The 144,179-nt window shown below is 39.1% G+C and overlaps 2 protein-coding genes across 7 annotated transcripts; one reads left to right on the plus strand and one right to left on the minus strand.

Annotated features, from left to right (window-relative positions):
* The first annotated feature begins 13,285 nt into the window (after nucleotides 1-13,285).
* Nucleotides 13,286-28,988, plus strand: SERBP1 (SERPINE1 mRNA binding protein 1). Of its 4 annotated transcripts, none has more exons than XM_047082194.1 (8): nucleotides 13,286-13,699; nucleotides 17,257-17,407; nucleotides 18,053-18,193; nucleotides 18,306-18,395; nucleotides 18,976-19,095; nucleotides 22,085-22,262; nucleotides 25,232-25,405; nucleotides 26,766-28,988. In XM_047082194.1, exons 1-8 carry the CDS (start codon nucleotides 13,387-13,389, stop codon nucleotides 26,820-26,822), a joined length of 1,224 nt encoding a protein of 407 aa, XP_046938150.1. In that variant the 5' UTR covers nucleotides 13,286-13,386; the 3' UTR covers nucleotides 26,823-28,988. The 4 variants fall into 4 exon arrangements, with proteins under 4 accessions (XP_046938150.1, XP_046938152.1, XP_046938153.1 ...); XM_047082196.1 differs by having other exon boundaries at nucleotides 18,324-18,395; XM_047082197.1 differs by having other exon boundaries at nucleotides 13,287-13,699; nucleotides 19,021-19,095.
* Nucleotides 28,989-38,064: 9,076 nt separating this feature from the next.
* On the minus strand, nucleotides 38,065-116,426 carry IL12RB2 (interleukin 12 receptor subunit beta 2). Of its 3 annotated transcripts, XM_047082191.1 has the most exons (16): nucleotides 116,342-116,426; nucleotides 104,846-104,957; nucleotides 102,575-102,862; nucleotides 94,741-94,855; nucleotides 93,511-93,695; nucleotides 91,945-92,087; nucleotides 90,392-90,542; nucleotides 80,831-80,910; nucleotides 69,736-69,955; nucleotides 59,320-59,520; nucleotides 55,222-55,320; nucleotides 54,973-55,131; nucleotides 50,195-50,332; nucleotides 47,341-47,431; nucleotides 44,777-44,876; nucleotides 38,065-39,592 (listed from the first exon to the last, which is right to left on the minus strand). In XM_047082191.1, exons 2-16 carry the CDS (start codon nucleotides 104,919-104,921, stop codon nucleotides 39,053-39,055), a joined length of 2,586 nt encoding a protein of 861 aa, XP_046938147.1. In that variant the 5' UTR covers nucleotides 104,922-104,957; nucleotides 116,342-116,426; the 3' UTR covers nucleotides 38,065-39,052. The 3 variants fall into 3 exon arrangements, with proteins under 3 accessions (XP_046938147.1, XP_046938148.1, XP_046938149.1); XM_047082192.1 differs by lacking the exon at nucleotides 59,320-59,520; XM_047082193.1 differs by lacking the exon at nucleotides 47,341-47,431 and having other exon boundaries at nucleotides 39,463-39,592.
* Between the last annotated feature and the right edge of the window lie 27,753 nt (nucleotides 116,427-144,179).

The following is a 144,179-nucleotide window of genomic DNA, read 5'->3' on the forward strand; positions in this document are numbered from 1 at the left end:
TATTTCTTCTGACTTTTATAAAGCATTTGTAATTGATTGTTGAGTCAGTTGTAATCTCCTAATGCCACTATCCTTTGGCCCACATTTCTCTTTTTTTCCATCAATGAATTCATGAAATGCGTTGCTACGTGTCTTGAATTCTTTACAAAATGTGTGATAACTTCATCAAAAAAGAAAGAAAATTAGTTCGTAGAACAAGTATTTCTTGACTACCTACTGTGTGTCAAGCCCTGTGTCTACCATGATTTGTTCCTAATGAATTGGTATGGGATTTTAGTGATCAATTCTTCGTCTTTTAGTAATTCACAAAGTATTCCTTTAACATGTTATTCCAGAATCTAGCCCAGAATGAGGGAACTAAGCTATAGTTTGCAGAATCCAGCTTTTTAACTTTTTTAGACAATAAAGTTATTTATGCATCCCCAGGAAAACTTCTCATTCTCCCTGATACCTTAGAGATAACCAAAGTGTTTTGGCTTCCTCGCTTTTAATTTTCTTCCATTTTTCCAATAAATCTAATAGCAGAGTATAATTTCATTCATATTTTGTGTGACTTTTATTTTTAATGGTAATGCCTCTTCTTTTAAGCTATTTGCTGCCTTCTCCCAGGATCTGCCCAATGAGAATAGTCTCTCTGACCCCAGAGAAGCCTTACTCCTGGATCTGAGATTTTTTTGTGTTTTAGTATGTAAAATCATCCTCCTATATGTATTTGAGCAGAGGGTGCTTTGGTAGCCTTGGTGCCTTTAGCATTTTTTCTGGTAGGGCTACCTACAGGTGTTTTGTGGGAATGTTCTAATTTTCTTTTGCAGCATAACAAACCACCCAAGACATAGTGAATTAGAATAACAATGTCCCATTGTGTTTCAAAGCTATACGGGTTGACTAAGCTCAATTGGGAAGTTCTCACTTGGGGCCTCTTAACTGGATGCAATCAGTGTCGACTACATGGCCAGGGCAGGCTTCATACAGCATGTGACCTGTGCAGTCACACAGGGCCCCATGTTTAGAAGGGCCTCACACTTGGTTCAATGCTGTTGCTGTCTTGAATCTCTTAATATTTTTTGAACAGGAAACTCAGGATTGTCATTTTGCACTGAGTCCTACAAATTACGGAGCTGGTTCTGGCTGAGGCTGCAGTAATCTGTAGAGTTGACTAGGCGGGATATTCAAGACGCCTGACTCACAAGGCTGACAGCTGATGCTGGCTGTTAACTGGGAGCTCTGCTGGGGCTGTCACCTGGAGTCCCCACACAGGACTTACCTATATGGCCTGGGCTTCTGAGAGTATTTCAAGGGTGAGTCGTTCAAGAGACCCAAGCCAAAGCTGAGATGCTTCTAATGACACAACCTTGGAAGACCCAATATGTCTTGTCACTTGCAACACATTTGATCGGTCAAGCAAATCATTAAGACCAGCCCAGACTCAAGGGTAAGTGTGTTGAACTCCACCTCATATTGGGGTGTTGCAAGATAACATTGCAGAAGAGCACGTGGGATAAGACATTGTTGTGTTCATCTTAAAAAAAATACATTCTGCCACAGGGCTATTCTATTTGAGGCACACCATTTCTACACTTGGGTGCTCTGTCTCTCAGCCTTTCCTGCAAGCTCTGTCCTGTTGGTAGGCATTCATTACCAAATGTAGATAGACAAACAGCTTCAGGGTATTGGTCCTGTCTTTTGGTATCTTTCTAAAATGATTAAAATGGGTCTTGCTCAGAATTTCTTCTAATCAAGCATGTGTCTATAAGAAGCATACCATTAAGGAAGATTCTGATCTTGAGGTGGGTAAGGGACTGCCGAGAGGAACTACTTTTTGATTTTTTGTCACACTTCAGTTGAGTAAAAATATTGAGCTTTTCTAGAATACATTGCTAAGTCTTGAAGCTTTCAGCTCCAAGACTTTATAGCAGAGATGAAAGAGAAGGTTTGGTATTTGATAATTCTGGGATAAATCCCAATTCTTCCACTGACTAGGTAGGTAAACCTCTGAGAGTTTCTGTGTCTTTATTTATGAATTCTAGTGATTCTCCCATAGAGGCTATTGTGATGATTAGGTAAAATAATGTATTAGGTGTTCAAAAAGGTCCTGTTATTAAGAAGTCTATCACTTGTTTTTGATTCAAGTTACTCCCTTTTAGGTTTCCTTTGCCCTAGAAACTCAAGGTTGAGTTATTAGAACCCCTCAAACCCTCTGGGATTACTTACTGGTGCAGACATAATGAAAACAACCTAAGAGTGGCATGGTCCTAGAAGCTATAGTATGAGGTATTGGTTTCCACCTGTCAATGTTGAGGGCTAGCAAAACTAGTCTAAGTCGTGGTAATTAACATTTGCTGAGCAGGGTACTTAAAAGTGTTAGGAATTTTAATTTAATCCTCACTACAACCCTCTGAGGTGGATCTTGTATTATTCTTAATATTAAAAATTAAGACATACTAGTTGGGTGAGAATAAGCCATTTGTGCAAAATCACCAAGGTGACAAGTGGTGGGCCAGAATCCAAACCAAGGTCTTTCTGACACCAGGGCCTGTGCTTCCCCAATATGTTATACGGCTTCCCAGACAGATTAAAATATTCATATATCTAAACCCTTTGCATGTAACCTGAGATCCCAGGCTCTTGTTTAATGATTTGAGAGCTTAAGCTTAATATTTTACTATCAGGTCCAGTTGTAGGACCTTATTAGGAGAAAGTTCCCAAGGCCGTCCAATTTTTAGGCTGTGGTATAAATTCCCCTGGAGGATAATCTTGTGGTGGGCCAATCCCTCGTGCTTGTGGCTGGGTCGCTTTCATCAAGGCCTCTGACATTTGGCATTTTTCCTGGCAGGCAGCCAAGGGGACTGAGTATTCCTCTGTTTTCTTCTACTTTCATTTTTAACCATTTCCTCTCAAAATAAACAAAAAAGAACTCAGGGAGCTCACTAGTAGAAATGTATCTGAAAAAGCAGTTTGTGAGGGAAATTTGTAGCTGCAGAGGAAAGGAAGTAAAAAGGTGATTGAGGAAAAGGAGGAAACATAGCCACAAAAGGATTAACAGAATTCAGTATCCCCTTGAGCTAGAAAATTTGTCTAATTTTAATTTTTTTCATTAAAAAATTTTTTTAACGTTGATTTTTTGAGAGACAGAGCACTAGCCGGGAAGGGGCGGGGGGGGGGGGTGGGGGGGAGGGGGAGGGAGAGAGAGAGAGAGAGAGAGAGAGAGAGAGAGAGAGAGAGAGACACGGGCGGGGGGGGGGGGAGTCACAGATTCCAAAGCAGGCTCCAGGTTCCAAGCTATCAGCATAGAGCCGAACATGGGGATCAAACTCATGAACTGCAAGATCATGACCTGAGCTGAAGTCAGACGCTTAACCAATTGAGCCACTCAAGAGCCCCCAAGCTCTGTCTAATTTTAAAAGCCACTTAAATTCCTCAAAAGAGAGGTATCTCTAAGTATAAAAAAAACGATCAGGCATTTCTTGATGAGCTATGGAGAATTCCTAAGGTGATTATTTACTTGTGTTTTGTCCCCAACCTTTCCCTTTAAGCAAAAGTTTACAGTGGCCTTCTCTTTCCTAACATTTAATTCCCAAACTTGATGTAAAGTAGCAAAGAATTGGCTTAAGTCTGGATCCTTTCTCTCCCTCTTTCACTCATTTAGAAAAGGTGCTGGCAGCTATTCACAAACCACTGACGTGACCACTTGGCGTTACTGACCCTCCATAAGCGGAAACACTTTTTCCTCCTCCTTTTTCTTTCTTCAAGTACTTAATTGCATGCTCTGCTCTAAGTGATTTACATATCTTAACTCACTGAGTCCCCACAATCCTAAAAGATCCTAACCATGATATCTCTGTTTAATAGATAAACCGAGGATAAAGAGCTTAAGAACTGAGCCACACACACAAGGCTATGAAGTGGGGTGATGGTTTGATAGGAGGGCCTTTAATCTCACAGCAGTCCACCATGGGAGTCAACTTTACAAAGCCTTAGGCACAAGGCTCTGCCAACAACTGGCATGATGGCTCTAACTCACTGTTGCTTATACTGCCTCTAACGTACCTGAAGTTCTCACAGTTATTTCAACCATTCGCAATGAAATCTATGAGAAATTAAGAACCTCTTTGTATAGGTTCCTTTATCCCTCCTTAAGTAGGCTCAGGACTCTTGGGCTTTTGTTCCTGTAGAAACTGGAAAGGATTCTATTTATTCATCCCTCACTGGACAGACACATATAGGCAACATGGCATAGCGTCAGAGTGCAGATATTGGAACCAGACTACAGTTGATCCTTGAACTCAGGGGTCAGAGGGACCAACCCCCACGTAGTCAAAAATCTGCATATAATTTTTGACTCCCCCCAAACTTAACTATTGGTAGCCTGCTGTTGGCAGGAAGTCTTACCAATAATATAACAGTCCTTTAACACATATTTTGCATACGTCTTTTATACTTCATTCTTACAATAATGTAAGCTAGAGAAAAGAAAAATGTTATTAAAATAATAAAGAAGAGAAAATATTTATAATACTATACTGCACTTAATGAAGGGGCACCTGGGTGGCTCAGTCAGTTGAGTGTCAGACTTCGGCTCAGGTCACGATCTCACAGTTTGTGGGTTCGAGCCCCGCGTCAGACTCTGTGCTGACAGCTCAGAAGCCTGGAGCCTGCTTCAGATTCTGTGTCTCCCTCTCTCCCTCTCCCCTGCTCTCTCTCTGTCTGTCTTTCAAAAATAAAATAAATGTTAAAAAATTTTTTTAAAAAAGAAATCTTATACTGCATTTAATGAAAAAAAAAAAAAAAGCCCACAAGCAAGTAGACCTGCACAGTTCAAATCTGTGTTGTTCAAGGATCAACTGTACTCTGTTTGAATGGTGGTTTTGCCATTTACTTGCTCAAGGTCACATTGCTTGTTATTGAAACTTTCTGTGTCTCAGGTTCCTTATGTAAAATGGGTTAATGATAACATTGACTTCACACAGTTATTATGAGTTTTAAATGAGTTAATCCACATTAAATATTATTTAGATTATGCCAGGCACATAGTAAATGCTCAATAAGCATGAAGTATCATTGAACAGATATTTAGGAACTAGAAGTATGCTAGGCACTAGAAATAAAAGTTTATAATCTAGTGGGGGGAAAAAGGGGCACATTCTTTCAATAGAGAGATTTATGTGCTAAGCACAGCACTGGGGGCAAACAGCTAAACAAAACAACCCCACTACAAATATTTACAAACTACTGGAAGAGGTAAATTGGACAATGATAATGCAGCATGGTGAGTAGTGCAAATGGGGGTAGAAATGGGTAATATTAGAGCACATGGTAGGACAAGGGAACATGATGTTTAAGGGTCAGGAGGCTTCTCACAGGAAGTGAACTCAAGGGGAGACCTGGTAGATAAGAGGGAATTTGCCACAAGAATTCTTGGAACAGGATGTGAAAGGATATGGAGTATGTGCATGTGCATGGGGTAGAGTGAGTTAGTCTTATAGGGTTTGAGGGTTAGGGTGCATGGGATGGGAGGCTGGAAAGAAGGTAGTACCAGATTATTAAGGGCCTTCAGTGCTTTGCTGAGGGTTTTGGACTTTATCTTGTATGTAATAGGGGAAGAACTGTCAAGTCTCGGAATGATATGATCTGTAATCCAGACCAGGATGAAATATGAAGTCAGGGTCATCCATTACAGTGATACTCGTAGATAGGCTGCACTGGAGTGCTGGCCATGGAGATGGAGAAGAGGAGATGTTTGCGGGATATAGGAAGAACTGTTGGAATGTAATGACTGATAAGAGGAGAATGGAAGAATGAGGACAATTCTACATTGCCCTCAAAAATGGTATCCTTCTAGGTATTATGGGTACTTAGTTGGAAAAATTTGAGAAGTACTGGTAGCATAATGGAAAGAACATGAGTTTTTGGAGCTGAGTGGAATTGAATTCAAATCCAGTTTTATCATTTGTTGGTCTCATATTTAGTATAGGTAATAATCCTACCTCAAAGTTGATTATATGATAATAAAGTACATTTAAAGCACCTAGTACAGTGCTCTGTAGAGTTTTTACAAAGTTGGCACTAGAGGAAGGAAGAAACTCCCAGTGGTGGTGGTAGGCAGTAAGGGCGCATAGCCCTCACACCTGTATCTCTGCCTAACCTGTGATCTCTGCATATACAAAATTTGCTCCAAAGTTTCTACACATAATCTCCACCTGTGAACATTAACTGTGGAGGACGGAGGCTTCATCTCCCCATACCCTTATCATTTGTTTGCTTTGGGAGCAACAGAAACCTAAGAGACTCCGGCCAGCAATCAAGAGTAGTATCACTGAAGATCAGCCAAAGCTATTGAGATAATAGCTACCATTTATTAAGTGCTTATTATGGTTGAGCATTGTGCTTATAATTAATTATCTCTTCTGATTTTTCAGTTTTAGGGATAACACCTGGACATGTTCTGTCTCAGCTCTTCGGTAACTCCTGATAAATAATCTGGTATCACTATTGAAGAAAGCTTCTGCCAACAATCTTTGGTGTCGTTTCCTCTAATCCACTTCACAGAAGCCAACAATAGTTGGAGTATGGGGAGGGGGGCTGGCTTTCTCTTAGTAAAAAAATAAAATGATGTTTGAGTTCCCACTGGATCAAGTAGGAATGCCTCCCAATGCCTCAGGTAGTGGGTCAGAATTTCAAGAATGTGTTGATCTGGCCTCTTTAGAATAAGAAATGCTAATTTTGATTACAGAATATTTTCCTCATCTAAATTTAAAATTTTATTACCATGTTAGCTGAGGATTCTTCTTTAAAAAGGAAACTGGGGGGGGGGCGGTTGGTGCAGCTGGGTGGCTCAATCAGTTGAGCATCTGACTTCAGCTCAGGTCATGATCTCACGGTTTGTGAGTTCAAGCCCCACATCAGGCTCATTACTGTCATCCTGTCAGTGCAGAGCCTGCTTCAGATCCTCTGTCCCCCTCTCTCTGCCCCTTGCCTGCCTGCACTCTCTCAAAAATAAAGAAATATTAAAATTAAAAAAAAAAAGGAAACTGGAAGCATACACAGTCTTAATTATCCTTGTATTCACTTCAAGATCTGACTTACAGGGGCGCCTGGGTGGCGCAGTCGGTTAAGCGTCCGACTTCAGCCAGGTCACGATCTCGCGGTCCGTGAGTTCGAGCCCCGCGTCGGGCTCTGGGCTGATGGCTCAGAGCCTGGAGCCTGTTTCCGATTCTGTGTCTCCCTCTCTCTCTGCCCCTCCCCCGTTCATGCTCTGTCTCTGTCCCAAAAATAAATAAAAACATTGAAAAAAAAATTAAAAAAAAAAAAAAAAGATCTGACTTACAGTCTGCCATCCCAATCTTGTGCTCTTTTGCCTACAGACATTCAGAGATATTTGGTTTTGCTCTTGTTTTTTTGTCTTGAAACCTACAAGCTCTTTCCTAACTCTTGGTCTCTTGCTTTCAGTCCCCTCTTCCTCCCTCCTCCTCCTCCTCCTCCTCCTTCTTTTTTTTTACTAAATCATTGCAATGCTGGTGTCTTCTCATGATTCAGACCTCAGCACAGAAGGCTTTCTGACCATGCAATCCAAAAAAGTTGTCCCTCCCTCACATTACACTCTCACAGTACTTATCACTTTGCAAATAACCTTAGTGATGTATCTGTTTACTTGTTTTCTCTTTGCTTCTTTCCTCCAGTGTGTAAACTCCATGAAAATGAAAGCCTTGCCTATTTTGTTCACGACATAATCCTCGGGGCTCAGAACAGTGCTTGACACACTAGTGGGTGTTTAATAAATAATTGTTGAATTAAATGTTTACTATCAGAATGAATAGGTAGTATTAAGTGTGAACTATATTTTCAATTTCCAAAGGGGTTTTTACAGATGCATTTGGAGCTTCATTGGATGTATTAAACCTAAAAACATGCTATTTATTATAATGCCCAAAATAAAATGTTTTTTAAAAAAATAAGATGGGGTACCTGGGTGACTCAGTTGGTTAAGCATCTGACTTCGGCTCAAGTCATGATCTTGTGGTTGGTGGGTCTGACCCCTGTGTCTGGCTCTGTGCTGACAGCTCAGAGCCTACAGCCTGCTTTGGATTCTGTGTAGCCCTCTCTCCCTGCTCCTCCCCCACTCATTCTCTCTTTCTCTCTCTGTCTCTCTCAAAAATAAATAAACATTAAAATTTTTTTTAAAAAATAAGATGAATAATAACAGTATCTTTTTTTCTCCTAAAGTTCTTCTTTTTGGTTTGACATATTCAAAATTAACTTAAATTAAAAGGAAAGGGTATATGTGAAACAAAAAATCATTTTAAAATGGATTATAGGCCTAAATGTAAAGCTAAAACTGTAAAAAATATCTAAAACTTTTAGAAGAAGGCATAGATGAAATCTTTGTGATCTTGAGTTAGACAAACCCATGTTAGATATGACAACAAAAGTATAAGTGACAAAAGAAAAACAGATGAATTGAACTTCACAAAAGACCACATCAAATAAAAAGCTTTTATGCTGTAGAGGTTACCACCAGGAAAGTGAAAAGTCAGCCTACAAAATGGGGTAAAATATTTACAAATCATATAACTGATAAGGCACTCGAAATCTAGACTATATGAAGAATTCTTTCAATTCAATAATAAAAAGATAAATACACCAGTTAAAATATAGATAGACATTCTCCAAAGAAGATACAAAGATGGCCAATCAGCATGTGAAAAGCACATCATTAGCCATTAGGGAAATATAAATCAAAGCTACAATGAGATATAGCTTCACACTCACTCACTAGGATGGCCATTATCAAAAAGACGAAACAAGCATTAGTGAGGATGTGGAGAAATTAGAACCTTCATAAGTGTTGGTGTGATTGTAACATGGTGTAGCCTCTTTGGAAAACAGCTTAACTCTTCAAAATATATATATATATTTATTATTATTTATTTATTTATTTATTATTATATTATTTATTATTATATATATTATATTTATATAAATAATAAATAAATAATAAATAATAAATAAATAAATAATATATATATAATTATATATAATATATATATATATAAATATATATATATAAAAACATGTCCATACAAGCCCTGTAAACAAATATTCACAAAAGTAAAACAGAGGAAAAAAACAGAAGTAGCTCAAATGTCCATCAGCTGGTAAATGGATAATTAAAATGTCATCTATCTATATAATAGAATATTATTCAGCCATAAAAAGAAATAAAATACTGACACATACTACAATATGAATAAACCTAGAAAACATTATGCTAAGTGAAAGATGCCAGTCGCAAAAGACCATCTCATTTATATGAGATATCCAGAATAGGTAAATCAATGAGACAGAAAGTAGATAAGTGGTTGCCTAGGACTGGGGGGTGGAGGGAATGGGAAGTGAATGTTAATTGGTATTGGTTTCTTTTTGGAACGATAAAAATGTTCTAAAATTAGGTAGCAGCAATGGTTGCACAATTCTGTGGGGATACCAAAAAACTTTGAATAGTACCCTTTAGACAGGTGAATTATGTATGACCTGTGAATTATACCTCAATAAATCTTTTTGTTTTTAAGAGTATAATGCAGGGAAATAAGGAAGGGATGTTTAAAATTAAGAGGATCAAACTTCAAAGTGAGTTTGAGGTGGCAAAATAGAGAGTATAATATTTCTATTTTTAGCTTAGATATTCTAACTTTAGCAAGAGCGTAGACTTGCAATTTTATGCTTAGCATTGCATCCTCACACACAGATTTGCCCTTTTCTTCACAAGTACCACCTTTACTGCTTTTGTTTTAAAAATGCATAATGTATTTAGAGTACACTAAAAATTAGTCTTTTATTTACATTTATGTGGTGCCTGTATCTAGTGTCCCCAAAGTGTTAGAATAATAGTTTTACTATTAGATGATAGCACTATAAAGAGGAAACACTTTGTTCCCTCTGCCATGGCCCTCACAAGTATAATAGTTGGGTGCCCAGGCTGTGCGATCAGACTGCCTGGACTGTTTCAGGCAATGTGAACTTGGGAGAGACACTTAACTTCAGTGTCCCTATCTGTAAAAGGGAGGCAGAGGTAGTGAAACTAATTACTACATAATGTTGTTCTGAGAATTAAAGGAAATAATGCATGTAGGGAATTTAGCACAAGATGTCAAGAGCATAGTAAATGCTCAAATTGTAGTAGTTGTTAGCAATTATTATTTTAATTTAGCAACAGTTAGCGATAGAGGATTGAGATTATTAAGAAATGAGTAAAAACAAGTTGCAGTGTGGTTGAGAATTGAGTATCAGAATCCTAAAAGTGAGGACTGGAAGGATGTATAATATTCTTTTTTTTTTTTTTTTTTTTAAATTTTTTTTTTCAACGTTTATTTATTTTTGGGACAGAGAGAGACAGAGCATGAACGGGGGAGGGGCAGAGAGAGAGGGAGACACAGAATCGGAAACAGGCTCCAGGCTCTGAGCCGGCAGCACAGAGCCCGACGCGGGGCTCGAACTCACGGACCGCGAGATCGTGACCTGGCTGAAGTCGGACGCTTAACCGACTGCGCCACCCAGGCGCCCCAGGATGTATAATATTCTTATTCTCAGTTTCATTAACATTAGGTAACTATATTCGACATTTAATCAAGATATTTGGATAGTTTTCAGAATTTACTGCTAGAAAACTCTTTACAGAACTTGCTAAAGATAAAGCTGTGAAGTTGTATGAATATTTTTCAGAGAACAATATGTGACTCAAGCATTGCTACAGAGACCTGATATTTTAGGCTACATTTCTAATCAGTGGTATCTTACCACTTTTCACTTTACAACTTATGCCTGTAATTTGAGTAACAAATCTGCCAAGAAGTCTCCTTTCCTCCTCCTTTGCGGTTTATTCAGCCAATATTTTTTCTATGGAAAGTAGCAAGAACTTCTGACTATTTTTTAGGACTATTTTAACTTTTTAGGAGAAGGGAAACATTAGTGAAAATAACCACTTATAAAATAGTAACTGATTGTAGTAAAAGAATAGCCATTTTGAGCTTTATTTGTGTGCTTTAAAAATGGGCCTTAAAATTTTCCCATATTAACCAAAATTCCAGAAAGAAGAAAGGGAGAGAAGGAACTTAAAAGTACTTACAAGTTTCTCCCTTTTCCCCCCAAAGGTTTTTATTTTTGTTATATTAATGGGTAAAATTCTCTGAGGAGCATTAAGTGAACTTTAGAAACTCATAGCTACACAGTTCCCCTATGTGTAGCTTATCTATAATATTCCTATAATATTCCTAATGTAATAATACTTGGTGGTCATACGGATCTGTTTGAGGAAACCGGGGATCTGTACATAGGAAAAAATTACTAAGGATAGGCCTGCCACACTTCCCAGACTGTGGTAAGAGTAGGTAAGTTAGTCTCTTTGTACTTCATTTTCCTCACCTTAAAGAGGGAATACATGAACTTACTCATAGAGTTGATGTGAGGATTAAATGAAATACAACATGTAAAGTGCACCAAGCACACAGTAAAATGCCAAGTTTTCGCTCTTATTGTTGTTGTAGTGGCCAGAAAGAGGTAAAAAGGAGCTGTAGCAGATGCCTCAAAGATGCAAATACTAACAGTCCTTGGTAGAGAAAGGGTGTGTTAAAAGCATGGAGATCTTCCAAACTGCACTTGAGCTATTTTCAAAGGGGCACAAAGCATACAGTCAAAAGCTCCTTGCCTTTTGTCTTGGTAGGAACCACAAGAATCAGAGCTTGTGGAAGCGGGTGGGGTGCAAGTGGCAGGGGCTGAGATGACAGAAAAATAAGTGACTTTGAGGAGTGGGGCTGGATTTAGAAACATGAAAATCACCAGGCTTGCTGCCACATGCCTGAAATACGACTCTTGTTTTCCCTGTTAAGGATTTGATTTAAAATTTGCTCAGAAATTGATAAGATTACATTCAGCCACGTTTACATACCCTGCCTGACATGCAACAGTATTTAAATCTTATTAAAGATTGGAAATTAACTAATAATGGACTGACCTCTATCAGAAGGCAGAGTTTGGATTTAAAAGTTGATGTCAACAGTCTCAGAGTGGAGTTAGAAGACTAGGTTACCTCCTGGCATTAGCACTTAAAGAGGTGTGAATTTGGTAACTCATTTCACCTCTGAAATGGTTTCATCAGCTGTGAAAAGGGGAAACTACCTAACAAGCTGTTGTTGAGATTAAGGTTATTTGTAACACCTTGAACATAAGAGACACATTTTCTATTTTGTGTAAATGGGAAAAGGTTGAAAAGTTATGGTGATATATTTAAATACTCTTTAAGTGTTACCAAATATGCTTGAATATGCACTGACATCTATTGCCTTAATGGACCTTACTATTCTCAACTAATATCAACGCTTTTAATAACAGCAATTAATTTGCTGACACATTTCCCTCTCCTCGCTGCATTTCTCAGCACCCCACACACTCAGATGCTTTACAATATTATTTCTTGAACACATTTTACCAACCTTACCTTGCTGGACACTGATGGACAATTGGATCGAGTTCAGAAAGTGTTCCTACAAACAGTGCCTTTTTGAGGTTTGCCCCGTATCTAGCTAGTGCTGCACTGTTAAGAGTTAACAGCAAGTAAAGCACCCATCGCAACATTCAGGAAAGGCGCGCAATGCTCCTGTGTGATAGTTCAAGTGGTCTTTTTCATTCTGCTAACCGAGTTCACGTCCCCGCGAGAGAAAGCGTATTCCTCCTTCATTTAAACACAAGAGTCTCGATTCATTATTGGCGGTGCAACAGGGCGACTCCAACACCTGGGCAGCTAAGAACTTGGAACAGATCGGGACATGCCTGCGCGAGGCAGCAACCTCCCAGCCCTGGAAGTTTGTGAGTCTCTAATTGTAAAATCTGGAGTCACCTTGACCCTCCCCGGGGAGGTGGGGAAAGTTAGCCCTGGGCCGGAGGCGGGTAAGTAAAACCAAAGACAGAGAACTTTCGCGAGAAAAATACGCCGTCTCGTTTTCCTGTTTTCAGCGTTGCCCGAGACCCAGAGAGTTTAAGGGTGGCAAGAGCAGGTGGCAGGACTCCGCCCACCACAGCGCTTCCCCGCCCTCAGCTCGCACGCTCCACTCCCTCCGTGAGGTCCCTCCTCTTAGGCGCGCGCGAAGAGTTGCAGCGCCGTGCATTCTGGGATTTGTAGTCTTGGAGCCGAGAGCCGCCTCAGGAAAAGCGACTCTGGCCTACATACCCCGTGGTGCCGTGCGGCGCTGGCCGCTCCCGGATGTGTGCCTGGCGCCGGAAGAGAAGACGGCCCCCCTCTCTCGGCCCGGCCATCTTGTGGGAAGAGCTGAAGCAGGCGCTCTTGGCTCGGCGCGGCCCGCTGCAATCCGTGGAGGAACGCGCCGCCGAGCCACCATCATGCCTGGGCACTTACAGGAAGGCTTCGGCTGCGTGGTCACCAACCGATTCGACCAGTTATTTGACGACGAATCGGACCCCTTTGAGGTGTTGAAGGCAGCAGAGAACAAGAAAAAAGAAGCCGGCGGGGGCGGCGTTGGGGGCCCCGGGGCCAAGAGCGCAGCTCAGGCCGCAGCCCAGACCAACTCCAACGCGGCAGGCAAACAGCTGCGTAAAGAGTCCCAGAAAGACCGCAAGAACCCACTGCCCCCCAACGTCGGCGTGGTTGACAAGAAAGAGGAGACGCAGCCGCCCGTGGCGCTTAAGAAAGAAGGTAAAGCTGTGGTAGAAGGTGGGGGAGACCCGGGATGGAGGGAAGGAGCGAGGGGACTTTACGGCTACCACCTGCTTCTGGAGTCCTGAGGGTCCGCGGGAGACTTTGCCGCCGATTTCCTCACGTTTCCTCCACACGACAAAAGCCAGGTCCCGCTAAGGTGCTGGGAGCGTGGTAGCCCCAAGTTCAAACCACCTGCAAGGATCCTGGAGCCATCCCCTTCCCGCTTCAGTTTCTGAGCGGAGGAGCGTGCTCTGGAGATAAGCTGCTCCTCGAGCGTGTTCGCGATCCTGGGAGGCTGTTGCCTTCCCGCCGGATTCCTTGGCGGGCGAGCGCGTGGACCGAGGTTCGGGGAAGCTAGCCACTTGCTGAAGCTTTTGTAGTTACGGGGAAGTGTGGGGTCCACAGCTTCTTGCTGCACGGAGCTCTCCCGAGGCTGCTTTGAGGTGCGGTTGGCTTCTCTCCTGCCATCTTGTCCCACGATGGCGCGGAGTACCCCACTGAAAAGCTGGGGGGGTCGGAGTTTGCACCTGAGCTAGTTCTGTGTCCTACGCTATCATACTGTGGAGCAAGCTGCTGTTCCAGGTGCCACATGTACTTTATTGCCTCCCCCATCCCCTTAACTGTTAAAAACTATAAACTTGGAGTGAAGGAAGCTTTTGGGAAGAGACATTTTGTTACACTGTAGCAAGCAGAAGCGGGAATTCTGAACGAAGATCTGTTATTGCAGGAAATCCTGAGGCTCGTCCTCTGTCCCGTCACCCCTCCTCTCAGTATTTCATATTGGTGGCCCCGCCTGGGCCTCGTGGTGAAATGAGTGCAGAGGCTGTCACAATGTTAGCCATGGCAGAGCTCCTTTGAGTCTGTAGCTTTTTCTCCACATGTGCATGAAGCATGGTCAGGATTCATTGGCCGGTCACAGTTGTCTTGGGGTTGATTTTTGCGTTCTCTTATTGCTGGTTTGTCTTCTGTGATGGATGAAAAAGCAAAAACAGTTGAGGATCCGAAAAAAGCGTACTCGATCGGTAGCAGGTAGGTGTAGAACTTAAGCTCTGAATCTTTGGAGTTGCCTTTTTACGTTGAAAGTTGAAATTATTCTTCACTGCCACGTGCTCGTGAAAGTAGTAGTTTCTCATTTTAGTTGAATTGATTCAACTAATTTTAAAAATCACAACAATTATGATTTATTATGATATTAGGCTTTGCTTTGGGATTTTTTTTTTTAATACAGAACTTCTGTGATGCTTGGAATGAAGAACCTATGTGATGACTAAAACAAAACAATTCTTGTATTAAAATTACAGGGTGGGGAGAAGCACAATTTGGAGTGTTGGAAAGCATGTGTGCACATTGATTAGACCAAGTATCTATTTAATCTAAGTTTTAAAGCAACCTGTAGCACAGTGGAATAATTATTTAATTTCTGTGTTGAGTAACAGAGGCCTGTGTAATTATTTACTATTTTTTGCTCAAGGTCACCCCCTTGATTACTAATCCAAAAAAAGTGTGAAAAAATTGAGTCAAATGTATAAATCAAAGTGTACCAGGTAAATGTGTTCACCCATTTTGAATGTTCAAAGCATGAAGATTGGTTTAAACTCCTCAGTTGTTTTGATCATAAAGCCCACATTTGAGGTAAGCTCTTAACCTCAAACCTAGTATTTTAGGTTACAAAGTTATGGAATTACTTCATAAATTTATAACCAGGACTGAGTTCACACTCTGTACCCTTTCCTTAGGAAAACTTCCATATTAGCTGTCAACATTTTCTTCAGATCAGCAATACATTGCACTCACTTGTTAACCTTAAATTGCATAAAACACAAGCATATAAATATAGGAAAAGTGTTGAATGAAAAAGATTTCAGATCCCTACTACCTGTCAGTTGATGTTGTGGGCATTGGAGAAGGATAGACCTGTAAACTGTCTCCCTGCCTCTTGCAGTGGGAAGAATTGCTACCTAATCATGTGTTCTTTGCCTTTGGATGATAAGTCCTGGCAAATGCTAGAAGTATCTTAGATATGTATTTCGTGTTTTATGAGTTTCATAGCTTGTCCATTTGAAGAATTTGAGAGCTGACACGGAACATCGCTAAGAGTGTAGACTAAGGTGTTTTTTAGTTTTTTTTTTTTTTTTTTTTTAATTGAAAGCCTGGAATCTACTGCAAATCAAATGAGTTTGCAAGTGCAGATAAGAGGGTAAGAAAAGTTTGAATTTTTAAAAATATCTGTCATTGGGTGAATTTATTTAGTAAATTTTTTAGGTTCTGTAAGCATAATAATGAATATTGGGTGGGGAAGGAAGCCATTGTTCATTTGGGTGTGTTTGGCTTGTTGAATATCATTATTAAAGGACTGGTTCCATAGCTCCACCCCAATACACTATACCTGTGACAGCATTTGTTTAAGATGCCTTACGATCTAACATTTGTGGTCTACCCTGAGAGTTTATGTGGATTGGACCTTAAAATTTTATTTAAGAGTTTGATATTTACCATTTGAATTTAGTTACAAGCAACTGAATGATTGGGTGCATTCTTGTGGTGGTCACTTTCTTAGAGAGAATCAGTGAATCAACTTAAGATCCTGTTACAAAACCAATTCCTCAGCTGCTTTTTGACTCGGGCAGAAATTATTGGTTGTCTTTGTGGGCCACTGACACAGGAAAAAACTAATGAGGAAATCAGTAAATGTTTTAGCCATCACCTAGTGATGGTTTTTATTACTTAAATACTGTTTTTAAAGGGATCTATGTGTGTGTGGTTTTTAAAGATTCTTCGGAAACAAAGATACTTGTAAGGGCAAACAAAGAAAGCTCTCCATTTATAATAATGAAATGATTGGACTATTTCCTAGTGGTTGCATAGCAGTATTTTTTTTTTCTCAGTGTGTGTCCCTGTGAATGGATATGGATGGATACATATGTGAATACATACAAAAATTAATAGAGGAAAATGGTACTTTTTTCTGGTTAATTAGAAGATGTAGTCCTCTGTGCCATTTGTTTTCCTATCAGTTTTGTAATTTCATAGAAATTAGTTTCATTTCCTCCAGATTATGTAAAATAAAGTAGGTGGCCTTCACTGTTTTTCTGAGGGTCCTTATCTGGTGAGTGTGTTGATTTGCTTCAGTATTAACTAATGAATGGCTACTGGTGTTAATCTTTGGTGTGTTGAAAGCCACTATGTATCATATGCCTAAAATTTCTAAAAGTGGGAATTTTAAATTAAGGGATTGTGGCATCTTGAAAAGTGAGAGGAATAATGGCTACCCTGATGACTTACAAGTCAGTTACAGGAATGCTTGGGGAGGGAGTGGGATATGATTTGGCAAACTAAATAGAAGTTTGAAACAAATTTATTGTCTTTAAATAGGAATTTCTCTGAAGTACTTTTATACTTTATAGAGATGCCCACTTGCCATTTTCAGCAGCAAGTGCTGGATAGTGGATTGAAAGAATAGCAACTTTTTTTTTCTTTTTTTGTCTTTTCGGTAGTCTGCCTAATTTTTTGTGTTGCAAAAACACTGTGCTTATGCAGGTTATTTATCATTTTAGGAATAAGACGTGTTGGAAGAAGACCTGATCAACAGCTGCAGGGTGAAGGGAAAATAATTGATAGGAGACCAGAAAGGCGACCACCTCGTGAACGGCGATTTGAAAAGCCACTTGAAGAAAAGGGTGAAGGAGGAGAATTTTCAGTTGATAGGCAAGATTTTTTAATTTCTTCATATTTGTCAGTTTATAGAGTCATATATTAACACAAAGCTATAAATTGGGCATAATTTGCCAGGTGGCAGTGTGGCTGGTTACATTGATCAGTTTTTTAGAGAAATGTCTGAGTGTATGCATTGTTTTACTATGAACATTTTGGTGACAGTTTTTAGTGTTCAGTCTTGGACTTCTTGTAATGAAATACTTCTATCGAATCAGTGGATAATTCTTTTCCTTACTGTCCCCAGATGTTGTTAGCAGGAAAGTCCTGTTGGGTAATTGTTTATAGGAAAACAGATGACTTGTGCACATTAGATGCATTTATTTTTATTTTGAAGTGTATTGGTGAGGTGTAGTGGTTTTACTGGATTATAATGCGAAATGAATAAACATGAAAAAGTATAGGCACTGGCAGTAAAGTTTTAGAGAAAGCAAAAATTTCTCGTCTGTGGGGAGCTTCCTAGTTCTGATTTCTGTGTTTAGAAGTAGATTGTTTTGAATTTTCTGAAACGTGTTTAACCACTGCATTATTAGCCAGTAAATATGTTTTTGCATTTGAGCCTTTGGATGAATTTTCCTTATTTTTTTTTTTTTCTGGAAACCTTGGAGGAGGTATATAATATTTTTTTGTTTGTTGTAGACCGATTATTGATCGGCCTATCCGAGGCCGTGGTGGTCTTGGAAGAGGTCGAGGAGGCCGTGGACGTGGAATGGGCCGAGGAGATGGATTTGATTCTCGTGGCAAACGTGAATTTGATAGGCATAGTGGAAGTGATAGATCGTAAGTCTTATATAGGTTTTTATTATATTTTTACATGTGAATTTGCTTCCTTAATTAGACAAAATTTGAATTTCTAGAATTAAAGAGTACTATGTTAACTCAGTTTTGTTAGTTCTTTTTCACATTACAGTGGCCTGAAGCATGAAGACAAACGTGGAGGTAGCGGCTCTCACAACTGGGGAACTGTCAAAGATGAATTAACGTTGGTATTCTGAATTTTTAAAATAATGCTTAAATAAGATTCTATACTTTATTAGAGTTTTATCTATACCTATTAAGTTTTACTTGTCCTAGGACAAGAACAGATGCTCTCATCTGAGCTACTTCCTTATACTATCTCGTTGGATGTATTTGAATACAATATGTCAAATGACCAATTTTTCTATATTTTAATATATGTGATGTTCATTTTTCTTTTCATATGGCAGTGTAGCTTTTCAAACCCTACGTTTAAGTTATTTGGGTATGCTGATTTCCTGTATGTTTTTAATAGTTCCTTTTCTAGCTGTTGACCTGTGTGGTCATTAGAAAAGTTTGATAGGCTGTTGAAACTTTGTTTTTGAGCAAGCTACTCTGTCCTGCTACTTTTTGAATAAAGTACTTGAACTATAACTTGGAATTAGTATGCAGTTTTAAGTTATTTTCTGTTAGGTCTACCGGGAAGTTTATTTAGTAAGAAAAGATTGTTAGGGAATGTGAAGACTTTAAAACATTTTTGTATAAAGAATTCTTCAGCTACATGTAAATGGACCTAGATGCTTTTCTTTTTCTTTTTTCCTTAGAGAGTCCCCAAAATACATTCAGAAACCAATATCTTATAATTGCAGTGACTTGGATCAATCAAATGTGACTGAGGAAACACCTGAAGGTGAAGAACATCCAGTTGCAGACACTGAAAATAAGTAAGTGGTTTTATGTGTACTGGTAATGCCCCAGCATTGCAATCAGTTTGGGTTTTTACCAAGAAAAGAGCATGCAGGTTTAATGTTACTATTTGGTGGTTTTTAACCGGAGACTTTTGTGGTGCCCCAATCCCTCAAATAGTATCTATTTAGAGGACTGCTTTACACGTTTTTATATTGGACTATAATGGCTTGAAAAATAGAAATGGATATTTCTATTTGAAATTACCATTGTTGTCTTTTAAAAGATAAGGAAAATGCGTATTTTACAGTATGAACAGTAATACTTGTTCACCTTAAGAACAAAAATTAACTGTTTAACCTGAGAATGGAGAATAGGAAAAAGATGCCCTGCATTTTATTTAGCTATACTTTATGTGGTAGACAAGTTGTAATGAATAATCCTAGTGATGATAGCTGTCCAGAGACATTGAATAGGTGGAAGCTAAAACTGGGGGTTTCTAAAAATTAGACCAAATGGTTGACATAAGAGAATTGTAGTATTTAGAATGCATAGGTGGTAGTACTTTGGAGTCTATATAAATTTTATTCCAAAATAGTTTAAAACTAGAAAATGTGACCATTTTAAAATTGGTTTCTCTGTCTCTGAAGGCTTCCCCCCCTCCCCCCCCATAGAATTTGGAACATAGCATTATTGTCTTGTTTTTATTTTTTATTTTTTTATTTTTAAAAAAAATTTTTTTTTCAACGTTTTTTATTTATTTTTGGGACAGAGAGAGACAGAGCATGAACGGGGGAGGGGCAGAGAGAGAGGGAGACACAGAATCGGAAACAGGCTCCAGGCTCTGAGCCATCAGCCCAGAACCTGACGCGGGGCTCGAACTCACGGACTGCGAGATCGTGACCTGGCTAAAGTCGGACGCTTAACCGACTGCGCCACCCAGGCGCCCCTGTCTTGTTTTTAAATGTATGAGGAGAGCAAGAGCCAGAATATGTTACTAATTTACTGGCTTTCTTAATCCTTTTCATTTTCTGAGTTTTTTAGATATAAGACTTGGTTTTGAAGTTTTCATTCAAGGGTGGAAGAATTGTAAAAGTTCAAGTTATGCTGGTGGAAATAATTTACTGCCTTCCTCTAGTTTCCATCAACCCAAGCAGAAGTTACATGCCAGTCATTTATTATATATAGTAATATGGATTAAAGTCTGGAATTGCCAGTTATTTAGGGTTTGTGTAATTGCTAGTTATTTAGGGTTTTTGTTTATGTAGAGAGGGCTAGCCCACGAGTGGGGGAGGGGCAGAGGGTGAGGGAGAGCGAGAATCCCAAGCAGGCTCCACAGTCGGCAGAGCCTGACATGCGACCGTGAGATCATGACCTGAGCCAAAATCAAGAGTTGGATGCTTAACCCACTGAGCCACCCAGGCACCCCGGGTTTGTGTAATCTTAATCAGAGTATATTTAAATCAGTCAGGGGATGCTTTTCTTCTTTTTCTCCAAAAGTTGCGCCTACAGTGAACCATTATTGGTAATAGTATCATATTCCATGGGTTTGTTTGAAGAAAGAATAATAATTTACTATTAGAGTAGATAAACATACATGGTATTAAGTGATCTGTTACACTTGGGGTAATATAAATTTCACTTATATGAAACTACGAAATCATAATTTTGAGTGGTAAAACTGTTTATCGGAAGAAATTAATGTATTGATAGTGTACTGCAAACAAATCTTTCGCTCAGGACCCAGGAATACAATTGAGGGTATTTGGGCTAAAGAAGATCAAGATTATGACATTAGAGCAGGGGAGAATCTGAATATAGTATTCCATCTTATATGTGGAAGTATAAATTTAGGAAGCATAGCTTTGATTAAGAGTCACAGGCTGACTTTGATTAACTCCCTTATATTTAGTTCCCAGAGCCTTTATTTTATTTCATTTGATCGTTACAACAACCCTTGAAGATAGAGGTCATGATCTCATGACGTGGTAAAGGTATGCTGAGTTCTATTCTTGGCTGTGTCATGACTTGGGAGTAACAAGGATCTTTTTTTGATCCTTAGTTTTCTCATTTGCAAAGTGACAGTTGGATTTGATATTGCTAGCCAAGGTATCATTTATTAAGTGTAAACTTGGTGCAGGAAGTTTTAAGATAGGATATGTCGAACAGTGAAAAGTAGCATGGAAGGGAGATAGATATTTGAGCTCTCAGGCTAACTGAGTCACCTGCTATCTTTGGAAGGATTGGAAGGAAGCAAGGCTCCCAAAATAGCAAACAACTTGTTTGGTGACAATTACAAGTTGAGATTAGACTGAAATAATGGATTCCTAGGCCCATGCTTTGTTTTTGAAAAAAAGGGAAAGGATAGTATATAATAGTTCTAACTAATTTAGTATTAAGTTTTGAAATTGGTGTGTTTTGTGGAAGGTTCCAGTATTGGTGAAGCTGCAGTTTCCTGTCCATGTCAGGTTGATTTGAAAGTTTGGAGTATACAGGATTTTGGATTTATAGGTGTACTTGGCTTTTAAAATTGTTTTGCTATGAGCGTTAGTTGATAAAAGAAAGGATAGAGGAATAGTTCTTTTATATTCTAGAATATGAGTCCTGGTTGTTCAGTCATCCTAGATGATTGCCTATATTTTTGTTATAAGTTCTATATTGTGGGAAATTAGGAAAATTAAAAAGTGTTTTAGGAGAAGCTAAGCCTAATATTTTAATCACATAAGGGTATGTATGGTTTTAAAGAAATAGGTTTTTAAGAAATGTGTATTTTAGGTAAAGATAATTCAAAATTGTATATTCCTCAGTTTATCTATGCTTTCACTAATTCAACAAGTACTGAATTCTAGCCTCCACCAAGTTACATGTTAACCTTTGGGTTACAAAGAGGACTGGGGTCTTCTTGTCCTTGAGTAGTCTCTTAAAGAATACCAACTAGTCAAGATTAGCTGCTTCCTTATAATTGTAAATTAGGATTTTATCAGCTTTAAAAGAACTACCAGCTATAAAACAAATATGTTTTCACAGGGAGAATGAAGTTGAAGAAGTAAAGGAAGAGGGTCCAAAAGAAATGACTTTGGATGAGTGGAAAGCTATTCAAAATAAGGACCGGGCAAAAGTAGAATTTAATATCCGAAAACCAAATGAAGGTGCTGATGGGCAGTGGAAGAAGGGATTTGTTCTTCATAAGTCAAAGAGTGAAGAGGTAAAATTAAGTTTTGTGGTGTTTGGAAATGTTCAGATGTGTATTGAATTGTATTTATACTTTTTAAAATATGACATGGGTAATCTGTTTTTAGAAAACCTTTACCTAGGATCATTTGGGGTAGATAAACTTTCAAAAAGGAAATAAATTGCATTACTATATGTGTCAAGAAAAGTAGTCCTTTTAATCAGTCCACAATGTATCTAATGTGGTTTTGTTTTTTTCCTAAAAAGCAGTTAGTTGTGTATCATAAAATTAGTGTCTTAGAAATAAGGTAGGTCTTTTCAGAGTTGTGCTAATATTTAAAAAGTCTTGCCTAACTGGGAATCAGTTGAAAGATTTGCATATTCATGTGGTTTAATCTAAAATAAATTAGTGGCTTCATTAGTATTAAATTTTTCAAATTCTGCCTGTGCCATTTATAATAATCAAGACTCTTCAAAAAATGTTTTCCTTTACTGAGGATTGATGTCTTACAGGAACCAGCAAATTGGTTTACTAACAAAAATATTTGAGAAAGGCATGTTGGTGGTTTTTGATTTGGTAACAGTCATAGGGGCGGGTTCTTAGAGGAATGGCCCATTGCCCATGATTTAGGGCTTGTACAAGTGTGAGATTTTGATTATAAAGTGAAGTTGAAATGTTTTTGTTACTAAGGCAACCTGCAATAAAAAGATTCGGTAAGATATTGCATCTTAATTTTCTAAACAAATAGCTGTGAAACAAACTTGGAAACATTTTGAAATAAAGGTTGAAGAGACTTAAATATTCTGGGTTTAGAGATGATTTTTTAAGCATTGACTCCATAAAAATGGGGACTTTGTCTTAAGTGCCAAGTCCTGTAGGAAAAAAAAAATGTTTTTGCTTCATTTGAATGCCTTTGGTTATTTTTTTTTGGAATTTTTGCAGATAAAGTTGTGTATTAGGGTTAAGCAAATAGGATTCCTGATTAAAAAAATCATGAAAGTTCATCTTGGAGAGGTTGTTAATTTGTAGTAATTAAACTGCTTAGGTTAAAATGGGAAAGATTTACTTAGGCAACTTGACAAAATGATTTGTAACTTTTTTGGGGTCCCGATAGAACTTTTCTCTAGAACAAGACACACATACACAAAATACTGATCTATTTTACATGATTCATGAATACCCTGAAGTCTCTTCATGCATTTTATAGACCTTGGGTTAGGTATGGTAGTTTTAAGTACTATTTTACATTGAACTTTTCAAAAATAATTATACAAACTGATTTATATGATTAGAAATTTTTGAAAATTAAGTTGTGAAATTTGTTATGAATAACTTTAAAACAAGGACATGTTTGTTATCAAACCACTTTTATGTATTTGGATCCTTTTTGTTCATGTTGCTTTTGTGATGTGGGTACCTGTTTAGATCTGGCCTTATTGACATATATGGTCTTGCAGTTTATGTATAGGTGTTCAAGATTGTTGTAGTATGTTTTAAGTGCTCTTTCTCTTTTACATATCCTAATCCTCACAACAAACTAGTAGTTAGGAAAAACAAGAAACTTTAGAAATGGAAAACTGAATTAGGTTGTTAATTGACAGCTGAAGTCAGAGCTCTTAGTTCCTGATTATCCTTCATGGTTCTAGAAAAAAAACTGCAGATTTGTTCTAGCTGCTTTAAAGGGATGTGCCCTGAACATCCAGACTTTGTCCTTATTAGTGTAGTACAACCTTTGAGGTGCTTCAGTAGTGTATCAATTAGGCTTTTTTGCTTCTGTGCTCTAGAAACTTATAAAACACTTCTAATTAATGAATTGATACTGTTGCTTTGCAGTAGCAAATGTTTAAAAAATTAAGCAATTCGTATATATAATTGACTTTAATTTGCCAGTTGTTTTGTGGATTTACATTTAAACATTAACTTAAATGGATATTCTAAAAAGAACCTTCTACTGCCTTTTAGATTAGGTTGGCCTAGCACTGAGGAATGACAATTTGGATATTAGACAATTACAGGGGTGAAAACATAGATATAACTACAAAATTTACTTGTACTTTAAAGGATAGTTATTAACAGTTGTAGTGTTACAACATTTAGGAAGAACAAAATGTTCATTGTTCCTTCAGAAAAGGATTGTACCTGTATTTAGGAAAACTAAAACATACTTTTCAAGTAGTATAAGAAAAGTTTCCAACTAGAAGATTAAAACCCATTCATCCCGGGGTGCCTGTGTGGCTCAGTCAGTTAAGCATCCAACTTCGGCTCTGGTCATGATCCCACGGCTTGTGAGTTCAAGCCCTGCATCCGGCTCTGTGCTGACAGCTCAGAGCCTGGAACCTGCTTCGGATTCTGTGTCTCCCTCTCTGTCTCCCCCTCCCCTGCTTGCGCGCACTGTCTCTCTCTCGCTCTCTCTCAAAAGTAAACATTAAAAAAAATTAAAACACATTCATCCCAAACATATAAGAAGAAATTAAGAATTAAACAGTGTAAAATTCTCTGGCTTTTGTTTTGTTTTGCAGAGTGGGTGGTATACCTTATACATAAATACAGAGGAGGATCTGGATTCCACAAACATGTTGACTTTAAGGTTACCTGGCTATATTTAAGGCTTGGATTTATTTGTGCTTAGCTTTCAAGGTTCCCTGATGTAAAGTTGTGTTTCATTTGAATCTGTAGTTCTCCAGTTTATGGGGAAGAACATATAGTTGTACATGAACAGAAACGCATTCTGAGAAGTTTATACGTGACTTCTTTTCCCAAGTCATACTTGGAAGAGTACAGAGCCAGAGTTCTCTTCATAACTTAAAAAGAGATTCAGTTAATCACCAGTAGAAACCTTACATCTATCCAGAAGTCTTCATCTGAAGGACACATATCATTTTTGATATATTCACACAAAGTGCAGATTGGATTTTGGTCTTTTTAAAAGAAAGTTAATTATTTAGAAATTAGTGGTGTTGCTTTCCTATTAATCATCCCATGGCCCACTCTTAAATTTTTAGGCTCATGCTGAAGATTCGGTTATGGACCATCATTTCCGGAAGCCAGCAAATGATATAACGTCTCAGCTGGAGATCAATTTTGGAGACCTTGGCCGCCCAGGACGTGGTGGCAGGGGAGGGCGAGGTGGCCGTGGGCGTGGTGGACGTCCAAACCGTGGCAGCAGAACTGACAAGGTAATTTTAAGACTTCTTTAAGTAATTTGAAGACCTCTCTTTGGTAAAGCAGTGCCCTATGTCCATTTTGGGGATATGAATAGAAGAAAAAAGAAGTAGACATACCTTCAAGAAACTACATTTTAGGCTGTATTTTTGTTTAAAGTATTTAAAGTGATTGAATTGTGCTGCTAGTAAAATTATCACTTTGTTCAGTACTTATTAGGTGCTGGTCATGGTGCTGTGCTAGGCATTTTAGGTACTTAATTCTTGTTAGCACACTGACATCCCTGTTTTACAGAAGGAGAAATTTAGATACAGGGAACCAAGTTAACTCTTGGCCTTTGCTAAGGTCTACTTGAAATGCCAGCCTCTTCCTTTGCCTTGACTCTTTGCTGCTTTTTTTAGGTCTCAGCTAAATGTTAACATTAATAACATTTGTGTCCATAATTGTGTGACACAAGATGATATTGTCACTTTTTTTTTTACTATAGTGTGAAAGCTGGAATTCATTCATGTCCTAGTTTTATAATCTAATGCCTTGCACAGTGTGTGTGACATGAAACAAGTTCTTAAGAAATATTTTGATAGAAGCCCTACTAATTGATGAATTTGAACTCTGATTTGTTTGATGCCAAAGTATCATGACTAGATATTATTAAAGTATTAGAGGTAATACTTGGGTTAAGTTAGTTCTTTGTCTCTAATGGTATGGCTAGGAAACAACAATGATGCCTTCCTGAATTCTCAACACCTGATGTGCAAATTGGGGACCCATTTACTTGATTTAGTCTGTCAGTGTTTGATTATAGTGGTAGATTAGTATAACAGATTTTATGCTTGTCCATAATGGGTGATAATTTCTTGTTTCTTCCTCTGACATCAGGTTTTTTTAAAAAGATCACTGTTGTGTATATGGGCTCTTTCAACACATTTCTGTTATTTGTACTTTATAAATAGCACTTGGGTCCCTTTCTAACACTGATGAATGTGCTGCTTAAATCATTTTATGTAACAAGTTTCTTAGCCTGCTTTCAAATTGATGCCATTCATATTGAGCAAGGGAGGAAAAAATTACTAAACAACAAAGTAAGAATTCCACACACATATTCCATGTGAGTCTACTTGTGTGATTTATTAGAAAACTAAACCCATGATATTAAGCAAGTTTTATAGGTTTTGATAAAAACTTAGGACAAGGCTCATTGTAAATATTTATAGTTTTATTCTGATCCATAACTTTGACTTTTAAGTAAAGCTTTTGCCACATTTTACTTAGTATTTTATTTAACCTCATGATTTTTTAGAGTTGCGTGTCTGAATGTAGACACTGGCAATCCAAGATTCTAGAATTGTTCATTTTGGTTTCTTTCTTTTTCAGTCAAGTGCTTCTGCTCCTGATGTAGATGACCCTGAGGCATTCCCAGCTCTGGCTTAACTGGATGCCATAAGACAACCCTGGTTCCTTTGTGGACCCTCCCATCTGAGGTTTTGCATGCTTAAGGATCCCAAACGACTTAAGAATTTAAAAAAAAAAAAAAAAAAGACTGTCATTCATACCATTCACACCTAAAGACTGAATTTTATCTGTTTTGAAAATGAACTTCTCTCGCTACACAGAAGTAACAATATGGTAGTCAGTTTTGTATTTAGAAATGTATTGGTAGCAGGGATGTTTTCATAATTTTCAGAGATTATGCATTCTTCATGAATACTTTTGTATTGCTGCTTGCAAATATGCATTTCCAAACTTGAAATATAGGTGTGAACAGTGTGTACCAGTTTAAAGCTTTCACTTCATTTGTGTTTTTTAATTAAGGATTTAGATGTTCTCTCAATTACAAACTGGTTTTAAATATTGGACATAATATCAGTTTTAATACCTGCTTTGCATTTTCACACATGGTCAACTGGGTCATGTAAACTTTGATTTGTCAAATTTTATGCTGTGTGGAATACTAATACTACTTTATGTATTTTAACTTAGTTTTAATATTTTCATTTCTGGGGAAAATCTTTTTTCACTTCTCATGATAGCTGTTATATATGCTAAATCTTTATATACAGAACTATCAGTACTTGAACAAATTCAAAGCACATTGGTTTATTAACCCTTGCTCCTGCATGGTTCATTAGGTTCAAATTTATAATTGATTGACAATTTCACCTATATTTACTTTTAAAATGTGTGACTGTCCCCCATTTTAAAAACCAAACTAGACACCTTGTTGGTGAAGGTTTAAGCTACTTGTTGGTACACATCCTATCAAGTGAAGTAGTTTTATGGGTGTTGGGTTTTTTCCTCTCCAAAGGGTGGGTGGAACAAGTTGATTTGGCTACTGCATACTATTTAAACTGTTCTGTAAAGTAAGTGTCTGGCCACTCAGTATGATTTGTGTGTGGAAGGTCCCAAATCAAAATTGTTCTTCCATAATCAACAGCCTTTTAACCCTTGCTTTTTTCTTAAGAAACCAAAGGGCACTGGTTTGTATGGTAAGATGGGGGGGGCGGGGGTATGTTAATTTTTGGAATTTGGAGAGCAGACAGCTTTACTTTATAAGGTTGGAACAGCAGCACCGTCCTTGAAATATAAACCAAAAATCTTACTGTTTCTGAATTTCCTATATTGCTATTAATTTTGGTCTTAAGTTGATAGATCACTGTTCCACAGAAAGTGACAAGTAAGTATCTTTTACCTCTTCCTCAGAAAATTAGGTTAATGGGTTCCTTGAATGGGAGCATCACCACATACATGGAGAGAATTCTCAACAAACAGATCAGATATTCTAGGATTTTTTTTTTTTTTTGGTCACATTTATTGGTAAACAGGAAAGGAACTTAATGTACAGTTTTAAAGATCTTTTGTCACTCAGTATTTTCTACCTGTGTATGGTAATGTCCAATTTTAAAAATACTGAAGATCTTAAATCAGAATGTCTGCTATTTAGCTGATTAATTCTCCCATATACTTCTAAAAGAGAAATTGTACAGTACAAGAGTTATTCATTTGGATTAGATTTGTAATCTAGTTACCTGTTAGTTTGACATCTTAGGAAGGAGGTAATTGGTTTTTAATGATGCATAAACTTTTGTGCTGGTGTTTTGGATCTTATGATGCTGAGCGTGTTCTGCACTGGTGCTAATGTCTAATATAATTTTATATTTACAAACATACCTGCTACCCAGAGGCAAGTATTAATTTAGTCCATATGGACTATTGACCCCTCTTGAGATTGCAACATACACCCTCCTAAATCATTGTGGTTAGACTTCCAAGTTCCTTAAACTTGTTTCTGGACGTGTAATGTTTGTAAACCTTGATTTTTTTTAGCAACCTATAGAAAGCACCTCCTATTAAAAACACTTCACAAGTTCTACTTCGTGTCAGCCATTGCTGGCATTCTGTCACTGTAGAATACAGCAATATCTGGTATGTTGCAAACTTTCAAGATAGCCTGAACTTTAAAAAGTTGGTCCATTAGTTGTATCTGATGGATGTAAATTTGCCTCCTAGTTCACTTTGTGTCAAGAGCTAAAACTGTGAACCTAACTTTCTCTTATTGGTGGGTAATAACTGAAAATAAAGATTTTATTTTCATGCTCACTTCTTAAAAGTCATGAAAACCAATAGGAGCCCATTTATCGTTACGTGTTTTCTGACCTGTGTGTGCACCCCCAAAATAATCATTCCCCCCCCCCTTATATTTAGATTTTGTTTATGTGGGGTTTTTGTTAAACCAGGCTGTTGGATCACATTTGGAAGGGATACCTATTTCAGTTAGAAAGCTGAATTCTTAACTTGTAAAATGAATTTCAAGGATTAACAGGACAATTGGCATTTCTTTTAGCAAATCACATTTTGAGTGTGAAAGTTAATCATACTGAATACCACTTTTTTTTTTTTAAACAAATGATACAATACTAAAAATCCCTTAATACAGGTCTCTAAATAATAGTGGTCCCTGACTGAATGTTGTAGTAAACTTTTATCTTGGTGCTTTTACATGGGAATAATGCCAGAGTTGATATTTATTACTAAGACATTTTCAGTTTGATTTCACATAATTGGGATTTAGTTTATTTTTTAGTTTAATAGTCTTTTGAGACCTGTGTGGAATTAGGAAAGATTTTAAAATGTAGTAGGTACTACACATTCAGTTACTTAGTTTTATTTTAAACATGGAAGCAGGACACATCTCTAGCCTAGGGTTGTAAATATATTTGGGGCTTATTTCTTGGTATAGGTTTGAAGGGAGACTATGAAGTACTCATTCTAATTGTATTATTTTTCCAATTGCTAGAGATCATTGCACTGAAATAGGAAAATTTTATTGTGCCATTAGGAAGTTTCATACAAAATCTAAATATTGTGTATTGGATATTTAAAACACATCTTTAAGAGCACTAGCATTACGTGGAAGGAACCAAAAATATTAAAAGGTTAAAACAAGTGTGAAGCTCCTGGAACCTGAATGATTGTGATTTTAAGGTAAGATTATATCAGATATATTAATGGATAGCTGTCCCAACTTTGAAGGAACTGGTATAGCAAATTCTAGGGCTTTCCAATACACGTAAATTCTACTTTCTAGAGAAAGTAAATTAATACTTAAAAAGTAGATTATAACCCATATTTTTCTAATTCTGAAATTAACCTGTGTTTAGCAAGTCTAAACATAAGTCCCATTTCCAAATTAGCCGGAGAAGGCCCAAAATGTGATTACTAGTATGCTTTACAGAGTAATAACAACTTGTAAAATGATCTCTTACCAAAGTTTCAGACCTAGAAATTATTGAAATAATTCATTAACATGATTTACAAAACTGTCAAAGTTTATCATTAAGATGTTTATTAAGTGGCAGATTTTAGAAATCTGGGTTCAGTTCCTTTTTGCTCAGCCTAGGTTTACCTTGGACATGTCCTCAACTTAAATCCTATGTGATTTTTAAGTTAGGTAAATATGAAGGTCGTAGGAGGAGTGATTGAAGTAAGCCTGTTTCAGGCTGAGAGGAATTCACTAGATCAAAGAATATAGAGAAAAATTGTAACTAAAGGATGAGAAGTTTAATTTCATAAAATGGTTATGATATAAAGATACATTATTACTATCAAGATTTTGGCTTCAGGGAGATAGTTAACATTGGAAATGAGTGTTTAAGTTCTGTATCTAAGCTAGGAGTCCACAGACTTCAGCCTGTGGCCTGCTTTTGTACAGTTGAGCAAAGAATGACTTCTACATTTTTTAAGGGTTAAAAACTAATCCTATATGAAGATGTAGCCCACAAAGCTTGAAACATATGTCCCTTCATGGAAAATCTTTGCTGACCCCTGATCTAAGCTATCACTCCCAGGTCAACATGTGAGAGTTCTAGGTACAAATTAAATCCTACCCCACTGGAAGTTGTGAAGTTAGAAGTATTTTAAAGCAAGTTACCTCTTAACTTCTACAATCAGAATAAGGGCAAGGTATCTGGTAGCCTGTTTAAGTAAAGATGGTCTTGTTCAAAAAGATTATGTAGCTTGTAACTCAAATATATTCTCCTGAAAGTTGTTTAGGAAAGTAAATTCGCTATAAGATTATGCTTAATGCCATGATTATAGTTTAATGTTTCATGTTTCGGCAGTTTTTGTCAATGCTAAGCTCTTTCTGATGTGTAGTGATTTTTCAGTGAGCTGAGAATTGTGAACATTTTATATAGGTAACAAAAGTCTGTTTTAATTAACTTCATAGGTTGAGCTGGGGTATCAATTACTGGATTCTTGAGGACTGCATTTCTCAGAGCTTAGAATATTCATTTGGGCAGAATTTCGATTTTGTGCCATTGATTACCTTATAAATAACTAGGAGTCAATTGTTTACTTCTGAATGGAAGGAAAGAAAAGATGAAAAATGACTCATGCAAGTTAGGAAATAATTTACCTAATTATGTTTTTGTTTGATATGTTAATTATGTAGGTACTTAAAGTGTTTTAAATCAGTAACTTTGTCCCTTTTGCTCTCTGGCTGGGTGTGGCAGTTCCTAGTGTGCTTATGTATGCTAAGCTTTGTGCTTGGAAGACCTATGAAAGATACCTGGTTATACCTGACAATTCTAATTAATAACAGGTGTTTTAAAACCTGTTTGGATAACATACCAGGTGTTGAGAGAGAAGCTCTGAACTGATCTTGATACGGTTTTATTTCTTCAACAGCTGTATTCAGTGTTACTGGTATGGAAATGTGGAGAGCAAAGGGCTAGTTAATATTCAGGATTTTGATATTTGGTGAACTGAGTAGGGAAAATGGATGGTACTGATTACACTATATTACCTTCAGTTACAGTTGTAGCTGATCATTTCTCTTAAAGATTTTAGGACGTAAAGAGCTCTCTTAGTTTGAAGAAATGGCACTGGTTTCCATCTACCTAGCATGAAGAGTTGTATGAAGTGGTCCAGCTGAATGTGGTTCTTGTTTGCCTGGTTTTGTTACATTGGACTAGAATTTTTTATTAGCTGATGAATAATGTCAGAAACTTTGTTTTGGGAACTTAATGAATTCCTTGTCTCACACCTAGGGTGTAGTAATCCATAGCAAAATGTTGCTTTGTTTGGCAGCCACACTCTCAAAGTGCTCAGACTGCCAGAGGTAGTTGTGGAAATTGATGACTAAACACATTAAAGAAGATGCTGATTGTCACTACCACCTCATCAACTCTGAGTTTCATGGCTGAAAATGTATAAGCTTTCATAATTGGTGAATTGAACTAAACACAGTTACCATTCTGTTTATAGATAGATAGATGGTTTGTCTTTTCCCTGGAAATTCTGAATTTCCAGTGAAGCTTCCACACTTTTTTTTTTCCAGTAGAGGAAGAACTTTTCCAAAAACTACAGATAATTTTGTTTCAACTTGATTCATGTACATAGTTACCAAGGTTTCATTTAAGTGTTAAAGTCTAAAGAGCTTCTGAAGGATGCATGAGAAGACTGGATTGGATAAAGCTACTTTTAAGATGTAAGTTTTACTGGTCACCGGGAAGGAAGTCAGCATCCATAGCAGGTATATTTTGTTAATGTATCCCTTGAAGATTGAGTGGCATTTAGTCACTGTGTTAACAAAATCTGGTAAATCGATGTTTTTAATAATTAGACTGACGCCCCCAAACCCCAACACACTTCTTGAGTCTTGGTAGAGCTCTGGAAGTCTTGTTGACAGAAGAAGAAAAGGGCTTTGGATGCTGAATAATGCTAAGTGAAATCATCTGAGAAGATTTCCTCTTCAGGAGAAAAGGAACAAAATTTATTAAGAGAAAATTGCCAATATATTGTTGATTAAAGAATTGAAATTTAACAAGCATCCTCCAGTTACAGGAGGGTATGGATGTTCCTCTTATTTTCAGGATCATCAGTCTTGCTCCTTAGAGTTATTAGATTTTTAAAATAGCTACAGATTTTTTGAGGAAAAATTTGAATTGATTTAAGATTGCATCTATAGCTGGAGAAATGGCTTACTGACTTAATTATCCTTGCAAGTTATTTTAGTCTATTGCAAGCAGGTCAAAGTGGGTGTTTTCTAAAAATTGTCTTTGCAGCTGCTCTGAAAATCTACCCTGCCATAGACCAGGAGGGGTAAACTAAAGGGAATGTATAGGAATGCAAAGGAATCTAGTCAAAGTTGTAATACAAGTATGAGGAGAACAAACTTAGGAAAAATATTTTCTACAGAGGGACAAATGATCTTTTACTCTCTATGTGGTGGAATAAAGTAAGATTTCTGTTTCTAAATGAAATCTTATGACCCTCTATTTTCACCTTGAGAGAGGTTTTTTGGTTGGGGAGAGGTAGGGATGTGTGTCTCCAGGCTCCTTGGTTTTAGATGGCACAAGAAATGTGCCCTCAGCTTGACATAGGCATATCGTCTGCTAATGTTGGAAGATGTATATAATTGCCATTTTAGCAGCTGAATTGAGATTTTCTTTCATAAAGAACAAATGTCTTATGTTACTGGTTTTCACCCGGTTTATAAGGAATATTTTCAGTTTTTTGAACTAGTAAAAGTATCCTGCTGTGAGGTGTTAGGGCCTTTTCAGTGACAATTCAGGGCTTTGAGAACAGTTTCTTCTCTGAGAAACTCCCTAATAGTTACTGTAGTATTCCCTTGGGGTCCTAGTAACCTCTAGGTAGGTAGTAAGATATCTAAAATTGACAAGATACATAACATTCTTTTACCTACATAAGGCCAGGATCTCGTAAGGAAGAATTCTTTAAACTTGTGGAAATTAAAAAAGGCATGAATTGACTTAAAGGTAAACTATGACAGCACATAAATATGTTTGTGTGTCTCAGATGTGATTGAAATCTCAGCAGAACCAACTTAAGAATGGTTTTGCTGCTGAAATAAATGACCCCTCGCAAAATGAGTCAGTTACTACAGAATGGAGGAAGGACATTAATGTTTCAACAATTCACATAAGCAAAAATATTAAGTCAAATGCAGCCCTAAGAGAGCCTTTTACTTGGAAAAAATCAATAGGTAAGTTAAGTAGAGTAATTGCTATTTTAATTAAAGACAATATTGCTCTGGTTATTTTTCTATTGAAAAGGCATAATGTTTTTATATGTAGCTTTAAATACTCCATTTATCAATTTCCTTTAAATAATGGAGTTGACTGGGAGTGTTAGTTACTTCCTTTCTGTGGCCTGCCTGTGTCTTATAGGACTTAGATTAGCTGGAGAGATAAATTAGCAAGTTCAGGAGTGCCAGATATTTTCTGGTCATTTAAGATTTACCAAGGTTTTATGTAGATTTCTCAAGAAAAATAACGATGTAGAACTTTAAAAGTATGGAAATGCCAGTTTCTTGTTACCTAGTAAAAATAGCATCAAAGATTTTTATGGAATTATAGTATAGTCAACTATAGTCAAAACCCCAGTTGACATAAATTTGTAGAGCAGTCTTTTGCATAGGAAAGAATTATAAAGGTTATTCTCTGAAACAAGACTCTCCAGTATCAGGTACTAGTTATATGACTTAGAAGTTACTTAATTTGTATGTTTCCCCACCTGAGTAGTGGGTATTATACCTTAACCAGTCAGGGTGAGCACTGCATTAATTACACCCTTCAAAACTGCATGTACGAAGGACTGTTTGATGATACCTGTCATTATTCCTGTTAGAATGGGGATTTGGGAAAAATTGGCCTATGATAAAAACTTTGTATTTCCAAGATCCACTGCTTTAAGTTATTACCCTAAAATTTCTAACCCCCACCCTTACCAAGCATGTCATCTACTTTGCCTTTTTTACTTTTCTGCTGTGCCCTCTGACAGGAGTACTAATGGTCAGTGAAAGTGCCAAACACGGTGGAGGATGAAAGCAGCATGGGCTTAAAGTGCTCAATAGGGTCTGTCTCTAGATCCACTGTTTCAAGTCTTCGGAAGGAAATTGGTAATAACTTCATATTTTATTGACTTTATCCTATTACAAGAGTAATGAGTTTTTGGTGAAAAGAATGTAATTTAAAAACCTATGGCTAGAGATAGCCACTACGGCATCTTGGTGTATATTCTTCCAGGGTTTGTTTGTTTGTTTTGCATTGATTTATAAAAGTGAGATGATTCAATTCAGCCTTTTGAAACTGACCATTTCCATGTCCAATATTATACTTGTAAAATGCATGTATAGTATGCTTTTCATCAGTTCAAAGATCCATTCCAATTTCAGACATATTAAAATGGTGGGGGCAGGGGGAACATCCATCATGGAAATTGATGGCATATTAGAGTTTAGCACTTTTTCCTACTCAGAGCATAAAGTAATGGTGTGTCCTAAAACTAGTGGAATCTTAGATTCCATAAAACTGTTGTATAGATTATGGTTTAACCAGGTACCTACTGAAGGGCATTGGGCCCCCCTCTCCATTTTAATGTATGGTGTGATCAGTCCTTTATCCTATCTGATGTTTATACTATTCTTTAGTCTGCATTGCTAGGTGTGGAGTTGGTTTACTCAAATTTGTTGAATATTATTGTCCAACTGCTTCCAGAAAGCCAACTAACATTCCTGGTTGTGCGCACCAGTTTATTCTAATTTGATACGTGAAAAATGGCATTATCTTTCATTCCTTTGATTATAGGTGATTGTTTTATGCTTACCAGGCAGTTACATGTGTTGTGAGTTGGCTCTACTCAGTCCATTTTAAAGTGTTGGCTTTTTTCATATTGATCTGTAAGAGCACCTAATTTAGTTAGTTATTTGGGGGCATATATTGCAACTATTTTTATCTAACTTGGTGTGGTGTTTTGCAAAGTTTTAGTTTATTGGAGCTTTAGTATAGGCTGCGATGTAAAGATCTGACTTCTTTCCACTGACAGGCAATTGATTGAATTGCTTATCTTTTATTAGTGGAAAGGAAGAAACCTTTCTGATCTCTTAATTCTAGAGAAGTGATTTACTTGAGAGTTCACCTATCAGCCTTTCATAGGGTGGATACTATGAATGTCCAGGAGTCCTGCAGGTTAGGAAGGAAAAACTGGGCTCCTTTGGAGGACTTGAGCTGAGATATTGGAACAGATCACAACTGTATCATGAAGGAAAAAGACAGCCTAATGGAGAAAAACCAAGAATCGAACATAGGGGATTGACAAGAATAGAATGTGCCTAGCTGGCATGTTTTTCACTGGCCTCAGGGCATTGGTGAGTTGCAGCTGTGGGCTATTAATGGAAGCTGAGAAATTAGGACAGAAGGGAAAAGTCAGTAAAGGGAAAGAACTAGATAACACTAGTTTGACTTTCTTATTGCCTAAAGGGAAGACAGAGACCCAGGAAGTAGAATCTCTAGCTTCTGGGAAAGAGGGCCCTTTCAAGGGGCAATGTAAGATAAGAATCTCTGCACAAGAATTAGTGGTGGAGATTCCCATGAATCCATTAAGAGTAAACTTGGACTCTATTTGTAGTATTTAGGTCTCAGAATTAAGGAGTTTGATGTGTTTCAGTAGAGCAGAGATTTCCGTGTTGGCTTTGGGATGTATGGAAGGCGTGAGGATTAAAATCATAGCTAATTTTCCTGTGTAATGAAAGTTGGGTGTATGAATATGTATGAATATTCATGAGTTCCACCTAGTCCTGGTTAAAGGAGGCAGCCCAATTTGGTATTTTGACTGCATCTGCAGGATGAGGGGATTGTAATCAAAAACTACTTGGCAAGGGCAGAACAGGGTTACCCATCCTCTGTCATTCATGGAAAGAGGATATTTTATCTGGCAGAGTGAGCAGCCAAAGGCATGCTCAAATAGGTCTTTAAAATAAGAACCATTGCTACATGTATTATATAGCAATGCTGTCAGTGAACAGTAGGGTAGAATGTTGGGAATGAAGAACAAATACAAATTTAAGTGTCCCAACAAAAGGAAGCAGGCACAGCTAGATTGGCTTCTGGAACAGAAGGAACAAGGTGAAAACAGTGGTAGGTGATGGCTCCTTAATTTTACTGATAGCCTACTGTGAACCAGGTATGGTGTGAGGGAAGCAGATCGTTCCTGCTTTCAAGTTATTTACAGTCCAGTAAATTCTTTATTTTTACTTTCTAGGAACACAAATAACTGCAGTATCACTTGGGAAAGGGAAAGGGTCTAGAGGGGTAATAGGGAGACTGGGAGTTGGGTGTTGGGTCTGAGTGGGGAGGGGAAGAATGACTAAGATGGGTATCAGGCCAGCAAAAGAAAAATCAGAGCTAGGTAAAGCAGGTATTGCAACAAGAGAAGTTGGCTCCCATTGTCAAGAGGTGACAAGTTAGCCTGCTTCTGAGGAGGTGGCCTTGTCTGTTACGACCCACTGTAAACAGTCAAACAAGGGGCACCGCATCCTGGATATAGACAAACGCTGAAGCTGCTGAGATTCAAGAAACCATGTGTGGCGGTGCTGAGCAGCACCTAAATAGAGTAGAATAGGGATGTAAGGAAGGAACTTACTAAGCTATTCAAAGAAAGCCTGAAAGAACTGTATTAAATCTGGAATGGCAGGAAGCATAAAGAATTAAACATGAACAAGCAGAGCAAATGTTCATCACTTGAGTTCTTAGAGCTCTGAGGGACATTTGGTAAACCAAAGCTGTCTCAGTGCCAGTGTTTGGTTTGGGATCAGGCTGGGGTGTAGGCCCTGGGCTTGACAGGGATTTGAGAAGGTTTCTTGGACTTTTCATCCTGTTACTTTGGAAAGGGTACTATTAGCATTTTGAAAAGACTTCCCTTACCAGCTTAGCAGAAGGGCTTACAGTGAAGGGATAGAAGCAGGGATGGGGTGGGGAAGGTGACAAGCCAGTGGCCACAGCTTTAAGTGAATACAACATGTATCATGTTTCAAGTTCATGCTGGGAAAAAGAATTACCTCCTAGGCTCAGTTCAGCATCAGTTCTGTCTTCCTGAGGAAGGAAAAGCAGGATGCCTTGGGGAGAAAGGGTTGACATAAGTGCAACCATTAGACCCTGAGATAGCCCTGATCCTGAAGGCAACAGCTGCTACAGCAGAAAGAAGAGGAAACAAGGTGACAGAAAGCCTTTGGCCCACTCCTTTCCAAAACATTGGATTTCAGAGAGGGGAAGCTGTTTGCCCAAGGTCATATTGCGGGTTTACAGGAACTTTCCACCAGTAAGTTGTTCTTGATTCACTGAAAGAGAGTGAAGACAAAATAAAACAATAGGAAAACTAGCAAAAAGGTGTATTTGTACAGGCTTTCACAAATAAGAACAGTCATGACCATTTGGGAGCCCTTGTAATACTGATGTTCACCACGATCTTTTACATCCTCCTCTGTAAAACTGGGTTGATCTGTTTTGAAGACTCATTGTAATTCTTACTGGTGGATCCGTAATTTAGACCTGTGCCCTCCTATATGTGACTAATTACAATCAAAATTCACTTCTCAGTCATACTAGACATTCCAAAGTGGTCAATAGCCAATGTGGTTCATATAAACTGCAGCGAACAGTAAAGAAATGTAGAGAACATTTCTGCCTTAGGCCTACTGGATGCTTCTGATCTAGGTGTATGACTTGGTATGGAGTAGCAGCTTTATAAAGCTTGGATTCTTAGCCCTTGCTAGTAAGAGCCTTGGTTTCCATTCTATCATTTCCCTTTACTGGCCAACCTGGCAAAGAAAGTTGTGGGAACCCAGATTGGAGTCTCTAGGTACACACGGTGTACCATTGAATCTAAGATAACACAAGTTTGAACTGTGTGGGTCTACTTAGGTGGATTTCTTCAATAAATACGGTACTATAAATCTTTTTCCTTACGATTTTCTTAACATTTTTTTTCTCTAGCTTCAAGAATACAGTATATAAAATACATCTACAAAATAAGTGTTTATGTTACCAGTAAGAGTGGTCAAAAACAAACAATGGTTAACTTTCTGAGGAGTCACAAGTTATGCAGATTTAAGCCTGTGCCCCTCACCCTCACATTGTTCAAGGGTTAACTGTAGTCCTAAGGCTCTGGAGAAGGCAAGACAGGCATCTGGGTTACAGCCAATTCTCAGTTCCCAAGACAAACCCTGGGCTTTTTGTTTGCCCTCTATTTGGAAACAGACCTGATAGCAGCACCCCAGAGGTGATGACCACTGGAGCACTGTGGGCTGGGGATGAGAGACACATTGGGGGCTGGGAGCACATGGACTTTCCAAGCTTCACCACTCACAGCATGAGGGAGCTGCACCCCATCTTTAACCGATCCAGAGTCAGCTGCTTATCACAGGAAAAGGTGAGTGGGTGAAGAGAACTTGAGGGGAAAATGGAAAGAGAGATGTGCTGAGGCTTTAGTTCTTCCAGAGGATCAGTTATAGGAGCTTCATGTGAAGGAAGATACTCTATGTTGGAGGGTAAGTATCCCTCATGGGTGGGAAGGTAGTCCACTGGGAGTACTGTCACAGGGCCAGCTAGGTGTCCTGGCTTTGAGTCAGGGCTCCTGCTCCCCAACATCTTGTACAGATCCACTAGTCCTGTCTCTGCTATGAGAGCTCTGGGAGGTGGTAGGCTTGAGGCACTATATCCTGTGTCTTCCTCAGAGGTATAGTGACCTTGGATTTCTTGTTCCTTGTCTGGCCAGTTGGGGTGATGAGGATGTCTGAAGACTGGCGTCACTTGATGCAGGACTTCACTGATGACCAGAGGCTCAGGTTCTTCAGGAGTGGGCCAGTCTGTCAGGAGCCTGTCCAAGGGTAGCTGCATCTTCTCCTGAGAAAGGGGAGGAACAGGCTAATAATACAGCTCTGTTACAGAAGTATCCTTTGACAACTGACTTCAGGGTTTTGAAAGGCCTTGCAGCCTGCATCGCCTGATTGGTTCTAGGTGGGACATCATGGGACCTTGACTTTGTGGCAGGAGTGAAACAGTTAACATCGTCAGGGAGCAGACAGGAGCCATGGACTTCTCAACCCCCTGCCAATGAGTGGTTACCTACCAAACTTAACTTTCAACCAGACTATTTCTGAGGAGTCCAACTGCACTAGCTATTTCTTAGGATAGGGAGCATGGTGGGTGCAAAGGGAAGGCTGAGCTTGCCTCCGTCTGGGGGAGGAGGCAGGGAGGACTTTAAAAGTCACACTAGAGCTGAATCTTGAGAGACTTTCCAGGTAGGAAAGTGATGGGCAAGGAGGACTGGTCTATTCTGGAACATGCTAGTTCTCTCTTTTGACAGGTAAACGGAAGCTTTGGAAATACAAGGTCACATGATGAAGAGAATTTTAAGGGATGCTAATGAGTTTGAGCTTTGATACAACTAAACAGTTCAGGGTAATAATCTCAGTTCTGCTCTTAAGAAAGACCCTCTGGAGTAACTTTTGGAAAAAATTTTCATCTTTTTTTCCCCTATAGCTAATTTTTTCTACTCTTCTCTTGGTCAGCATCACTTCAGTTACCAGTTCTTCAATGTCCAGTCTCTTCTCCTTTCCAAACTTACTATAGATTCCTGAGTCCTCCAGGTCCAACCACTCTGTTAACATTTCTCTTTCTGGGCTTCATTGGGCTCTACCTACCCCCTCAAAACTATCTTTCACACTGCTTGATCTTTTTAAAGCAGAGTTCCAAAGCCTTTAACAGCTCAGACTTACATAGTGAAGCTTCCCAGCCTGTAGTTTGGCAGTCAGGTTCCTGCACCTTCCTCTACCTCCCCATATTTCCATTCAAAAACTTTCAGGCACACCGTCCTGGTCTTACTAAGCACATTACTAAGCCACCAACACACTTGGGCTTCCACTGCTAGCCTCCCACCCTCCTGTTTTCTGCACCTTTTTCTGCTTGATGCCTTCCTCTTTCATGAAGGCCTTTGTACATGATGTTTTATACGGTCAATTTTTTTTGTTTTGTTTTGTTTTTTACATGTCCGTAAGCCATCTGCGAATAGAGATCTTTCATGCCTGAAGGGAAGAGTAGGATGACAGGGAAAACCCTGAGGACTACTCCCAACTCTGATACTCAATAGCCTGGGAAATCTCCATCAACCTCTCTGGCTTTTTGTTCCCTCATCTGTCAAATGCCAAGTTGTGCAAGAGTGGTTTTTGGTCTGGACTTGCTTCTGATGTCCCCTTCCTTTCCTTGAGCATGACAAGCATCCAAAAGTGAATGATGGTGAGGTCTCAGGACAGACTTCCACAAAGGACACTGACAAGCTAGAGGGTAAGTGCATGTGTGGGGTTTTTTGGGGGGTGGGCGTGGGGGGAAGTGTTCTTTTCTGATGGTTACTCAAACTGGCCCTGGCACAACAGTCTGGCTTGGAAGATGGCCTTCAGCTCTGGGAAGCACAGCTGCCATTTTCTCTGCTTTGGCTGCCAAAACACGGTTACCCCAGATGTGGGAGGGACTATACGGGGTACAGAAATGGCTTATTTTTTTCCATAAGTGGGGCATTTGCTCTGCCTTCTTGAAGGCTTTGGCCTTATTGGTAGAGCCTGCTCCTCAGAGTGTGTACAAAGCAGGCTCTCTGGGTAACATGTCCTAGGGCAAGTCCTCAGGTATCTCAAGGGCATTGTTTAGCTTCTACAGGCTCAAAATGGAGAACATCCTAGTGGTCGCCTTTATGATTTGGCCTTTCCCTCCAGAGCTTAAAGACCTGTTTTTTAGCCACATCTTAAGAAGTAGTACAGGGATCTAAGGCCTGAGAATTTTGTTGGAGGTGAAAGACTGTTGTGCTTCTGATGTCTGCCTCAGCCTCTAATGGGAGAGAAGGGTCTTTAGAAGCAGTCTGCCCACTTCAAGGGTCAAGTGACATGGGGTTCTGAGGCTGCCTCAAGGCCATCACCACAGATGCCATGTTTAAGCTAAATTTTATTTTCTAATTTACTAGGGTTTTTTTGTTTGTTTTGCAAAAGACATATATATGCACATCTTTTTGTAATGAAAGAGAGACTCTGTAATGCAAATTAAGTGGCCCTCTTAATTTCCAAGTCACTACCCAAAGCCAACCAACATTATCAGTTTCCTATGTAGGCTTCCCAGAAATATCCTATACATTGCTGGAGTTGAGTGTATATAAAATTTCTCTCTTTATACAAATGAAACCCACTTTAGACAGCTGTTACAATTTTTTTTTTTTTACCTTTAGGTGTCTTAGGGACTTTTAGACACATTATAGATCTCATTTTTTTTTTTTCAGTAGTTGCATAATATCCTGTTTTATGGATGTACCCACATGTTTAACCTGCTCCCCTCGTGGCAGGTTCCATTATGCCCAATTTTTTGGCTTCTATTTATAATGCTACAATGAACTTCAGGCCTATGTATGGCAATTTCTTTTATCTTTTTCCTTGTTACTGTCTCTAACCCTTTGTATGTCTTTCTCAGCATTTCTTCTAGGTTTTAATGGGCCCTTCATAGGCCTTGTCTGCCTCTGTATCCCCTCATGCTCAAACAGGCAAACAGAGACCATGACGCCAAAGCTACAAGTTTGGGAGCCAGGTGTCCGGGACTGACCCAGAGCTGCTTCCCACTGTGCTATTTCAGGCTCTTAGGACTTGGGACTGTGGAATGTCAGCATTGGAAGACAGGGATCTTAAAGCTCAGCTGACTCAGCACCTGGTACTTGAATCCCCTCTGACACTAGCATTGGTGTTCTTATTGAGTGCATGACCGTAGATCATTGCAAGATTGCCACCACGTGAGGGCCCAGTGTGTGAATACCTCTTCAGTTAGTCTGTTCAGCTCAGAGGTGTTGACTACTAGAAATACTCTGCTCACCCTATGCTTAAAGATCTTTTAGAGCCTATAATACAAAGGCAGATGGCACATTCTACTTGCATGTGAATCCAGGATCCACCATTTTAGCTGACTAGCGTTAGGCAAGTTACTTAGTCCTCAGTGCCTCAGTTTTCTCATCTGAAAAATGGGCATAACAATAGTATAGCCTCATAAAGCTGTTGTATGGATTAGATTTTAATGCTTGAGAAAGGTTTTTTTAAGTGCCTGGCATATAAAAGTTATATATATATATATATATATATATATATATATATATAATAGATATAACTCATTGTGCTTGGCTTTATTGCACTTTGCAGATACTGTGTTGTGTTTTGTTTTGTTTTTTTACAAAATGAAGGTTTGTGGCAATCCTGCTTCAAAAAAGTCTACTGGCATAATATTTCCAACAGCATTTGCTCACTTTGTGTTTCTGTCATATTTTGGTAATTCTTGCAACATTTCAAACTTCTTCATTATTTGTTTTGGTGATTTGTGTTGAGTGATTATGACTTGCTGAAAGCTCAGATGAGGATTAGCATTTTTTAGTAATAAAGTGTTTTTAAATTAAGGTATATACGTTATGTTTTTAGACAGTGCATTGCACACTTAACAGACTATAGTAAAAACATAACTTTACTAGGAAACCCAAAAAGTCATTTACCTTTATTGCAGTATTTGCTTTATTATGGTTTGAAACCAAATCTGCAATAAATCTGGCATGTGCCTGTATATATAAACATGAATATATTATTTTTTTGAGAGACAGAGTGCATTTGTGTAAGCGGGAGAGAGGGAATCTCAGGGAGGCTCCATGCCCGGTGTGAGCCTGATACGGGGCTCGATCTCATGAATTCGAGTCATGACCTGAGCTGAAATCAAGAGTCAGTTACTTAACTGACTGAGCCACCCAGGCGCCCCTGAATATATTATTTAATAATATAGTTATATACTATATTATATATAATTATGTATCATGTATATAATATATATAAAATAAATATATAATCATATATGCACATATATAAAAGCTACTATTATTATTATTGTTCTTGTTAATGTAACTTAACAGAGACAAAATCCCTCAATAGTGAAAGGAGATGGCAAGTGTGAGTCTTTCCGGAAATAAAGTGAAGGATCTTTGCCTTGTATGATGCATGTGCTTTACATGGCATCTTACTCAATCCTCACAAACGGTATACATGGGAGATATTATCAATTCCTGTTTTACAGAGGATGAAACTTGGGCTCAGATCATCAGGCAGGTTGCCCAAGGGCCATCCACATGGTGAGTGGCGAGGTGGGTCTGCACCCAAACTTTATTTCAAAGTCACTAATTGCAGTGACCTCAATTCCCACAGAGACAGACACGGCTGAAACCTGCTCTTTCCCTGAGCAGTGGCTGGTACACTACCTTCTGGCCTGAGGAAGGGTGTGGATGAGAGAATGCACTGCATAACTGAGGAGAAGAATCCTGGAGGAGAATGTCTAGCAGTGTGAGAAATAGAGTGTGGGGCTGCAAGGTCCTGGGCAACGGGAAGAATATTGGCATCTTGCCTTTGTCCCATTGGCTCCCCCTAAATGCACAGTGTTGCTCCATGTCCAGATGCCTCCAACTCCCAGACCCCTCACCCAAGATGACCAGCTTGCCCCCCATGAGCTGTTCTCACCACCTCGGGCTGTGCGGCAATGCCCTTCCCATCCTTTACTCTCCATTCTCCCATCTGCCAGCAGAGCAACCTTTCCTTTAAAACCTTCTCCTTGCACAATGGAATGACTGGCTTCCTGCCAACGCCAAAATAGTCTGAGCTCTATTTATCTGTTCAATGCTCAGGACAGGAAATGTCACAGTAAAGCTTCAGTTCTCTTAAATTTGGATGAGTCAGGCTAGTGCTCAGCAAATGGCAAAAATACTTGCTTTTTTATGTCTTTTGAAGAATTGAGGTGAGGAGGTGAGGAGGGAACCTATGGCATAGAGAGGAATGAAAAGCTATGGGTATTTTAGTCTTTTGGGCATAAGCTTCAGAAAATTCCTGTGTATGGGAGTGTTGACTCAGTTGGTAACCTAGCACTAGGGGCTTCAGCTTATCCATAGGGACTAATAAGCACCTAGGTCTCCTGATAACTAATGGGAAACTTAGATCACTGGAATTCTATCAATTCACCACTAAGGCATTATAACCTTACCTCCACAGTGGGGTATTTCTTGGCCCAAGTACTATTGGCTGGGTCTGGAATTTCTTTACTACACCACTGAGGTCTGAGGGCTGAAAGGAGAACAAATACCCTATAGATAAAGAAAACAATGACATCTGGTTAAGCATGCACACACACAGTGGCATGGAAGCATCGGTTCTTAGTGCGGTGATTTCATGGTAGGAGTGTGCAAATGAATAAAATAAAAAAACACTGAAGGAGAAAGATGATGCATCATCCAAGGCTAGACTAGTTTTCTCTGAAGTTCAGATAGATGATAGAGTCATGATGCAACCATTTGGAGTTTGCTAAATAAATTATGGAACTTTTACTCAACAAATGTTTAGCTGTCACTGTCCAGCCATGCATTCATTCAACAAGCACCGACTGAACCCCTAATTATGTTGAGCACATGCCATATCCTGGGGATGAAAAAACAAACAAGAAGACATGGTTCCCACCTGTGGAGAACTTACTATTTAGTTTAAAATGTTTATAAAGAGTTTGTTATATGCTAACTAACTTGGATGTAAATCTAAAAAAAAATTTTTAAGGTTTGTAATAACGGGTAAAGTATTATGCTAAAAGGAAAAAAGGAAAACAAAAACAAAAACCACCACAACAAAGAACAAAACAGGAACAATAACAATGTTAAAAAAAAAATGCCTAGGAAGAAAATACCATATGGAAATATCCAAACTGTTAACAGTAGTTGTACTTGATGATCAGAAGAACTATGGGTCTTCTTTTTTCCTTTATCCTCTCTGGTTTTTTAAAAATACCTTAAAATGTGTTTATATTACTTTTATGACATGAAAGGAAAAAAGTCCTAAAAATGTTTCTAATAAATGCATGTGAGTTAAATGTTTTGATTATTTTTTAAAAATTCAAAGCGAATATGAAACATTTTTGAAGAATTGGCTTTAATAAGCTTTGATGTTTAATAAGAATGGAAAGCTTTCAGGATGTTTAGCCCTTTGAAGCAAGTGATGTGTCTGTGTGACTGGTTTCTCTCCGAACAACTGTGAGCAGAGGTACCTGTGACCCAGTACAGATCATGCAGATGAGGACAATGTCCAAGGAATGCCGAGCCACTAAAGCAGAAGACAACGGGGTCCCTAATGACTGTGTGGAGCATGGCTGCCAACCAACCTGGATGACTTACTTCAGGACTATTATGTGGGAGAGAAATAAACTATTTTTAAAGCCATATATCTGGGGGTGTTTGTTTTCTTTTAACAAAAAAAGCTTTCACCCTAACTGGTAATATTTCCCTGAAGAGGATGAATGTGATCCTACTTGATTCTATTTGAATTCAACTTTTTCAAAGTCTACCTAAAGAGAGCTCTGCTTTGAAGTATCTATCACATATGAGAGCTTCAATAAATGTAAAGCCTTTCAGATAAGTTCAATGGCTAGTAGAATGACTTTGAGCTAGTTTCATTTTGACCTCTTCTCTTACTTTACACAACATTTGAAGAAAACTCTTTATCGAATAACTCTAAAAAATTCTCTTTACAAAATAATGCCTAAAGAAATTGTAGAAAATAAATAGAACTAAAATCCCGTTATTCTATATCCTGGTAAACTACCATTCATTAATATTTTGGTGCATATCCTTGGGGTAGAGAGCGTTAATCACTACCCAATACTCCCTCATCCTCTTCCTTAGGGAAAGGACCCTGATTTACTGGGATGACAACAAGCCCAGCTGTAGGACCGCAATTTTAAATCTCCCTTGCTCCAGTTCTGGCCAATGTGTAATCAGAAGTATCATGTCTGACTTCTTCATGTAAAAGCTCCTGAAAAGGGAAATATGGGTACCTTGCTTCTTTCTCCCTATAGTTGTAGAATGCAGGCATGATGGCTATAGTTCCTGCAGTCATTGGACCATGAAGTGAGCTTGTGGAAGCCAAGTCCGGATAATGGCACAAAAAGATCAAAGGAGCCTAGATGCCTGGTGACTATAGAGCTACCACACCAGCCCTTAACCTGAATTTACTTCCTTAGCCTGGGCGAGAAAGTCCAGGGCTAGCTAGTTTAAGTCCTATTATTTGGCATATAGAACCAAATTTAATGCTAAATGGTCTCTTACATATAGGTATGCATGTGTACATGTACTTTTTAAAGTACATACTGCTTTGCAACCTTTTTAAAATGTAATATTGCAAATATATCATTTTATTTTCTGTCTTTAATGGATATAATATGCTATACAGCATGAGATATATTGTGATGTAGTAAAACAACCCCATATCACTGGACATTTAGGTTATTTCATATTTTCCTTCAATGAACAATACTTCAGTGAACGTATTTGCCATTAAATATCTGCATATACTTAGACTAAATTTCCAGTTAGGAATTGATAGGTCATAGGTCTATTTTAAAACTTTAAAAAAAAATTTAACAATACTGTTGTCCAAGAAAGTTGAATAAATTTAGTCTGCTACCAGCAATGTATGAGAACGTCCGTTTCTTTGACGCATAGTGGCAACAGCTATTGTCATTTTAAAAAATCACATTGCTGAAATTGGAAAATGTAACCAACTCACTTTTGCCGGAAGTAACGCGTTGAGAAAATGCCCACTATGACGACAGCAATGCAAATGCTTGGTGCCACAAACACACTCCAATTGGCTTTACCTGAAAAGTTAGCAAACCCTGTGACTAAGTTATCTTCAATGAACATCTTAAAATACTCACTTGCATGAACCCTCTGGCACCTACCCACAGCTACTGGCTAGCTAGATGGGCTCAGGAAAAAGGCCAACTTGTTTTTGTTCTTTCAGCTAGGGAGAAGGGCCCTAAGGGATCCAGTTCTATGGTTCTAAGGAAGGGGCTCCTTCCTCTAACAGGGGCAGAAAGAAAGGGAGTGGGGTGTTCCAAGCACTGGCTGTGAACTGGGAGCGCTGAATTCTAATCCTGACTTTCCACTGACTGATATGTGATCAATGGACTTCAGATTCCTGATCTACAAAAGGTGAATGATGACATCTGCCCTGCAGGTTGTTGTGAAGATTAGAGATGGTGTATATAAAGCACATGGCAATGCATCTGAACATAGGAAGCCCTTGAGAAATGGTATTACTGATTTTAACAAACCACTGGATAAGCCTTTTAACTAGGGTCTTTGAAATTGTTTGGATTCCTTGCTATGAAGATGTATTTTGCTATGTGTTGGGATTCTTCATTAATTCATCCATTTATTATTAGTAGTATATTCTTTATTATTATAATTCTAATTATTCGTTCATTATTATTAACCATGTATCAGACCCTTTTAGGTGCTGGGATACAAAGATGAGGAGGACATGGGCTCTGTTGTCTTAAATCATTAATCTAGTCCAGGAGATAGATGCGTAAACATGTAAATAAATCATGATGCCATGGGATATGCATTTTTACAAAAGGCATGTACAAGGCAGTGTAGCAGGGAACAGCATGGGAAATAATCCCAAGGGCATCCCAGGATGTTGTCCCAAAAGGCATGATGTCAAAAGTTCAGGTTTGGAGGGTGGAGCCAGCAAAGCAGTCAAGTTAGGGAAGCAGACTAGACAGAACTATACAAAGGCATGGAACCTTCAGGCAACTCCAGGTAGTCTGGTCATGCTTTCAAGTATGAAAGATGAGCGTGTGGTAGAGGACGAAGCTAGACGGGTGAACAGGAGCAGATCATGCGGGGCTTGGTGACGAAGCAGTTTGAATTCTAGCTTGAAGGTCCCTGGGGAACCACTGATGGGCTGCGATGGAGGTGGGATGTCAACATGGAGCAAGGTATCTTGCAGAAAGATTCTTCTGGTAGAGTGCAGGACAGGTTCAGGAGGAGTGTGAGCAGGGAGGGACTAGCAGGCGTGTCACCAGGGCTGAATGGGGTGTTGATGCAGGCAGTTTTGTTACCACCCCACGCAATCAGCACAATCTGACATTTCTTTAGCATCTGTTTTCCTTCCTGGGCAGATGGGGCAAGTATGGAGTACCACAGGTAGAAAGATGCTGAGTTGTTAATTGATTAATTGCTCACAAGTTAACTTTCATGCTAGCGTGCTAGAAGATGAGAAGAGGGTTTGTCAACTTTCCCAGTGGAGAAGTACCGGGCATAGAACAACAAAGTCCTAAATGATCAACCTGATACTCCATGTTGCAAAGCAAGAACAGCTTGTTTCATGCTTGGAGCAAGATGCAGGCACGTGCTGCCAGAGAGAACAGCACAATTTAGCCAGTGGAGAGAAGCCCATGTTCGCTAGGTCACTCAAATTTAACTCAAGTAACTAAATCTGGGTTTGATTTGTAGTTCTGCCACTTGACACTTCCATGACTTTGGGTAATCTTTCTGTACATTCTGGACCTTGTAAAAGGCATCCTAATCCCTTGTTCCTTTATTCATTTTGAATTGAGTGCCTGATACTATGTGACCAGGTACAACAGTGTAAAGCAGGCACCTTGCGTGGTTGAGGTCAGGATTCAATGAGTAAAAGTACGTGTTATGAAGGGTGAAATGTGTCCTTTTACCCCAAAAATCCATACACTGAAGTCCTAACCTCCAGGACCTCAGAAAGTGACCATATTATGAAACAGGATCATTGCAGATATAATTAGTTAAGATGAGGTCAAACTGGTGTAAATAGCCCTAATCCACCATGATCAGTGTCCTTAAAAATGAGGAAATTTGAACAAAGAGACACACACAAGGAAAACTCCATGTGAAGATGAAAGCAGAGATCTATAAGCCAAAGAACACCAAAGATTGCCACCAGATGAGAAGAGAAGCAGGGAACTGATTCTCTCATAGTCCTCAGAAGAAAACAAGCCCGCTGATACCTTGAACTCAAGACTTCCAGCTTCCAGAACTGTGAGAAAATAAACTTCTGTTGTTAAAGCCACACAGTTTGTGGCACTTTGTTACAAGAGCCCCAGCAAACCAATACAGTGTACAAAGCACTGAACACAACGACTGGTGCATAGTAACTACCTGATAGGCAATAGCTGCCATTGTTATTGTTGAGATTATTCTCATTGGTCACTGAACAGATATTTAGTGAACAAGTACTATGTCCTCGGCACCGAACCAGACCTTGAAGATAAACAGATACCAGTTCCTGCCTATTGGATTCAGTGTTTTGAAGAGGGGTCAAATGTAGTGCATTATGGAGGAATTACGGAGGTGCACTTGGGAAGGCTTCCTGGAGGAGGAAACACTTTGGGTGAGTTTTGAAAAATAAGTACATACTTTCTCTAAGCAGTGGTAGGGCAGTCCGGCTAAAGGAAACAGCAAGTGCAAAGATGGAACAGCAAGAAAGTAATTAATGAATTAAAGAAAATCTGATAATCTCCACGCCAAACACAGTGGGAGTATACACCTAGGTAGGAATCCAGGGTGGCTGTGCCATCTTTAAAGTTGTTTCCTACCTTGCAGATGAAATTCCCTCTTGTTTCCTGGGGGGCTTTCACCAGCAGCTGTCAGAGCTGTTATCCACAGGACATATGTTACTCCGGGCTGCAGGCTGTCTATTGAATGTGAATTTGGGGATACCCTATAGGGAATTTCTGAAGGGAGGATAAAGATAAAAGAAGAAAGGCACATGTTACAGGAACTATTTGAATGTGGGCTTTTACTTTTGTTGTTAATGTTTTAATTTGAAAGAGAAAAGCACATTGCTGTTTTAAAACTAATTTTTTAAAACTACTAATTCATTAGTACTTAATATTTTACTAGGCCCTAGACACTGTCATTTACGGAGGTCTCACTCTACAACATACCAAAATAATTTTCTGTGGCAAAATCTTTTGAAAGAACTTTCATCATTCTGCTTTGAAATTACTCAGCTGTAGTAACTCCTTTTATTTCCTATGACTATACTGTTTCCAACATTTATTAGATATATTTGAGAACTCTTGGGGAGGAAATTAAATACACCAATTGTTTTCAGTGGAATTTTTAAGAAAGCTAAGTTAGGCAATTAATGAAATAGACATTTAACATTAAGTTTGATTTTCTGCTTTTTTGGGATAGGTTCTAGATACTGGTCTTAATGAGTTTAACATGATGATCTGCTTCAATCTGACATAAAATCTAAAATTGAGATCAGTGGCACGTACATTGGATTTATTTGGCAGTTTAACTAGGTTATCAGTCCCTTACACTCTCAACACCCCTGCAGAGTCTCAGCAGGGAAGATTTTGGGTTTTTTGAGCAACACGCTGATGTTTTTTCCCTCCTATAGTACATAGGCAATCTTCTTTTCCAGTGATCTGCTGGGTGTAAGGTTTGGACTGACTTCTCAAAAGCCAGGGCTTCGAGGCAGGAGGACTAGAAGATCAAGGGCAGAACTTTGGCAGGAGTAACCTGCTGGCTCCCTCAGCTGACATGCACCTGTGTGGGTGATCAAAGTGGAAACTTGAACCCAGCACTTTTGAGCCTCAACTTCAGTTACCAGCTCAAAAACCCCAGGGCAGGTCAGACAATGCTCTTGTTTGCTAAATTTATTTCCACAGTCACAAATATTTATTGAGCTCGTGCTCTGGATAAGTCACCAAGTATACAAAGGCACAGAATCTGCCTCAAAGAGTTCACCAGCTAGTGGAGAAAACAGAGAGAGCCCTTATACTCCCCCCACCCCTGATTACTATGGGTGACCAGCAAGGAGTCCTGTAATATCTATCCAAAGGGGCCTAAGCACATCACTTAACAGCTGTGACTATCAGAGCAATTTCTATATTCAACATCCTTTTTTTAAATTTAATTTTTTAAATGTTTATTTATTGAGAGACAGCATGCGGGGGGGGGGGGGGGGGAAGAGAGGAGACACAGAATCCGAAGCAGGTTCCAGGCTCTGAGCTATCAGCAGAGAGCCCGATGTGGGGCTCAAACCCACAAACTGTGAGATCATGACCTGAGTGGAAGTCAGACACTTCACTGACTGAACCACCTAGGTACCCCTATATTCAACATCCTGTTGAGAAAAAGTACCGTGTGGAAAATTTCCAAGCCTACTCTAACCTGATGAATTCGCACAGACTTAAACTATGTGATTAAACTAAAAAAACTCTGTCTTTATTCCTACGGCAGAGGATTAAAAAATTAATTTTGGAGAGACCTTCTCTCATCTTGCTGCAGCAAAGCATCAGTGAGCATCAGAGTCAACCATCCGACTGTGTGAAGGCACCCTTAACTCAGAATGAAATGAGACCTCAGAACAGAAGGGAAGGGTCTTGAACGGTTTGCTGGGCCAAAAAAGTTTATACACAAACACACACACATATGTATACTTGGAGAATAAAAACAGAAACTCTATGGAGGGAGCAGTGAGGAGGGTGATGGCTCCCTCAGTTTGGCTAGCAAAACAGACCTGGTTGAGAAATGGGAGAAAGAAGTCATGCAGGAAATTCCGGTTCTGCTGCCTGGTCTGGGCTGTGATCACCAGCAGAGATAAAGGTGGGCATTCAATCCTTGGGGGGCTGAAACTTGAGGCTCAGGGTGGTTAAATGAGGCGGCACCAGTTTAGGAAGATGGGATAGTTGCCAATCATTTGAAAGGCTGCAGGTAAGAAAGTCAAGTGGTACCAGACAAAACAGCCACATTGTTACTGGAAACTAGTTATTACCTAACAATCTACATTGGTGTAACAAAGAGTAGGGCAGTATTCACTCCTGTATGCCTGGTACTCGGAGACAATGGTGAGCAAATTGCCCTGGCCTCTGCCTTCATGATGCTCAGAGTCTGTTGACAAAAACAGCCACGTAGTAACAAAACCCAACATGTGTGCCAGTAGAGAAATGTGCTATTGGTGCACATGGCAGCATCAACACATTTCCAGAGGAGTGGCTGTGAACCGGAACCACCTGAGAGAGGCACTAAAATGCGGATGCTCCGCCCCAGGTGTAGCCCTCTCCTCTGCTCAGGCAGGGCGTGCTCCAACTGCATTCTACGTGTGGCCACAGTGCTGCTGCCCAGTGGACAGCTCCCAGACACATAGGACAGGGCCCCCTTCCTCGTTGGCTCGCCATCCTTCTCTTCGGTTTGTAATGCCTCTCTCTCTGGTGTCTTTCTCCCTCCTCCTCAACCTACTGCCCTCTACCACTCTCTGGAGACTGCACCTGTGGCTTTGCCAATGATTTCTAGTTGCCAAATACAATAGGTAGTTGTGAGTCCTTGATTACAATGGTTACATCACTCTGTGTGCTTTTCCACCTCCCTTGGTAGATTGAGCTCTCTGAAGACAGACAGGTCTAATTCATCAATGAATGCTTACTGAATAAAAGGAAAACTGGTGTGAAATAGACTTTGAATCTGCACCTCCTCTCCTTAAAAAAATTTTTTTTTAATTTTTATTTATTTTGAGAGAGAGAGAGAGAGAGCACGAGTGCAAGTGGGGGTAGGGCAGAGAGAGAGAATCCAAATCAGGCTCCAGGCTGTCAATGCACCTCCTCTCCTTTTAATTTATTTTAAAATGCCCTTATATAAACTTCAGATTCATCAGATTTGTGGTAAAATAAGATACGTAGTTTCTTCAACATGTACAAGAGTAGCTCTAAGAACCAACTGACCATGTTGATTGTAAACAGACATCTTGGTTTCAATTCTGCTAAAATGCAAAGTGGGGGGTGTCCAAATGGCCCAGGAAGCGGTCAATCAATTCGTCATGTTCTGGGGTGCATTTCAGAAATAACTGACCCTGACGGGCCCAAAGTGGTTCTGTTCAAAGATATGTGCTGTTCATTAGTGGTGGATTAATTGACAGATTGTGAGGCCTTATAATGGAATTCTATAGAGCTGTTCAAAAAGAATGAGGCAAATCCATATGGACTGATGCAGAAAGAGGTCCAGCCTGTATTATTGAGAGGTAAAAGCAAAGTGTAGATCAGAATGCAGATGATTACCCTAAATATATGCATTAATTTTTCTGTTTTGTTTTTTTTTTTTTTTTTTTTTTCTGGAAGAGCATGTAAAGAACTGCTAACAACCTAAGTATGGAGGAAGGGATAATTTACATTTTTATATCTTTCTGAACTATTTAGGTGCTTTTACTATGTTCAAGTTGTATTTACATAATAAAAATTAACTGGCATTAAAAGTCATAACTTTCAGAAAAGCAATACTGAAGATTTTCTAAGGTCAAGAGAAAGGACCAACTTCTAAAGTTTTCCAGGTAAAAATCAATCTTGCAGGCAGCTCTCTGGCACCCACATCTCAGGTTACATTCTTCCTGGACCTAACAGCTCTCATGAAGGAATAAAAATATTGCTTCCTTATTTCTCTTTATTCTCAAGTTAGTTAAAAAATGTTGCTTCTTTATGATAAATGCTCCTGAAAGAAAGCCAGTTGCTTATGAAATAAAAAGAAGGTCAAGCCAGGAAAAAAACCCGTAACAACTCTGAATAAATCAAAGATTAGAACATCATATCTGGCAAGTGACTTGGAGCTGCTACATAAATGAGAGATGAAATCATTTGAGATAATGTTCTAGCCAGAATTTAATTGCTTTAGATTTTTATAGTTATAGAATAATTATGGGTCATAAGAAACTACCTAACTGTATTGTATTTTACCCATTTTAAGGAGAAAATAATATGCTATGATAGTGTTTGCAAATGTGGGGGATTCAGAAGTTCTAACTCATCCCTTACACACCTCAAGGGTCTATATAATAGTACTGATGTGCTGTTACTGCTTTTTCTTTTTAAATTTTTTTAACATTGATTCATTTTTGAGAGAGACAGAGCACGAGTGGGGGAGGAGTAGAGAGAGAGGGAGACACAGAATCTGAAGCTGGGTCCGGGCTCTGAGCTGTCAGCATAGAGCCCGACATGGGGCTTGAACCCACAAACCATGAGATCATGACCTGAGCTGAAGTCAGACACTTAACAAACTGAGCCACCCAGGTACCCCAGCTGTTACTGCTTTTTGAAATATCTCCCCATGTGAGTAGCTCCTTGAGAGCCTAGTCCATTACCTTCATTTCTTCAATTTGCTTGGCACATAACATATAGTCAGTAACTCTGTGTACGTGTGTGTTTAGATATGTTCCATTTTTTTTCACTCAATTAATTTCACAAATATTTACTGAGCACCTACTATGTGCCAGTCACAGTGTTAGCACCTGTGTGTATGTATGCACATGTGCATACTTGTGTTTTCCCAACATCTAAATAAGAAAGGCCCCACTGCATTTGTGCCTCACACATACCACAAAGTTGAGGCTGGGAATTAGAGTCCTGTTCCTTCCAGTATATCCTGTAATGGAGGATGCAACCCATTTGCTCCTGGGCTGGAATTTCGTTCCATGAAATCACAATGTTCCCCTTTTCCTCTGAGATGGCATTAATGTGGGGGCCACTCAGTGGTGCTGCAAAGTAGAACACAGAAAGCTTTTGTCACCCTTTAAATCCAAACTATTGAACTAAAGTAAAATTCGGCAAAAGGTTCCAAGGCTCACCTTTGTGCTTAGAGTTACTCCGGATGGAGCTGCATCCTCTCTGGTCCCCCGACAGTGCACACACGCAGATTTCATAACAGCTGTAGGGTTTTATGTTCCCTGCAAGGAAAAGGTAGTTCTTACAACAGGTTTGGCATCACATGTTGAGTCACTAAAGGGAGACATTTAAAAATTTCTGGACTGAGGGTGAAGGGATGACCTAAGTCACAAAATCTCAGCATCCTGTTTGCCAAGTTGCTGGCTTCTGGAAGCAACTGCTCCTACCTCTCAAGTTCACCTCAAGGTGAGCCAACAGGCAGACCTGAAGCTTCTTTCCGGGGTCAACATGATTAAGGAGACAAAAGCTATTCCATTTCCAACAAAGATTTAAATATAACCACAGAGACTGCTTTTGAAACAAAACTCACAAGGAAAAAAACCAAAAAACAACAACAAAAAAAAACCCCGCAAAACCCACTGACTTCTACAAGCAAATCATTTGCTATTTGCAGAGAAGTGCGACTGTTGTTTTGAACCTGAACCCTCTTCTAACTCCACAGACGCTTTTGGGGATCTGACAGGGCAGCGGGATGGCACATTCTAACCAGGACATGGTCAGTGTAATCCAACCCCTTGTTCCTTCCCCTCCTCCCCCCGCCTCCCCCTCTATGCTCCAGTCACATTTCACTTGCTTGACAGCCTGGAGATGAAGAGGATACCTAGGAACGTTACTACCCCTTCCTAGCTTTTAAAATGCCACACTTTGCAATTTTCTGTGAGTCATGAAGTTTGCTGGAGAGTTGCTCTTTCCTGTTAAAATTCCTTATTTCCATGAATCTTAGATTCTACTTCCTGTAAAGAAAAGGCCCTTCTCATAGACACTGCCCAGGACATATCTTTAAATTCCCAATGGAAATTTAAAGGGAAAAGAGAGCGAATCCCTACTAGGCAATGATAGGATTATGTGGTCAGAGTAAGGGCTGTCTCCCATATTGTTTAATGCAGATCTGATCCCCTACACTGACAATTTTAACATTTTATTTTGGGGGAAGAGGAATTTTGTATTGCAGAATAATTTACTAAATAAGGTGTGTTTTATATGAAAATCCATTGTTCCTTAAACATTCCAGCAAGTGCCCTACAGAAACCTCAGATGTGTAACCAATACTGTTGGAAGACACCACAAGGAGATCTGAACTCATGCCATGGTGAGTTCCCATTCATATTCATGAACCAGGTGATACAGAGAAAAGGCCACAGTGAGCTTAGTCCAGTCATCCAAATCTTCTTCACAGTGGCATGCAGACCCAGGAGCCAAAAGGGCAATAAGGAATCATATTTCATCTGGGAGGGGCTAGGGCCTGGCTGCTGTCGCTGGTCCTGGAAGCATCTGGCCAACCACTGTGCCTGTGTATAGCTGTGGGAATTCCAGACGAGCTCATTAGGCAAATAGTATCACCACATTTTGCCGTGCAAAATGTGAGTTCAGGGCAGAGGCTTTGGGACTGCTGCATCAGAAGCTGTGGCTTCTTTTTGTGAATAGCTCACCCTTAGTGGAGGAGGGAAGAAAATGTGGATCCATAACTTAGTTGACTTTTCCCTTTGCATGCAGAGGAGAGCCCTAATAAGCTTGTTCCCTGGTTCTGACCTTAAGGACTCCTGTTTTATTGGCTAAGTCTTACACAAACACACCCTAATCATTAGCTCCAAATTCCTTAGTTTTGCCGTCCAGTGCACAAAGTCCACATTCCTAAGTTTTTTTATTTCTTTCTATAGTCTGGCCCCAACTTCTAGGCCTATTTCCCACTACTCCTGTGCATAATATATACCTGGCACCCTTGGACAAAGGCTCCGTTCCATGTTTTTAAACTATAGCTATGGTGGATTTTTTGCAGAAAGCTAATTTCACCTATTAAATTTGGGAGAAGACAAACATTAAATGATCAGTAATGAAGAATGATCATAGAGGAAGTCCAGTGGGAGCATGCAGAAGAGGGACCCAAATAGCCTAGGCATCAGGGAAGGTTATTTCTAGACATCTACAGATAGATATCTACATATTTATATAAGGAGTGGATCTATATGGTCAGAACCATTTTTACCCACACAAGACAGGGCTGATGGTCTCTAGCCTGGGCCCATAAACCTATAATCTAGGAGCCAGATGGTATTCTGACCTTCAGGATATATTCCAAAACACCCAACTCTGCCCTAGCCAGATGATGAGAAAAGGCTGGTGAGGATCCGAAGGCAATGAGTCACCTTACTGACTGGAGAGTGCCATATTGAATTCATAAGTATGAATTACTTAGTTTGTTAAGTGTTTATTTCCAGAATGTAACATCAACACTAATAGCTAACCAAAGATTTTCAAGCAGGGGAACAACTTTAATTAGTAAAATTATTTCACCCAATATCATACTGATTTCATTCAAATGAGTATTTATAAAGTGCTTAAAATAATTTAATATCTTAAATATGAAAAACATTCTCTCCTGTCATCTCTTTTATGGTATTTGGGTAATATTATAGAATTTCTAAAAGGAAGAAACTGTAGGGACCACAGGGCTCAAAGTATCCCACAGAGGTAAATCCTAATATAGTTTATAATAAGCATTTACAATTTCGTAGCAGTTTAGAGTTACACTGTTACATTTGATTTGATGGGCATAACAGCCCTAAAGGGAAGTTGGTCCTATTTCAACAATTCTAGTGACAGGTAATGCACCACTCTGAGGGCCAATCAATTGTCTTATTAGAGACCATCATGTGTAAGGAAATTTCTTTCTCAAAATTGAGCTGACATCTGCCTTATAATTTCCACATAGAGGATTTAGTTGTGTTCTCCAGAGCAACAAAGGACACATACTCTTTCTCATGTATACATCAAAGCCAGCAACAGCCATCAAACCTCCCACCCCCATCTAGAATTCTCTTCTACAGGCTAAATGGTTCCCACATTAAAAGTTCCAGACCTCCAATGACTTGTTCTCATCTTCCTTTGATGTTCACTGGGTTATCTAGATAACATTGACTTTAAGTGTAGTGATTAAAACTGAATGCAACCCACTAGAAATCTGAGCAGCTACAGTATAAAAGAGGCACACAGTTAATGACTAGCTCACGTGTTGTCACATGTTCTGCTCTGCTTATTTCATCTGTCTTGTCTCCGTAAGCAGGGCATGTATATCCTCCTGGACAGGTGTAATGATTGCCATGGTGTAACAAAAATATTATAGAATTTAGAGCTTGCAAGCCTGTAAGAATGTTAGCCCTGTCACATATAATAACAACAATGACAGCTAAATTATCAGGTACTTAAAATGTGTTAGGCACTATTCAAAATGTTTTCTCTACATCAATTCAGTTAGTCCTCACAATAGCCCAATGGGGTAGGTAATATTATTTTGCCCATTTTTCAGATAAGGAAACTGAGATAAAGAGAAGTTAAATAATTTGCCCTAGGTCACACAGCCTAGTGACAGAGCCAGGACTTAAACCCACAGAACCTGTACTTTCAGCTACTCTGCTGAACTTATTCCTAAAAGTGACATTGACTAAGCTCTGTCCAATCATTTTAATATATTTTTCAGATGCCTTCTATCACTTGATTGTAACTACTGACGGATTTGGATTTGGGGTCTAGAGATGCTAATTATCACATAGATAATTCTGGATTTATTATCACACAAATACTATGCAGCAGAATTGGTAATGAAAGATCTCCTGGTTTCCTCGTCTGTACAATGACTACAGTAGTTGCTACATAAGATTGTTCTGAGAATTACCTAAACTCCTAAGTGAAAGGTGCCCATCACACTGACCGATTACTACTTAGCTCTCAGCCATGTTTGTTTGGTTCAATGATGCATTTGGCATATACGGCTCTGTGCCAGGCACATGAATTTTCCATAAACACTAGAGATTTTAGTCAATCAGTTGGTATTCTATGCCTGCAGTGGTATACTCTGAGGTGCTGTCCTGAAGGACCCTAGGTCATTACTATTCCTCTTATGCAGCCGCCTGTAAACTGAAGAAGGTTCTGGGTTCCCACCTGTGACTTCCTCCAAAAAATGTGAGCTTAGTAACTCTCCAAAAGGAAGGTGAACAATTAAATACCTGAAATCAAAGCGGACACATTGTAGGGGGGGCTCCGCAGCCAGTTTAGAGGGGGCTGCGTGTCACTCCTGGAATGGGGCTCCCTCCATTCCACCACATACTCCTGGACAGCAGGGGCGGCTCTCCCAGGGGGCTCCCAGGTCACCATCATGTTGTCCACGCCCTCTGAGTTTGCAGAGACCTGACGAGGAGCCAACAACTCTTAATGGGGAAAAGGGGGAAGGACAAAAACAAATTCAAAGGTGGATAAAGATATAAAAAACAACTCATCCCAGCAAAGTTTTCCAAAAAAACAATTTCTTTTTAAGAACTTCAGATTTGGCGGGGGGGGGGGGGGTGCCTGGGTGGCTCAGTTGGTTAAGCGTCCAACTCTTGATTTTAGTTCAGGTCATAATTACACAGTTCGTGGGTTCGAGCCCTGTGTCGGGCTCTGCACTGACAGTGAGGAGTCTGGTTGGGATTCTCTCCCCCTCTCTCTGCCTTCCCCCATTTCCCTCGCCTCAGAATAAATAAATAAAATGAACTTTATTTAAAAAAAAAGGACTTCATATTTGTTTTCAACAAATCTGAATTGGCATCAGTGCAAGGACCCTGTGTAGTTATTATTTTCCTCTTCATCTTCCATTCCCCAAAGGTACCTGCTGTAATGAATATAATATGCATCCTTCTAATCTACCTCCCATGTTTATTTAGATATCTACGTATACTTGAAAATTAGTGTTGCTTTGTGTTTATGCTTTGTATTTTCATGAAATGTGCTGGGAGTAAATATAATGCTTTTTCTTACTTTTTCTTTCCCATTTAATATTGTATTTCTGGGATATGTCCATCCTGCTGCTATATGTAAATCCAGCTTATTCCTTCTGACTGCTACCTCAAATCTTTTTCTGTCCAAACGACAATCAGGCTGTTCCTTCCAGCTGTTTGCTAACACAAACAAGGATGCAATGAACATTCTCTTCCATATCCTCATGTGTCCCTGTCCCAAGAGTGTCTCTGGATATATCTGCACAGAGCTGTTCAAGTATAAATACATGTATTATTTCATTAAACACAGCCAGAGTGATCTCTAAAATAGCCAATCAGTTGACACTCCAACAAGAAAAGCATAAGGAGGGGTGCCTGGGTGGCTCAGTCAGTTGAGCTTTGACTTGGGCTCAGGTCATGATCTTGCAGATTGTGGGTTCGAGCCCTGCGTTGGGCTCTGTGCTGACAGCTCAGAGCCTGGAGCCTGATTCAGATTCTGTGTCTCCCTTTCTCTCTCTGGACGCGCCCCCGCCAATCATACTCTGTCTCTCTCTCCTTCAAAAATAAACATTAAAAAAAATTTTTTTTAAAGAAAAGCAAAGCGTAAGGATTCTTATTTCCCCACCAATACTTGGTATCTCTGACTTTCTAATTTTTGCCAATCTGGTAGATGCAAAGCAGTTTTTAACTACGGTTTTGTTTTTGCTTTCTTATTTCTTATGATGCTGAGCTTTTCTTCATATGTTACTAGCATTCTGACTTCCCCCTCTGTGAACTCCCTGCTCATATACTTAACTCATCTTTTCCGTTGAGTTTCCTGTCTTTTCTCTGATTTACAGAAATAGGTTTTATATTCTAGATATCAATCATTTGTCAGTTTTCAACACTAGAAATATTATATTTCAGCTTTTTAAGTCTCTGACAACTTTATGATATGTTTGCACATAAATATTTACTTTGATTTAGGTAAATTTATCTATGGCTTGTGCAGTTTTTTAAAAAAGTGTTTATTTCTGAGAGAGAAAGAAAGAGGGAGAGAGTGTGCTCACGAATGGGGAAGGGGCAGAGAGAGAGGGAGGGAGAATCCTGACATGGGGAGATCATGACCTGAGCCAAAATCAAGAGTCAGATGCTTAATCTATTGAGCAACCCAGGTGCCCCTGGCTTGTGCATTTTGAGTCTTGTTTATGAAATCCTTCCATCTTGGGATCATGAAGATGCTCAATTACATTTTCTCCTCTTGGCTTCTGGTTTTTACCCGCCACATTTAAGTTTTTAATCCAAATCTAGCTAAGGGAATACAATTATTAAGAGGAATAGATTTTATTACATTTTACACACTTTGAGTCAATTTTTCCAAATGTGATACTATCCCTAAGTTCCATATATTTAATGGATACTATCCCTAAGTTCCATACACCAAGTTCCATATATTTAATGGGTCTATGTCTGGGGTCAGCTTCTTTGCGAGAACACACTGCTCATACTACTAGGCTTTGTGATGTCTATTTGGTTGGTAAATTCCCCTCCTCATTTTGCCCTTCATTTTCCAAAGTGGTCCAGGATATTTATGACACTTTATTCTTCCATATAGCTTTTGAATCAGTTTATCAGAGTCCCCAGAAATTCCAGCTGTTATTTTTTATTGGAATTAAGTTAAATTTATAGTTTAATTCAAGGTGAAATGATGGTGTTCCAATGTTAATTTGTTCCATTCATAAATATGCTGTTTAATTGAAATTTTTCAGATCCTCTTTTATATCTTTGTAAAAAAAATTTTTTTTAAGTTTATTTCTGATAGAGAGAGAGAGAGAGAAAGAGAGAGAGAATGAGCGGGGGAGGAGCAAAGAGAGGGAGACACAGAATCCAAAGCAGGTTCCAGGCTCTGAGCTGTCAGCACAGAGCCTGACATGGAGCTTGAACTCGCAAACTGCAAGATCATGACCTGAGCCGAAGTCGGACGCTTAACTGACTGAGCCACCCAGGCGCCCCAGATCCTCTTTTATATCTTTCAATGGAGTTTTAAAAATAGCTTCTTAAGGTTTTTATGCATTCCTTGTTACAGGCTAATTCCTAGACACTTTATACATGTATTCTGCTATTTAAATAACATCTTATTTTCTAATGCTTTTTCTACCATTTGTGTGTGTCATTCTTATTTCTGGTAAACTGCTAAAGTTTCTAATTAGTTCTAATAATTTGTCTGTTGCCTTTGTTGAACTTTCCACTTAGTAATCTTATTAGCTGCACACTTAGGCATCCCCTCCTTCCAGGGCACCTGGATGGCTCATTTGGTTGAGCATCCGACTTTGGCTCAGGTCATGACCTCACGGTTCATGAGTTTGAGTCCTACACTGGGCTCTGCTCTGACAGCTCAGAGCCCGGAGCCTGCTTCAGATTCTGTCTCTCTCTCTCTTTCTCTCTCTCTACCCCTCACCCACTTGCACTCTATCAGAAATAAGCATAAAATTTTTTTTCCAAAAAAAAATCACCTCCTTTCAATCTTTAAATCTCTTATTTCCTTTTATGTTTTCATTGTTGCAAATTTTAAGGAGACTGTGCTTATATATCTTTATTAAGATGATATTTGCTGAAGGTTTTTGGTAGCAAGTCTTTAAAAACCTAAAACATTTTAGTTTCTTCATAGTTTCCAATTAGGTTTATTTTTTAAAAATATTATTTATTAAAAAATATTTTTCACCAAATACTTTTCTGTATCTGTTAAAAACATACCCCTTTCTCTCTCTTTTTTTATTATTGTGATGAATTACATTAATACATTTTTCTGATATTTATCCATCTTTACATTCTTGGGATCAATCTGTTGATCATTCTGCACTATTTTCTTTTTTTTTTTTTTTTTTTTTACCTCTCTATCCTCCACCTTCTACTAATTTTTTTTTTCACAGATTTGATTTTTTAGAGAAGCTTTAAGTTCACAGCAGCATGAGTGGAAGGTGCAGAGCTTTTCTGTGTACCCCGACCCCACATATGCATAGCCTGCCCCACTACTGACGTCCTGTACTAGAGCAGTACACACAGTAAGATTTTTTAATAAATATTTTCAAGTATTTTTTTCCCTTCATTTAGTTTTTTCTCTGCCTGGGACTCCTTTTAAGTAGTTGTCATAATTTCTCTTTCTCTTCTTTCAGTCTTTTTTCTCATTTTTCAACTTCTTTCCTGGCTTTTGATGCCTTTTGGAAGTCTCTCACCCAAACTTCCACTCGCTCGGTCTTGAGTCCTTTCTGCGATTCAACACATTGGCTGTGTTATTTCAACAATTAAACTTTCCATACCGACTCTCTTCACTTGGGGCTTCTTCATAACCACCTGACTTGACTGATTCATGTTTCTACCAGCCTCTCTAATCTTTCTAAGGATATTTGTTATGCTTATTCTCAACTCTTGTTCTTTCTGTGGCATTAGTGAGATTTTCTATGGTACATGTTGTTCCCTTTGTTGCCTTTCTTTCCCGGACCTTGTGCCCCTCAGATTTCTCCTAATTTTCTCCTTTGGGATGTCTTATTTTCTTGGGTTGCTGTTGCAGCCTTGGCCTTTATCTTTCTGTGGGGAGACAGTGAAAGCTTCACTGTAGTTTGTGCTTCTCCAAGTAAGTTCAGGTGGGGAGGAGGAGCTTTTCAGGGTGGAAAGTTCCAGGCCAGAGAGTCTACAGTGATTTAGCTTGTGTTCTACCTGTCCTCTGGTTCCCCTGAGGTATACTTAGTACCTCCAGAACCCAGTACTCATGTCTTAATGGCTGGCACTGCTCTGCATGGGGGATTGGGACTGTTACTCTCTTTTGTAATTGCCAGGCCCATGGGGTAGATGGCAGGAGAAATCTCAAGGACCAGCCAGCTCAGAGGCAGTCTTTGCTCTAAGCTCCCCTCCACAGCCAGGTGCTGGGGCTTCTCTGAAGTTACCCTGTTCTGCTCTCTGGACTTCCCTGCTCCATAGTAGAAATGTCTAAGCAATGATCATATCAGGGCAACATGAGTGATAAGAAGGAGTGAAACCAGAAAGTGCTACTTCAGCACTCCCTTTCAACACTATTCCCCACTGCACTCCGCCATCTATCCTGTCCTTCCAATGGCATCCTCAGTACTGTGCTTGGTCATGAGGGCCTATAACCTGAGTATTGGCTATCTTGTCAGGGACTGTAACTCCCCACTAGGGGTTCCCTTATATTCATTTGCCTTGTTATCAATGTCCTGGCTATGCCACATGATTTTTTTTTTTTTTTTTGAGAATGAAATGCATTCATTTGGTAAATATTTATTGAGCACCTATAGGTTCCAGTACCTTTGCCAGGTGATGGACTAAAATAGCCAGAGACCCCTTCTGACCACTGCTTTCTCTGGAATTTGCTAGGCAAATCAACTTGGCATTGCTCTGCCTGACTCATCATATTTACCAGGAACCAGCCTGAATTTCCTTCCCATGATGTTTGTCAGGGCATGTTCTCTCCTTCAGAACTCTGACAACAACTCACCTTCTTTCTATCACCTTTCAGAATTATTCCTTTAGCCTCAATCATTCAACTTCCCATCTCCTTTTTCCCTGAGAGCTTCTGAACAGAGTTATAAGGTTCATAAGGCATTTGCAATAAGTACCCATCTAAGAGACAGGTGGCCTTGTTTTCCAGTCCAGTTCTGCCACTAATTGGATCTGTTGATCTTGGCTAGGTTATTTCACCTCCTGGGGCCTCAGTCTCTGACATCTGTATGGGTCTCTGTTTATGACTGTACTGGCTTCTGTTAAAAACTTTTTATTTATTTGTCTATTTATTTATTTAGAGAGCATGTAAGAGCAGGGGAGGGGCAGAGGGAGTGGGAGAGAAAGAATTTTAGGCAGGCTCCACTTTCAGAACAGAATTCAATGCGGGACTCAAACTCACGAACTGTGAGATCATGACCTGAGCTGAAATCAAGAGTCAGACACTCAACTGACTGAGCCACTCAGGCACCCCTGTACTGGCTTCTGACTTTTCCCATAGTTTTGAGAATTCTTGAGTACAGGGACTGGTCTGAAATATTAAATATGTTTTTACTTGCTGACTGATGGGTTTAGCACACATTCAATTTTCATCGTAAACCAACAAAATCACTCTTGTGCTTCTTTATAGGCAATGCTGTGGCAGGTGTTTTTTTTTTTTACAACCAAGTTTTCCCTACTTTCTCAAAATCAACATAATTCTGCCTGTGGGGGGTATTATTTTTCTTTTCCTAAAAGGAAAGCTCTGTATGTGAGGAGTATACATTAACATACACTGAAAGAAAGGGAGACAAAATCATAGTACGTTATCCCTACAGATCATTCAGAGTATGTGTGAGACAAGAGCGCTCAAGGGTGGGACCATGTAATTTGCCAGTGTGTCCTCTATGTCACCTGGGACGTGCAGGGTATTGGGTGGTTCAGGTGTCATCTTAGGAGAAGCATAGATCCTTGATACTCCAAGATTTCCAGGACCAGAACTCTCTTCGCTATTGCTCAGTTCAAGTACTGTCCTATCTTACCTCCCCTGCATGTTCATCTGTATGGAGCCTCATCCTTTTTTTAACACCTATCCAGTCTGAGAGGAGAGAAACAGGTGTTTTGTTTGTCACTGCTTTCCACCATCTTTCACCTCCCCAGGGACTTCATTCCATTAATTAGTCCCTCTCTCCCCTTAATCCTCACACTCTTCCCTACCCAAGTCTTTTTCTCAGCTTACAAGCTTGCTGAGATCTCACTTTAAAATAAACCCACACACCCACACACCTCCACTCCCACACCTGGCTCACAGAGCTCTCCATGCTCGGGTCACATGTTACCTCCTTCCCTGGCATTCTCTTCAAGCCCATGCTTCAGCTTTTCTCTGTTCCTAGAGCTCCCTGTGCATCCATCTAATCTTGCATTTGTTCACTGTACCAGAGTTTATTTGTTTTTGTTTGCCCCCCCCATGACTGAATATAACTGGAGGACCTCAACAGTATATTTTACCTATTGCTGGATTCTAGATGCCTTATGTAGTATATGCTCAATAAATGACTGCTGAATGAATAGAGGCCAACTCTAACATAATGAATGTGTCATTTAGAGAAGTTGTTACCAAATCTAAATAAAGCATCTGTAGGAGTGCCTGGGTGACCCAGTCAGTTAAGCGTCAGACTCTTGATTTTTTTGGCTCAGGTCATGATCTCAGCTTTGTGGTATCAAGCCCCACGTTGGGCTCTGCACTGACAGCACGGACAGCATGGAGCCTGTTTGGTATTCTCTCTCTTCCTCTCTCTCTCTGTCCCTCCTCTGAGTGTGTGCCCTCTCCCCCTCTCTCCCTCTCTCTAAATAAACATTAAAAAAATAAATAAAACACTTGGAACAGGCCCAGAAAATTCACCAAGATTATATCCTCAAGACCCAACTGCAGTGGCATTTGAAGAAGGTATTCTGACATGTTACATTTTAACAACAGCAGGATACTAAATAGTGGTATGAGTTCAATTACCCCCACAGGGTATATTAAAAATTATATATGCAGTACTTACTGAAGAAAAAATTTTTAAAAAATACAGAAAGCAAAAGTGGGGAGTCCCTGGGTGGCTCAGATGGTTAAGCATTCAACTTTTGGTTTCAGCTTAGTTCATGAGATCGAGCCCCAGGTTAAGCTCTCTGTGCTGATAGCTCAGAGCCTGCTTGGGATTCTCCTCTCTCTCTCTGTCCTTCCCTGCTCACTCTCTCTCTCTCTTTCTTTCAAAATAAATAAATACACTTATATAAAAAAGCAAAAGAGAAGGAAAATCACCTGTAATCCTATGATGCAGTCATGACCTCTATTAACATTTTCATATACATTCTACTAGATTTTTTTTTAAGATGCAAAAAATGTGTAGTCATATAAATACATTTTTTTCTTTTTTTTTTTTTTGAGAAAGGGTGGGGAAAGTGGGGGAGATGGAAAGAGAGAGTTTGAAGCAGGCTCCATGCCCAGCAAGGAACCCAACTTGGGGCTCCATCTCACAATTGTGAGATCATGACCTGAGCCGAAACCAAGAGTTGGATGCTTAACCAACTGAGTCACCTAGGCACCCCGTTAATACATATTTTATTATTTTATTTTATTTCATTTATTTATTTACAGAGACAGAGTGTAAGTGGGGCCTGGGCAGAGAGACAGGGAGAGACAATCTTAAGCAGGCTCCACATTGTTAGTAAAGGGCCTGATGTGGGAATTGAACTCATGAACCATGAGATCATGACCTGAGCTGAAATCAAGAGTCAGATGCTTAACTGACTGAGCCACCCGGGCACCCCAATACATATTTTAAATAGCATCATCCCATACATACTACAAAAAGTCTACCTTTTTACTTATTATGTGCATTTTTGCTTGTCAATAAAAGCACAATTAGAATATCACTTTAATGCTAGTGTGGGATTAGGCAGGTGAGAGTCATGATACATTAAGCCAGTCCATTCTCTATTATTTAACAGTTAGGTTGTTTGTGGTGTTTCACTATTTCAAAATTTTTTCCACAAACATCTTTGTGCCTACACTTCTAAGCACTTACCATTTGCTGAGGATTCATTTCTAATGGTAAAATTTTTTGGTCAAAGATATATTAGTATTTGAAGTTTGTTACATATGGCCAAATGTCTTCAGAAAGTTGTACAAATTTACATACCCACCAGCAGGCTACAAGGGTATCTCTTCCCCACACACTCCCCACATGGGTTATACTAACTCTACTTATTCTTTCTCAGTCTGATTTGGTTTCTCATGTTTTTTCAAAAGTTGCATGTCATTGATTGCTAGTTAGGTTGAACATATTTTCACATCTTTATTGCTACTTTTCTATTTATTTTTTGAGTTGCCAGTTCATATCCCCTGGTCACTTATTTATTTGAAAAAATAGATAGATAATCTCCTTTTGCTGAAAATGTGATATAAACACTTCTTAAATTGCTATTTACATTTTTAAAACATTTCATTTATTTAAAAAAAATTTTAATGTTGATTTATTTATGAGAGAGAGGGAGCATGAGAAGGGGAGGGGCAGAGAAAGAGGGAGACACAGAATCTGAAGCAGGCTCCAGGCTCTGAGCTGTCAGCACAGAGCCCGACTCAGGGCTCAAACTCAGGAGCAGTGAGATCATGACCTGAGCCTAAATCAGACGCCTAACTGACTGAGCCACCCAGGTACCCCAAATTGCTATCTACATTTTTAAAGCTTTGTTTGTGGTGTTTAAAAATTTTTTATTTTACTATGCATACAGTTTGAGCTTTTTTTCCATACAGTTAATTCATCTTTTCCTTCGGGTTTCTGCCTTAGATACCTAGCCACATTTGTCAGAGGTTATCAGTTACCAGTTATCATTCTCCCAAACACTCTCTCCTCATCATCTTTAGCAAGGGAACACTGCTGCCTGGAGTATATTTCTAAGTCTCCTTTGCACCTGTGACCAGGTGACCAGGCAGAGTCAATGACTCCAAGTGTGTTGTGTGATCTGGAACAAAGCTCCTCAGGGTGAGGGCCCTCCTCTCTTCCTTCTTTTCCTAGAAGAAAGTAGCTAGAGCTCTGGCAGCCATCTTGGACCACTTCCATCTTGAGGATGGAAGCCAACTTGGCAGAGGGAACAGAAAGAAGGAGCCTGGAATCACCAAGCTGTCACATCAGCCCTGAGCTGTCTACCTCTGAACTTCTTATATGTGAGAGAATTAATAAAAGACACTCTAGTCAGACCTCTGGTAAGAGCAACCCCTTACTGCTAAGAGCAATTCCCAACTCATATACCAACCCAAAGTTACATCAATATTTATTTGTATTTTCTTCTAGTTATTTTTAGCTACTCTATTATCTCTATGTTTATGGCTGTATGACTGAAAAGATATATAACTAAGATTTAACAGTGTATATAAAATAATGTTTGAGTAGAAACTTCTTTCAAATGATGATTGCTAGACTCACATGTAGATAAGATTGTTCCACTGGATTTTAAGAAAGGATTTAATTATAGTTTTATTAGGCATTTTTGGAAAAGTTAGGCCAGTGATCTTGACATGGAATCTATTTATAATACAGATTTGAGAAACAGCATTTATATCCATTTTATTGACTAATCATAGGCTTTTATCTTGAGAAATTAGTTTTCAGAGCATGCAACTGTAAAATGTGTATAGCTAGCTGGGAGATTTTCAATATAGATAATTGGTACATATCTAAATTTGTGTAATAAAGAGCTATATAGTACAGAAAAATTTTACTATGATTTCATTACAGCCAGAATTTCAACACTATTGGTTTTAAAATATGCTTAAGTGTAGAATATTTTTTTCTAGAACTTGACAACACATGCTATTCTTGCTCTTAGAAAAATTAGCCAAATATTAGTGTTCAATTTAATGTAACTAATATTTCCTAACATTTGTTAAGCACCTACTATATATTAGTCTTTATTTAATCTGACAATGAGCTGCAAGACAGATAATATAATCCCTACTTTGGAGAGGGGGAAACTGAAGTTCAGACATGTTAATTCACTTGTCCAAGGCCGGGTGCAAAAGAGCCTCTGAAGGCTGTTAGCTCCAAACTCCTGTGTTACTCATGCCAGGCCCTGGGCTGAGCCGGTGGGAGATATGAGGTAAGTAAGATACAGTTTCCCACAGGCAATAATTGAAGGAAACTTGGTACTTACCTGCCTCACACAGGTCCGTTATGTTAATACGAGTAGGCGGGGAACTGCCTTTTGAGTTGGCTGCAGACACAGTTGCAGCCCAGTTTCCAGTTCTGGGAATGATCCAGGTCCAGGAGGTGTGTTCTGTGATGTTCTGCATTGTGACTTTCCCCCCTGCCACCTCCTGCAAGGTCACTAGATAGTGGAGGATTTTCCCTCTTGCCTCAGATACACTCATATTCTGTAAAGAAACACATCCATTTACTGTGTAGTCTCAAACAAGGTCGCTGGATCTTTGTGCCTGGACCTTATGGCTCCTGTAGCAGCAGGTTACATCCGAATGACTTATTTATATCTTCTCATCTGCTGCACTGCATATTTTTGTGCCTCCACCAAAACCCACCATTTAGGGGAAAAAATCAGTTAATATTTTTTAAAGCTAATTCTTAAAGACACATTGATTTTCCTTTCTTGTTTCAAAATGAAACTTCCAGCAGTAGAAAACTCAATTACATCCAATGGAACAAGAGTGGAATCTGAACTCAGATGATCTAGGTTTCAGTTCCAGCCCCACCAATTACTAGCTGTGTGAGCCAACGCAAGGCATTCAGCACCTCTGAATCTCCATTTTTAAATCTGTGAAATACACACACACACACACACACACACACACACACACTTTTTATGTAGAAAGTGTAATGCTGCTCATTAAATCAAAAGTGAGATTTTCAAGAGCTAAACTAGTAAAATCCACACTTCATGAACTGGATTAGCCATCTGTCCTAGGAAAGTAAGACACTGTTTATAAATGTGTGACTAATGAGTTTTGGAATTGCAAGAATTCCAATTGAGATCATTTGGGAGGGATCCCAGAAAGTAAGCAGAAAACTAATTATTTGTATTGTAACCCTGTTTGGATAAGGACCATGGGAAACAGAAGCAATGAAAATGGAGAGCTGCCAAGGCCAGCAATGGCAGTGCCCGTCCATGCCTAGTACAGGGAGAAAAAGGTTTAACCCGTGAGACTTAAGCATTACCATTTTCTTGGCAAGGCTATTCCTTCATGGGTGCAGCTGCTAAAAGACACATTTTAGGACTGCCAAATGCCCCTTTCTCTGATTCCCTGCCCCTCAAGCAATCTTCTAATAATTTTGTTTCCTGTGAAGTTTATCTTTCAGGAGAGACTGGGATAACAGGAACATCTGGTTTACTTAAAATTTATGTTTTTCACTTTAAGTGAATAAATTGGCCTTCTGATTATAATTTGGCTTCTGAAATAATTAGCATGCTGAGAGAGAATGTTCCTATCTGCTGACTCAAGCCTCCTAGTTAGCCCAGCAGCTGCATTCCTCACTATAAATTAATCCATGAACATCTAGCTTTTTATATTTCAGTCTCTGGGAACTTGATTAATGCAGGTCCTATCCTAGGTGCCCTTCTGGATCCACAAGGTCCAGGACTGGATCTTAAACCATGGTCAATGCACCAGATGAATGCCATGTTGCTGAGGGCTCTTTTGGGTGCACATTCAGTCTTTCCCTAGAAGACATTTTTGTGTTCTGGCAAGAACCAAGAAAGTTAATATTTTAATTGTACACCACAGTCAATTTTATAGGCCTGTTGTTTGGATTAAAGTGAGTGCTTTTGAAATTGCGATATTCTGAACTGTTATTAATAAATATGCCCTTTGTACCCCAATGTTTATAGCAGCACTATCAACAATAGCCAAAGTATGGAAAGAGCCCAAATGTCCATCGATGAATGAATGGATAAAGAAGATGTGGTATATATATACAATGGAGTATTACTCAGCAATCAAAAAGAATGAAATCTTGCAATTTGCAGCTACGTGGATGGAACTAGAGGGTATTATGCTAAGTGAAATTAGTCCGGGAAAGACAAATATCATATGACTTCACCCATATGAGGACTTTAAGAAACAAAACAGATGAACATAAGGGAAGGGAAGCAAAAATAATATACAATCAGGAAGGGTGACAAAACATAAGAGACTCTTAAATATGGAGAACAACAGGGGTTACTGGAAGGGTTGTAGGAGAGGGGATGGGCTAAATGGGTAAGGGGCATTAAGGAATCTACTCCTGAAATCATTGTTGCACTATATGCTAACTAACTTGGATGTAAATTAAAATAAAATAAAAAATAAAAAATAAAAAATAAAAAATAAACATGCCTTTTGTCACAGGAGAAAAAAAAGATAAGTTAAAGCAAAAGCTGGCTGGAGAAGATAATTCCCTTAGCTATTACTCTATCCTTCCCTATCTCCTCTGTAGGTCCAGAGATAGGACTATTATTCCACCCTCACACCATATATCCCTTAGGGCACTCCTCAAGAGTTAACTGTGCTCACAAAGCTCCCCATTCTTGACAGGAACACAAGGGGCTTCAGTCTTACTCTGACAACTGAGAAAATAGAGCTCTAATTGAAAAAAACACCTTGCAACTCAACCCTCACTACCTTCCTCTCACTGTCCTTCATAGACGCATCAGCAATCTCCTTCAATCCTATGGGAGAGTGCTGGAAGAAGGGGGAAATGCCAAATCATCTTGGATCCAATGAACTTCCTAGGGACTGCTGTGGAAATCTAGCTCATTTCCACACACCACACACTGCAGTGATCTAGTGAACAGAGATGTGGATCTGAAAGATGAGTGAAGGTTCCTAGAGGTAGTGAAGGGCCTGGACCCAAACCCTTGCATTTTCCCCTCCACATCCCATATTTTGGAGTTGAAAATATCATTGAGAAGGTGAAGGTGGAGTTAGGTAGTTAGAGAAATAAATATAGTATCCCATATTTATACATATGTGTAAATGTATGTATAAATATGTGTGTATATATATGTATATGTATATATGTATACACATACACATATGCTTATACATATACACATACAAGTTATGCTTATATAAAATATTAAGCTCAAGTTTTAGGATAAAGGTTAACATCACTCAGGCAATTGGTCTCCTTCACCAATTTGAAAACGGGCACAATTTGTCCAACACGGTCCATGGAACAAAAAACTCAATGAGCCAAAAGGAAAACAGGTATTTATCCAGCTGGGCACATAGTCTCCTGAAGCAACTGAAAACAGTGCAATTTGGCTTTTTAAAAAAATAATAACATAAAGTTTGCAAATAATGCATGTAATACATCACCTCCAGATTATACTTGGTCTTGATGTAATGGAATATCATCACAAAACTTCAGAACCAGGCAGGATTCTACAGTTTAACAGTTCATTCAACATTTCATTTTACCAATAGGGAAATTGAGTCTGGGACATGAAGTGACTTGCTTAAGGGCTCTCAAGGGATAGATGGAGGAGCTGAGGTTGGAATCCAAGGCTCTTGACTAATGATCCCTCTACTCCTGCTCCTTCTGTTGGCAAGCCTGAGACAACTGGTCACCAGGGGGCACCATGTTTCATAGTTGGAATCCCCAGTGACTCTCTGGCCCAATGTTGGAAAGCAGCTTGTCTAATTGCAAGGTTGTGGTATATTCTGATGTGGAACATCAACAGCAGACATCAGGTCAACAATTTTGGGAGGGTGGAGATCCAGAATTCTTTTTTTTCCAGAGCCAACAGGCCTTGTGTCACAAGGAGACAAGCTGTGAATCCCAAAGAACTTCCATCTGAGGAGCCAGCTGGGTCTTTCTAGATGAACTTCTTTTATTCTAATGCGTATGTATATATATATATATATAATATACATATATATACATACACACACACATATATATACACTATATACACACGTATATATACTATATATATATACACACACATATATATATACTAATGTATTTATTTTTAATATTTATTCTAATATTTTATTCTAATGTATATTTGGGTGAGTGATAGGGAGAAACTATCATTTATTGGGCCATACCATGAGTCAGAAACTTTACATCTATTGTCACATTTAGTCCTCACATCTCCCCATCCTGAGGGAGCTGAAGCTTGGAGAGGTTAAGAGACTGATGCAAGTAGTCCCCACAGAAAAGTAAGTTTTTAGTGCGCCCCCTAGTGGGTGTAAGAGGGTGTAAGGTGGGTGTAAGAGAGTGTACGGTGGGTGTAAGGCAATGTCCAAAATGTGTCCAATGTCTCTGGTACTTCTTGTACCTTTGTGGGCAGTGCTGAAAGCAGGTCTCAAGCCAGTGTTCCTACTGTCATTGTCAGCCTCTCCTATTGGTAAGAGTGAGCTAAGCAGGAAAAGCTGTCCCACGGTCTCCTTCAGTTTTCTTTCTGCTCTGTAAGAAATGATCTAAACTTAGTATAAGTTAGCTTTTCTGACAGGTTTGTCTACGAAGCAAAGAGTGAACAGCTTTCTCATAAACTATTGTGAGAGTTCTGTTGGGTGAAAAGGCTTTCACCATCAAAAATACCTTGGTAAATGTATCTGTGATAGGACAAAATCTGGTACATGTCAGAATGCAAGACCTCTGTTGTTTTTTGTTTGCTTTGTTTTTAAAGATTTTATTTAAGTACTCTGTACACCCAACATGGGGCTCGAACTCACAACCCTGAGATCAAGAGTCACATGCTCCACCAACTCAGCTCTCCAGATGTCCCTATTTTGTTTTGAAGTATATAGGAAGAAGGGTGTTTCTGTGAATTGATAAATCATGTCTTCTTAGGACTTTAAAAAACCTACTGTACTTGTCATAAAATAATATTTTATTCTAACTTTCCCTGATGCAAACAGACAAACAAAAATATGTCAGAGCTGCCAATATGTCAAAGAAGAGAGTCTGTAGTCAAGACATATTAGAAAGGTAGGGAACTTGAATATGTCACAGTTTTGTCTATGAAGACTTTTGGGGTGGCAAGGTTGGTTTTGGAAAGCTACTGACTTAGTTTTTCCTACTCCACCACATAGCAGCTGTGTGACCTTGGCCAAATTATTTTACCTTTCTGAGGCTCAATTTACTTATCTGTAAAATGAGGTAATTCTGTGTATAGCATAGGCTTACTGGAGGATTCAATGGGCTGAAGGAGGCAAACAGTTTCAAAGAGTGCTGGATGCATGGCAAATGTTAAGACACTTGGTGAGTTACCTGCTGTTGGTTACCCTAATATAAAAATCACCGTACTTGGCACTTTTCCATTATATTTATATTACTCTTCTACCAATCTATGGAAGGTCAAGCCATCTTGACTTGGATCCCACCACAGCTCTGTATGAAAATCTCACCAATGTCATACAGTTGATTACAAAGCATGTATAATTTAAGCCTGGGTATTGATTTCAGAACTCATGATGGCTTTCAGCAACCCAGCCCAAAGTGAAGGAGCACCTCAAAAGATAACCCTCATCGGAAGGTTTAAAAATCACTGTATTGAAATGATCCATCTATGGATCTGTCCTCCCATGAGCCTGTTGACTCACCTTTGTGTCCTCAGAGTCCTGCACAACGTTTGCTTCCTAATAATCTAGCAAACGCTTTTCGTGATTCTCTCATTAATCTTCTCAACAACCTCATGTAGTACATACTATTACCATATGCATGTGTGAGGAAAGGAAGGCACAGAGAGGTTAAGCACCTTGCTTAAGAACACACAGCCAGTAGGCGGTGAGGCTGCACCCTGAACCCAGGCAGCTCAGTTCTGCCTAGAGGGTAAGCTCTTAACTGCTGTCGTGTTAGCACTTTCTAGATTCTCCCAGGTGTTTTGCTACCCTGAACTTATTTAATGGATACTAATAACTCATGACATCATGATTTCTAACTTGTTTTGTAGCAGAAAATCAGCAAAATAATGGAAACTTTGTTAGAGCAAAACTTGAACTTCCCTTCTGTCTCTGTTTTCTATCTTATATTAATTCTCTGCTACCCACTTTCTTATCTTTGTCATTGACCACCTTCTGTTATCAAACTAAGATTCTCTACATTACAGATACTATAATATGTGTGACTAGTAAGCAAGGGAAAACAACCCTTTCTTTCCGAAAATACCTTCAGAAATGCTGTGCCAGCCTGTGATAGGACCAGGGTTGGGAAAGGAAAGGAGACAGAGTTGAATATTGCAACAAAACTATCAAAATCTTCCCATCTGCTGCTTTTGTATTTAAATATTGATTCTGAGATTGGGATGCCTCCTCTAATTATATAAAGGCCTCAGGCTCCTGACAGCCAATCTTCCCTGTGGATTTATGACAGACCTTTGTTCTACATCAATATAAATCAGATTACAAGTAATATTTTCCTACATTTACTGGATTTCTTTCATATGAGGAGGCCAAAGGACACATCTCATCAGTGCAACGTGATATGGATTGTAATATTCTTCATAGGACACAGAGAAATACAGAGAGAAAGAGACGAAGGGAATGTACTAACTAAGCTGCCTCTGGTCACAGACCTTTCTGAGGCTCTGCTGTGAACTGGTGTATGGGGCTTGTTCTTTTCTCTTTCTTCTCGTCTTCTGTGATTTGAGGGCAGCTGTTTATCCGAATGAGTTATGTCATTTAACAAATGAACAAAACCCACCAAATCTTCCCCACTTTTGGAACTGAGTTTCTCTAACTCTCTTCTGTATTGCTTGTGAGGGCCCTAGAGGGGCGCTGTTTGCTACATGAGGGAGTCACTAGCTGCAGGCAACCATAAAGATCTTGATGTGTGACTGACATGTCCGCCCTCTGGAGGCAAGCTCTTAGCCACTGGACCCGCTGGCACTTAGTAGACACACCAGTTTCCAAAGACTTAGTAGGGTAAGAAGAATGTAAAATAGCTGATCAATAATTTTATAATATTGATTTACATGTTGAAAGGATAATATTCCATACATACTTGGGCTTAAATAAAATATATTATTAAAATTGATCCCACCTGTCTCTTTTTATTTTTTAAATGTGGCTACAAGAAAATTTTAAATTATACATATGACTCTCCTTTGTGGCTTGCTTTATATTTCTATGGGATGGGGCTTCACTACAGTGATCCTTTACATGCTGAATCCATAGGCCCTGGTTTCCTGCCAAATGTTCCCCCACCCTTGTCCCAGCTAACCTGTTCTTCTGGGGTCAGCTCTAGTATTACCTTGCAAGAGATCCTCTGTGACTCCTCACCCATTCCCTTGGTCTACTAGGTAACCCCGATAATCATCTCCCTAGCTGGATCTTGAACTCCTCCTTAACACCTGAGTGCTGTCATCATCCCCATGTCTGTCCTTCTCCTGGACTGTGAGTTCAAGCACCTGAGGACTGCGTTTGTCTTGTTCACTTCCATATCTCTGGAATGCAGCACAGTGTCCAGTACTAATGAGAGCCTTCAATATATTTGCTAGTTTGAATGAATGAATGAATAAAGTGAAGTTGGCTTCATTTATACACACTACTTCCAGATCCATGGCCTCAAACATAATTCCAGAAAGTTTATGACCTGCCATGATTAAGAAATTAACAGAGGAAATTGTAAAGGTTAATGAGGTTTGGCACATCTTTCCATACATTGTCTGTCTATCTATCTATCTATCTATCTATCTATCTATCTATCTATCAGGTGATTTTCTTCCTAAAGGATACATGCTATGTTAAGTGAAAGAAATCTGTACTGGAATCATGGATTGAAATGCTTAATCAAAACAAAGGAAACAATATGAATCTTTGCAGAGAAGGAAGATACAGGGAATGTGAGGGAGGGGATGCTAGAAAGCCCCCTGTGAAGAGCTCTAACATGACACTGGCACTGTTTGTGACAGAGCAACATTTTCTACTTGTTATTGCATTTATTGTTTGAACAATACTGAGGTGTTTTATTTCACAGATTAAGTTGTACTTTTTTGGCTTCAACAAAGAAAGTATTATTTTTTCTCTTAAAAATAGCTATGGCAAAACATACTATCAGATATTTTTGAGGAAAGAGAACTTTTAGAAGAAAGCTTTTAGGAGAAACCCAGAGTAAGTAGGTAAGAGCCAGAACAATAAAGCAAAAGTCTCCTTCCCCCTCAACACACCCCCACACTCACATTGATCCATACACACATTCACGAACACTCATACCCACACACACCCCGGCCACCATAATTGTGAGAAATCGATTTCTGTTTATAATCCACCCAGTCTATGGTATTTTGTTATAGTACCCAAAGGGACTAAGACACTCACCTACATGCACCCACACTGACACACAGACTCATAGATACATACCCACACTCCCACTCACATCCCACACACATATAAAAAACTCATACCCAGTCACACACACATTCACGTTTACTCTCTGCACTCACACACATGCACACATCACTCACATACATGCACAATCACACATACATACTCACACTCACCTATATTCATACTTCACTCCCTCACACACCCAGGCTGTACCCATTCAGCAACAAGTTGTTCTCTTCTGACGTAAACATCCTACAAAAATGAAAGGTCATCTCACATTCCCCCAGCTGTCAGAGAAACATGCTCTCACTTTGTTCATAGACTAATGGGGTTTTACCTGGGGCTTCCTTTGGTGCCAAGACCTGAAATCCCCCTCTTTGCAGTGGCAGGGTGTCCCTCTCACTGGGGTTCCCAGTATTGATCAAAGTGAAAAAAAAAAAAAGCCAAAATCAACACACATACATCTTTGCTTCCTTTCCTTGGTGAGGTCTGATTTGGGCCCCACCACAAACCACCTGATCTGGCTGCAGTGTTTCTTTCTAGTCTGACATTTAAACAGGTCCCTTATGTCATGGCACCACCCCATCAATTCCCAAGCCTGCCTGAGAGTGGCATGGGGAATCCCCAGGAGGACAAGTGGGACTGGAGTGGTTCCAGACAGGAGCAGTGACTTCTGCCTAGGAAGGCTCCCAGCTGCAAGCACCACAGTACCTGAAATCCTCTCTTTGGAATCACGTCATTTCCCTAGACCTGTTTCTGTTTGTGAAATGGGTGGTGGGCCTGCATGCTGCTTACATTCCCTCTGGCTCTGTGGCTCTGTGGCTCTGTGGCTCTGTGGCTCTGTGGTCAAAGCAGGCCTGCTCATCTCAGTAACTCTCGTCAGTCTTTCACTGCCACTCCCAGGTGAGTGGCCTATTTGGGGCCACTGAAGAAGCCCAGGGTTTGGCAGAAAAGGACTTAGTCTTGTGATAGTCCTGAAAAACTGAGGACTAGATCCAACATTCCTTAAGGAGCCTCTCTCAAACAGGACAGTCACAGAAGGTCTTGAAGTTGCCCTGTCTTGATCACCATCTGGTGCCAGGAAGTTTCTAGTATTTACATTTTTGGTTTCTTAGTGACGCCAGTTCCAGTCCAATGCACCCACAACTCTGGCTCCACAAAACAGAAAATTTTCTAACAGTAAGAGATGCCCACCAGAGCATGGACTGCTTACAAAGTGGAATTCTCCCTGTCCGAGACGGTCCAAGCAGGGGCATGTGTCAGTCCTGGCTGGAGTGGGAGCAGTGCTAATGATAGGAGGGTAGACTAGAAGAGAATTCAAGTTCTTTTGAATTCCAAGATCTCACTTTAGAGTTTAGGCTTTTCCAGGCTTAGGGGCAAGATTAAAATGAAAAGCAGAGAAAAATTTGCATATGCATGTTGGCTGAGCATTACCTGTGGCTAAAAAATGTTTATTGGAACTAAAACAGTCTATCTCTTCAGATCACTGCTGAGGACACTCAGGGGGAAGGATTCTTATGGAAGGAGGAATTTTGGTTTTAACCAGTTGCTTACTTGTGAAAATGAAAACCAACACTCAAGAACTGAGCTATGTTCTTCTATAATATTCACAAATTATGGCCACTCTAAATGTCTTGCTTTGAGAATTGTCTTGCTCTTAAACATGGCTTCATTTTAAAATAAATTTTAAGCTGTAGTTTTAGTTTCAAAGTGAAGAGCTTGATTATGACTCACCAAGCTATTTATAGTAGTCTCATACCAGACATTTTGTGCGTGTGTGAGACAGAAAGGAAAAGAGGGAGAAAGAGCTCAATTCTTGCCTGGCTCATTTCTTAAAACTGAAGAAAACTGCAGTTATCAACATCTATCATGCTAACCCCATCAGAGGACTTGATATTCATTTCTCTGACTCTTCTGCTTTTGTGCTCATCAGCTTCATGATTCCAAAACTGTTGATCTACCCTTAAATGGAAGAGGTGCAGTGAGAGGGATGCAGGAGTAGGGAAGTAAAGAGGAGTACAGCTCACCTGAAAACCTCTTATTAGCAGCATGCCAATCAGGAGCTCAATTCAAATAGTATTTTCTTTTCACAAAGATGAGTCATGACAGAGCAGAAAGAGTTCTGGATGGGGTTTCAGTCTCAATTCTGCACTTAGTAGCTGGGTGACTGTGGGAAGAACATCCTCTCTCTTACCCTCAGGTTTTCCATTTGTTAAGTGGGGATACCTACGACCTACCTTACAGGGTTTTTAAAGGATTAAGTGAAGCAACCACACCAGAATCAGCACTGTGTGAAACTCTCACATCCTGTAATAACATTAGGTCTTACTGTTTTCTGGAAGGTTGTTTGAATCACTACTGTTTTACTACTATTCCTGAGGAGGAGTTGCTTTCCATTCCTCTTCACACGATTGTCTACAATTACTTGAGTTCCTGAGGTAGAACAGCCTTCTTTCCACCCTCTCCCTTTTCAGTGACTATAGCAAATACATTCCTAGATATCCACATCCACAGTCTTCCCATCTTTAATTTCCCAAAAAGTGAATAAGTAAGGTGGCGTGGTCACTGGTGGGCATGTTATATGCAGGGGAGATTAAGAGTGGCTGGGAGGGGCAAGAGGCAGAAAAATGGTGCAGTGGGACAGAGTGTGGACATGCCTGGAGATAGGAACGGATGCAAGCAGATGAGGAAAAGATGCAGTTGTGTGCAGGAGGGAACTCAGTGGGAACTCTCACTCTTATCTGACAAAAGGAAATGACATTGGGTCAAGTGTCTTGAGGATATTGCTGAGGAAACGAGCTTCAACCAAGTCTCTGAAGCCTTGTATAAAGCCACTATGGAAATAAAACTTTTTTTTTTGGCCTTATTGTTCAAATATATAATTCTTTCTATATGTTAATTATATCTCAATAAAAACAAAACAAAAAATCAACCAAATATATACTTCTCTTGAATTTTACACTGACAATGAAAACTTACTTTCCAGAAAAGAGAAATCTGTTGTCTATTGTAGTCAATGGGTTGTTTCATGTACCAGACATCTAATGTCCCAGTAGGCTCTGTTTTGAAGGAAAAAAAAACATATTTTCATGTATACACACATACATGTATATATCCATACATGCACAATATAAAACCTCTTAAAGTCAATTGCTTATTTAATAAACAATTCCAGGAGAGTAGGATTATCAGGTAATTTCAATTTTCTTTGTGCCCCCATATTTCTTTCCTTTTGTTACACAATGAACATATGTGTCGGCCATAGAAAACACAAATTTTACCTTAAAAACAAATTTTAAAAAATGATGATGAGGAAATTGGATTCCTAACTTACTCTTAAAATATGTAGTAATAAAATAACTCAAAGAAAGTATGTGTGATTATTTCTTTTTTATTGGAATGCAGAAAGAATTAATTCTCAGCAGAAAAACAAAAATATGAATCATAAGGAACACATTTTTGATCCTGTAAAAATAAAAAATACAAATGATTAACTCTGTGTTCACGTCCATTCCTGAACTTACCATCTTGTGGCATAATTATTTGGTTTTATGATCATTAGATCATTAGATCATGATCTACTTGAAAGGAAGGCCCATCTCATTCATCTTAATATCTCTCATACCTACATAGTGCTTAGAATGTAACAGGCTCCTGACAACTCTTTGTCAGGTGACAAATGTGCAAATGAACAATTCAGACAATATTAGCTACTTGATGCTAAAACAGAGAATGAACTGATTGAAGGAAAAACCACCATCTTTAAGACAATGGTCAAATATGACCTAATTTAATTTGAGAAAGTCAATCAAACAGACTTGATAAGAAACTGAATAGTCAACTCCTATGTGCTAGAAAGAGAGTGTGTGTGCACATGTGCATGCGTGAGTGGGTGAATAGTTTTATTTCTCCCATTATCAGATTCATTTTGATTTACAGCCAGGGGTGGAACTCACAGAAACAGCCCCTGAAAACAAGCTCCAACTGCACCAATGAAACTTGTTCATTGTGACACTTAGAATGTATTTGAGATGAGGCTACATTGGGGTTCCTTCTGGGGTGACAAGTCCCATTTAACCAGACGAAGTTTCTGGAACATTAACTCCCACCAGGAAAAGAGAAGACAAGCAGCCAGGGAGAGGAGAAGAGAAAACGGGAAGGAGCACATGCACCCACACATACTATGGGCAGGTCCCGTGGCCCACTTACACTTGCATCCCATATCCTCTTTACCCCATGACATATGCAGCTTTAGTAGAGTGGTTAAAGTGTGAACTCCAGAGCTAGACCATCTATGGGCAAATCCCAGCTCTGTGATCTTGAACAAACGTTAACCACATCCTGAATACATACTTTACATCCTGAAGCCAGTTTCCTCATCTGTTCAATGAGGATTGTAGTTCTGTACGTCACATGGGGCTGTTGTGAGAATTGAATGAACAGAGCAGCCCTGACCTAAGGTAAGCACTCAGGAAATTTAGCTGTTGTTTCTTCATTTGGAAATGAGCTTGTTCAAGGTCCCAGAACTAGTAATCGGAGAAGCCAGGTTTTGAACATTGGTCTGTTTTATCACATAGCCAGCACTCTTCTCTCTGCACCCCGCAGTTACCTGGCTCTGAGGCTTGTGATTTCTCAACAGTACTTCCACGCCCAACAGGTGCTCTTCTGTGTTCTACCCTCTTCCTTTTTTATTTCTGTTTCCTGCCTCTCTCACCCTCTTCCTTTTGTTTTTTTCTAAACATTCACTTATTTTCTTCCCCTCTTTTCCCACCAGTGGTAGCTTCTACCCTTGCAGTGAGGACCTAAAGGTAAGAAATGCTTACCCAAGACATTGTGAAAATGCTCTCCATCCTTCAGGATTATGAAGAGTGACCCAGAAAACAAGCCTAGCACTTTTATCTGCTAGTCCAGATGCAAAAAGGAAAAAAGCACAGGCAACAGAAGGAAAGGGGACCTGACCATTATTAACCACCTACAACGTGTCAGGAAATATTTGGACATTTTATGTACTGCACGTTATCTCATTTAATCCTCGCACAATGCAGGGTGTGTGTGTGTGTGTGTGTGTGTGTGTGTGTGTGTGTGTGATTACATCTGTTTTAGAGCTGAGGCCAAGGAGGCTGACAAAGGTTAAATGATTTCCAGAACACGTGGAGTTGGTAAATGGCAAAGCCAGCTGAGCCCAGGTTTCACTATTTCCAAAGACCCTGCTCTTCCATTACAGTTCACTACATTGAGCGGAGATCTGAGCAAACTAGATAACCCAGACATTGACTACATAATCAGGATGTGGAAACTTGGATGTGCTCCATGTTGAAGCCAGATGACTTATTAGTGCTAAATGTCTCCAGTTAATTACATATTAGTAACAAACAAAGGGAATACTCATTGTCTCATTAAAGATCTACAACTACCAGATTACTACAGAGCTAAGAATTGAATTCTAGAATCACAGTCTCTTCAAAGGAAAAATTACAAGTGAAACTGAAATTTTAATGGTGCCCACCTGCAGTGTTAGCCTCTGTGGGAGAGAAATCATTAGTTGAATCTGTATGAGTTTCAAAGTGTAAAATTTCATGACCAGGGGTGTCAAACCACTGCTGCTTAAAACAGCATAAGAGCTGATATTAAAGAGAATCTTTGACATTCAACTGACACAAAATCACTTGAAATTCTAACCTCAGTGTTATCTAACAAAGGCAGATAAAACTATTATAGGCAGGCCAGAAAAGGAAAGTCAAAGACCAAATGTCCAAGTGATTACAAAACAAATGGGTACAAATGACTAAAAATACAAATACTGGAAATGGAAGTCAGGTCACCTGAGATGAAACTGCCTCCTATATGATAAAGGAGAAAACCGTAGAGTTGAATAGAGTTACCAATACGAAAAAAAGCGAAGATCCTAAATTAAGCAGGAGATTGACCTAAATGACCCTGAAGGTGCTTTCAACTCTAAAATCCCAAGATTCTAGGATTCTATGAAACAATAGGTGTGGCAAACAAATCTGAGCCAATCCATGTGCTTCTGAGATGAGCATCCATATCTGAAGCCAAGGCGAACGCAGGAATGTGGACAAGAGCAACTTAATCGTGGGTGGAAAGCAATCCCTTAACAGAGGTTTCCTCAAGGAGCATACAGATTTCCAAGAAGAGTGAAAATGGAGAATTTAACACAAAGCAAATATGGAAAAGGCATATCTTGGGAGGTTTCAGTAGTGGGCTCAATGAAACACACGAGGATTTTTTGGTCCAAGTCATGTTCCAAGCAGGACAAGACAGAGATAAGTCACTCACTGCCTCAGTTCCTTGAAGTTCACTTTTTGGGGTTGACCCATTTGTCATAAATCTAGTTTTAAACAACTCAATTCAAACAGATATTACAAGTATCTACTTGATTAAACAAGTTTTACTTTCAGACGTTATCACCTGCTATGCCTCCACGGGAAGTCCTATACAGACTACCCCATTCCACTTCCTTCTTGATAAATGAAGTTTAACACTTGGTTCACTCTCTCTTTTCACCTCTTTCTGTCACCTCTTTTACTACTTGTGAAGGGCCACCATCCATAAGGTGTTCCTTCCCAGTAGCTGGTACTGTCAGTCCCTCCACCTGCCCACTTCTAATGATCTGTTTCTGTCAACTGATGCTTTTGCTTCATACTTCACTGAGCAAAAGGAAGTAACAAGGTAGGGATTCCCTCATCTTTCTACCATGAAAAGTTCACCATCAATTCTCTAACATAGTATCCCTACTTCCATCAAAGTTCAACCCAACTTGAGTTCTGGATCCCATCCTCCCTTGTTTTATCAAGGACTTCTCCCCTACTTCTCTTGCATTACTAATTTCTCCCTCTCTGCTGGAAGCTTACCATTACCTTGAAAATACACTACAATTTTTCACCAATCCTAAAAACAAAACCAGACAAAGCATTTCCTGATACCACATCCTGCTCCAACTACTGCCCCACATCTCTGCTCTCCTTCACAGAACTTCATGAAGAGTTGTGAATTGTTAGTCTTTATTCCCTCACTTCACACTCACTCTCAGCCTGTTGCACCTGAGATTTTCTCCTATCATTCTACAGATATTGCAACCATGGCAACAAGCAAAACTAGTAACTGTTTAGAGATACATACATTTCTGAAAGTTATGTGAAAAGTACTGATAAACATATAATTCAGGATAGTGTCAATAGTATATTGGTAATTTCACAGCATTTAAGTTGAATGGTGGGTTCATAACTGCTCACTTTGCTGTTATCCTTTGTACGGAGAAAGTAGCTTAACCTAGCATAATCAGTGGCAACAGAAGAAATGAACAGATTTTGAATATGTTTAGGAGAGTCAAGTGCTGGTATTGGGGAATAAGGAAAAAGAATTTCTTTTTATTTGGAAAAGGAGAATTTAAAGATAACTTCTTGATTTTTGACTTCAGTAACTAGGAAGATGGTGGTATCATTTACTAAAATAGAAAATATTGAAACAGAAGTATTTTGGAAACATTTTGTTTTGGAGAAAAACAAAGAGATATCTATCTATCTATCTATCTATCTATCTATCTATCTATCATCTGTCTGTCTAGTTTTCGAACTGTGGGACTGGATAAAGTCACCTGGGAAAAGAAGGGAGCCCAGGGAAAAGCCATAGGGATTGGTATTGAGAAGAGAAAACTGACCAGCAAGAAACCAAGAAGACCTGGTCAATGAAGAAGAATAAAATCCAGGAACATGAGATTTCACAGAATTCAAAAGAATCAAGTACTTCAGGGAGGAAATAGCTCCCTTCTCCTACTGCAATGACTTTGGAGGCCATATGTTCCAGATGAGGGAAGTCCATAAGTTGCATTGGAACTTTACATTTCTTCGTGGTGTTGTATCCTCCAGGAATCTTTACCTAATGTTCCAAAACAGATTAGAAGTCCTTGAGTCTGAGGATCTGACAAGTTATCACTGTGTCCCAGCACCTGGCATAGTTCCTGATACACACACACTTTTCTCACAGATCCATCTTGAGAAGCATTTTTCCCCCATTTGTTTCTGTTTGGAAGGCTTCATGGAAAGCATTTCTTCCTATTGGGGTGATCACCATCTTGTCAAATAATTGAGCTCAGACATTTATTTCTTCCAGGATAGATGTTGGGCTTAGAGGGGACCCAAAAAGAAAGGAAGGCAGGGACTGTCATTGGCTCTCAAACATAACATTTTCCTTCTAATGAAAACATTTGCATGTAAATCTCTTTAGAAGGCTAAGAACCTTTGATTCTCATATCCTCAAGCCTTAGGCACTCAGATAAATGAACTAATTTAGGAGTCAGCAAACTATTGCCAGTGGGTCATATCTGCTCCTTGTTTTAGTACAGCCTGTGGACTAACAATGGTTTTTACATTTTTAAATGGTTGAAAACAAACAGAAGAGTAATTTTCAGTGACATGTGAAAATTACATAAAATTAAAATTTCAGTATCCATAAATAAGGTTCAATTGGAACATAGCTTTGTCTATGTATTTATACACTGTCAATGGCTGCTTGCACACTACAATAGCGAATTTTAGTACTGGTGACAGAGATATGGTCTGCAAAGCTGAAAATATTTACTGTCTGGACCTTTACAGAAAATGTTTGCTGACCCCTAAGCTAGATCATCTTTAAGAACTTGTTAACCAAAATGATAAAATAACCTCTAGTATTTAATTGGCCTTCTCAGAGTCAGGTAACTGTGGGGTGCAGAGTCAAGAGCTTGGGCTATGTGATAAAACAGACCAGTGCTCAAAACCTGGCTTCTCCAATTCTTAGTTCTGAGACTTTGAACAAGTTCTATTAGCTCTAACACTTAATTTTCCAAATGAAGAAAACAACAGCTAAATTTATTGAGTGCTGACCATGGGTCAGAGCTCTTCTATTCATTAAAATTAACCCATCTTAGCAATATTTCGGAATTACAAATGAATGAATGAATTGCCTAGCTTCTCAATGTGAGAAGGGGTGGCTGCAACTGGTGACCCTGCATTTTCTCCCCTTTGGGAGTCTCTCACCAACCACCCATGCAACCACCTCTTATGGCGGTGGGGGGAGGAGGGCTACTCCTTCATTGCTCTGGTGTTAAGGTTGAGTATGTAGCACTTGCTTTATTTATTAATTGCCTATATAGAGTTTAACAAGACCAAAACATGTAAATTAGACTTTAAAAAGTGGTGAATGAGCAAACAGAAATACCTAATTTATACTATAGCTCTAAGGAATGGCTTGTTCATCTTTTTTATGGAGTCTCCTCCTGGGTGTTCTAGGTGGTGAGGGAATCACCTCCCCAACACCTTCCTTCTCCAGATGTGTCTGGAGACCCTGCAGCTCAAACTCAAGAATGTTTTCCCACTACAGGCCAAATGTGGTTGCTCAGTTCCCAGTATCAGACCTGCTTTTGATGGATAAAGATTGAGGGACTGTTCTCCTAAACAGAGAAAAGCAGTTTCTTTCCTTCTACTCCTTACTTAAAGGTCATTTAAAAAGTGTTTTCCATGGAGGACCATAACAGGAGTTGAATTTAATGACACAGGAAAGGGCCATATGGAGTAAATGAAGACCTCATTCTCTGCTGACATGATCTAAATAACTGTGCTCAATCCACCAGAAGATAACATTGCTCTCAGTTTTGGGCAGCAAAGGCTCCAAAGAACTCTATTATAAGGTCATTCAGAGTTTTAAAGAGTAACTAAAAAAAAAAAAAAAAGCTTACTAGCAATTTGTTTTAAATGCCAAGTTACATATGAGTACACATTCAAAGGCTGAAAAGGAAGAAGTGTTAAAAAAATTCACACCTTTTAAGTTTACATCAATTGGTGTTTCATAAAGAAACTGATGACAGAAATAGCGGTAAGGGGAGAAAACCAAGCTGCTCAGAGTAAGAGGGAAGAGGTCCTACATCAACCCACAGAAAGATGAAACACAGAAAAGGGAAATGCAGACACTGAAAGGAAGCCAACAGCTTCGTAAATGTGGTGCATCTCAGAGTATGGGTTTCTCTCTTCATGAATGCCTGCAATTACTCTGAACAAGTCAGTTCCTTGATTTGATTCATAACTGTCCATGAGTTCACAACCATAACAAGTTGCCGCACTCATTGTTATGATAGTGGTTTATTTAAGGGCTATGAGAAAGTTACTGTTGTTACTGTCCTACCTTGAACTGTTTTTAATTTAACAGATAAACCCTTTCAGAAAAAAAAAAAACAAAAAACAAAAAAACCCCCAAACCTTTCCAACACCTCCAAACAGGTCATTATTAAATGTCAGTAAGAATGACGAGAATTCACAAGCCCAGAATACCCCTGGTTTATAGTTAAGCCGAATGTGACATAACTTAAAAACTACTCAGCCTATTTAGTACCTTGACCGTGGACAGAAAATATGGCCCATTTTCAAGAATTTTATCTGTAGGACATATAAACAAAGTCTCATAGATAAGGCAATAAAAAATACATTACTTTGACTATGTTTAATAAAAGAATAAAAAACTCTGGATTATAAAAATGACAAACATTTAAACAGAGAGCAAGTGGCTCAACATCAATTTTAAGAGATTTTTATCATAAAATGAGAGGGAATAAATTATAATTTGTTAGATGGAGTTATTTTAAAATACAGAAATGTTGGGGCGCCTGGGTGGCGCAGTCGGTTAAGTGTCCGACTTCAGCCAGGTCACGATCTCGCGGTCCGTGAGTTCGAACCCCGCGTCAGGCTCTGGGCTGATGGCTCAGAGCCTGGAGCCTGCTTCCGATTCTGTGTCTCCCTCTCTCTCTGCCCCTCCCCCGTTCATGCTCTGTCTCTCTCTGTCCCAAAAATAAATAAACGTTGAAAAAAAAAAGAAATAAAATAAAATAAAATACAGAAATGCAATTAATATAAGAAGAAAGGAAAAATATACATTATTCTACAATTTATATATTAGGTGTTATATTTTAGTATATTTAAATATTTAACATTAAATATTTTATAATATTTATTAAATATTTAAATATTTTATATTTTAGGGTCTTTGGGTCCTTGAAAGTCACTTGGGTATTGATAAGTGTCATCAGCTATCAAAGGCCATTAGCAGCTCACAGAAAAATGAATATAACTTATATCATGAAACTAATTTACAGTCACACATATCCATAAGTTTTACAAATAAGCGTTTAGATTTTCTCACGTTAATACTTCACAATCTCCAGATGATAAAGCAATGGATTATATGCCAATAATTTTTCTTCTGAGCCAAAGTTACACAGACTGTGAAAAGTTGTATAGTAGGTCACTAAATGAGTGCTCTTAAAAACTAATTATTCAGATGGTTATTTCTTGTGTATCCAAAGATTTGTTAATGTTGACATCAAGTTCATATAGCTATTATATATTCATATGATCAATGGTTGATTGCACCTTAGTTTGATTATACTTTACACCTCAGTAAATTGTCATCCCTATAACTGCCAAAAAGAAAAGCCCATCAGACTAAGAAATATATTTGATATCCTTTCCATAGCTATGGGCAGGCTGGTGGCCCTCATTTGAGCAGTGTATATCAGAGGCATGATGAAGTGCAGTGCTGTAATATTTGGAGGAGAGAGGGCTGGGGGATGTTAAACTGTATTTTCAAATGTATGTCTCCAGAGTCTACCTTCTCTTTTTTTTTTTTTTTTTTAACGTTTATTTATTTTTGAGACAGAGAGAGACAGAGCATGAACGGGGGAGGAGTAGAGAGAGAGAGAGGGAGACACAGAATCCGAAGCAGGCTCCAGGCTCTGAGCCATCAGCACAGAGCCCGAAGCGGGGCTCGAACTCACGGACCGCGAGATTGTGACCTGAGCTGAAGTCGGACGCTTAACCGACTGAGCCACCCAGGCGCCCCGAGTCTACCTTCTTTTAAGCTTTTAATTTTCATAGAATCCAAAAGGTAGAATGATCAAGTTTTACTATAAAGGAATGAAATTACTGGTTATGGTTTTGTGGAATGAGAGAGTTACTGAGCTAGTAATAGAAACAAGATATAGAAATAAGGGGTGCCTGGGTGTCTCAGTCAGTTAGACCTCCAACTTTTGATTTTTGCTCAGGTCATGATCTCATGGTCAGTGGGACTGAGCCCAGTGTTGGGCTTGCGCTGATAGCGTGGAGTCTGCTTTGGACTCTCTCTCCTTTCTTTCTACCCCTCCCTGCTGCTTGCACACACGTGCTCTCTCTCAAAATACACAAATAAACTTAAAAAAAAATAGAAATAAGAGTTATAACCAAACATTACTGAAGCGTAAGCTTGTAACCAACATGAAAACATGGGGCAAACAGGGGTAGGACTTACTTAATGTTAAAATTTCCCTAACAATATAAACATATCTCCCTGGACAATTACAGTACTTAAGCTAAAGTCAAAATCAACTTGTTAATTAGTGTACTCATTTACTTGTTAATTAATGTGTTAAATTAACTTGTTGACTCAGTACCAGTACTTCAGATATCCCTCTCCTGTCTCTCCTCCTTCTCTTCCCACCCTCCTTTTTAGAACACATACCTTCTTCTGGTGTTTGTGTCCTGAATGGTTCACTCCAATCACTCCAACTACCTTTATGTAGATGTAACTTAGAAGAAATCTGAAATTCATACTCTGTAAATGGTTTCAGATCCAGCAGATCCTGTCTTCCTTTGGCATTTGTAGCATTGACCTTGAATCAGACAAGATTTTTAAAGGTGTCAAATAAAATTAAAGAATTTTGACACACATAGGTAAGAAACTTGAGTAGGTAACACTTTCTCTTTTTTCAGATCTGTCATTCATTGAGAAAAAATACCAATGACAGGGCTACTGAATATACATGATGTTAATATGAAATAGCTTCTCATTAAAAACAAACTCTGGGGGCGCCTGGGTGGCTCAGTCGGTTGGGCGTCCGACTTCGGCTCAGGTCACGATCTCGCGGTCCGTGATTTCGAGCCCCGCGTCGGGCTCAGGGCTGATGGCTCGGAGCCTGGAGCCTGTTTCCGATTCTGTGTCTCCCTCTCTCTCTGCCCCTCCCCCGTTCATGCTCTGTCTCTCTCTGTCTCAAAAATAAATAAAACGTTAAAAAAAAAATTAAAAAAAAAAAAAACAAACTCTGGGGACTAAGAACCCACCTATAAGGGTCCTAAGGGGGATCCTGAAAGAAGCTGAAAAGTAAGTAAAGGCTGAAAAATACCAATTTTCAGAAAAAACTTGGAGAATTTTCTAGAGATTATTTTTTATTTGGTCATAATTAGAATGTGATAAATGTTTTATCACAGACATAGAACGGACTTCAAAAAGAAAATTTTAATTATATTAAAAAAGCAATTTCTCATGAGTTTCAGTTATATGTGGAACTTATCCTTTGTTATTATTATAAGCCATTCTATTTTACAAATATACTAGGAGGAATTATAATCCTAAAATTTAATTTAAAAACATTAATGTCTAATATATCAAAGTGTGGGGCTTTATCTTTGCAATATTCAATTCCATATAAGCCTCTATGGACATTTCCTAATATTTCTCTTTCTAATATGTAAAAAGATTACTAAAAAGTAAAACAGGGGTAGCATAACAAGGTACAATGAATACTTAACTAATTGTGGAAAATTAATATTAGTTTACAGAAGCCTGCGGCTTAAAAAATTTCAGAATCAATAATCAAAATTCAAGATATTTCTTAATAAATAGAGGTGCATATGACTTTCTGATCTATCTCAAGTGTGTACTTTAGGGCTAAATATTCTTTTTTTTTTTTAATTTTTTTTTAATGTTTATTTATTTTGGGGACAGAGAGAGACAGAGCATGAATGGGGGAGGGGCAGAGAGAGAGGGATACACAGAATCAGAAGCAGGCTCCAGGCTCTGAGCCATCAGCCCAGAGCCTGACGTGGGGCTCGAACTCACGGACCGCGAGATCGTGACCTGAGCTGAAGTCGGACGCTTAACCGACTGAGCCACCCAGGCGCCCCAGGGCTAAATATTCTTAAACCCCATATTTTGCTGGCATGAAAAGACAGAGATCTGTGCAGTGATATTAGGAGCCCCTCCCTGTTTTTCCCCTTTACTCTAAAAACTATTACCATAGTCCAGGACCTGCTGCTGTTGGGCCGATATCTGAGTCGATTAAGCAACACCAGCACCTCATCTCTCCACTGAAGGATACATCTGCTCACAGAAGCATTTACACATTTGATTCTGATGTCCCATGGAGGAAGAGGCCTCACTAGTAATCAGGACAAACAAAAACGTGTGATTCAGGCTCCAAAATCAGAAATAACCTTTGTTTTGACATAAGCCAGAAAGAGGTGAACACAGCTCATTTCTAAGATGCACGACTACCAAAGCTGGTGAGATATATAAGAAAGAAATCCATGGCTTTTACAGAGAAAAAAAAAAAAGTTTGATGCACTGCTAAATAATTAAAATAATTCTCCTTAATCTACCCTTATTTTTTACCAAATAAACTACCTTCAACATTAGTGATACTATCAACTGCATTTAATCCAATGCATAAAGAAAACCAATGTACCAAGCCCCAGAGTATCAATGGCTGACAAGGCAGAGGTGGCTAGTGGTGATCACTTCTCAGAAGAAGAAATGGTGGTAGGGAAAGATCATACAGAAGGGTCACAGGAACCAGAGAACAGAGGGAAAGAATAAGAGGAAAAGAAGGTGCCTTACAAAGAAATAGTCAATGTAAAGAAATGGAAGGTAGTAAGACGGGGAGAAGTATGATAGGTAATGTATAATAAATGCCTGTGTTGATACCCATAGCAATATATGCTGTGCAAAGAGGTGCTGTGGGAAGAGAGAAGAGAGACACATAATGTAAGGCTGGAAGTTAAGGCAGACCAGAAGCACAGTCCTACCTGGGGGATATTTGACACTGGCCTCTAATTCAACTGGGCCAATTTTATTTGCTCAGAAATGTGCTACAACTGGCTCACTCCAGGTCCCAAGGTGATGAGAATGGTAGTAGGTATTCTGAGAACAAGATATATTTGTGCCTTGATACACTTAAAAAAAATGTTTATTTATTTTGAGAGACAGAGTGAGCAGGGGAGCTGCAGAGAGAGAGAATCCCAAGCAGGCTCTGCACTGTCAGCACAGAGCCCCATGCAAGGCTCAAACTCATGAACCATGAGATCATGGCCTGAGCTGAAACTGAGTTGGACGCCTCACTGACTGAGCCACCCAGGCACCCCTGTACCTTGGTACACTTTATTGATAGTTTGCACCTCTGCGCTGGCCCAGCAAACCCACAGGTAGCCTATCTCAGAATAGTGGAGTAACCATGGGGGTAAAAAGATATCTCTGACAAGAAATGCCTACACTGAGTTTCATGAATAATCAATCTTGCAGAACCCTCTCCTCAGTCAAATGGTTATCACTGGCAGCTAGTGCCTCTGTGGGACTAAGTTCTTTTTTCTCCAACAGAGAGAATAATGTTGAACATTTCATTCTGTATGGCCATCTCCATAAGGCTCTGGGATCATGCACTCTTTTCCTTGCATCAAAGTAATATCTATTCTTTGTCTGTGCCATTGTCCCTTTTGAAACAATCACGTACAGAACATTCAAGCGATTTGAAGAATAATGTTCATTTACCAATGAATGATACCTACAAAATGTGAAATAAAATGTACCTATGTCCAAGAACGTAAATGTGGATGGAATTGAAGAAGCATTTCCAAGACTATTTGTAGCAGTAACCTTGGCTGTGTAACTGGATTCAGGCAATTCAGGGGTTAGGTTAATTCCAAGGTCCAAATGGTCACAATAATGATCATTACATTGCCTCTGCCAAGTGAAATTTTTTGGTCCAGTTAGCCTGTAAATAAAAGACAATTGTGTTTAGCAAGATACTTTATAAGTACTTGTTCCTTTTAGTACAAAAGGGATATAATTGAATATTCAAAATTCTAGACATTTTGTTAAGGTCAGTTGGATACATTAAGGGAATATTTGTATTCTATGGTAATAAATAGGACCATATTTTCTCCCTTTTTTTAGTAGGATTGAGACCTTTTTTTTTTTTTTTTTTAAGTAGACTCCACACCCATCATAGAGCCCAATGCAGGCCTTGAATTCACAGTCCTGAGATCAAGACCTGAGCTGAGATCAAGAGTCAGAGGCTTAACCAACTGAGCCACCCAAGCACCCCAGATTGAGACTCTTTGATGTGCATATAGATAAGTAACCCGAAACCCTGGCTGACATCCTGGCTCCTCAGGGCAGACCCAACTGTTACCCAAAGATCCATGGCCCTAAGCATTTACTGTACAAAATGAAGTGCCAGCTTCTAGTACAGCCTGGAACCCTGGGTTCCGCTTTCTTTCCCCCATTTCCTGTTCAGTTAGGCATGTGCAAACTATCCTATCCTTTGGATGGATTATGGAATCAACTCCAGGGAACAGAATCTCCCAGACTCTTCTTTGTGTGGACTTCCAGGTCACACAAAGATGCTTTAAAAAGAAACTCCTCCGAAGCTAATGGAAAGCTACCACAAGGAGGAGTCTATTTATATATTATGACCCTAAGAGTCTACAACCACAAAAGAAGGGATATAATGTGGCCAGTTTAACCCTATTAGAGCAGGGAGGAACATCCATAACATAAGCCTTGGGTGCTCTGAAGAGAACTCTGAGTTAGATCGCAGACCCAAGACATCAGTTCTCACACTTTGGATGAATGAACCAGTTTTAATTGATGAACACTGGAATTTTTGTTAAAGTACCTAATTATCTAGAGGTGTCTATTGCTTCTCTCTGGTAAATATAAAACTGTTATTTCTAAATGCATATCTAACTGAATTTCTAAGTGTAGTCTAAGACAATACCTACAAAACAGCTGAAAAAATTTGGTCTTTCACTCACTGTAAAGTATATGCTGTATATAGGTGGGTGTCTCGTCCTCTGTCCCAGATGCAGGTTACGGTCCCATGTTCTCCCTTCTGTATACAAGATAAGTTTTGAGGCTGTTCTGGAACAACTTTAAAAAGAAAGTGCAAAGCCTCATATTTTAAACACCACACAGTTGATATCTCAATCACATTGTTATTTGACAATAAGACAATGATACTTCCCCTATGTCTAGATTCCATCAAGTTCATATTTGCTTCCAAGGCATGAATGTCTTTTAATAACAATAGTGAAAATGGATCAAACACTACATGCTGAGTCTTATGCATTGTGCATGGTTTTTCTCAATTAGATATCATAGCAGCTACATCAAGTATTTATTGTTATCATCCTCAATGTACTGAAGAGGAAAACTAAAACTTAGAGGTTAAATGTCTGGCCCCAAATTACAAAACTGTGTTGTGGCAGAATCAGGGCTCCAGCCCAGGTGTAGCTGACTTGAGTCCAAGCCTTTTACCACCATATTCAACCATTTCCCCTGACAGCTGAACATCCAGTGCTAGCTTCATTACCAATGGTGATGATGAGTTTACTGGTTTAGAGTGAGGTCCATTCAAATATTAGAAACCTTTAAACTTAATTTTTTTAAACTTCATATTTTTAATGTTTATTTATTTAAAATATTTTTTTAACGTTTATTCATTTTTGAGAGACACAGAGAGACAGAGCGTGAATAGGGGAAGGACAGAGAGAGAGGGAGACACAGAATCCGAAGCAGGATCCAGGCTCCGAGCTGTCAGCACAGAGCCCTATGTGGGGCTTGAACTCATGAACCGTGAAACCATGACCTGAGCTGAAGTCGGGCGCCCAACCGACCGAGCCACCCAGGCACCCCAATGTTTATTTATTTTTAAGAGAGAGAGAGAGAGAGACAGCATGAGCAGGGGAGGTACAGAGACAGAGGGGGACAGAGGAACCAAGCTGGCTCTGACGTGACAGCAGAGAGCCAGATGCAGGGCTCAAACTCATGAACCACAAGATCATGACCTGAGCCAAAGTTGGATGCTCAACCAACTGAGCCACCCAGGTGTCCCCAAATACTAGAAACCTTTAAAAACTAGGGGCTCTTTCTCTTCCTAGACCTGATATTTGCTGCCAAGACACTTCTACCCACTAGCCCTAGTCATGTCCTTCTGAGTTGTATCATCTAAATCTAATTTCTGCAGAATCACTTGAAACACTTTATAAACATTTATAAGCTAATTCTTTTTTTGAATACTTTCTTTTTTTAATTTTTTAATATATTTTTTTAATTTTACTTTTTTAAATTTACATCCAAATTAGTTATCATATATTTACACTAATTCTTTATGTGCATGGACACTGAGTACCTTCCATGAGTTGGGCACAGTGCTAGCTATGGACATACAAAGGTGTACAAGGCAAGATCCCTTCTACCATAAGGTGTGTATTTGTAAATTAAGCCATGTTATAGTCAAAGGCAAAATCCAAGCTAGGAGTTTCTCAGATTTAGTGGAAGTAAGAAAAGACACTGTTAATCATTCATCTCATTGTACTCTAATACTGAGACCCACATGTAATAGATGTTTCCCTTGGGTGAGATAAAACAAGTATACCACTAAATCCCTAGATATTCTCTGCACCAAGAAAAAAAAAGTTGTAATTGATGGAATAAATCCCCCCCCCCTTTTTGTTTTGTCCTTAGCAACACCACAGACATGATAATTGCCCACTATGTGATGGTGGACGAGTTAACTTCTCAGAGGTTCAATTTCTTCATCTATAAAATGGGTATAATAGTATGAAGCTCATATAGTTTTGTTTGATGGAATAATAAATTTTCTTTTTCCTAAAAGAACAGACTCTTTCATATATATATGAAATATGTATACATTACATTGAAATATATATCATGTATGAAACACACGCGCGTGCACACACACACACACACACACACACACTCTGTATATACTGTATACACTGTTACAGTTCCCTGAGAAAGGGCTCAGGGAAGGAAATATTGTGAACATGGTTAAATGTATAAATACACTCTATATATCTGTATACATAACTACTTATGACTAATCCACTTAGAACACTACATTAACTTCTCATTTTATGTACTACTTTTTATTGATCTTGGAGCCAGCAATAAATTGCCTTGTTTTTCCATTTGTTTATTTTTCTTATTATTAATTCCAAACTCTCAAGCCAATTATCTGAATCACTGCTCACCATATTCAAATGCTGTTTCATTTGCCTGAAGACCTCTTTCTTGGGTCCTTGCGAAGTTTCCAATAAGATAGGTTTGCTTTGTGCCTGGTACAATAGCAGCTGTTATTCTGATATTACCAGTACTTAGTATCATGGAAATTCCTTCTTTTTCTGGTGTTTGATATCCTATTTCTTAAATCTAATTCTTTCCTCTCCTTTGATTTAATTATTTGTGTTGGTGGGGTACATCCTCCAGTAATTCCCTGGAAAAGGGCACAGGGGGGAACTACTTAGACCATGACTAAAAATGTATTTATTCTACCCTCACACTTGACTGATACTTTGGCTATTAAATTCTAAATTGAGAAGAATTTTCATCCAGGATTCTGGAGACAATACTCTATTGTCTTCCATATTCTAGGGTGCTGTTGAGAAGCTTGAAGCCATCTGATTCTTTAAAAAAATTTTTTTTAATGTTTATTCATTTTTAAGAGACAGAGACAGAGCACGAGTGGGGAGGAGCAGAGAGAGAGGGAGACACAGAATCTGAAGCTGGGTCCAGGCTCCGAGCTGTCAGCATAGACCCCGATGTGGGGCTCGAACTCGTGAACCACAATATCATGACCCAAGCTGAAGTCGGACACTTAACCAACTGAGCCACCCAGGTGCCCCAGTCATTCTGATTCTTGAACCACTGTTTTTCATCTTCAGAAGATTGTAAAATCTTTTCTTTGTCCCCACTATTCTGATTTTTCACAAAGATGTGTTTAATGAGGGTCTACTTTCTTTTGGATTCTTGGAGTGTATACATTCTGGGAACTTTTGTCCTTCAGTTTGGGAAACAGTCTTGAATTATTTTTCTGTTGATTCTCTCTTCTCTATTTTTATCTTTCTAAAAATCTCTAGTTTTCATCGGTTGGATCTTCCTCTAATTTTATATATTACCCTCTATATTTTTCTTTTTTTTTTTTTTAATTTTTTTTTTTCAACGTGTATATATTTTTGGGACAGAGAGAGACAGAGCATGAACAGGGGAGGGGCAGAGAGAGAGGGAGACACAGTATCAGAAACAGGCTCCAGGCTCTGAGCCATCAGCCCAGAGCCCGACACGGGGCTCGAACTCACAGACCGCGAGATCGTGACCTGGCTGAAGTCGGACGCTTAACCGACTGCACCACCCAGGCGCCCCCCCCCTCTATATTTTTAAGCTCTTCATCTTTCTGCTCTACCATCAAGGAAAAACCTCCTCAGTGTATATATCTAGTCTCTTGTTAAGTTTTTCATTTGTTTATCATTGGGGGCCATGTTTTTTATTCTCTGAATATTTTCTTTCCACACAGCATCCTATCTTTGTTCTGTATGCAATAGTTTCTCTCAATTCTCTGAGGATATCAAGGATAGTTTTTGTTTTTTAATATTTCCTCCCTGAATACACTCTACTTCTTCCACTTTGCTTATATGCTTTGTTCCCTATGTTTGTTCTGGTTTCTATCTTTCATAGCAGATATTTTCCCCAGATCCTTATATTTTTACTCATGTATAGAAGTGAGGCACTATTTAAATTATAGATTGGAGCTCTGCATGTGTGTCAGCTGAGGGGCATTTGCTGATTCTGGGTTTCACCCAGGGTTATCTGGCCAGGTTTTCTGTATTGTCAATTATTTTATTTTATTAAAAATTTTTTAAAATATTTATTTATTTTTGAGAGAGACAGAGCATGAGTGGGGGAGGGGCAGAGAGAGAGGGAGACACAGAATAATCAGAAGCAGGCTCCAGGCTCCCGAGCTGTCATCACAGAGCCTGACGTAGCGCTCAAACCCACAAATGGGGAGATCATGACCTGAGCTAAAGTCGTTGCTCAACCAACTGAGTCACCCAGGTGCCACAGTATCGTCAATAATTTTAGATATTTCCTCTTGGCCTTGTCAGATTTCTTAGAAAAGGATATTCTAACTTTAGTGGGGGAGAGTACAGGGTTGAAGGGAGCTGTTTGTAGATGTTCCTTTAATTCCTCTGTTTTTCAGCATGGTATTACCAATCTCAACTGAAGTGGTCGGAGCTAGTTTAGTGACCCTCTGATGCCAAGCCTCCAGTCTTATGCCAGAGTAGTGGAGCAGTGAATGTCTAGCTACATGGAATTTGGAAAGAGATCTGAGAATCTGTTTTTCAAATAGATTTTCAATGGAATCTCTCATTTCTTAGTCCTATTTTACCCTTCCTCCCAGAAAGACATGGTATCACCAATTTCTGAGTCTTTCTGGGGTGGAATCTTCTGCATTCAGTCATGTTGCATCATGACATTTCTCATTGCCAGCTGTTGGCTAAGCCAATTATTACTGGTCTACCTGCTTTCTAGCTTCTACAAGTTTGTTGATATGTCTCCCCTCCCATCCTAACCCTTCATAGGGTCTTTTGATGACCAAATGACATATAAAGCACGTGGTACTTTTAAGTAATTAAAAAGTTAGTTCTCACTCGTATCTTTACTCCTAAAAGTTTTCAGAGACTCTTATTTTAAAGAGCACTGCTTTTACTCACAAATCAAGTCAACTTTCCTAGCATGAGGTCCCCACACCCCAGGACTTGGTTTTGACAGAGACTATCTGTTCCAGGGGAAACCAGGCCTCATTCTCTTCAATACAAGTGTATAATAGCTGACACCAAAAAAAGGACAGAAATCAAAGCCTCTGAAAATTAAGATAGCTTGCAATATAATAAATTGTTATGAGTACTACACTTGTTATTGTTTTTAAAAGCCCTACTTACTATGGGAAATTAATAGTCTTGGAAAAATAGCTTTCAGAAATATCAACAGTCAAGCATATGCTGAAAACACCCAAGGGGCACCTGGATGGCTCAGCCGGTTGAGTATCTGACTTTGGCTAAGTCATGATCTCTCAGTTCATGGGTCTGAATCCCAGGTCGGGTTCTCTGTGATGAGTACAGAGGTCATTTTGGACCCTCTGTTCCCCTCTATCTCTGCCCCTCCCTCACTCACTCTCTCTCTCTCTCTCTCTCTCTCCCTCATAAACAAACAAACATTAAAAGACCCACCCAAGCAAGAATCCATTGTCTTTCATTTATTGCCTTGATTTTCTAAATAGCTTGTGGATCAATCCTATGAGGTTAAGCTAGAGCACTGATTGCTTAGTTACTGCACAATTGGAATGAGGTCTTGGCAGCAGAGCAGCCTAAGCCCTGGAAGGGGCTGGGAAGAAAAGGCTAAATTACCCATTCCCAGTTCTTAGAAAACAGCCAACTTTATGACAGCATCCTCAGGATATACAAAGGCACTGTGGACACCACTTATCACAGAAAAGGGGCTCTTTACTCCCTCACTAGATAGGATTAAGCTTGCTATACTAGGCAAAACCAAAATTCATTGTGTCTTTTCTTGGAATGACTAGCTGTACTCAGAAAAAGGTGCTACTTTCAGTCAGTCCTTCCCCTCAAAGGTGCTAACCTTGCTTAAAGAGCAGCCATTTGGTGGTGCGGTTACAACTAGAGCACACGGTGCAAGCAACATTCCAGCAGCACCACCCAACTTTGCTGCACCACGACAGATCCTCTTGACCATCTATCTCCCTGGGTTTTCTGATGCTGCAACTGTCAGAAATGCATCTGCATATTCTGGATGGAAAGTTTTAAAAATGAAAAGGGGTTGTAGCACTCTAACATACCTAAGAAAAGGTAGGAAATGGAATGGGATGGCTAAAGACATGTGCAAGGACACTGACTTTCAAGGCTACTGTTAGCCTAGTAAATATGAAGAAAACAGCAGCAGCACTGTGAACACCCACAACTGACATCTATGCCTGGGAATATCTAATACACATATGTAATGTTGGTCTACTAACAAGTTATCCCAGGGTGAAACATTCATGTGTTCTGAGGACAAGGAAGGTGAGGACCAATGGTGATTTTTAGAAAAGTTTTGATTTTGTCTATCACTTTCTTGTACTGTTCTTTTAAGGGAAATGGGGTCGCCTACCCAACACACTGTGCACAGGAATAAAAGAGTCAAGCCACATAAAACTTCAACCCTAATGCTTATCACCTAGGTGCTTTCCATATGCCCGGTACTAGATTAAGCACTTTGCATACTGAGTGTCATCTATTCACTACAACCATTTTCTGAAGTACGTGTTAGTATCTTCATAACAGACAGAGAAACTGGGGCTCAGAGAATTGAAACTGCCTACTGCTAGTGACAGGGTTGGGCTTCAAAGCCCATGTTCCTTTTAGGACACCACAGGCAGTCAGAGCCAAGAGTACATGACCCATAAATGGTACGAATAGGAGGCCCTGAACTGGAAGAGGAGGACTGGGCCTGGTTTATATCTTCTCAGCCTCCAGTGATTTGTTCAGCTGTTTGCTTGGTATTCTACTCGGTGCTTCTGGTGACTCTCCAGCAAGATTGCTTGGCACCAACCATATCCTTGCAGGTCAAAGAATAGTGGTTTCCATCTTTAGGAAAGAGTCTCATCGAGCTCTGTAACACTGTCTTCATGTCAGGGGCCCTGTCCTTGCATCTTTGTCAGTCAGACTAATATACCAATTCCTCCTACTCTCCCATGCCTCTCACTGGCCACTCCAGAGCTTATCTGCAACCACGGAGGCACAGAATGAGATGGGATGACTCAGAGCCCATGCAATCTCACTGGATTGCCCGGCTGGACCTTCAAGGCTACAGGTTGTAGGCTGTAGGCTACAAGCTTTTGGCAGGTGTGCTGCCAGCTCACCCTAGGCATAGCAGCTGCCTGGAGGGACCAGCAGTGCAAGCTAAGTGGGGGAGTTGATACCCTGTGGGTGAACTTTGACCAATGACAGATAGTTAAATTCTCCTCATTCTCTGTCATTGTATTTCCATACTTTTTTTTTGGGAATGTCCCTAGTGACCAAGCAACCAGCTGTATTTTCTTTCGATGCTGTGGCCAGCTCAGTAACTTGACCTCCTTGTGTTTGCTTTGGTCCCTTCCTGGCTCACCCCCTCACTCTTGCTTTCCTGAGAGTACTGAATTCCCCTCTCCCAATGAAGCATAAGCATGTCAGTTCTGCCTCAGGGAGCTTTCTAGAAAACCCAGGTAAAGATAGTGTGACAATAGTTTTCTTTTAACCTCTGATAAGTATAACCAGTGGTCAGGAGTAAGTGTGGATGTAAGGACCATTAAGTTAGGGAAAGGAGAACTGCTCAGCTTTGGGTGGTCAACCTGGACTTCATAAGTCAAAAAAGGTACCTCTTTCGTCTTTTTAGGAGGTTGTAGCTTTGAATTGAATTCTCATAAATCAAGAAGCCATGAAGAGTCATCTGCAGAGATTCTCTTTCCTGCCACTGGAGTCCAAGGACAACAGGTAAATGGTCTTAGTGGGTAAAACACTAGTGGGCAGGGGAGCTGATAGGGGGAGGGAGAAAAAGAGAGATAACACTACTAAATGAAACCCCAATTCTATTGATTTCTGGATTTCTGACGTTGAGATGCTCATATTGCTATCAAGATGAAATATATCCATGTGGCATGAAAAGAAAGAACAGTCCTATATTTGGATTTCTGTATAACACATGACAAATATCGAAAGATGACTAGTTTTTAAGAATTCAGAATGGAATGCTCACCACCAACTGAGATCTCTGCCCCACATATTCGAAACTCCTTGTTTTTGCTACATGCCAATTTGCAGAGAAACAGGGTTGTACCCAGAGGAAGACCAGTGACTTGAGAACTGAGGGAGTAACCATGCAGAAAATGGATTTGTCTGTCAAACTTGTAGAGGATTAACCTGTTAACACTGGGGTATTGTGAGCAGCCTTGTTCAGGCTTCAAAGAGCATGAAATATTGACAGCTGATCCAAGTGAAATTACACGGGAAGGCTTCACGGTCACATCTCCTCTCTTGCATACATCTGCAATAAGACACAAGTCAGCACATAAGAAATCCATCTCAAAATGGTGGGTTTGTGTAATCCTCAAGAGCAAGGTAAAATTAATCCCATCAAATCATGGAAATATAAATAACCTACACTGCTCTGGCTGAATTGGTGATGCACAATGAGAACAGAAGGTAACCACATTAAAGTCTAATTGTATTTGAATTAAAATACGCATCCTTCTCAAAACAGTTATACTATAACCAGAACCAAAAGTGCTGAGAAAATAGGGTTGGGAGAACATTCAGGAACATGGGACCAGGAAAAATCAACCTCTCTTATATGCAGATTATTCCTCAGGCTACTGAAAAGTACTTCCCAGAATAAATCACACTTGTTTCCATTCTCATTTATGATTTATAAGGCTTACTTCAATACTCAGACCAAAAAGAAAAATAATGGTGTAAGGGGCTATTACAAACTACAAGGGATAGATTTAGGAATAACACTTTCTCTTGCTGTATTAATGGTATAAAGTTTGTATAATCTAGAACATTATTTTGTAACAAAAGAAAATATTCAGGGGCGCCTGGGTGGCGCAGTCGGTTGGGCGTCCGACTTCAGCCAGGTCACGATCTCGCGGTCCGTGAGTTCGAGCCCCGCGTCGGGCTCTGGGCTGATGGCTCGGAGCCTGGAGCCTGTTTCCGGTTCTGTGTCTCCCTCTCTCTCTGCCCCTCCCCCGTTCGTGCTCTGTCTCTCTCTGTCCCAAAAATAAATAAACGTTGAAAAAAAAAAAATTAAAAAAAAAAAAAAAAAGAAAATATTCAGTGGCTCTGTTATGTTTGTGGTTGGCATCAAGGATGAAAATTAGGTCTTACCATGCCATATTTTGGTATTCCTTCAAGATGCAAGACCCTGGGCTAGATGAACCATAACCCAATACAGCTAATGTGACACTACATGAAAAGAGTTTGTTTATTGACAGATACTACATTAAACTCATTAAAAGAGAGGTCATTCTTACTCTCCAGAAGCTTTTGTGTAAATAAATATGACAACTATTCAGAAATGAACAGTTTTTGGTGGTACTGCCAGTGAAAGAACAACAGAATTATAGATTTGCCCTGAATTTTCAAATGTGATAGAAAGCCTCTACTGAAAGTCTCTTCTTTTTTTTTTTTTTGTAAGACTGCTTTGATTAACTACCCTAAACAGGAATTGGTAGAAAAAGTTATTTTTTTTCAATGTTTATTTATTTTTGACAGAGAGAGAGAGAGAGAGAGAGAGAGCATGAGTGGGTGAGGGGCAGAGAGCGAGGGAGACACAGAATCTGAAACAGGCTCCAGGCTCCGAGCTGTCAGCACAGAGCCCAATGCGGGGCTTGAACCCATGGACAGCGAGATCATGACCTGAGCCAAAGTCGGGCAGTCAACCGACTGAGCCATCCAGGTGCCCCAGAAGAAGTTATTTATATCTGAATGATATAAATGAAATACTAAATATAAATGAAATACTAAAAATTCCCTATAAATGAAAAATTCTTTTTTATTTTTAGAACTGAAAAAGTCTCTCCCTTTCTCTTTCCTCACCCTATCCTACTTGTATATTTGTTCTCTGCATCTTTAATTTTCATTGATCTTAAGTAAAAAGTAAGCTCCCAAAAAAGAAAAGGCAGGGAAAACGTCAGCCATTATTTTTTTACCATAGTTGAATTTGCTCATAAACACCCTCTGTTAAAATGCACTACCGTTTTAGTAAAACATTCATTCATGAAGTCAGCTTTGTGGTTACCTAGTCACTTAATGAGAAATGATATGATTGGACTCATGTTAATCAGTATAAATTAAATAAAATGCATATTAGTTACAGATATGGAACCAGATATACCCACTTAAAATGATAGAAGATTGACTACAAAAGACCAACTACCAGAACAATTGCCACGAATATATATTTCATCTGTAACTGAAAATTTAACCCATAAATCCTTCTACTGATTCAATTATAAAAATATCTTACCTATATTTGCTTTAGCCAACAACAACACAATGATAAAAATAAGTGCCAGTGAACACCCTCCATTTGTTTGTGCCATGAACAGTCAACTCTGGAACACACCTCTGTAATTTTCCTTGTAAAAGAAGACAAATTCATTCATGTTAAATACATTCAGAAAATACCAGGACCAACACAATTCAGAAAGGCTTAAAATGCCCCTTTAATTTCTCTGTATCATTAAGATTTGGGTTTTTTTCTTTTTAAGTGAAGTATACCTTAAAACTTGTAAACTGAAAATCTTAACCACCTCTAACCCCATTCACTTATGCTTCTTGGAGTTGGCAAAGGGTGGGAGAAGAGGTATGGCCTGTGGAGTCCTTTAGAACTGGGTTTAAGAACTCTGAGACTGGGAGCAAGTTACTTAACCTTCCGAGCCTCAGGTGCACACAAAAATTGTTTTCTTCCAAACAGGGTTGCACCATCATAGTCAAACATAATGGTGTTAAATCCCAAGACCAATGAGAATTTCTGATCTATTAATATGCTTCCAGAACAGAAGATTAAAAAGTGGCTTATAACCCTCTCCTAGAACTTAGTGAAAAATTGATCTCTTTGGTCATAAGAAAGGGAGTTGTTTGAGTCTTCTACAGAAGTTCAATTTTACTTGTTTGTTTGCTTGTTTATTTATTACTCATTTATTTTACTAAGTATTCCTATCTCGAATGGTTCAGAAAATGCAAGCTGGTGATTTCTGATTGTTTCCAAATTTAAACCTAAGGAATGGTTCTACTAATCATTAGGGAATTCTCTAAATTCTATTTTAAGGTGGGCCAAAAATCCATAACATATGCTGGAAAGTTCTGCGATGTTAGGCTATTGGGAACCAGCCAATGCAAATGTTCACGTCTTACTCCCATGCCTAGAGATGTGCCAGAACATATTAGACATTCTCAGAAAAATTCATTTATTCCTTTAACAGGCTACTTTTCATGTGCCAGGCACAATGTTAAGTGCTAGAGATATAACAGTACTGCTCTAGTGTTTTTTGTTTGTTTGTTTAGTTTTGTTTTTTAGTTTTGAGAGAGAGAGAGAGAGAGAGAGAGAGCGAGCGAGCAGGCAAGCATATGCGAGTAAGTAGGAGAGAGGAGCAGAGCACCAGGGAGGGGGGTGGGGGGAGAGGAAGGGAGACAGAGAGAATTTTAGGCAGGAGCCCTACACAGGACTTGAGCCCACAACCCTGGGATCCTGACCTGAACCTAAATCAAGAGTTGGACGCTCAACCAACATAGCCACCCAGGTGCCCCGGCTCTAGTGGGTTTATAGAAATGTGCCCACTTGCCCCTTTAACTTTTCTACCTCTAGCCTAGTCATCACTCGTCTTTTCAATAGTCTTTGCTGGTTGCTCTTCCTTCTCCTCCTGACTTTCAACTCTTGGAGGACCTCAGCTCACCCAAGACATTATTTTCTATTTCTACTCCCACCCCAGGAGATCTCATCTGGTCACCCAGCTCCACATCTGGTCACCCGGCTCTAGAAATCATTTGTATGCTAATGCCTCTCAGATGCACATCTTCATCTCAGACTCCAGTGTTCCAGTCTGTCTCTTTGCATCACCTCTTGATCTCTAATAGTACTCAATATTAACACGTTCAGTTGGTCTCCCTTCTCCAAATTGGTTCTTTCCCTAGCCCTTTTTATTTCAGTAAATAACATTCTTGCCCCCTAAGTTGCTCAAAAACCTAGAAGTGGACCTTGAGTCCACTCTCTTTCTCATTCCCTACAACCAAGTCATCACTAAGTCTCATTAATTTTACCTCCAAAATATATTACAGATCAATCCACTTCTCTCCATTTCTACTGTCCTCACCCTAGTCCAAAAGCCAGTCATCTCTCCCCTAGATGACTATAGTAGCTCCTTAATGTGTCTTTCCAATCCATCCTTACCCCTTTCTAGGTCATTTTCACATACTGACTACCTTTTAGAAATATAAATAATATTACATTACATGTTTCATACTACCACTATTCACAGCCCTTCAATATGTCTATCGTTGTTAGAATAAAATCCAAAATCCTCACCGCAGATGCTCTCTTGGGCAATGTATGGCCTCACTTCTCCTGTGTTGCCACCATCATTTGCCATACTTTTCTGCCTTGCTCACTCTGCTCCATTCATACTGGCTTTCAGACTGTGCCCCTAAATAAGGCATGTCTTTTGCTGCCCAGAGATTCTGCACTTTCCATTTCATCTGCTAGAATCCTCTTCCTCTGTTTCTTAGTGGCTGGCTGACTTATATCCTTCAGATCTTAGATCATGTGTTACATCCTCAGAGAGCCCCTCCCTGATCCCCTAGCCAAAGTGGTCTTGCCCAGCTACTTTCTACTCATCACCCTATTTATTGCTTCATGGTACAATCTGTAACTACTGTGTTTATTTACTTGACAACTTGTTTGTCATCTATTTTTGTGTGAGAATTTAAGCTACCATAAGAGCAGGAACACTGGCTCAGTGCTCTATGCTAGCACCTAGCACTAGGAAAGAGTATTCAACAAACATTTATTAAAAGAAAGAAAAAGGGAGGAAGGGGAAAGAAATATGAGCTATTAAAAAACTCCTTATAAACATGCCTGTGGTAGGCAGAATAACGGCCCGCAAAAGATGTCCATGCCTTAATCCCTAGAACATGTGTATATATTACAATTCATGATAGAGGGACTTTGGAGATGTGATTACTGCTAAGGATCTGAGATGGGGAGAATATCCTGTGTTATTCAAATGAGCCCAATCTAATCAGGTGAGTCTTTAAAAGTAGATGAGAGAGGCGAAAATGTCAGTCAGGGAGCTATAATATGACAAGGACTGATATGAGAATCTACAGTGGCAGATTCAGGGGGGTGCCATGAGCCAAAGATTGTGGTGGCCTCTAGAATCTGAGGGTGGGTCTCAGTTTACAGAAAATATGAAATGTGTTTCTTATCGGTCTTGGTTTAAAATGTTTGAAAACACTGATCTAAATTAAAAGCTGATAGTTTCCCTTTCTCTAAACCATACAGTCCAAGGTCACAGCCTACAATGGCCTCTGTGAGCTAATTTCTGTCTATATTACCAACCACATCCATCTCTACTCTCTAGCTGCTTAGTTTTCCTGCAACATCCTGTTGATGTTATTCTCTTACTTTTCCACTGTTCTTAGAATGGCTAAATCTTTTTTTAATTAAAAAAAAATTTTTAAGTTTATTTACTTTGAGGGAAAGAGAGCGTACACACAAGTGGGGGAGGGGCAGAGAGAAGGAGAGACAGAATCCCAAGCCATCAGCACAGAGCCCAATGCAAGGCTTGAACTCACAAACTGTGAGATCATGACCTGAGCTGAGATCGAGAGTCAGACGCTTAACCGATTGTACCACCCAGGTACCCCTAGAATGGCTAAGTCTTATGCATCCATTCCAACTCAGCTCAGACACCTTTTAGTCAGCCATTCAATCAACAAATATGTATCAAGCAGTTGTTGTGTGGCAGGGGCTAGGGATAGAGTGAAGAACAAGATAGTGAGGGTTTCTGCTCTCATGGAACCAACGTTCTGGAATAAGGAGACAGAAAACAGATAAATAACAAATTCAGACAATGATAAAAGGAAACCACAAAAGAAGCTAAGGGGAGAGAAAGACTGGGGAGGAGAGAAGCTGGTCAATGCAAGAGGTGAAGTTGGAGCTGAGACTGGCACAAGCCAAGTGAAGGCTCAGGATGAAGCCCAGAGGCAGAGGAACAAGCTGGCTATGGGTGAGTCACAGAAAAAAAAGGGCAGGGTGGCAGGGGAAGTGACTGTGGGGAGAATGGTAGGACATGAAATGGAGAAGAAGCCAGGAACCACATCTACCATGGCTTTGTTTACCATGGAAGGGAGCCTGGATTTTACTCTCAAATCTATAGGAAACCACTGATGTTTAATTCAACGTTTTTAAAAAAAATTATTTAACTGAGTTTTAATTGGGGATAAGTCAAGGTGTTACAAGATATGAATAACATTAAACAAACACATGCAAAGGCAAAAAAACAAACAAAAAAGTTAGTCTTGGCCTCGGGTGTATGGGGACCAGAGTAAAGCCAGCAGACCAGTAGTGCCTATTCATGTTGTGTCTATTTTATTTCTATTTTAATGTAACTACAACTACATTAAATCTGATTCTGCCACATCATGGCTGACATCATTAATAGTAAGTTTTTCTTTATTACCACTACCTTAGTTACTTCATTAAAATTTGGAATATTCTAGCATAAAGAAAATTACAAACTGAATGAGAAGACAACTAGAAGATGATTGGATTATGAACAACCAGTTACATAGGGGATTAAATAAATTTCTGCTTCTTGACTCTAAGGGGTATCTACAGGGTATCTTTCAATATGCTTTGCAATTTATGGAGCTATGACATTATCCAAATAAATAAAATAGTAATAGCAAAATATTTAATTAGTTATAAGAATGTTTTAAATGTATAAATATGAAATATGCATATATAAAACACATATTAAATATGTACATAAGAAATATATATGAAATATACATATATGAAATACACACACACACACACCCCTATATATGAAATAGGCAAATTAGAGGATAGAGTTGAGTTTATATAGTACATTGAGTTTGCTCAAACACGAGTTTGCTCATTTTCTTTGAATACCCAGTAAAATAGTTTCTCCTCTTATAAGAAACTCAGAACCCCAAAGACCTTCAAGTAAATGAGGTATCTTCTAATAAAATGAAACTTCCTATCAACTGTAAACATCTTTCAGACAGTCTGCCTGGAGGGTTGATATTAAAACTACAACTCTATCTTGAATCAGAAAATCAAAGAGAATGCTGCCTCACTGACTCGTCACTGACCCATCACTCAAGTTGTGACAGTTTCCACACAGTGAAAATACTATCTCAGTGAGGGGGACAAGGATGAGCCAGAAATGCTACAACTGGCAGGAAGGCAGAAGCAAGGATAACTCCCCGGTGAGTATCTTCCTCTGTTGCTCCAGGAAGAAGCACAAAATACACATTACTGCAAAACTGTATTTTAGTAGGCTAGGAAAAACCCTTACCACAGGTGATAACTGCATGTAGGCAGGAGCACTTCCTACTTCCACATTACTTTACTTAACGTGGTAGCACTATGTTAAGTTCAAGGGGGCAGTGTAGTATTGTGGAAAAGAAAAAAGCTAGTGAACCTTAGTTCCACGGTGCGCTATTAACTGTAAGAGTGCCATTTCCTCATTCTTACAGTGCATACAGTAATAGGAACCTGGACAAAGTTACTGGGAAGATTAATATGATAGTGTCATGGACCCATGAGATTACCTAGAACAAAGTAGGCACTCCACTGAGGCTAGCTCCCATTTTCCCTTCTGGGTCCTGCTTTTGCATCTGTCTCTGTCTCTCTCTCCCTCCCTCCCTCTCTCTCTCAAGCAGGGGAGGGGCAGAGAGAGGGAGAGAATCCCAAGCAGGCTCCCCACCGTCAGCACAGAGCTCAACATGGAGCTTGAACTCATGAACTGTGAGATCATGACCTGAGCCCAAACCAAGAGTCGGACGCTTACTGACTGAGCCACCCAGGCACCCCAATGGATGTCTTTTCTAAATCACTTATGACTTTTACTACACTGGAACTATACGTTTTGTAAAACTAGGTTTAAAAAAAATCATATGCTAGGCTATCTTTCTTTTTTTTTTAATGTTTATTTCTGAGAGAGAGAGAGAGAGAAAGAGAGAGAGAGAGAGCAGGGGAGGTGCAGAGAGAGAGAGAGGGAGACACAGAATCCAAAGCAGGCTCCAGGCTCTGAGCTGTTAGCACAGAGCCCCACACGGCTGTAACTCACAGACTTCAAGATGATGACCTGAGCCGAAGTCAATGCTTAATTGACTGAGTCACCTGGGTGCCCTGAGGCTATCTTTATTCTTAACCCTAGTATCAAATACTTGAATAAGTCAGAGGAGGAAGGCACTTCAAAGGTTAGCTAGTCACTGCCATGATCCTGCTGCTCTTACCCTCCAACAGCTGACATTTCAGTCTGGGACACTGCAGAACAACCAAATGATGTTCTAGATGTCTATCAAGGTTGACTCTCTTACAAATGCATACTATTAATTACCCAGTTGACTCAATGAGGTGGAGTACAAAATCCTTCCCTTCTGCTGGCAAAGCTACTTACAGACATGTCTTAGTGGTGGCATCTCAGTACAAAGACAACACTTTGGAGGTTATCTATTTCACCTTCCCCATTTTACAGATAGATAAGTCAAGGTTTAGAGAAAAGAGGGGGACTTGCCAAATGTCATTAATAGCAGAATCGAGATCAGAACATAGATTTTCTGATTTCTGATCTAACATTACTTCAAGCATGTGAGACTGCTTCTGATTAGTAGCAACAGTAGCAGCATAATAGTAAAAATAGTGCTAATGTTAATTCTACCATCAAAACTAATGCTTAGTTTATTGATTTCTTACTATATTCCAGGCACAATGCACATTACATGCATTCTTTATCATACCCACTAGTAAAGCAGTTATAATGCCTTATGCTTTAATCTTCACAAGCTTGAATCATTCTGACGCCCCCTTCCCTTCCTCAAAAGAGAATGAGACAAACAAATACAAAAACAGTATAGAGACAATATGTAACCACCTCTAATGATCTATTCCACTAGGATGATGGAAAAGGAAAATCAAATCCACCAAGTAGCAAGCTTGCAACTTAGCCATTGGAGTCAACCTTCTTCTCCATGACTTTTCATGAGCTAAGTCATGAAAAAGAACAGTCTCCTGACTGAAGCATTATCTCCTTTTTCCTTCTGAGTCTGCCATTTGGTGAAAAAAATCTCACAAGCTCTAACATGGACAAATGCTGTGCTGTCTGACCCGGATCATCAAATCAGTCTCCTTATGATGTCATGTTAGGTGATGTGACTGGCAAGGAAAGTAACATCAACTTAAACCTCTGCTTTTTCTTCTTTCTACCCAATAGCCCCAACACACTTTACATCAACAAACTAGACAGACACTGTTTTCCTTTCTCAAGAGCAGCTGAGGCTCTCTAGAATTTCCTCCAGTCTCACTGGTAAGCATTTGTACTCCTAACTTTACCTATAATAAGTAGGCACATTCTTTTCTTGCTTGAAAGCAGAAGACTTCTGAAGTGTTTCTGAAGTGTTGGTCCTTTTTTTTTTTTTTTTTTTTAATTCTGTTGGAGGGTTTTCTCCTTTCCCTCTTTGTGACCTCTTCATCATTTTTCTTAACAAAAGTTCCTTTACACATTTTCCCCTTCTTTTATATTTTTCTGAAATGTTCTTCTGTTAATTCTATTTGCCTTTATTTCCATTTCAGATATACCACACTGGACATAATAGACAGACTCTTGAAATACTGCATATAAATAAATTAATTGAAAGGGCATAAGGGAATCTTATCTCAACCCTGGAATCATTTGTACTGTGAACTGTCTTATAAATTGAACAAGCATTTCATTTTGTAGAGATTTCATTTTGTAGAGAACTACAAAAAAGAAATAAAAGAAACAAGACATGGATGGAGTCCTGAAGAAATAAGGTACTCTCAAGTCAATTGGTGTTATTTGCTTTGTTTCCTGTTTTCTTTCTTTGATTAGCTCCACAAGCCAACAATTTTCATACCACTTAAGTTTTTATTTTTTTGAGTTTTTAAATTTATTTTGAGAGAGACGGAGATGGCATGAGCAGGGGAGGGGGAGAGAGAGAAGGAAAGAGAGAATCCCAAGCAGGCTCCATGCTGCCAGTGAGGAGCCCGATACGGGGCTTGAACTCACAAACTGTGAGGTTATGACCTGAGTCAAAACCAAGAATTGGTTGCATAACCGAGTGAGCCACCCAGATGCCCTGCACTTGTTAAGTTTTAACAATCCAACCTTCTTGGGGCACCTGGGTGGCTCAGTTGGTCAAGTGTCCGACTTTTGATCTCAGCTTAGGTCATGAACTCATGGTTCATGAGTTCGAGCCCTGCATCAGGCTCTGTGGTGACAGCATGGGCCTGCTTGGGGTTCTCTCTCTCCCCTCTCTCTCTGTCCCTACCCCACTTGTGCTCTCTCTCCCTCTCTCAAAATAAATAAATAAACTTAAAAAAAAAATCCAACCTTCTCTATTTTCACCCTCCGTATCCTTCTAGAGCTATAAATAAAATAAGTCGTTGTCTTTCGGGAAGGATGATGTACTGGGAAGAGCATGGTGCCTGGGGCTTGAGGCCTGGGTGCCTGGTTCCTCTATTTTTACCTGTGTCACCATCCCAAGTAACTTCACATTTCAAAGCCTCTTTTCCTTGTTTGAAAAATGGCAACTGACATTTATGGAGAAATTAAATCTCTTTTACTAACTTTTTTTCCTTAGTTTATTGGAAGGGTTTCTCCTTGGTCTTCCTCAATCTTGAAGTCTCTATTTATGGACAGTGGCAGAGGGTGGGGGGTTCATCTTTGCATCTTGGGTATTATTATCTTTGGATTCTGGCAAGCTTTGCTTCACCTTGTAACCTCAACCATGGAGTCTTTTCATAAAGTGCTACGAGGCATCAAAAATATTAAAGCACATTACAATTACTTTGTTTAAAGAATTTTCTAGGAATTTCACAATTAAAGATAATTGGAGGTACACTGCCAGGGGGTGGGGTGAGCTGAGACTAGTGATCATCATTCCACAATGTTCCTAAAGGTTTCTTATATAAATGAAAAATTCAGTTGAAGTCTCTACACAAACAACTCCATGTCTCAACATCTCTGCCTGATGTTTTACTCAATGTTTACCTTTTCCTCCGCATATCACTGTAAAAGAGATGTAAATTAAGATTCTAATCTTCATCATCTTTTACAGGCATTTACTTAGCAATTTATCACAATGCAGAGCATATATTTGAGTTGTTAGTATTAGGTCATCTGCTATATAAACTATTGGTATCTCTATGCTACAGGTGGGAAATCCTCAAGTTGACCAAGTTAACACAGAAAAGCCAGAAGTGGGGCGCCTGAGTGGCTCAGTCAGTTAAGCATTTGACTCTTGATTTCAGCTCAGGTCATGATCTCACGGTTCGGGAGTTGGAGCCTTGCATCGGTCTCTGTGCTGACAGCTCAGAGCCTGCTTGGGATTCTCTCTCTCCCTCACTTTCTGCCCCACCCCCACTTTCTCTCTCTGTCTCAAAACAAACTTAAAAAAAAAGGAAAACCCAGAAGTAAATTCAAAATTAGATAAATTAGAACTGGCTTCCATACTTGAGTTTCCTCATTTGTAAAATGAGAATAAAAATAGCACCGACGTCACAAGATTATTGTGGAGATTAAATGAGCAGCTCTTATTACAGTGCCTGGTATATATCAAGAGTTCCATAAATATTATCTGCCTTTATTATTATAAGAAAAAAGGATAATATCACCTACTTTTCAAGGATATTATCAGAATTGTTGGACAGGCTTGCTTTTTGACCTTTCTCTTTGCCTATGCATCTGACTCATCACTGAAAGATTAATTTGATTAACGCTAGATCCCATACCTTCCTTGTAATAGGTGACTTTATGCCACCTATCACCCATGACATACTGTGTTCTCATAATTATTGTCTTCTCAAACAGTTTTCATTTCTTGAGGACAGGAACTGGGTCTTACATTTCTTTATATTTACTACAGTGACCAGCACAATGTCTTGAACATAATAGCTGTTCAATACATATTTGTATTAAAAAAAAATCATTGTTTCCATTAGCAAAGAGCACCACAAGATTCCAAGAACAAAAGGCACTGGACAAACCTTTGGGATTTGGCTTTCTTTTTACATGGGTCTGCACAAATTTACATGTAGAAGTTGAGAGCAGTGCTGTGAGTGTAATTACAAAGATGACAGATAACTGGCCAGAGGACAAAGCAGGTATACTAATACAAAAATAAGTCCACACTTGAGAAATAATGTGCAAAATCTACTATACTGAGAGGATTCTTCTCCCATAAAAATCTTACATATGCTTTAGAATTTTTTTCACCCTGGAACTCATTCTAACACATGATTCAGAGCTTGCCAAAATTTGGAAACTGACCGTCCTATGTAATCATCATGACATTCAAGAAACAAGACATCAACAAAGAATGTTGCAGACTCTTACAGAGCGTTTCATGCCTAACAAAGTACTACTGGTAATGATTGAGGATTTTACTTTACAATGCGGAACGAGTGTCAGCTCTTAGCCACTAAGGTTATATGTTGGACAGAGAAACAGGGCACTGTACCATTTCCAGTTAATGGGCAATGAGAATATAATGTTTGTCCAAGTGGAAGTGGATATAATGTTATGAGCCGGCAAGAAGCACGAAGTTTGGAGCCAGGAACTTGTAACTCACCATCTCTGTGAAAGCAGGGAAGTTTCCGTATCTGTAAAGTGAGAACACTAATAGCCACTTCACCTACTTTTAAAAGAATTATAAAGGATCACAAAATACACTCAAAGGCCAGGTACATAGTAGAGGCTCAGCAAAGACTTTTATCTACAGAGGATATACACATAAGGGATTATAACAATTATCCAGAGGTGAGGGATAAAGATTAATTTTGTCCTGTTCTCTGGACATACCTGGGTAAAGTCTTTTGTATGTTTCTGGGTTATGAAGTTTAAGATGTCCATCTAATCATGCAGATACTTAATCTCTTAAAATGCTCATACTTGTGCCCCCTAACCAGCTGAGAAGAGCCTTTCCAAAGACATTCCTCAAATGAGGAAATTGAGTCTGGCCGGTGGCTAGCCAGTGGGCTGGGCTTGCCCTTCCACGAGCAGCTAACGCGCCAGGTAGGGACTCCAGGTGTGTCTATGGGAAAGTGCTGCCGATGATGGGACAGTACACCCACCACGCGAGACTTAAGACTGCAATGCCTGGGGCGCCTGGGTGGCGCAGTCGGTTAAGCGTCCGACTTCAGCCAGGTCACGATCTCGCGGTCCGTGAGTTCGAGCCCCGCGTCGGGCTCTGGGCTGATGGCTCGGAGCCTGGAGCCTGTTTCCGATTCTGTGTCTCCCTCTCTCTCTGCCCCTCCCCCGTTCATGCTCTGTCTCTCTCTATCCCAAAAATAAATAAACGTTGAAAAAAAAAAATTAAAAAAAAAAAGACTGCAATGCCTTAGAAAAGGCCCATTTTCTAGCCCGAGTCACGCCAACACTGGACCCCGAGTCGTGCCTTCGGCCCTTTCCCCAGATGCCAGCCCTCCCTGCCCCACACACCCACCATTCTGCGTCCCGGGAGGCTCACTCAGCCTGAGCGCCCTCTCCGCTCCTTCTGGCCGAACCCCAACCTGGCACTCTCAAATGCACATCAGCACCCAGAGAGCGAGAACCTTGACGAGGAGAACTCCCAGCCGCACCCAATGCCCCGGGAGAGGCGAGGCACGAAGCCCGGGCATTCAGACACCCAGCTAAGTCCGTGTCCCGGGGTCCCCGGCGCCCCCACCCCGTTCGAGCCCCTGGTCACTCACCGCGCGTCGCCGGTATGAGGGCGGGGGCTGGGGCTGGCGAGGCCCCCGCGGCCCCGGCGCTCGCGCTCGGGGCGCACGTGTGGCTCTAGCCCTGGGCGTCCCGGCGCCAGCGCGCGCCCTGCTGCCGCCGCCCCCGCCACGTGCGGCTGGTCGACCCCGGGGCGGGGGGGCGCGCGCGCGCGCGCGCGGCGGTGGAGGAGGGCGGGGCACGCGGCTGCCCTCCGCAGCTGCCGGACCCTCGGCCCCGCGGGCGCCTGCGGTTTCCCTGCCGCGCTCCACGCCAGCCAGGACCTGGTCCTGCCCCCCGCCCCCCGCCCCCGTGGGCTCCCAGTGTCGCCCGGAGCAAGGGGATTATCGCTGGGCACCTGCCTTCCCGACACAAAATGCGGACGCAAAGCCTTCGCTTCTAAGGTTGAGCGAGCCTTGACGGAGTTGGTGCGGTGAATTACGTGCGAGGTAGGACCAGCCCGACAAAACCATGTCCTCAGCTTGCACAGCCACAAGGAGTCACTTTGTTGACTCATGTTAGAGTGAGAACTTTCCTCAGAGATGTCCTTCCTCTGCGCGCTCTGCGCTGCCCTCCTCTCTCCGCACGCTCGCGCAGGCTCTCCACGGTGGGCAGTGCGATGACAGATAACTAGCACTCTTAGATGGCATGACACCGACTCTAAGTGGTCCCGTGTTCGATATGTTGTAAGTGGGGTTCTGAGGGAAGGGGGAAAACTGCACACAAATGCAGAGGGGATGACAGCAGGACCCTTAACTTATGACAGTATTTCACTGAATCTAGGAATTCGTTGACGATACTACTTACCGTGTTTTAGGTACCAGTAAGAAATAAGAATTGGGGCGCCTGGGTGGCGCAGTCGGTTAAGCGTCCGACTTCAGCCAGGTCACGATCTCGCGGTCCGTGAGTTCGAGCCCCGCGTCGGGCTCTGGGCTGATGGCTCAGAGCCTGGAGCCTGTTTCTGATTCTGTGTCTCCCTCTCTCTCTGCCCCTCCCCCGTTCATGCTCTGTCTCTCTCTGTCCCAAAAATAAAATAAAAAACGTTGAAAAAAAATTAAAAAAAAAAAAAAAGAAATAAGAATTGTCACATAAGCTATGACACATGCTTTCTTGTCACCTAATATCTTTTGATTAAATTTTTATTGATTGAAATATCCCTTTTAGGTTTATTTAGAAATATATGTTTGTATTATCTAACACTCTTCTTCATTCACAAAAGGAAAAGGGAAATACAAGCAAAATCAATTGGTTAAGATATTCAGGTACATTCACATTGGTCCAACGCTCCCATCACCTTTTGTTTCACCCAGTATCATCCTCAGTGACAGAAGAGTTGTAATAAGGCAGCATTTCTTAACAGTGTCCCACTGTTTTCTCTAGGGAATTCTTCCAGGCCACCAAAACCAACCTAAGTTAGCTGGGCATGCTCAGAACCAGCCCCCTCACCAAACTGGGCAGTAGGCATAAAACTCCCCATTATTGGAGACATTAAATATGAAAAATGAACATCTTAGAATCAACAACGTACCCTGGATTGTTTTTATGAGACGGTGACATATGGTGGTATTTACACACTTCAGCAATTTGTCTCCATAAATAATGGATAAAAACAAACATTTTAAATTGTAGAATCCTAACATTACTGTGTAATGAGATGGTGAATGGTCGTGGAAATCATTTGCAACAAAGTCAAAAGAGTTATCTTAAAACTGAGGTTTTTTTTGTCTTTTTCACCAAAAAAGGTAAATGTTCTAAATTTGCTGATATGTTCTGTAACGTTATGCATCTATCAGTAGCATGTTACCAAATAGGTTTTTCTGAAAAAAAAAAAAATCACAGGCCTTTTTTTGTCCCTTCAAGATAAAGATAATATTTTAACACTGAGTGAAAAAGTGCTATTAAGGGAACATTTGAAAACAAGTACAGTATTTCAAAATGTTGCCATAATTGTGTGGGGGTGGGGGTGGATTGGTAAAATTATGTTTGTCACCTACAAAAAAAGTACTTAAGAAGCCTTGGAAACAATTTGCTGTCTTGTTTCAATGTTTCAGTTGAGTAGTTCAGTAAATTTTAAACCATTTTTTAAAAAAAAAAATAGGAAAGTGCAGCTTCTGCTTAGTTTGAAAGGACAACTAATCAATATAGAGATCATAAAAATACGGTAACCAAATGTTAATAATGAGCTCGTACAATTCATGGATTAGCTTATTTTTTCAGTGGTTTTTTTTTTCATGAAAAGAAAGGCTTTTATTTTGTTAATAAACTATTTCAAATTTTATTTTACTCTTTATTTCATTTTAAAGTTTAATTTATATTTTTGTGTACATCTTACTGAATATAGTAAATATATATTTGCAATGCATATTTATGTGTATACAAAATTTGTAAGTAAGTGAAAAAACAACTAAACATATATTGACAATGTGTTTTCTAATCTCCTTTTTCCTTAAGGAGTGCACAATCTAAAATGTTCTAATCGCCGCATGTTACAAAATTGCTAAATCAGATATGAGATGGTGTTCCAAATTCACCTGAGCCATCTTCTTTAGGAGAATGGATGAAGGTATTGGAGAAAGGACTTGAATCCGATTGTTAAGCAAACAAAACAAATTATGAGAATACAAATAAGATGCAGGCAACAATAGCCTTCCTTTTTCTCTTCTTTTTCCTAGATGCAAATAAACAAGATGACCATTCTTACATAAATATTATTAGAGAAGGTATCATCTAAGTCCATCTCTGTCATTCAAGGGTTAAACATTGAGGGAAGACTTGTGCTAATAGTTTTTCATAACAGCAGTTCTCTCATCCTTCATGCATCCTCCCTGCATTGTAAACTCCATGAATGCAAAGACCACATGTGTCTTGCTTCTTCATTTATCGCCAGCACCTGGCACAATGAGTGGCACATGAGAGGTACTCAACAAATGTTTATTGCGCTGAATTGACTTGTTCTGGAAAGACCTCACTCTCTTTGGTCAACAAAATTTATAGGCGTTCAATCTTCAAAATTTTCAAGTTAAAAGAAAAGTAGTTGGAAAATTATATGTAGTTTTTCTTGGCAAGCCAGTGACTCTTCCATATGGAATCTGCCCCTCTATAGAGGCCTTTTGTTTTTCTGTTTTAACTTATTTATTTGATAGACTGTAGAGGTTTTTGTATTTTCTTTCTTCCTTTCTTTTCCTCCTTCTTCTTTTAGTATCTTGGAGTTTCCCTAGTAGGTGCATGTCTGTTAGTAGCTGCCTGTCTAGTTAGAGGGAAAAAAGAATCTTGCTTCTGTGTTTCTGAGAATAAGCCCTAGATGATGGAGAATGCCTAATGAAGCAAGAGCCTAACATAGAAACCAAAATATCAGCCTATGACTGTTAATATGATTAAGTCTATGGGTGTGAAATGGCCTTCTGTAAGGCTGTAGCTAGATGAATGTACTTGCAAATCAAAAGCTCAATTAAGTGAATAACCACAGTGACAGTGACAAAGACTTTTCTAGGAAATACTAGTTCGGTTTCCATTTCTGGTACTTTTCCACTCATTTACATGTCTATCTTGTTTCATTGTTGATACCAAAAGTCCTAAAAATATTTAACACACACTGTGCTATGACAACTGTGTGTCATTTGTCAGACTAAGTATTAAGACAGTGATTTAGTGCATCAGATAGATGCTGGCACCAGTTAAGCTTGGTAAGAAAGTTTTGACAATATATTTTAACCTTTTACTTTAATAAGATCAGAATCTAAGATTAATTATTCATCCTTGCTGCTTCAACTTCGCAAAAATTTCATTTCTAAAAGTTTTCATTTGTTAATTTCATTCATCTGTCCGAAGTAGTACACTTATAGGACACCGATATAACTCCTACCTATACTTGTAGTGTCATATGTTTTTTTTATTTTTAATGTCTATTCATTTTTGAGAGACAGAGAGAGAGAGAGAGAGAGATGGACTCTGAGTGGGGGAGGTGCAGAAAGAGTGGGAGACACAGAATCTGAAGCAGGCTCCAGACTCTGAGCTGTCAGCACAGAGGCCAGCGTGGGACTCGAACTCATGAACCATGAGGTCATGACCTGAGCCGAAGTCAGACGCTTAATTGACTGAGCCACCCAGGTGCCCCTGTAATGTCATATGTTGAAAGGCTTATATAAAATGCCATAGTATAAGATTCTTAGATTATTAGTAATCCCCAAAGATTCTTGAAGTGCAGAGTTGTAACTTTTCCACAACTGACATTTAGCAAGCACAGATGTTGTTTACAGATGAATAAACCACATGGAAAATGCCATGTCTTGGATAAGAGCAGTGCAATTTCAAGAGGTTTCTAGGTTGCCCATAGGCCCTATTAAATGAAAGGAAAGGTTAAAGAGTACAGTGAGACAGGAGGCAAATTTAAAACACTGACAGCTACAGGGTCCCACACAATATAAATTTGATTCATAATCTGGCTCTGCTGTTCTCAGCAGCTAAATCTAAGAGACATATGAGTTATAGGATTCACAGATTCCATAATATAATGGCTCGTAACCATGTCATCAGGGGCAGAACTTTGGTGGCCCAAAAGAAAGTGTTTTCTAGATTCTTATAAAGAGAAGAATGGTTCACATAAAAGACAAATTTCTCACAAATATTTCGACATAAAACCACACATATGTTCCTTTAGTTAGTTAGTTATAGAATTCTTCAATAAAAGCCTAACGAAGAACACTCTGGAACATGGATGCTTGGTGAGCATTAGCAGTCTGTTCTGTATTTCATTATTTGAGGCTCCAAATATACCTTTGCTCCATGCTTCCCATATATAGAAGATAATCTCTGATTTCTCGAGCGAGACAGCCCAAATCTTGTCCTGTCACTGCATCCAGCTCAGAGCCAAGCCCTCTGGGTAGGGAGCAGCAGTGGCTACCTAGTGGGTTACAACTCTTCTGCCTGTAATCCCAAAACACGTGTTACCTGTACCCCACACCCCACCCACAATGTAAACTTGTGGAACGGGAACAGAGAATGCTCCCCTTTGTCAAGGAGAAACATGTGAGATGCCAGAAGACACCAGTCTGAAGCGCTGGTGTCTACTGGGTGATGTGTTAGAATTTTTGATTTTGGCCTGTAGGCTCTCTGCTAAAATGGGGACGGAAAGAATCTCAATTAAGTGTCCTTTCCTGCAAGTCAAACACAACAGAGTAATATCAGATTTTAATAATTTGTCCTCTTCCCTCCAATCTCTTTCCCCAGTGATAGTTTTGTGAGAATCTTTCCACATTTTTCTACATGCTTTTACAGATGTGTAAAAACATGAAAGACTTTTTTCCCCTCTATGTGGAAATTAAAATTGAGTCATGCTATTCATCCATCTATCCATCTATCTTTGGTTTGTTTTTCTTTACCATATGGCATAAACATTCCATAACACATCATTGATCTAATTATGTTTTCAATAGCTACAATTTTCCATACTGTGTATGTACTAAGATTTGGTTAATGATTCTCTTATTTACGGATCTTCAGGGTTTATTTTTTCACTTTCCCCCCAAACAAAAATACAAGATATTCACCAAAATAAGTGAATATATGCAAATATTTTTGCATATATACAGATATACAGAAATTTTATTTGTGTGTAATAGAATCTCACATGTGGTTTGTTGAATCAGAGTATGAGCTTTTCCACTTTAATGGATTATGCCAGGTTTTTATCCTAACTGTAGTAATTCACACTCCTACAGCATTCGACATTATCAGTAACAGTGAATGCTGTCTATATTCTGTAATGTTAATCAATAGATGAGAAATGGAATCTCATTTTAAGCTGTACATACTTCACTACAAACATCTTTTCATATGTCTGATAGTTTTTACAAATATGTATAATTAATTTATCTCAGTGTATCTTCAAATAGCGTATGATGTAAGAAATGTACAATATACTTCTGTCTTCACATCTTCTGTGCTCTTTCACTGTCCGTTTTACTTTCAGATATAATATAAACCCACAATACATTGTTACTACTTCTGTTTTAACTATTTATCTTTTTAAAAGAAATTTAAAAATAGAAAACAAAAGTTTTCTACATTTTCCCACATAGCTGTGTTTACCAGAACCCTTCATTCCTTTGTATAGATCAAAGTTTCCACAAGGTATCTTTTCATTTTTGTCTAAAGAAATTCCTTTAACATTTCCTGTAGTACAGATATGTTAGTGACAAATTTTCTCAGCTTTTGTTTGTCTAAAAATGTTTTTATTTCACCTTCATTTATGAAGAAAATTTTTTACTGTGTATGAAATGACAGCTTTCTTTTCCCTACACATTAAAGATATTATTCCACAGTCTTCTGGCTTGCATTGTTTCTGATGGGAAGTCAGTGGAACTCTCACCTTATTCTCTTGTTCATATTGTTAGACATTACATAATGTCTTTCTTTCTCTCAACACCTTCAAAATCTTATCACTGATTTTCAGTATTATATTTTGATGTGCTGTCATGTGGTTTCCTTGGTATTTATTCTGCTTACTGTTTGTTAAACTTGTCAGATCCATGGTGTTTTTTTCTTTTCTTTCTTTCTTTCTTTCTTTCTTTCTTTCTTTCTTTCTTTCTTTCTTTTTTAGTTTTTGCTGACTTTGGAAAACTTTTCAGGTATTATTTCTTCAAATTTATAATGTCCCCGCTTGTAGATTCCAATTACACAATTTTAGAGTGCTTTATATTGTTCACTGAGGCTCTGCTCCTTCCCCCCCCCCCAGCTTTTTTCCTCTCTTTGCTTTAGTTTGGATAGTTTCTATTGCTGTGTCTTCAAGTTTATTGTTCTTAAAAAAATTTTTTTTTTTTTGAGAGAGAGAAAGAGAGAGAGCACGAGCAGGGAGAGGGGCAGAGAGAGAGGAGAGAGAGAATCCCAAGTAGGCTCTGTGCTGACACAGGGCTTGCTCTCACAAACTGTGAGATTATGACCTGAGCTGAAATCAAGAGTCAGATGCTTAAGTGACTAAGCCATCCAGGTTCCCCAAGTTTATTTATTGCTCTTGTATCTTCAGTGCCAAATCTGTTAAATGCATTCAGTTAGTTTCATACAAGATGTTAAAATATTTATCAGTTCTACAAGTTCCATTTGGTTATTTTTTATGTTTCCAAATCTCTTACCAGTTTTTCCTTTAAATCCTTGATTACATTTATAATAGTAGTAAAGTCTTTGTCTTCTATTTCTATTATCTCTGCTATTTCTAGGTTTATCTCTATTGTCCAATTTTTCTCCTTATGAGTCACATTAAGTGTGACTCTTTGCCCATTTAGTGGGCTTATTTGCCCATTTAGTAATTTCTTTTACTGAACCCTAAAAATGGTAAATGTTATGTGACCTACAAAGGCTAAAATATTTTCTATCTAGTCCTTTACAGAAAATGTTTGCTGACTCTGCCCTAGATGCATAGAATTGTGTTGAGTATAATTGTTAGTATATGGAATACACAGCATACAATTGTCTTTTAAAGTCCTGTCCCTTCCCTTTTTTATAATTAATACATCACTATAACTTTTTATTTTTATTGGTTGAGAGTCAAGAATACAAAAGTGTGGAAAACAATATGAACAATCTCTCTTCCCCCAGCTCTATCACAAACTCAACAATTGTCAACTTTTGGCTTAGGGAGATTTAGATTCTCTCATAATCTCCATCAGTTCTTCTACACCATACTTTGAGAGTGACACTTTCTATTTTTTCAATTTATGCAAAGTTTTAAGCAAACACAACTTTGACCTGGGTCTACTGTTAAACAATTTCTAATCTCTACACCCACTTTCTATTCATTGTATTAACAAACATACACCTTGATTTGTGTGAGTGTATTTGGGACTATAAGATGTGCATTCATTGTTACTTTATTTGAATTATTATGCATCTTGGAGTTTTTTCCACGTTAAAGTCTACCTCATGCTTTTCTTAAACAACTTCATCACATATATAGTACAAATAGGCCACAATTCTTGAACTATTTCCATTTTTAATGGATATTTTATTTGTAATTTTCTATTATTCCACATGATATTGCAAGAAACATTGTTTACATAGTTTATATATGTATTTAAGAACATGTGTGACTATTTCATGGGATACACTTTTGGAAATACACTTTCAGCATAAAGGAAAGTGCATGTTTGTAATTTTTTATTGAGATATAATTGACACATTACATATTAGTTTTGGATGTGAAGATAATGCTTAAATATATGTAAATATTGCAAGATGATCCCAATAAGTCTAGTTAATATCCATCACTACATATAGTTACAAATTTGTTTCTCTTGTGATGAGAAATTTTAAGATTTACTAAGCAACTTACAAATATACAATAAGTATTATTAACTATAGTCACCATGCTGTATATTATATCCCCAGCATGTATTTATTTTATAACTGGAAGTTTGTACCTTAGACCCCCCTTCACCCATTTCCCCACCACCTGCTCCCTGCCCCTGGCAACCATTAATCTGTTCTCTGTATCTATGAGTTCAGCGTTGGTTTGTTTTTTAGATTTCATGTGTATGTGAGATCATATAATATGTCTTTCTGTCTGACTTATTTCACTTAGCATAATGCCCTCAAGGTCCATTCATGTTGTTGCAAGTGACTTAATAATTTCCTGGGATGTGTGTGTGTACCCAAACTTCTTTATCCATTTATCCATCAATGGACATTTAGGATGCTTCCATATCTTGGCCGTTGTAAATAATGCTGCAGTGAACATGGGGTGCAGATATCTTTTTGAGTTAGTGTCTTTGTTTCCTTCAGATAAATACTCAGAAATAAAACTACTGGATCATATGTTAGTTCTACTTTTAATTTTTTGAAGAAATCCATACTATTTTCCATAGTATGGGAATTTATATCCCTACCAATAATGTGCATGGGTTCCCTTTTCTCCAGTCCTCACCAACACTTGTTCTTTCTTTTTTTTTTTTTTACAATAGCCAATATAACATATGTGAAGTGATATCTCACCGTGGTTTTGATTTGAATGTCCTTGATAATTAGTGATGTTGAATACGTTTTCATGTGCCTGTTGGACATCTCTGTCTTCTTTGGAAAAATGTCTATTCAGCAACTCTGCCAATTTTTTTTTTTTTTATCAGACTTTGGGTTTTGTTGTTGTTGATGTTGTGTTTTGTTTGTTTGTTTTTTGCTACTGAGTTGTATAAGTTCTTTATATATTTTGGATATTAACCCCTTTTAAGATATGTGACTTGCAAATATTTTCTCCTATTCAGTAGGTTGCCTTTTCATTATTTTGATGGTTTCCTTTGCTGTGCAGGAACTTTTTAGTTTGATATGGTCCCACTTATTTATTTTTGCTTTTATTGCCTTTGTTTTGGGTATCAAATACAAAAAATCATCGCCAAGATCAATATAAGGAACTTACTGCCTATGTTTTCTTCAAGGAATTTTATGGTCTCAGGTCTTATATTTGTCTTTAATCCATTTTGAGTTAATTTTTGTGTATGGTATAAGATAGTGGTCTTGTTTTATTCTTTTGGATATGGCTGTCCATTTATGTTTGATTACTATAACTTTGTAATATAGTTTGAAATCAGGAAGTGTGATATCTCCAGCTTTGTTCTTCTTTCTCAAGATTGCTTTGTTATTTGGAGTCTTTTGTGATTCCATATAAATTTAAAATTTTTAAGATTATTTCTTCTATTTCTATGAAAAATGCCATTGGAACTTTGATAGAGATTGCATTGAATCCGTAGATTACTTTGGTTAGGATGGACATTTTAATAATATTAATTCTTCCAATCCATGTGCACAGAATATCTTTCCACTTATTTGTGTCTTTTTGAATTTTTTTCACCAATGTTATAATTTTCAATGTATAGGTCTTGGTTAAATTTATTCCTAGGTATTTTATTCTTTTAGATGCAGTTGTAAATGGGACTGTTTTCTTTCTGATAGTGTATAGAGACCTAACTGAATTTTGTATATTGATTTTGTATCTTGCAAATTTACTAAATTAATTAATTAGTTCTAAGAGCTTTGTGGTGGAGACTTTAGGGTGTTATATATAATATTAGGTCATTTGCAAGTAGAGACAATTTTACTTCTTCCTTTCCAATTTGGATGTCTTTTGTGTCTTTTTCTTGTGTAATTGCTCTGGCTAGGACTTCTAGTACTATGTTGAATAAAAGTGGTGATAGTGGGCATTCTTGTGTTTTTTATCTTAAAAGATAGCTTCCAGCTTTACACCATTGAGTATGATGTTAGCTGTGGGCTTGTCATTTATGACCTTTATTTTGCTGAGGTTTGCTCCTTTTATACCCACTTTGTTGAGAGGTTTTTTTTTTTTAATCATGAATGGGTCTTGAATTTTGTCAAATGTTTTTCCTGAATCTATTAAGATATGATCATATGATTTTTATCCTTCATTTTGTTAATGTGGTGTATCATATTCATTGATTTGTAGATGTTGAACCCTCCATGTATCCCTGAAATAAATGTAACTTGATTATGCCTGCGATCCTTTTAATGTATTGTTGAATTTTGTTTCCTAATATTTTGAGAAGTTTTTACATCTATATTCATCAGGGATATTGGCCTATAATTTTCTTTTAGTAGCCTTGTCCCATTTTGGTATCAGGGTAAGGCTAGCCTCATAAAATGAATTTGACTGTGTTACTTCCTCTTCTATTTTTCAGAAGAATTTGAAGATTGGCATTCTTTAAGTATTTGTTACAATTCACCAGTGAAGCTATCTGGTCCTGGACTTTTCTTTATTGGGAGGGTTTTGATTACTGATTCAATCTCCTTACTAGTAATTAGTCATTCAGATTTTCTATTTGTTCATGATTGAATGTTGGTAGGTTGTATGTTTCTAAGGAATTTATCCATTTCTTTTGTCTAATTTTTGGCATATAATTATTCATAGTAGTCTCTTATGATCCTTTGTATTTCTTTGTTATCAGTTATAACATCTACCCTTTTATTTCTGATTTTAGGCTCTTTTTTTGGTGAGACTAGTCAATATGCCCTGTTAACTTCTGTTTTGTCTTCCCCCTCACCATGCTCCCCACACCTGTCCTCCATGTCCTGTTCTATTTACCTTCCCATTCCATTGATGCTCTCATTTACATGTCTTTCCAATCCATATTCCTTGTGTTTATTTATATACATATGAATCTGTGATAAGTATCTAATATTTCCGTGTTTTAAAATGTTATTTTATAAATTTGTACTGTTTTAAATTTTCTCCTAAAACATCTTTAAAGAGAATTTTAATCCTCTTTAAACATGTTTTAAAGAGGGATGTCTGTGTGGCTCAGTTGCTAAGGATCCAACTCTTGCTATCTGCTTAGTCATGATCTCATGGTTTGTGAGTTTGAGGCCTGCATCGGGCTCCACGTTGACAGTGTGGAGCCTGCTTGGGATTCTCTCTCTGCCCCTCCCTGCTTGCGCTCTCTCTCTCTCTCTCTCTCTCTCTCAAAATAAATAAATAAACTTAAATTTTTTTTAAATAAAAAATAAACAAACATGTTTTAAAGAGAAATAAAATTATGATCAATCCATATTGTTACAAGTAGCTTTGGTTCATTGTTTCAGCTTGCTGCATGGTATTCCATTAAACGTATAACCCACATTTCCACATCCGTACTTGTATTGATGGTCTTCTAGGTTGCCTCCAACTCCTTGCTACCAAAAATAATAACACCCTGATGAATGAACATCCTTGTATATTTTTCTTGTGCATGTATGTGGATGTTTCTGTGTGTACCCAGAAATAGAAGTGTTGGGTCATAGTGATGTACACGCTTCAACAGCACTTAGTACAAGATTGCTCTCCAAAATTGGCTGTACCAGTTGCCACTCACATGAGGGACACTTGAGGATATCTGTTTCTCCTCATTCTTTTCAGGATTTATATTATTCAATTGTATTGCTTTCCTGTTGCTTTGCAACAAATTACTACAAACTTGGTGACTTAAACAACACACATTTTTATAGCTCTGGAGATCAAAAGTCCAAAATGGGTTTTATTGAGCTAAGACCAATATGTTGACAGGGCTGCGTTCTTTTCTGGAGACTCCAAGGGAGAATCCATTTTCTTGCCTTTCCCAGCTTCTATAGTCTACTTGTTTTTCTTGGCTCATGGCTCCCTTCCCTCTTTAAATATGGCAATGCCAGTCAAGTGTTTTTCACATTATATCACTCTGAAACTCCCTCTTCTGCCTGTCTCTTTCACATTTAAAGATGCGTGTGATTACATTGGGCCTGCCTAGATAACCTCCCTCTCTCGAGGTCAACTCATTAACAACTTTAATTCCACCTGCCGCCTTAATTCTCTTTTTCCACGTAACCTAATCTATTCACAGGTTCTGAGGATTAGAATGTAGATGGGGGGAGGGTAGCATTTTTCTGCCTACCATACCAACTTTCTAATTTTTGCTAATTTGTAAAGCATCTCCATGTAGCTAAAGTGTACAAAGAACTATAAATTGGTAAGGAAAAAGAAATAGAAAGCTAGTAATGGATATAAAAGACAATTCACCGAAGAAAATATCTGAAAAGCAAATAAATAAATTCACACTTAGTAATAGCAATGCAAAGTAAAACGACACTGAGACCATTTTTTATAACAACATGAGATATATTGAGATACAGTTCATGTACCATATAATTTAGTCATTTAAAGTGTATAATTCTGTGGTTTTACTATATTTACAGAGTTGTGCAACCATCATCACAATCAACTTTAGACTGTTTTCTTTACCCCCCACAAAGAAACACTGTAACCTTTGGCCATCCCCTCCAACCTCTCTAACCCTCCTGACCCTGGGCAACTATCTTCTGTCTGTATCCATAGATTTGCCAATTCTAGACATTTTATATAAATAGAATCAAATGTGGTCTTTTGTGATTGGCCTCTTTCACTTAGCACAATGTTTTCAAAGTTTATCTGTGTTGTAGCATGTGTTATTACTTTACTTCTTTTTATGGCTGACTAATACTATTCTATTGTATTGATATACTTACTGCATTTTGTTTATCCATTCATCAGCTGGTGGACATTCTGTTTGTTTTTATCTTTTGGTGGAATGATGCAGCTCTCAGCATTTGTGTACCAATTTTTGTGTGGATATGTTTTCACTTCTCTTGGGTATATTCCTAGGGGTAAAATTGCTGGGTCAAATAGTAACTATGTTTAAATTTGTGAGAAACTGCCAAACCGTTTTCTAAGGTGACTGCATCATTTAAAATTTCTTCCATTAGCACCGTATGAGGGTTCTTCATCAAAACTTATCTGTCCGCTTGATTATAGCCATCCTAGTGTGTGTGAAGCAGTAGCCCTTTGTGGTTGCCATTTGCATGAGACCCATTTTTATCTGTCATACTGGCAAACATATTTTTTTTTTTTAACACTGAGGTAAAGAATATATTGGGAGAAAGAAGGCACTGGCCTACGTTGCTGGTGGGAATGTGAATTAGTGCAACTTTTATGGAGGACTATTTGGCTTATCTATCAAAATTTTAAATGAGCATACCCTTTGATTTAACAATTCCCCTTCTAGCAATTTTAACTTGAGATATTCTTGCACATGAAATTATGGGGAATGATTTAGGTACAGAGATTTTTCACAACAGCATTGTTTGTACCAATTTCCATTTATGTAGGATTGATTATGTAAATGGAATACAATGCTCCACTTCAAACGAGTGAGGCAATTTCATATGTCTGGATGTGAAGTTTTCCCCAGATGTATTGATAAGTGAAGAAAGGTGGGGTGCCAAGTATTCTACTATGCTGTTATTTTGTAAAAAATTAGGAAAAAAATATATTTGCCTGTGTATGCCTAGGATACCTCTGGAGAAGGGAATTGAATGGTTGGGGAAAGATAGGAGGGAATTTTTAAATAATATTTCATTCTCTCTGTATTTTAAAATTTCAAATTCTATGCTATATTTATTTTATAGATAATTTTTACTTAAAATCTTCTACAGAAAGGTCTAGTGTTACTTATTATATTGATTCCAACTTACTTTATTGTTTCTTGCTATTATAAATGAAGTCTTTTGGCTATATTTTCTAATTAGGGATTGCTGGGACTAAGGGACATTAATGGCTTCACTGTACTGATTTTGTTTTGATAAATTATTGTAATAACTTTTTATCATAGTTTTATTATAATAACTTACTGGCTATCATAGTTTATCTTTTTTTTTTATAGTTTATCACCGAAAAATAATGAAACCTTTGTCTCTTCATTTCTAAGTCTTCTATCTCTCACTTGTTTTTATTGTCTTAATCTATTGGTTTGGTAGAGTTTTCCTTGCCCCATTTTCTTTTTTTTTTTTATTTTTTTATTTTTTTAAAAAAAATTTTTTTTTCAACGTTTATTTATTTTTGGGACAGAGAGAGACAGAGCATGAACGGGGGAGGGGCAGAGAGAGAGGGAGACACAGAATCGGAAACAGGCTCCAGGCTCTGAGCCATCAGCCCAGAGCCCGACGCGGGGCTCGAACTCCCGGACTGCGAGATCGTGACCTGGCTGAAGTCGGACGCTTAACCAACTGCGCCACCCAGGCGCCCCCCTTGCCCCATTTTCACTAACAGGACAGCCTTATGTCATTCATAGGATTATTCAAGCTTTCCATTAAGCATGAGTCTTAGGCTATCTGCTTATTCTCCTTAGAGACAGTAAATCTCTAATCCTAAAGGTGTGTAAGTATCTTCTTTAACCTATGAGCTGTTAAGTTTTACCTCTTACCCTGATGATGCTTTTACTTTTGGCCTAACTTCATTTCTGGCCAGTGGGATTGTGCTTTCCTGCTTTGGGCTTGGCTCTGTATTTTAAACAATTAAAAAAATATATTCAGAATTTCTGTATTTTTGGAGTTAGAGATAGCTTCCTGTGCCAGCTGCTATATTATTATCTGGAAGTCTCCACTTGCTATGAACAGAATGTTTGTGTTTTTCTACCCCAGATTCATATGTTGAAGCTTTAATCCCCAATGTGATGGTATTTGGAGATGGAGCCTTTGGGAAGTAATTAGGTTTGCATGAGGTCATGGAGTGGAGTCCCCAGGATGGGACTGGTATCCTTATAAAGGGTTGAAGAGACCAAACTTTCTCACATTATGTTGAAACCAAGGAGAGGACTCTTACCAGCATCTGACCATGCTGGAATCCTAATATCAAACTTATGGCCTCCAAAATAGTGAGAAATAAATATTGTTTAAGCCACCCAGTCTTCAATATTCTTGTTATAGCAGCCTGAACTAAGATACCACCTGGCAGCCACCCCCTTTTAATACCGATTATTGTTTCATTTCTTTTCCCTGTCACTTTTTGGTTCTCTCTGTAGTCTTCTTCCCTTGGTGTATTAGTATTCTACCATTGTATCACAAATTGCCACCAGTGTAACAGTTTAAAACAATAGATGTTACTGCCTCACAGTTTTGGTGAGTTAGTAGTCTAGGTACAATTCAACTGGGTTCTCTGTGCAAGGGCTCACAGGCTGCAGTCAAGGTGTTGACCAGGGCTGTGATGTAATCTGAGTCTTGGGGTCTGCTTCCGAGTTTACAGAGTTGTTGGCTGAATTCATTTCCATGCAGCTATAGAACTCAGGATGGCTAGCAGGAGAGAATCTCTTTGAACTCAGGGAGGGCCTCAGTCCCTCTTTGATTAGATTTAGTCCCTCTTTAATTAGATCAGGTTAATCCAAGATAATTTTCCTTGTTTAAAAAAAAATTTAATTATTTTTGAGAGAGAGAGGGACAGGGGACAGAAAGGGAGACAGAGAATCCCAAGCAGGGTCTGCGCCAATAGTGCAGAAATCAAGAGTTGGGTGTTGAACCAACTGAGCCACCCAGACACCCCCAAGGTAATCTCCCTTTTAGTTAACTCAAAGTTACCTGATGAGGGACCTTAACTGCAAAATACTTTCACATTTGCCATATAAGGTAACGTAATTATAGGAGTGATAACCTCTTATCTCTACCATGTTCTATTGATTGTAAATAGGTCACAGTCTCCACACTCAAGGGAAGATGAGTACACAAATGTGTGACTACAAGGGAGCAGGAACCAGGGGCCATTGTCGAATTCCACCTGCCACCTACCGCACTTGGTAATCTCATACTTCGTATGTGAAATTCATTCCTCAGCAGGAATGACTCTCAAATCAGTATCTAAATTTCAGGGTTTTTTTCCCAGTAATTACTTCAACCGTCTAACGAGCATCCTTGGCTCTGTGGCTCATTAGCATTTCAAACTCAACACAGTAAACCTTGATATACAAGATGAAGGAATGTATCTACTAATTCTCTCCTTAGAAAATGCTTGTTTAGATTCATAATTTAAATTTAGCCTTTGGGGCACCTGGCTTGCTCAGTCGGTTAAGCGTCTGACTCTTGATTACAGCTCAGACCATGAGATCAAGCCCCATGTTAGGCTCTGTGCTGACAGTGCAGAACCAGCTTGAGATTTTGTCTCTTCCCCTCTCTGTGCCTCCCCACTTGTGCTCTCTCTCTCTCTCAAATAAATACACATTAAGGAATTTAATTTGGCCTTTAAATTAGTCATGATTTTCTTTTGAATGTATCCATTCCACAAGCTGATCTTTTTCATTTTGTTAGGGAAGGTGTATAAAGAAGTTAAGTTGTATTTGCTAGGTGCTCAGCGGGGCTAACTTCTGAGAGATTTGCTATTATATAGCAGCACCTCGGGATTCAAATATGCTTCAGCATTCTTAGAAATTATGCATGTTATGCCCCCCAAGGGTCTCCCCAAGGATGTCAAAACCATGCATACTCTAAGGTCTTCTGTATTCTCAAAACCCAAATTCCTTCAACTCCTTTAAAGCAGCTATCTCTCATTATTTATAGGTTGGTTAATTGTGTTACCATCCTCCAAACCATCCAATCTTACAACCTTAAAGTAGTAGTGTGTGAACTTGAGGTGGGGATGTTTAGTAAGGGAATCTCCTGATTTAATGTGCAAAAAGATTTGTGACTGAGCACATGTACATTTTTTTAAAGAATGAATGCCCTTAGCTTTCTTCAGATTTTCAAAAGGTGTATAACTGAATAAAATTGACTTACAATTAACTTTTTTTCTTTCTCCTTCTTAACTTTTGCTTGGCTGTCAAATCCTTTCAACCTTGCCACCATGATATTCTTAGTATTTCTATCACTACTACCAGTGTCCTAGTTCACTGTCTAGTCTTCATTGTAGCCTAGGTCTTCATTGTCTTTGTATTACATTCCTAATTACTCTTGCCAATTTAACCTTATTTAATCCTAAAGTCCATGTTTGAACATTTGTTTAGCCATTCAACCATTCATTTGGTTTATAGTGTCAATTTCTGGAAACACCAAGATATGTAGATATTTCATGTCCTCCATCTTTTGTCATTTTGGTGAAGAAAACAAATATAAAGATATATGTGTGTGTGTGTGTATATATATATATATATACACACACACACACATATATATGTATATATTTTAATAAAACCCACAGCATATGTGCAAGAGTAAATTTTAGAATATATGCATTGTTATGGGAATCAGGAGAATAACTCATTCTGAAGGGATAAAAAAAGAGTTGCACATGATGTAACACCTGAGCTGGGTCTGGAAGGATGAATAGGAACTTGGCAGTTTCAAAGAGTGTGGAGAGACCATCCATGGAGATGGAATAGTGTGGTTAGAATAAGGAGTCAAAGTACAGGTTGAACTTGGGAAGTTTCGAGTAATTTCTGTGAAACAAGATTCATGGGGTAGAGTGCTGGGACATGAGCTGAAATGTTGGGTGAATCAGATTGAGAAGATACTCATTTGTATTTTATGAGGACCCATGAAAGACTCAGCCATGCATTCCACTAATAACAATTTGTTAAATCTCTGGTATAGGTTGGAACATTATGGTAAACCCCACAGGAAAGAGATAAGAGACATGTATTGAAATTTGCTTAGAGAGTAAACTTAAATGTTCTCACATACACACAAAGGTAAATATGTGAGGTGATATATGCATTAATTAACTTGATGGTGGGAGGGATTCTTTCACAATGTATACTTAAATCAGCATGTTGAACACTTCAAATATCTCACAATTTTATTTTTCAATTATACTTCAGTAAAGCTGAGGAAAAAGACATACAAGTAAGTAATCACAATAGAGTCTGATAAATTCTATGAAAGTAGCTATCTTGTGAAATGGGAAGACAGATCAGGGAAGCTTTTTGAAGGAGGATACAAGAGCCCAGTGTTTTGCACATGGAAAGTACTCATCAAAGTTAATTGAATGATTACATGGACAGGAGACTGGCAGCTTGATAAAATGGGAAGGGTCTTCCAGGGAGAGTATAAAGGAAGGGCATGTTATGTTTAGGGAAGGGTAATTATCCTGAAGTATATAGAGGGATATTGAGGGACTAAAAACATTGATCTAATCCTCTTTTTAAGTCGCGAAGTTTTGAGATAAATAGAGAGGAGAATGACTTGGAGGAAGGAGAGAATGAGTACATTACAAGTGGAGCAGAGAGATGCAGAGGAGAAGAAATAACTAGGAACACACTCTAAACCTTGACCAGGAGATTACAGAATGTCACAGAGAAAAATGAGTCTAGGATGGCTTGGGAGATTAAGAAAACTAAGGGGCCAGGTACCTGGGTGGCTCACTTGGTTAAGCATCTGACTCTTTATCAGCTCAGGTTTTGATCTCAGGGTCATGAGTTCAAGCCCTACATTGGGTTCCATGCCAGGCATGAATCCTACTTAAAAAAAAAAAAAGGAAGGAAGGAAGAAAGAGAGAGATAGAGAAAGGAAGGAAGGAAGAAAGAAAGAAACTTGAGGAGCACAAGGTCTGGAAAGAAGACAATGAGTTCAGCCTTGGATATGATGAGTTTGAGACAGTTTTGGGGGTGTGATAGGGGATGCCTAGTAGGCAGCTTGCTATTATAGGACTGAAACTTTGAAGCGAGATCTAGCCAAGGCTTAAGATATTAAAGTCATCAACATGAAGGTGGTAATTGAAAACATGAAAGTATATGAAATTATCTGGGGAGATTTTATAAAGTTCTTTGGACCCTTAGGAATACTAGTCTTTAAAGGATGTGAAAATATGAGTTAGACAAGAAGCAGTAAGAGGTAGGGGCAGAAAATGAGGCTATGGAAACTAAGGGGTGAGGGGGGGGGCACTAGCTTAAGAAGGGAAGGAACAGTCCAAAATGCTAAGTTCTGCTCTGAAGGAATACCTTTAGTCATTTGTAAAAGGTTAATTGGAAACTTACTGTGTGTGTCAGGTTCTAAACATTAAGAATGGAAGCAGTTCTAAAAATTGGGTAGAAACTCAGAGTTTGGAAGCTTACATTCTAATAGAGGGAGTATATACATAAGCAAATATGTGTGATGAAATATTTCACGTGCCTGATAAAAATTTCCGTAAGGTACAGAAAGAGCACCAATGAAAAAGAAACCAATTCTACCTGTGAAAGGCAGGGGGAAAGGAAAAGGATTCACACAGAAGGTGATATAAATGAAATTATTAATTGAATTTGGCATTAAGGAAGTCCACATAAGAGGAAGTTTTTAGATTTTAGGTAAGGGAAAAGTCAAATTGTAGTTGGTGAGGAAATGAGAAATAAACAAAAAATGTAAGTTATTCTTTCAATGAATTTGGTTGTGAAAAAAAAAGAAATTTCAGATTCTGTCTCCTTTTCTGTCAACTTCTCTATACTGCTTCTGCTTGTGGGGACTTTGTCTGTATTAATCATGGTTTTCATTTTCTGTATTTTATGATGCTTTGACATTTGGGGCCTTGAGGACCCAGGAAGAGACTGCCCTTCTCAGAGTAACTGATTCCTGAGGTAGTAAACAACTTGCCTAAAAACACTCCTTTCACTTAGAAACCAACTGTCTTAGTCTGCTTAGGCTGCTATAACAAAATACCACAGGGCTAGATGGCTTAAAAAACAGACATTTAGTTCTCGGAGTTCTGGAGGTTTGGAAATTTAATATCAAGGTGCCAGCAGATTTGGGTCCTGGTGAGAGCTCTCTTCGTGGCTTGTTTATGGCTATCATCTCACTGTGTGCTGACATGGCCTTTCCTCAGTACATGTGTGTGGAGAGAAATCTCTCTCTCTTCCTCTTCTGGTGAGAGCACTCATTCCATCATGAAAGTCCCACCTTAATCTAAATCTAACTACTTTCCAAAGCCCCCACCTGCAGACATCATCACACTGAGGATTAGGGCTTCAACATATGGATTGGGGTGGGAGGTGGCGGAGACAAACATTTAGTCCATAACACCAATTAATCCAAAGCCCATATCTCCAAACATATACTTTTATCTCATTCCCACTCATCAAGTCAGAATTTCTCGTGCCTTAAACTATCCTATATCCAGGTATCAGACAACTAAAAACTACCCCTGTAGCCCAGAGCCCCCTGAAATTATACCAACTATCCCAGTTCTAAACTTGTGTCTATGTGCATACACACACACACACAAACACACCCCCCACAAAAATGTCTCTAGGCCATGCTATACCCTTATTCCTTCTGCCTCCTGACCAGTCCTGAATCTTTCCTATGTGGTCCCAAGTGGCCTGATATGCCCCTTCTCTTGGGAACTGTGAGTTATAAAGCTTCTCTCAATGGCATTAACCTCTTCGTGTCATCACTCAATCGCCTCTATAAATTAAATCCTGAGCACACCATCAAAACAATGTCTCAGATTTAATACTAATGAGAGAACTTATGATTAAATTTGTTAGTCGCTGTGCCAGTTCCTTAGGGCTGCTGTCACAAATTGGCACAAACTCAGTGATTTAAACAACAGAAATTTATCCTCTCACAGTTCTGGAGGCTAGAAGTCTGCAATCAAGGTGGGCCTCTAAAGACTGAAGCCTGTAGGAAAGAACTGTTCTTTGCTCTTCCCCAGCTTTTGGTGGCTCCCAGTGGTCCTCAGCACTCCATGGCTGTGGCAGCATCCAATCTCTGTCTCTGTCTTCATGTGACCTTTTTGACACCAGTTATTAGATTTAGGGCCCACCCTAACCCAGTATGACTTTATCTTAACTAATTACATCTGTAAAGACCCTTTTCCCCAGTAAGGTCATATTCTGAGATTCTGGGCTGACGTGAATTTTGGGGACACTATTCAACCTAGTACAGTCACTCTCCAAACTGCTATTAGGCAGAGTTGTCACATTGGGCTGCTCACACAGAGTGCTCATGTTGCTGGCTATGCTTACATCCAAAACCTAGCTTCAAGATGAAGTTTATTATCTACTTTAAAACATATACAGGGGTGTCTGGGTGCCTCAGTCAGTTAAACGTCCAGTTCTTGATTTCAGCTCAGGTCATAATCTCACAGTTCATGGAATCAAGCCCCATGTTGGGCTTTGTGCTGACAGTGCAGAGCCTTCTTGGGATTCCCTCCCTCTCTCTCTGCCCCTCCCCTGCTTGCTCTCTCTCTCTCTCTCTCTCAAATAAACTTAAAAAAATATATAGATTTGGCTGAGGTGTCATGGAAAATGAATGTCTTCAAAGCAGTAATTCTGTAGGGAACATTTTTTTTAAGTTTATTTATTTTGAGAGAGAGAGACAGAGCATGAGCAGGAAAGGGGCAGAGAAAGAGAGAGAGAGAGAGAGAGAGAGAGAGAGAGAGAGAATCCCAAGCAGGCTCCACACTGTTAGTGAAGAGACTGACGTGGAGCTTGAACCCATGACCTGAGCCAAAATCAAGAGTTGGACACTTAACCAACTGAGCCACCCAGGAACCCCTGGAGAACATATTTTTTAAGGCTTACTTGTCCCTAGGTGTGTGTACTCCAGCCAGCTAGAGAAAGCCAAAATTGGGGCTCCTTGTTCTTAAGGCAATAGCAGTGGTTCCATGAGACACCTGAGCACAGCTCAGCAGACCAGTCAGTATGTCCTGACAGTGGAACATGTTGAGAAAGTCAGCTTCCAAAAAGCTGATTCTGTTTACTTCTTTTCCCATCCAAACCCATCTGGCAAGAGACCAGGGAAGACAATGAGAAGGTGCAGGACCAAGACTAGGAAGAAAAAGAACTCAGTAGAAATGGGAGTTTGGCATTTCAACTCTCTTTCCTATTTTAGAGATGTCTAACAAAAGTGGTGACTGAGAAGCTCCATGAGGAGTGGGACAAAGAAGGGGGGGACAGAAAGATTGAGCTCAGCAGAGGTTACCTGGCAAATACTCCATACATTCACTTGAGATTCTGAAGGGCTTCATCCTAGGAGTAAATGTGAATGGGAACTAGGCTCCATAAGAACCACAGCCTGGCTTTGCATTATTTTAATCTCAGATTGCATTAAGATGAGTCACCTTTGGTCAAACTTCTTACCAGAAGTAAAAGTCAACCCAGAGCCTCAAATTGCCTTTGTAATTCTTCATGTACAATGTCTAAAACTCAATAAAAAATAATGAAGCCTATGAAAATAATAATTGACCCAAACCAGAAAGACAATAGAAACACAGCCACAGGAGATACAAATATTGGAGTTTTTACTTTTTTTAAATTAATTAATTATATTTATTTTTCAGAGAGAGAGGGTGCAAGTGAGTGAGGGTCAGAGAGAGAGAGAGAGAGAGAGAGAGAGAGAAAATACTATGAGGGGCAGAGAGTGAGGGAGAGAGAGAGAGAGAGGCAGGGTTTACCTGGGGCTTCTGTTTTACTTGAAGCAAGGCTCATGCTCACCTGATGTGGGACTCAAACTCTTGAACTGTGAGATCATGACCTGAGCTGAATTCAGTTGTGTCACCCAGGTGCCCCCAAATATTGAAGTTCTTAGACATGATTTTAAAATAACTAGGAGAGGGGCGCCTGGGTGGCACAGTCGGTTAAGTGTCCAACTTCAGCCAGGTCACGATCTCGCGGTCCTTGAGTTCGAGCCCCGCGTCAGGCTCTGGGCTGATGGCTCAGAGCTTGGAGCCTGTTTCCGATTCTGTGTCTCCCTCTCTCTCTGCCCCTCCCCCGTTCATGCTCTGTCTCTCTCTGTCCCAAAAATAAATAAACGTTGAAAAAAAAATTTAAATAACTAGGAGAATATGTTTAAGTAATTAAATGACAAGATGGAGAATTTTGGCTGAGAACTGAGAGCTATAAAAATCAAATGAAAGTTCTAGAACTGAAAAATACAAAGTAAGAACTGAATGAATTGATTTAATATTAGACTAGATGCAGCTACAGAGAAAATTTGTAAATTGGAATGCAAGTCAGAATAAAATATCCAGACTAAAGCAGGGAGAGACAAAAGATATAAAGGACATATAGAACAGAATAAAAAGGTCTAACATACATCCAGCTGGAATCCATAGAGAGAAAAGAGGTTTAATAAGGACAGAATTCAGGATAGGAAAATAGCTCCCAGCAGCAGACAACTCAAAAGAAAAATGGGCAAAAGTCTTGAAAGACATTTCTACAAATGAGGATGTTATGGGGTGAATTGTGCTCTACCATTGATATCTAGAATTCTTAACCTCTGTTACCACAGAATATGATTGTATTTGGACATAAAGTCTTTAATGAACTAATCAAGTTAAAATGAAACCATTAGGATGGGCCCATAATCCATTATGACTGGTGTCCTAATAAGAAGAGGAGATTAGAACATAGACACACAGGGGGAAGACTGTGTAAAAACAGGGGGAACCAGACATCTACAAATCAGAGAGAGAGGCCTCAGAAGAAACCAACCCTATTGACATCTTGATCTTGAACTTCTAGCCTCCAAAATTGTGGGAAAATAAATTTCCATTGTTTAAGCCACCCAGTATGTGGTACTTTGTAATGGCAGCCCCAGGCGACTAATACAGAAGGTATTCATAAGGCCAAGAAATATATGAAAAGTTGTTCTACCTCATTAGACATCAGAGAAAAGGAAATTAAAACCACAAAGGGATACCACCACTCACCCATCTAATAGTGCTAAACATCTAATAGTGTTAAAGTATTGACCCAGTTAAGATATTTATAAAGCATTATCCCAGGCACTGTACTAGAGAAAGGAGTCACAAAGATAAAGAAGAAAAACACTAAACCTACCCTCCTTGAACTTATAGTCCAAGAGGGAAGATAGATAACTAAACTAGTTGACAGAAATAATATGTGCTAAGTGCTGTGATTATGAAAGTGTAAGATGCGTTCGGGACACACAGCAAGAATACTAGCCTAACATGGGAGTAAGCTCAGTGGCAACTGAGGAGGTGTGTAAGCATTTCAGGGCTCTTCTAATGAGAGATGGACTGAGATATGTGGGTTCGACAAGCAGGCTAATATGGTTTCAGGAACATGGTTTTCAGGGTAATTTCAGTTATCTGAAATTTGTGCTGAGATGAAGCTGCGTCTGTTTGGGAGAAAAGCAGAGAAGATCACAAGGTCTGCCTCAGCCTTTCCCTTACTATTCACAGCAATCTTGCTCTAGCCTCAAACTCATGGAAAAAGAAGTCTGCAATTTAAGGCTGGCTTCATGGATGTGTGACCCGTGCAGTTACACAGGCTCCACACTGAGAAAATCCCTGTGCTAATTTAATGCTCTGCTGTTGTCTTCTTGAAATTCTTTTCTTTTCTTATTTTTTTAATGCTTATTTACTTTTGAGAGAGAGAGAGAGAGAGAGAGAGAGAGAGTGCAAGGGAGGGGCAGAGAAAGAGAGGGAGACCGAGGATCAGAAGCAGGCTCTGCACTGACAGCAGAGAGCCTGATACAGGCCTCAAACTCAAAAACCGTGAGATCATGGCCTGAGCTGAAGTCAAGTGCTTAACCAACTGAGCCATCCAGGCACCCCTGTCTTCTTGAAATTCTTAATAATTTTTGAATAAGGAGCCCTACATTTTCATTTTGCACAGACCCCTTAGTTTATGTAGCTGGTCCAGCCTGCAACTAACTATAGTTACAATCCTAAAATAGCCATTTAGCGTGCTCTTTGGGAGTCTCCTATGGCTGGGATTGTTATAGATGCAGACTCTCTGGGGCTTCTCTAGACCTACTGAATTGAAATCTGTATTTTAAAAGTTCCCCTGGCAACTTAATGCACATTAAGGTATGAGAAGTGTTCCCTGAGAACACCTCATCACCTATATGTGCTGAGAGTGAAGCTAATCTTCCCCCCTATCCTGAAACTTCTCTGGTGGACATGTGACTTAGCCTGGTCAGCAAGAACATTGCATTCCAGGGCAACAGTGGTTGATTTGTTTAGAGATAAGCATGTGATGCATGTTATGCCCAACACGCTATTGGAATTTATGTAGGAACCACTCAGCTGAGACCACCTCTTTTTCCCTGGGACTGAGTTTGGAGTTCTTGTGGCCACCACATGAAGCCTGAAAACAAAACTAACATTGTAGAAAGGCAAGCTAAGAGATAGGGAGAGTCTTGATGTCATTGCCTTAGCACTTGGGTCAAAGTGTACTTGAAGTTAAATCTATCCCTGAACTTCTTAGTTACTTGATCCAATAAATTCCCATTTTCATGTAAGTTCATTTGAGTCAGGTTTTCTGCTCTTTAGTACCAAAAGAGACTGATGGATAACTCCTGTTCATGTCTACATAAGGTCACGAAAGTTGACTTTCAGAGGTGGAGAGAGATGTTTTGCTGTAATTGTGTGTACACACCAATAGATGTACTTTTTTTTGCATGAACTATCCTATTTGGTGTATCAAGTTGCAGAGATTCAGTGGGTAGTTACCAAATTTCCCCTTCATTTTACTTTAAGTGATATCAGTCCTGGATCAGAAATATTTTTTCTTTGCTTATGTTTTCTGCTATTTCAGAACATTGTAGCTATTAATGAAAGACCAGTTTCAATGTGTAATAACATGTTTTCCTTCTGGGCTGTAACTTCCTTGGGCAGTTCACTGAGCCAACAATGCTGAGAATGAAAAGCTCCTGTTTTTACATCAGGAATACTGGCTAAAAGCATTTTTCCAACCAAACCTGCCCTACCCCTGCACCCCCACCCCCATTCATTTTCTCCTTTAGTTGTAGCTTATGTTCCATTATCTCAAGGAAATGATTAACCAACATTTAATACAATGTCAGAGTCCTTTTTCCTTCAAAGAATTCCAAACCAAGTTTTATTTATCTCTCACTACCTGGTAGGTAGCTCAATGCCTTGAATGAAGTATTTTCTCAATATGTGCCCATTGAATTATGTTAAGTCTGCATACACTCATAAGGAGACTAAAGTTTATAATGTTTGTTAAGGTAACAAATCTAACTTGAGTATAGATCATTAGAGTTGGAAGGGACTGAGAAGTTCTTTAGCTGAATCCTTTTATTACACTCTGTCTCCCTCTATCTCTCTCTTTCTCTTTGTCCCTCCTTCCTTTCCTCTCCCCCCTCTCTCCCTCTCTCTCCTCTCTCTCTCTCTCTGTCTCTGAGAAATAAAATATTATAGACACAACTAAATCCCCATTACTTTTCACTTCCTTTGTCCTCCCCTCTAGGTAAGCTGCCTGGTGAAGTTGGCATATATCAACCCAGTATATGTTTGTATATTTTTATGATATATTTTAAAGTCTGAACATTTTTATAAATGCAATCATATTAATGGATCCTTTTGCAGTGTGCTTTTTTTTTCACTCAGTCTTATACTCTTGAGTTTATCCCAGTTGATACATGTGGATTAACTCTAGGATAAGCTTGTACCTGAGCCCAAAGAACCATGTATATGCAGCTGCAGCACTGTTAGTAATAGTGAAAAAGTCAGAACTACCCAGTGTAAGGGAGTGGCTGAGCTGTTTCCTATAATGGGATGACAATTCACATTTAAAACATAACTTTTGTGTTTTACATGGTCCAGAGAGGTGTTGTGAAAGGACAGATGTCACTCACATGGGTAATGGGAAACCTGAGCCTGTGCCCAGAACTCTAGGTCTAAAGCTAGTGTTCCTTTTTAATTAACCTTATTATTTTGATATAATTTCAAACTTACAGAAAAATCATGAAAGCAATACATTTATAGAATTCCTATATAACTTTTACCAGATTATTTTAAAACATTTTGTCACTTTTTCTCCCTTTCTCCTTCCCCTCTGCTTTTTCTCTTGATACAATTTCTCTCTTCCAAAAAAAAAAAAAAATTATCTGAATATAGTTGACCCAGAATGTTACATTAGTTTCAGGAATACAATATAATAATTCAACTTCTCTGTACGTTGTGCTGTGCTCACCACAAGTGTAGCTACATGTATCACCATACAACGCTATCATAACATCATTGACTACATTCCCTATGCTGTACCTTTTATTCCCACGATTTGTTCATTCCATAACCGGAAGCTTGTTGGATATAATTATTTTACTAAGCCATCTAAGAGAGGTTGCTTACATATATTATGGACCTTTTAGTTATACTCCAGAGTGCTTTTGTATAGATAAAGATACATTTTTAAGTATTCACATTACAGGTATCAAATGCAGGAAATTTAACATTGATACAGCAATCTAAAAATAATCTACACTCATATTAAGATTTTGTTGAATGTTCTAATAATAATCTTGATATCAGATCTCTCCTCTTACTTGCCCTTGGTGTAGGATTCAATTCAGGATCATGTGATACATTTGGTGGTCAGACCTAGATTTCATTTTTTTAATTAATTAATTTGGGTTTTATTTTTAAGTAATCTCTATATCCAACATGGAGCTTGAACTTGGAACCTCAAGATCAAGAGTCATATGCTTCACCAACTGAGACAGTTTGGTGCCCCAAGTCTAGATTTTAAATGATTATTATGACTTAGATCTGAAAATATTTTACAAGTGTGAATTTTGTAATTTTTCTATTACACATACCTGCTGCTTTAATATATTCTTGGTATAACT

Source organism: Lynx rufus, unplaced genomic scaffold (genome assembly GCF_022079265.1).
Source record: "Lynx rufus isolate CCGP_SWC_20201006 ecotype Redwood Valley unplaced genomic scaffold, mLynRuf1.p SCAF_2, whole genome shotgun sequence".
Taxonomy (NCBI): Eukaryota; Metazoa; Chordata; class Mammalia; order Carnivora; family Felidae; genus Lynx; species Lynx rufus.

Bases quoted from the DNA above. Each gene is read 5' to 3' on its own strand.
- SERBP1 (XM_047082194.1), top strand. From the start codon at position 13,387: ATGCCTGGGCACTTACAGGAAGGCTTCGGCTGCGTGGTCACCAACCGA. The intron at 13,700-17,256 runs GTAAAGCTGTGG...TTATCATTTTAG, and splicing joins CGTGGCGCTTAAGAAAGAAG to GAATAAGACGTGTTGGAAGA. The intron at 18,396-18,975 runs GTTGGTATTCTG...TTTTTTCCTTAG, and splicing joins ACTGTCAAAGATGAATTAAC to AGAGTCCCCAAAATACATTC.
- IL12RB2 (XM_047082191.1), bottom strand. From the start codon at position 104,921: ATGGCACAAACAAATGGAGGGTGTTCACTGGCACTTATTTTTATCATT. The intron at 50,333-54,972 runs GTATGTGTGAGG...TCCTCCCTTCAG, and splicing joins TTCCCAGCCTCAACTTTGTG to AAATTCCCTATAGGGTATCC. The intron at 39,593-44,776 runs GTAAGGTTATAA...CCCCTTTCTCAG, and splicing joins AGAAATACCCCACTGTGGAG to GAGAAGATGCAGCTACCCTT.